The following is a 144,179-nucleotide window of genomic DNA, read 5'->3' as shown; positions in this document are numbered from 1 at the left end:
ATATGCTATGTTCTGGGAGTTTTGGAGGTGGAGCAATGAAGAGAGGGGTGTGTTTGTTTGGGTTGATTTCAAATTTCCACAAAAATGATTCTCGTCATTTAATAACATTAAGGTTGAACCACTGTAGTCACATGAACTGTTTTAAATATGTCTTTAGTAGCTTTCTGGACATCTGAAAGTCTTGCTGGCAACGGAGGCCTCACTGAGTCATTGGATTTTATCAAAAATATCTTAATTTTTGTTCCGAAGATGTACGAAGGTCTTACGGGTGTGGAACGAGGCTGAGTAATTAAAGGGGGGTATCACACACAGTTTCTGCCAATTTCAATGTTGATCTTGAGTACATAAAGAGTAACAATGCATCTGTCCCAGTTCCCTTCTGTCCTGGACTCCATTTCCCATCATCCTCCTTGTTTCCACACCTGCACTCTCTTCCTCGTCATCTCCCCATCATCACTGATCACCTGCACCTGGACTTCATCATCTGCACACCCTTTATAATGGACTCACTCCCAGCACTCCTTGTCTGTTCTTATTGTTAGTTAGATGTGCTTGATTGTGTTTCTCTCCTTCGTTAAATAAATACCCTATTTTGTAGAAATCCGTAAATGCTTCGCCTCTGCTGCAACCGACACCCGTAACAGAAGAACAGACCACACCGTGAGGACTTCTGCAATAGAAAAGTGGGTATATTCCTGGTTCTTGTCCCTCCAAAGACCCGCAGACCCAAGGTCTCAGCAGGGGACCATCTGTGGTCCCTCAGGCAGGACGGTTGCCCGCTGCAGAGGTACGTGGAGGAATTTGCTGAGCTTTCTTGCAAGGTGAACTGGCCAGATGCTATAATTAACACCTGTTTTCTGAGGGGTCTAGACGAGGATACGATCCGTTATATTGAACCTGCATGTTTCTTTTCCCTAGTCGAGTCTATTAATCTGATTCTCTTTTTAAATGGTTCCGAGTTCAAAATTGAAGGGGTTAAAAAAAAAATCGTATCTTCCTTGTCCGGCCCCCTCAGAAACACGGGCAGCCTGGCCAGTTCACCAGCCGCCGCTTTCCTTCACAATACCCCTCCAGTGGGTATTCCCATGTGGTCCTGCCTGACCCAAAGCCCAAACCGCCCAAAAGGAGGGCCACCGCTAGGCCCAGACGGCCTAAGAAAATGTCCACTGCCTTGCCAGAGCCTCCAGTGAAGCCTGCCACCAAGCCTGAGCCCTCACCAAGGGAGGCCGATTGGCTCGTCAACTTCTGGACGGAACCAGTAGCTCTGGCCCACTCCAGCCGTCCACGAGCCAGCTCCAGCCCACCAACACATTCCAGCCTACGAATCCATTTCCACCATGATGGATTTCCCCCCTTAAGAAATTTTGCGGGGAACTTAAGGTTGGGGCTTCTGTGCCGCCCACAGCCTCTGACCCGCCATGGCCGCCTGAACTCCTAGACTTAGTCTTTCCAAAAAAAGCCGAGATCCTGGAGGCGTGTCTGCCGTCAGTGCAGTGGGCGGAGCTAAAGAGTCATGAGCGCGTGCAGCTTCTGTCTAGAGATCGCATGCTAGCTGCGACATCATGATAAATAAAAAGGGAACAAAAACGTTCGTGTTTGCATTATGCTTGTGTGCCGATTTCCAATAAAACACCGATATCTTATGCAGTTTTACTTGCCACCTGCGATCTGCAAATCCAGCACCGAACTGGGATTTGTTTACAAAGTATTCCTCACCGAATTCCCAGGAACAAACCTACATGCACAACTCTGTTGCTGCCTCGGAAAAACAAACTTCATCCTCTGTTCCCTTAACTCTGGGTTCTGAAAAAGGTAGTCTTTCCCTCACAACCAAAAACGCACTCCTTCGGTGACAGGAGCTGCGTCTTATTTTGGAGGCTGTGTCCTCCAGAGGTCGCATTTGAAGGCTGAATACTTCATAAAGGAAGTCCTATTTAAGACAAGTAAACGTAATAAAATTGATATTCATTGTGAGGTGTAAAGTAATAAAAGTACTGTAATAAAAATAAAGTTTTTTTGCATGCGTTTTTATGCAGCATTCAAAGGGTGCAGCCCCTGAATTGGGACACAGCCATTGTTGAAAAATCTCTGCTTCCGTATCCTGAACAAAGCGCGTTGATGGGCGTGCTCTTTCTCTGGGTGATGTGTGTGTGTGCACGCTTATCAGGGTGAAGTGCCTATACAAGGAATTCCACTCTCTTCTGATGTCATACAGGAGACATTTGAAAAAAAAAAAAAAAAAAACCTCTCAGAATCCTGTACCGAAACCGGAAGTAGTGGATTTGTCGCAGAAATACTTTGACTTAATACTTTTGATAGAAAAACTTCTGTTTAGCATGAGAATGCAACTCTTTAACAGTGTAAATATGTCAGAATGCATGAAATAGCATTACCCCCACCCTCTTAAATGACAGAATTTTCTTTTTTGGGTGAAGTAACCATTTAAAAAACAGAATATATATATTTCTACGTTTTCAAATTTTGGGGTTAATTTATTTATTTTTTTCTGATGCTGCATTTATTTGATCAGCAATACAGTAAAAACAGTAATGATGTGAAATTTTATTACAATTTTATAGCCTATAACTGTACTTAAATATATTTTATAGCTGAATTTTCAGCATCACTATAGTGATATACTCCATCCTTCTGGTGTCACTTGATCCTTCAGAAATAATTTTATTATTCTGATTTGATGCTCAAGTATTATTATTATTATTATTATTATTATTATATCAAAACAGTTGTGCTACTTAATAGTTTTGTGAAAACCATGACTTTTTTTTTTTTTTTTTTTTTTTAAGGCAATCCAGTCTGAAGCATCACGGTATTCATGAAAATACAACACGTTTTATGCTGAGAACTTGTGTTCTGATTGGTTGTTACATTGTGCACGGTTATGAGACAATGTAAACATAAACCTTCATAATTTTTTAGTTGTAAATGTGAGATTATTTTGTCCTTTTATTAATCCTTTTTTATACTAGACTCTTAAGTAAAATGTTCTTATAAATGTAGCCCTCATAAGCACAGACACACGTGTGTTCAGCTTGAGCTCAGATTCTGCATCTGAAGTAACCTTGCCTTATGTTTCAGCTAAAGATGACAAGTTGCTAGCTATATTCTTTATATATGAAGTCAGCTTTATATCATAACACATGTCTCCATATATAACTCTTACAGCCAATGACCTGTTAAACATCTGGAGGGGTTCAAAGAGCACTTATTCATTGAGAATTTCTCTCTTTTTCTCTCTGTAGGCCATCTACAGTTTGTTTCTGGTTTAACACACACCCTTCCTCCATCTTCATCCATCCATCTCCTCTTCCCTCGCTTCCTCCCTGCTTGTGTCCAGAGAAAGGAACGTTCACTGACACATCTCACACCCGCTGCAGGCATTTTCTCTCTCTCTCTCTCTCTCTCTCTCTGGGCAGAAAAGTCCTGCCTGTGTGAGGAGGTTCCGTTGGGAGTGCCGGCTTTGGACGCAGGCCCAGATCAATGTGACCTAAATTCAAATGCGAATTAGAAGGCTGTCAGTGGGAAAGGACACTCTGCAAATGAGCTCAGACAGTATGGGGCCCCTCGGGGGCCCGCCGAACCTGGGCCTCGCCCCGCCTCGCCGTTTTAATAAGTTCCAAATGGGCGACCTGGCTGCAGTGTTTCTGATCGGCTCGCCGCCCCTCCACCTCTATCTCGGAGGCTGCTCGCCGCCTTCGCACCCAGAGCACGAGAGCGGTGGGGCCTCGGCAGGGTCCACTGACTACAGGCTTACCGACACACCTGGAGGAACCTGCCCAAGGTCACTGGAGAATTCTCAGCGAGAGAGGAAATACCAGAGCTTTCTAATGGGAGTGAGTCTTGATTGCTCTAATGGCTTAAACTGGAACATACTGGAGCAGCGTCTGATGGATATATTATGTGAATTTTATGGCTCAGTTCAAGCTGTGAAACACAATAGTGTAGGTGAAAATTCATTGAGGCTTGAATTATCTGCGAAAAAGTAAAGGAAACTGTGTGGAAAGAAAGCCTTTAATTGGCCTTTTTTATCTAGCAATTTTTAAAAAAGATTTCAAAATAATAAAACGCTTGGCTCCTTAATGAAGCATACAGTGAAACATCACATTTTAATTCAAACCTTGAAAAAAACATTATGATGTGAAATAAATATGAAATATTTAAGATTTTGCACAATTTCTAGCTAAACTAAGCTAATTTGTGTCATTGAACTACTTTGTATGTTGAATTTTTTTCCACATGTTTTTTTTTTGTTTTGTTTTTTCCAGTACAGATAAAATAGTCAGAACTGAATAAAAAGTTTTGAAGAATTGAAATATTAACATGGATTCTAGAATTTCTTAGTATTTGCTCTTTGGCTCTTTTGCAAATCATGCTGGAGAACATTATCATTATCAGTTCATGCAACTCGAGTGCCACTGTCTTTAAAGCAAAAGGGACAAAATAAGAAACTCTAAAATCTGTATTAATGGTTCAGTTGGTTCAGAACTTTTCACTCGATGCTGATAATGTAAATTATGCAAAGGCCCCACTGTATGCATATAAACACACATTCATACAAACAGACTTAGCCGCTAGCTCTCTCTGACATACACCACAATACGCTGTGTTATACAGGTCATGTCTGCCACGCGGGGGGCGGCAGAGAGAGAATGAGAGCAAGAAAGTGCTATAATTCACATACCCCCTCCGCGTCCCCCATAACGGCCTCTTTCTATACGTAGGGTGCAAGATCCATATGGGAATGCAGCCCTTTTGATTGTTTCCAATAGCATATGCTAATTGTTGATTGTCTTCAATATTATATGCTAATTGTACCGAATTAGCATAATTCATTAACATTTGGGTCCTAATTACACAATGAATAAAGCCGATCTCCGAAGCCGCGTTATGTGCCTTGACTTACTAATGCGCCCGACGATTAATGCGGTTCTTATTTGCATATTGCTTAGGAACTTGAAATATTAAAAGCATCGTAGAGTGAAATTTGTGATTAGTCCCTGATCAAATGTTGTTTCTTCTCCCCACTTAAAACACGTTGCTTTGTTGCCCCTGAGGTGAGGTGGAAATCTGGCGTGTAGGTTTATTTACAAAAAGAACACATTTGCAGACTTAAAGACATGCCTTAAAATGCAAATTACAAAGGATCGGCCGTGTGGTTTTTGCATTGATGTTATTCAACTTGTGTTAGGAGGAAATTTAGAGGAACAAACGAATGAATGTTTTTTTGTGTGTATCACGACAGCTGAACATGTTTAATATTTGATCTTATATTCTCTTTGAAATCCTCTGATTAAACCCAATTAATGAGGCCCACAAAGACTAAAGCCAAATGATTCTCATTTCGCTCAATGAGGTAACCGTACTCAGTCTATTATTTCATTTTTATCAAAATGATCATACCTCCTATTCCGCATAGTTTTCTTTAAGCAACTAAAACATTATAAAAAACATGGCAAAAAACATTTTATTAATCAATATTTTTGTCTTTCCAATAAAAATAGCTAAACATATATATATATATATATATATATATATATATATATATATATATATATATATATATATATATATATATATATATATATATATATATATATATATATATATATATATATATATATATATGCCAGAATTTATTTATTAAATATATTTAATCAATTTTTAATTAATAACTCTCCAATGTGCATTCACACAACAATTCTTGCATCAACACACCATGTGGTACTCTTGTGAACGCATGTTGGAGATTAATATTTTGTAAATAAAGTGTTTTTTTTTTTTTTTTTTTTTGAGCAAACAAACCACTCGTATCATTTATTATAATTGAGGTTAAACCACTGGAGTCACATGGATATATATATATATATATATATATATATATATATATATATATATATATATATATATATATATATATATATATATATATATATATATATATATATATATAATACATATTTATACATTTATTTATTAAAAAGAAAATAGTAAAAAAAAAAAAAAAACGCTTAACATCCTTTGCCGTTTTGGGTAAGTAAACTGATCGCTGATTGCTAATGTGCATGTTCTGTTGAAAAAGTGAGGACAAAAAGCACTTTAAATCTTTTGTTTCCTTCTAGTTCTCTTCACACCTGGGCCTGACTCCTTAGGATAGGATTAAGGGCCACACAGCGGGGCCCCGTGAGGAAGGGCCAACACAGAGGTAATTGAACAGAGCGTCTCTCTCTCTTTCTCTGAGTCTGCCTCTTATTCGGCGGTTCCCCCTGAGATTGTGAAGGCTGGAGATCTGGAGCCTTTAATGAATGGAGAGTGTCATTAAAATGATAACCATTTCCTCCGAGATCATATCCAATTTAAATGCATAAGAGAAAAAGAAAAGAGAAGTACGAAGAAAATTGGTAATTGAAAAATCTTTGAGTTTTCTGCCATTCAAACAGTAAATTTAAAGCTTCTGAGGGAAGAAGTTCTTGTTTGTAGCTATGCCGACTAGTTCCAATTACCTCTCTTTTTTCCTGCTATTTAATCCGTTTGGGAGCCCCTTGGAAAGCGCTTACACCTTTAACCCCGAAACCACGATAAATCACTTTCCACGCTCTCATAGAGGAGCTGTACTTTGTTATACAACAAACTGCTTTTAAGAGGATATTATTGGCATAAAATATGCCAATAATCAAATGAAAATTTAAATGATATCTTATAATGGACATGAGTGGATATAAGCAGGCATGTAATGAGAAACAATCAACATCCTTGCAGGATATGATGGCAGCAACCAGATGGTAAATTACTCAATTCATTTCAACTTGGTGATGTTGAAGTTTTCATTCATAAGTGTGTTAGTGCCCAATGGAAAACAGCTAATCCAGGTGGCTTCTTGGATATTGTCATGAGAAAAAGCTTGCTGCTCATTTCTCAGACTTTTCAACAGAAATCCTGTGATGTTTCTCTCCTAAAATGTACAAGTTGAAAAAGACATTTAGTTTATAATGTTTATAGAACTCTTAATTGAAAGCCATTATGTCTTTAAACGGCACTGCTTGGCCTTCTGGGGAACGCTAATACAGACAATCTTAGAGGTCTATGGTGACTGTCACACCAGGGGGCAGCTGCCTAATCTGACTTTATATTCTTCACAGATTAGTGTAACAAAATAATCCAATAAAGGTATTATGTACGCTAAGAGCACTTCATTTTCTACCACAATACATGATTTGGACATGGTTTCATTTAGTGTGACAAGCTTTAACGCGTAATACTAAACAATGAAATTGAGTCTTTGACCTCCCTCTCCTTGGCCTTGATTAGAGGGCTAGTTCACCCAAAAATGAAAATGCAGTCATTAATTTAGGTTGAGTAATTAATGACAGACTAATTTTTTGGGTGAACTAACCCTTTAATATAATAATTTAGCACAACAGTATACATTCAGAAATGTCTTTTTTTTAGTTTACCCATCCACATACTGTAGTGGTTCACATGTGCAGCCTTTGTTAACGCAACTGACGAATAGCTACAAGCCAAAGCATTCTGCACACACTGCGCTCCAATCAAATGTCTCCATTAGTTGGGCTTGGCAACAAATGCAGCTGAGAAGAGCTTCCACACAAAGCCGCTCACTGTGAGATCGTATCAATGGGGGTTCTGAGTGTTTATCAAAGAAATTACTGATCATAACATCACCCACATTGCTCTCCGAAGAGATGCCAGACCCATCTTGCATATTAGTCCTTGATGAGAAAAATGCAATTAAAATGTCAACTACTTTTTATTAGAATCTGCCGACCCTGTGGAGCTCAGCGTCCTCTAGAGTCCACTGCAAGGCAGTCGAAGGATGGCACGGCAAAAGGGTTCCGTCAGAGTTTCAGCTGGAGAACAGCCCATTTGGCTCGTCCTCAGATAAGTTTAATCTACCACCTATCCACCTATTCTACACTGGAGAGGAGGGTTGGTCTTACCGACCGGTAGCACGTCTCCCTAGAGTGGTTTATTTTAACACTCTGAGCCTCTTAGAGCTTTACAGAAAGGATCGTTCATGGTTTTGGTGCTATGACGGCGTGACCCACATTAGTGGAGGTGGTGAAGATCTGCTCTGTTCTTTGTAGCCATGCACTGACAATACGGAAGACTTGCTTTTTCACTCGTCAAAGGAAATTAAGTATTTGAACTCATCTGAACAACAATTGGCTCCAGTATTTGGACAATTCAAAATTATAGAATTATCATTATATTAAATAAATAAAAATTTCAAACCAAGAAGTATTTGTTTTATAGAAAGAAAGTACAAGCATACTTTTCAAACAGAATATAAGAAATTTGATACTGTTTATTATAATATTGAAATGTTTTATGACATTAGACCAAATAGCTTTAAAGTCATTGCAAAATTGATGTTACTTCTCTAGCACCTTTTGTTTGCAGATGCCACTTGATTTAAAGTTTTGTTTTCTAAAAAATGCATCTGTACATTTTAAAGTATGTCTTAAGTGTCCAAATACATTTAGGGGACTTTTCTAAACTTGTGCACATAAGAAGTGATCAGTATCATTCTAAAGTTTTAAGTCGGTAAGATTTTTTAAAAATGTCTTTGAAAGTTAGTCTTATTTGCTCACTAAGGGCTGCATTTATTTGATCAAAAAGACAGTAAAAACTAATATTGTGAAATAGTATTACAACTTAAAATATTTTATCCCTTTTAAAAGGGATAGTTCACCCCAAAATGAAAATTATCCCATGATTTGCTCACCCTCAAACCATCCTAAGTGTGTATTTTTTTCTCAGACGAACACAATCGGAGTTATATTAAAAAATATCCTGGCTTTTCCAAGCTTTATAATGGTGAATGCCGCTCACGATTTTGAAGCCCAAAAAAGTGCATCCATATTTCATAAATGTAATCCACGTGGCTACAGAGGGTTAATAAAGGCCTTTTGAAGCGAAGCGTTTTGTAAGAACAATATCCATATTTACAACTTTATAGACTATAATAACCAGCTGCCGGCAAGTATGCAAGTTGACTTAACCCTTAAATGCATACATCGGGTCTTTAGTGGTCATTCATTACCCTCCTCCTCGTTCATTTTTTTAAAGTTAGACATCAACCTTCTTGGTATTCCTCAATCAATTCATTATAAAGAATATAACAAGAAAAAAATCCCAAAATTATAAAAGAATGCCTATTTTTGTATTCATTTTTCGTAAAAATTGTGTAGGGTCGCAAACGACCCGAGGTGTGTATGAGTGTACATATATTTTTTTCTGCACAACAATAATTGAATCTTGGATGATGGAATAAGTGCAATTTACCTTTATTCCACAAGGTGGCAATGTCTGATACACAATGCTGAAGTGACGACTCATTCAGAAAAATAAATAATAAGAAAAACATAAAATGGCTCAGCAATTTACTGCATAACAAGTACTGAACGCAATCAAATATGACTGTAACTGTTACTAGATGAATCTGGTGAAGCTGTTAGCAATCAAAATATTGATTTTGAAGATGTTGAAAATTATATAGTTTTGAGAATACATTTGAGATTACGAGTGGGCTCATATTTGTGACCTCAAACATAAAACTAGCCTATTTGCTGAGTTTACTGGCAAATGAGCTCTGACAAGGACAGTGATGATGGCATAAAACATCTGCTCAAACTGAGCCCTTTCAAGCTCCAAAAGGTAACAAAATATGCTTAATTTTATTCTTCTGTAATTGTTACTCTAATATCAGAGGAGTTTCATATTATTGGGACAGGCAGAGAGCCTTCTGTGTTAAATATAGATCCGGGTCGCTAAAGACCCGAATATGTAAGAATGATTGACGAAACAGTCATGAATCTAAGGGTTAAGGTGGAGGCATAACCCCATGACCCGACGCATGATGTATTGACAGATATGGAAGCGCAGAGGATAGAGCAGAGCAAAACAAAACACCGGTCACAAATTAGAAGTTTAAAACTAGAATTTTTAAATAGTAATGTCAGAGTAATTTGATATAAGACTAGAGGAGCTTGAGTTTGTTGCCCAGTATTATTTGTTTGAACCGCGAGAGGCGTCTACTCTCACCAACTCCTACGTCATAAGTCGCGTCAGAGGTTAAGTCAACTTGCGTACGGATGTTTGTTGAAAGCTGGTTATTATAGTTTATAAAGTTTTAAATATGGATATTTTTCTTACAAAAACCCATCGCTTCGCTTCACAAGGCTTTTATTAACACTCTGGATTCATGTGGATTACTTTTATGATTACTTTTTTTGGGCTTCAAAATCATGAGCGGCATTCACTTACATTGTAAAGCTTGGAAGAGCCAGGATATTTTTTGATATAACTCCGATTGTGTTTGTCTGAGAGAAGATATACACCTAGGATGACTTGACAATTTTCATTTTTGTGTGAACTAACCCTATTTAATCCCTATGATTTTTAGTGTCATATGATCCTTCAGAAAGTATTCTAATGTGCTGATTTCTTGTTATCAATGTTGAATACAGTTGTGCTGCTTAATATTTTTTTGTGGAAACTGCATTTTTAGGATTCTTTGATAAATATAAAGTTCAACAGAGCAGCATTTATTTAAAATAGAAGTCTTTTCTGTCACTTTTGATCAGTTTAATGCATCCTTACTGAATAAAAATATGAATTCCTTAAAAACTTAGGCCTGCTGACCCCAAACTTTTGAATTGTAGTGTATGTACAGTATATACATTCATCTCTCCCTTTTTGTAGAGCTAGCAGAACAATCTCTCTGATCAAGTCTATAATATATTTAATTAGCCAAAGCTTAAGACAGCATATTTTAAATTATGTGAACATGCTTTTATATATGTTGACACTCTGTGGTTCCTTCTTCCTCTCTTTCATATCGGTTTTAATTTCAAGTTGAATAATTACATTAATAATTTACCTAAATAAAATTTTTACTGCATAATGACCTTTAAGAGACATGCTGTATTTGTTGTTACGTCTGGTAACATGACACTGATGCTGTGGAAAAAAATGGAAAGAAAAAGGAGAAAGAATAGATCTTTTTAATGGAATTTAACAATAGGTCTCTAGTGTGCTCATTAGGATGACCAGTTTGACTTATTTTACAGCCATTTGTAATTAGTATCTGTGAGAGTTATTGCCATAATCAGCCTAGCGTTGCTCCTGACTTCCTTTGTTAGCCATTAACTTTTCTGTTTTTTACTTGGTGTGTGAAGGCGGCCATTTGTTAACGGCAGCAGTTGTAAAACTAATAAAACTGTACGGTTCCTAAAGGAGAGGTTTCATAATTTCATAGATATGAGATTTTTCTCAACCTTCAAAGCAGCCCTGACAAGACCGCGCTTGACCGCATATTGGATACGAGTGTGATGTTAGCGATAAATAATCCTGAAGTCATTGAGTAAACCAACGACTAACAGTACATAATGATACAATGATTTGTGTTACGTACTTGTTTACTATTGCCATGCATCAGCTACTGTAACAGGTGAGGGTGGAGCTTCCCATCCTCACCACCTATAGTTGCGGCTGGTCACATGACCCATAAATCACAGTGCAGTAAGAAAAGAGTCAAGCTCTGAGCTGTGTTTCAGAATAGTGATGAAGATCTGTGACCCAGGGGCTTTAGTATATCATTCACCATCATTCTTTGAGTTCAGGCCAATCTCTTGCCTTCTCCTGCACTGGGTTTTATTTCTTGCGCCTTTAGTGCCCAGCTAATGGCTTATTTATTACTTCCATACTTTATAAAGAGGATCCTGTGTGGCCTAATTAAGGGCCGGCCTTCTTTGGAATTCTATGATAATTATGGGGCTTCGTTGTTTTAATATTAGTCCTTGCCAGGCTGGAACTCTCATACGTTCTCACTGTTCCCGGAGGGGATTTTTTTATGGCTGCTTTCACTAAGGGCAGACTGATGGATCTCGGGCAGAGCGGCAGTGAATGTTTATACGGCTGCAGTGAAAGTTGAGTCATCTCAAATCTCCTGTTTCAAAAGTCCTTCAACAATCTGCTTGAGCTGAAATATATATGAGAGCGCCGCTCGCCACCAGCTACCTTGCGTAGTTACCGGAGAACTGACTTCGTCGACGGCGCTTCGCTGTGAATTCGGCTGCTGTGTAAACATACAGAATGACCGTTAAAGCTCTCAGGGGACGCGGCACTATATGGAATATTTTCTACAGGGCTTCCACACATAAACATACATATTCATGCATATGTATGTGCTGAAGCTCCATTAAAATATAGATGCATTGTTTTCGACATATATATTTATTATGGTAGACAAATTCATGAGTTAAATATAGTCTGTCTATCAATTGTACAGTGCATAGAGACATGATATGACCAGACTGATGAATAAATCAGTGGATAGCCTACTTCTATTAGATTATAGATTTTAAAGATAATTGGTGATTATAGAGATTTACATTTAGGCTACACATTTGGCAGACACTTTTGACCAAAGCAACTTAGAATGCATTCTGGTATACATTTCATCAGTTCACTCATTCCCTGGGAATCCTTTTAATGTTCCTGCAGATGGTCGCATTTGAATCACTGAATTTCTGCTTAGACACATACACACTTTAATTTAGTCTGTCAACAACATTCACAAATGCCTTTACCCAGAAGGCACCTGGAACAGTGTCAAATAGATAAATATTCATGTATGGAGAAAGAGATGATGCTTGGTGAAGTGAACACTGGTTTACATATAGTATGAGCAAGAGAAGTGTGTGTTTGGTGCAGGTTACAGAAGTAGAAATCCAGTCATTTTCTGCATAGAGAAATATACATATGTAAATGGATACAAAATATAGGCCATTTATTTAATAATCTATCAAGTTTCAAGTCAAAGCAGCAGTCCGCTGGATCCTTGCAGCTCTTTTTTTGTGTGTGGTAAACTTTTATATTTATAATCAAGCCAATAATATTATATTTAACTGTATTTTTTATATTCGATTACATTATCAGTGCTTTACTTTAGTGCCTCTTTAAGTAGTCTTGATTTTTTTCTCTGATTTTCAAATACTTCTAATCAAAATTAAATCGGTTTGGTTCAAAGCTTTAAAACTAGCTATTGACATTTGAAATCCCTAAGTAGGAAATGAGTGTGAAAACTGTCAGAACTATAGCCACTGAAAAAGCACAACTTTTTTTTCTTTACATTTCCTTACATGAACCTCTCTGAAAGCCCGTAACAATACATTAAAAATGTCATGTTAAATATTGTGACTGAAATTGGAGAAACTGTTTCAGTGCTCAAGAAAGACATCTCAAATCTCCCAAAGAAAATTCCTGAACTATTTGCTTCGAACAGCATGGTCCTGTAGATCAAAAACTTGCAGTAGACATGCAGCAATGATCCAGCCAGCAACTGAAGTGAGCGAACGGAGGTTTTGAACATGTGTGTGAGGATGTGTTTTGCAGCTGCAGTGCTGATTGCTGCTCATCTGTTCATTTCATCACCTTGTATTACCTAAATAAGTCTGACATCTATAGAAAGGCCTGGATTAGAATCATCATCAGACTTTCTTTACGATCTGCTGTTGTAGTTATCTTCTGCGTGCCTTTGGGTGCTCCGACAGCCCATTGTCTCTCCAAGAAAAGCCTCACGGCCTGCTGTAAATCTGCCACGGAACGAGAAGCTCTCCTACGCGGATGCCGCCGCGGCCTCGCTGGCCAAATCCCTGACTTGGCCGGTGCTCTTTGCTTTTTGGCAGGTGTCGGCAGCTCACGTCTGCTGAGTCCATCAAATGTATTAGTTACTTTACCTCCACCCCCTCCCTGTGTTCTCATTAAGCATGCAGAATCCATTTGTTTAGCGAGCAGCAGAAGGAGTGACTGTGAGCACACCCAGGCTGCAGATTGATTTATTAACTCTGATTTGTACCTGGGAGATGATCACAGTGTCTCTGCTGTTTGAATTTCAATCGGGAAGGGCTTCCCTGCTCACCGGGAATCTTCTAAAGAAGAACTTTTCCTTAAAGTATAGCGGTTCTCACCTTGTTTTGCTTCAGGACCCGGATACGTTAGACATTTGTTGACCCAACATTACAAAACTTGATTTTAATACAGTTTCCGTTACATTTACAAACTTGGTCACTATATATTTAACAGTTCAATACTGGATATAATGTAATATATCAAATTTTTGAACTAATTCAGTCTGTTCTCAATCATAGCATAAATGAATGCAACCAATTTAAAGGGTTAGTTCACCCAAAAATGAAAATTCTGTCCTTAGTTATTCACCCTCATGTCGTTTTATACCCTTTGTTCATCTTCGGAACACAAATTAAGATATTTTTCATAAAATCCGATGGCTCAGTGAAGCCTGCATTGCCAGCAAGACAGTTAACACTTTCAATGTCCAGAAAACTACTAAAGACATATTTTAAACAGTTCATGTGACTACAGTGGTTCAAACTTAATGTTATGAAGCGACAAGAATACTTTTTGTGAGGCAAAAAAGCTAAATAACGACTTTATTCAACAATATCTAGTGATGGGCGAGTTCAAAACACTGCTTTATGAAGCTTCAAAGCTTTACGAATCTTTTGTTTCGAATCAGTGGTTCGGAATGTGAATCAAACTGCGAAGTCACGCGAACCATTGAAATTTCGAAATTTTTTGCTGAAAATATTTCACTTTCTCACTCCAACGAAGGTCGGTGGAACGGGTGTGGAACGACATGAGTAATTAATGACAGAATTTTCATTTTTGAGTGAACTAACCCTTTAACAGCATGAAATGTACTTCAATGTACATAAAATTAAAGGAATTGTTTCCACTTAAAATATAATAGGAATGAATATATTACAAGTTTACCATTTTTAATATACAAAATAATGTTATTTTAGTATTATTTAGATACTATTATAGTATTTATTAATATTTTGTATTTTATTTTATTTTTTATATTATTTTTGTACTTTCAGATTTTTTTTTTACATGCTTTTGTCACTTTTTACATGCTTTATTTTTATTTCAGTTAAGTAATTTTAGTACTTTAACATATTAATTTTTTTTTGCCAAAGCTACATTTTTATTTAGTTTTTTAGTTTTCATCTAAAATGTATATTATATTTTATTTAAGCTTTATTTCAATAATGAATATGGTTTTAGTTAACTATTAAAAATGTTAAATTGTGTTGTTTATTTTACAATTATTTAATATAATTATTCCATGTAAAGTATAGTACAAGTTTCACTGGGTGTTTGAAACTGCATGTTTTCAACTCACATATAATGACACATATTCAAAATATATTTACTGTATAAATCATTTGTTTGTGCCCCAGATGTCTGGAGCGATTGTATCTGCTCTCAGATAATGGTTTATGATGATTCTGCATATTTTTGTTCTTCAGGGGTTGGCGTTATTGGGAAGCACTCACTCCCTGCCTCCATTTCCTGTCCTGTCTAATCGCTTCCAGGTGAGAGGTGTTCCTCCGACCTCTTCTGGGAATGCTTATTAAAACTGTTTGCCTATTGATATCGTGGGTTTGATATTTACCAGATTTGACAAAGTAAAGATCTCATGTTTGGCATAATATTACAAGGGAAACATAAGTGAATTATTTGGCCTGCACGGCTGGAAATATAACATTGTTAAAGCGCAGGCTTGAAACTCAATCCTTGGTCCCACACCACATTTGGTTTTCATTCTTTTTCTCAAAAATTTAACAATAGCACCCAGGGATTAAGTCATGAGGCAGGTCGCAGCCAAACCAAACATCCTGCCTCCTACAGAATAATGAAGACAGATGAAAAAAGGAAACAGGTGTAAAGTGTACTTTTTTCTTTATGTTTTCTCAAGGAGGCGTTTTACGCCGAGGTTGTCTTCGAACGAAACGAAGGCCGTCTAAAAAAGAAAAAACGCATACCAAAACAAAACAAGGGATGTTATTCTTCATTCAACACAAGTAGGGTTCCCGGGACGCGAGCTCTCTGGGATGTTGCAGGAGTGATGGGGCTTTCTCCAGCTTGCCTCTTAGCCTAGGATCGAGTTTCCCGCCAAGGGCGGTGTGACAGCGCTTCTCCCCCAGCAGAGCTCACAACCACATCCAGCGACACTTCGTTTTGGTGACCCGGTCACACTCTCCACACGCCCCTCTCGCTTCAGGGCCACACAAGGTCTGATTGGCAACGGAAATGATAATATTTCTTCAGCTGATACCGCGAGCGGTTTCAAGATGGAGCGATCGTGGTGAGAGAATGAGGTGTGGTTTTGGGTAGAGGTGTTGACAGGAAAGAGGGACTAACTGGGAAGAAACTTTGCTGTGGTCACACGCAGTTATAAGCCGTGTAATTAAAGTGAGATTTTCTCTTTTATAAAGACATACAGCGCTCAGTGTAAATGAGTACACCCCCTTTAAAAGGTAACATTTTAAACAATATCTCAATGAACACTAACACAATTTCCAAAATGTTGACAAGACTAAGTTTAATATAACATCTGTTTAACTTATAACATGAAAGTAAGGTTAATAATATAACTTAGAGAACACATTTTTCAGTTTTACTCAAATTAGAGTGGTGCAAAAATGAGTACACCCCACAACAAAAACTATTACATCTAGTACTTTGTATGGCCTCCATGAGTTTTAATGACAGCACCGAGTCTTCTAGGCATGGAATGAACAAGTTGGCGACATTTTGCAACATCTATCTTTTTCCATTCTTCAAGAATGACCTCTTTTAGAGACTGGATGCTGGATGGAGAGTGATGCTCAACTTGTCTCTTCATAATTCCCCATAGGTGTCCGACTGGGTTCAGATCAGGAGCCACTGAATCACTTTCACCCTGTTTTTCTTCAGAAATCCAACAGTGGCCTTAAATGTGTGTTTAGGATCATGCTGGAAAAGTGCACGACGACCAAGGGCACGGAGTGATGGTAGCATCTTCTCTTTCAGTATAGAGCAGTACATCTGTGAATTCATGATGCCATCAATGAAATGCAGCTCCCCGACACCAGCAGCACTCATGCAGCCCCGCATAAGGACACTGCCACCACCATGTTTCACTGTAGGCACCATGCATTTTTCTTTGTATTCCTCACCTTTGCAACGCCATACAGTTTTGAGGCCATCAGTTCCAAAAACATTTATCTTGGTCTCATCACTCCAGAGTATAGAGTCCCAGTAGTCTTCATCTTTGTCATCATGTGCCTGGGCTTTAGGAGAGGCTTCTTTCATGGACGGCGCCCATGCATGACATTCCTCTACAGTGTGCGCCTTATTGTGTCACAGGAAATAGTCACCCCAGTTTGGCTTTCTACTTCTTTAGATAACTGCAGTGAACTTGCATGCCGATTTTCTTCAACCCTTCTCATCAGAAGACGCTTCGGTCGAGGTGTTAACTTCCGTGGACAACCTGGACGTCTCTGTGAGATGGTTGCAGGTCCATCTTTTTTCAATTTTTGTACCACTTTTGCTACAGTATTCTGACTGAAAGTTAAGCTTTGCTGATCTTCTTGTAGCATTCACCTTTCTGGTGTAAAGAAATTATTTTCTTTCTCAGGTCTTGTGACATTTCTCTTCCATATGGTGCCATTGCTGACAGCATGAAATGGGAAGGGGTTTTAACACCCTTTTATAGTCAACTGTCTGCTGGACACCTGTGTAATGAATAATTAGACTCACCTGTGGCTGTATTCTTGTTAAATTAGACATTTGTAGTCTAAAATTTAGCTTTGCTCCAGAGACTTTCAGTGGGGTGTACTCATTTTTGCATCACTCTGATTTGAGTAAAACTGAAAATGTTGTTCTCTAAGTTATATTATTAACCTTACTTTCATGTTATAAGTTAAACAGATGTTATATAAAACTCAGTCTTGTCAACATTTTGGAAATTGTTTTTGTGTTCATTGAGATATTGTTTAAAATGTTACTTTTCAAAGGGGGTGTACTCATTTACGCTGAGCACCGTATAGTGATACAAACTAATTATGTTTGAGCCGTTAGTCTGACAGGTGATTTTTGCCTGCACCTAGGCTGTGAAAGACATACATCTTTAAAGCAGTATTCATCGAGAGCCATCCGGTAACACTTGTCATTCTCAATGACACGTGAAGGAAAAGCAAGTAACAAGTGTTGTCTCACTTCATAACCAAATGCACATCAACTGAGTTAAACAACGTCAATTCCTCTTACGTTAGATCACCGTATGACCCATCGTTGTCACTGTGAGATCTTTCCCATTCCTGCTCTTTGCTAGAAGCCCTAACATACATTTAAACGTATCTCACAATCAAAACTGAGATTGGCTTTGACAGGAATGATGGATCACTTCTCAATAACGCACACCTGCAGAGGCCATTTGCTTGTGCCACACTGTAACACAATCGTCAAATCCGGGAGGGAACCGCAACCAACAGTGGGAGATACTCCTAAATATGTTCTCCTTCAGACGAGAGCCGACCATGGCTCAACACATGGTTTTGATGGGCCGATGTGATATTTCCAGAGCTCCTTCAGAGATTGTGGCTTCCCTGGCTGGAGGTGAACTTTTGCACGGGTGATTTATGCACCTTGTGAACTGTGCAGAGTTGGTGGAGGGCTCCTATGTCATCGTAGCCTGAGGCCTCAGGCACTTCCTGTTTAAGATGACTTACAGTTCCCTGTCAGTCCTTTGGGCCTGTTTTATTGCTGCCCAGCCCCTCGCAGAAGCAACAGCAGGTCTGCACTGTCACTATGACATCATAAGGACAAAGGAAGTGTGGTCATTCCTTACTTGTCAGAGTGGCTGATACACAGATGGGCCATACTTGAGGAGCGACATCATGGCATTGAGTTCTCTGACTCACCCACATACCTGTCTTAGAGAAATATTTCTTATAGATATTAAAGGGTTAGTTCATCCGAAAATGAAAATTCTGTCATTAAATTACTCACTCTCATGTTGTTCCAAACCCGTAAGACTTTCGTTTATCTTCGGAACGCAAATTAATATATTTTTGATGACAGAATGCTGTCAGATTTCCTTCCATAACTGAAACTTTGACACTTCAAAAAGTTCACTGTAAACCCGGATAAGTAGAATCTACTTAAAAAAACCGAGGTAACTCGTTGCCTTAAATTTTTTAAGTAATGTTAACTTAATAATTTGAGTTCATTTAATTTAAAATGTTTTGTAATATTAATTACTTTGTAGTTATTATACATAGTATATTTAAGTTCAATGTACTAAGCAAGTTAACTTGCCACCAATCAAAATGCATCCATGCCTCCCATCATGCATTGCTGCATGAATAAATTATGAGCTGAATTGTTTTAGTAATTTTCTTTATTCTCACTATTTAAGTTTTGCTGTTTTTCTGTGACTTTTTAGTAGCTTATTTTCTAATGTTCAGAGTTGCACTGTTTATCAGAATATGTTGCTTATCAGAGATTGAGCTCTAAATGAGTTCAGTGATTCAGATCAAATAATGATTATGTGAAAACATAATCAACACCACCTGATCATCTTATAACTTTGCTTGTCTGGTTAGTTTTAATGCAGTTTAAACTGCCCAAACAAAATTTAATATTAAAAAGTCAAGGGTCAAGAGCTCAACTAAAACAAACCCTGTTCTCGATGGTGGTAACTTTAAAAAATGAGAGTTTCTCATTTGGTGAAAAACTACAGTATAAAAAGGTAAATGTTTGGAAAAAATGTCTGTAGAACAGCCAAAACAAATGTTCCAACTGTTCATCAACAGCTCCTTGAATTCACACACCCCAGGACAAAATGGCATCATTACCTGCCACAAACCAGTGTGTAGGAGGCGTGGCCAGGAGAAAAACTTCATAATTTAAGTGCATTTAACTTACATTTATTAACACATTCAAATACACCCACAAAAAGTAGAATATATTCATATTTTATAAGTAAAGCAACCAAACTTAAATATTTTAAGTATATTGTAGTTATATTTTTAAGTTAATATAAAATCCGGGCTAAGAGTGTTCATTAAGAGATCCGAAAATTAATTCAGATGAATCGAATAGTTTAGTCCAAATTTTCTGAAAAGACGATCACTTTATATGATGAACAGATTTAATTTAGGCTTTTACTCACATATAAACATTGATCTGCTGCGAATATAAGCAGAAGAACAAACCTCTTCCGGAAGCTCAAACTTGCTGCGTAACCAATGAGGTTTATTTTCGTGTGTTACACAGTACAATTGAGCTTCTGGAAGAGGTTTGTTATTGTGCATCATTCAGGTTAGGTTGAGCTTCAGCTTTTGTTCACTGATCAATTTTTATGTGAATAAAAGCCTAAATTAAATCTGTACATCATAGAATAGAATCGGGTCTCTTCAGAAAATTTGGACTAAAATGTTTGATTCATAAGGATTAGTTTTCCTTTCTCGTTATGAACTTTTTAAGCATCAACAAGCATTCTTCAGATTTCCCTTCAGATTTAAGATCTTCATTTGTGTTCTAAAAGTCAATAAAATTCTTAAAGGTTTGGAATGACATGAAGGTGAGTAATTAATGACAGACTTTTCGTTTTGGGGTGAACTAACCCTTTAAGGGCACATTAAGGATCAACAGTAATATAAAAATGGTACAAACCAGTCTATCACTCATTTACCATGAACTCTTTACTTGTGTTTTCACATTCAACTAAGGCCCTGTTTTTCTTCTGAAATATCCATCAAACAAGAATATGAAACATGAGTCTTGGTCTAAAAGTGTCAAGTGTGGCTAGTGGTTTCAAGCTTTGACAAACCAGCTGTAAATGATCCCCCTATACACAAAATGTCCATCATTTGGCTGAACCAATCATTTCTTTGTGGAGGTATTGGAAGCATGGAACTGTTATCGTAGGATTGACGTATTGATGGCAGTGTAACACAAAACTCTCCATGGGAAAACTCAAACACTGATAGCAGCCTTGCATCTTTGAGGAAAGACACTCTCCCACTCGCAAACAGACAAGAGGATATTCATTGAGCAACAATAGGAGGGTCATGGTAGTGCTGGAGACGAGCTCATTCAGTGTTGTGGAGTCTGGTCTCGGCAGCATGGACTGAGAGATAGACGGAGCTCTGATACTCCCACACATTTTGGAGATACCAGGCAGGTTTCCTGTTCATGAGCTAAAGCTTTGATACAAGCTGTGCTGCCCAATGGCATCAAAGGCTGTGAGGACCCAGAAGATAAAGATACAAGACTTCAAATGACCCGCTGCTGATGCTTCACTGTAGATGTGCAAAAACATATGTTGGGGCAGTTACACTGAACATGCTCGCATGACGGTTCTCCCTTGTACACATGCATTTTAATGCATGCAGTGAAGCCAATCTAAATATAAATGTTTCATCTAAAAAGAAAATTGTTTACTTCATTGTAAGCATAAAAGAGTGTGACAGTGTGCCAAATAAGTAAATTCAAGCAGTTATTTTCTGAAGAAAAAACTAATCTTAAAAAAAAAAATACAATTTGTTTTTGTAAAAATCAATCAATCAACTTTTGGGGGCCTAATGTTTAGAGAGTTGGACTTGTAACCCGAAGGTTGTGGGTTCAATTCTCAATACTGACAGGAAATTGCTGGGGGAGTGAATAAACAGCGCTCTCTTCCACCCTCAATGCCCAAGACTTAAAGGGTTTGGCCACCAAAAAAAATTCTGTTATTAAGTACTCACCCTCATGTCGTTCCAAACCCATAAGACCTTCATTTGTCTTTGGAACACAAATTAAGATATTTTTGATGAAATCTGAGGGTATCTGATCCACACATAGACAGCAATATCATTGCACCTTTTGAGGTCCAGAAAGGTATTAAAGACAAGGGTCATGTGACTACAGTAATTAATTTTTATAAAGCGACAAGAATACTTTTTGTGTGCAAAAACAAAACAAAAATAACGACTTTAAAAATAACAATTTTGTCTTTTCCCCCGTCATTCTGCTTTGTTATTTATGTTGCAGAGCTTCCGTGTTTACGTCTGAACGCAGGCTCAGTATCAGTACTTAAAGGTGGTACAGAGGATGTTTTCGTCGACTCAGTTTTTTAAATGAGCACATGCGGAAGAACAATCCCTCTCCTTCACAGCTCATTTCAAGTGAATGCCTCCCAAAACTCGTGCACGAGTGTTTGTTTACCACCGGCATTCGCTGGGCACACATTTTACGACTAGCTAAAACATTCTGACAGTGCTCAACATACAGCGATAGTTTCCTGCTCCTGAAGCAGATTTATATACTTTCACATGGAATTTGAACACTGACTGTAATCGCAGACTGAACGCAACTGGCTCTGACTGGACGCGTTTGAGCGCGATCAGTCATAAGTATCAATTTACATTCATAATCGGCCTTACAATCGTTAAGCCGCGCGCACACACTTAGTGGATTCATTATGTCGGACTCACCGCAGGTAATTCATAATCTGCAGTTGTTACTCCTGTCTCCTGACAAAAACATTGCATGCAGCGCCTGTAGAGTGTGGAAAGTTACTGGAGCGCGCAACCGCGCGTCTCTCACAAGGAACGTCAAGGCAGTGATTGACAAGACAGAGGGCCAATTGTTTACGCGATCATCGCGATTGGCTGATGTTTTTAAGGCCCTACCTCGTGCACAGATGATGTATATTAATAATATTCCTTTCAGTGCACCTAATAAATAGTCTTTTATCACTTAGTAAAGACAGTTTCAAGTAATATTGCAAAAATGTATAAAACAAAACATCCTCTTTACCACTTTACCTCTTCACAAGGTCTTAAGCGTTTGGAACGACATGAGGGCGAGTACCTAATGACATAAGTTTCATTTTTGGGTGAACCAACCCTTTAAATAAGGCAACTAACCCACAGTCGCTCCCCACACAGCAAAATGGCTGCCCACTACCCCGGGTGTTTGTGCGTTTACTACTTACTACTCCCAATTTGTGTGCACTAACTAACTAACTAAGTCTGGTTTCTCCCAAGGTTTTTTTTTTCTCCATTTTAACAACTATTTGCCACTTGTTTGCCACCTGATATCACCTGTTGGAGTTTGGGTTCCTTGCCGCTGTTGCCTTTGGCTTGCTTAGTTGGGGACACTTGACATTTGACTTGACATTCGATATTCAACAGTATTCTTGACATTTATTCAACAGTGCTTTTAATCTGTCTGCATTGACACTATTCTTTAAGAGCTGCTGTGCAGCAAAAATGATATACCAGTTATCACTGTAAAGCTGCTTTGACACAATCTGCATTGTAAAAATCGCTATATAAATAAAGGTGTCTTGACTTGGATGGGTTAAATGCAGAGGACAAATTCCGAGTATGAAGGCATACTTTACCTTCACGTCACTTTCACTTTTTCGCTTTCACTTTATCTTTTCCATTAAAATTCTGCTCTGAGATATAGTGGATAGCTAAGACTGACTTCAAGTGTAGACAGACATGCTGTAAACTAGCCAGTGTCGACTGCGCAATTTGTGAGACTGTCAAACGCTAGAGGTAATCAAAAGGCCACCAGCTTCATGTCTCAGATATTTCCCCTTCTTTAAATGTTTCCTTGTCATGAGCACAAATCACGTTCTGAATATCTCCCTCGTTCTGTCTTATCCAAGCAGAGAGCTCAGGAAAATTACTGCGCTGGAGTGATTTCAGAAATGATTGATTCTGATCTGCATGGGTCACTGTGTCTTTACGCAGGTTGAGCACGTTGGGTTTGGGGGCCAAAACTCTAAAAAAATTGAATGTGGTCTTTGGATAAGGTTTCAAAAATATATCCCATCAACTGAGCAGTGCTGGCAGGCGGAGCAGACCAAAAGGTCGAAACCTTGGAAGGATGAGCCTCGCTGTGAAGTTTGGAGCGGAGCTGGAGATTTCTGGCTTGAGATGGTCCACCCCATGCTGAGAAGCACAGCATAAAAAGTGACTTTTATAACTCGATGGACTGTTGATGTTTTAAAACATTGTGAAAGTGAAAAAGAGGCTGTGCTTTTCATGTTATAAAGACGCTTGACAGAATGTTTTCAAGCCAAATGTAATCTTTATTTTTCAGTTTCTGTACAAAAAGCACGGGATCACAGGAAAAAAAAAAAAATCTGAAATAAAAACCAAGGAAAAACATGCATTTATTTACAGCATGGTCAGAGAGAAAAAAAAGGAAAGTAGAATACATCTCCCTATTTGAATTCTAAAGACATTAATTAAACATTGTGCTTTGATATATTTTGATATAATATTTCATATTTCACAAAGATGCAGTACCTTTCTCCATTTCACTTTGAGTTCAACATTTCCAAAGAAAACAGGTTTTGAAAAAGAAAGCAGAAGCCAGCTCTCTACATCTATGACAAAAAACCTTTCACAAGCTATTAGGAAACTCAATGCATGGGTGAAATGGATGGACGTGTGTGTGTGTGTGTCTGTGTGTGAGACTGTTTCCAGCCAAGCTGGATCTCTGAGATGTTTTCATGTGAACTTTGAGATTGAATTCAGCTGTTGTAGTATAATAGGGCACTGTCAAATTATATATATTTTTTTTACCCCATTTATGTCTAAACCCCAAAAGGATGAATATGAAGTAATTAGGTCACCTGTGAAATTAAAAGAGGTCTTCAGAAACCACAATTTCTTTCACGTCATCTTTGCAAACACACACCTTCACATACTTCAAGAAAATAGGGGAAAAACCATGACTGGAATATTAAAATTTTACGTTGTTTCCAAGTATTCATAGTCAGTGATATTTGGTCGTGTCCAATCAAAGAAACCAACTTTATGAAGATGACAACCTGTAATGTGATGATCACCTATTTCATATTTCCTCAATGATTTTCCACATTTTCTCTACTGAGACTTTTGCCATTCTCTACTGAGAATTTAAGATATAGACTATTTTGTTTTCTTGATTTGTGATTTGAGACACCATTGGAGCACATACTATTTTAAGGCATCATGATATCTCCATCCATTATTTAATTTGACAGCAAGTTGCATTTAAATACAGATTGCATAAGTTGTGCATGTGTGTGCAACAATAGTAACAATATCACCAGCAACACACCAAAATGTGCTCTGTTTTAACAGGTTTGGACTTCTCTGATACTATCCATTTCTGGACATGTGATACAATAATCATGTGGCACATTAGATATGACAGCATAGAAATTTTCACATTTGACCAGTCCAAGCTATGTGGCGAAACAACGGATATCTAATGTAAAATAAACCTCAACAAGGACAGAGAAGTATCATGGAAAACATTTTTTAAACATCAACAAAATCACATGATGAACGATTTCATGACCAAAGCAAAGAGTAATCAATCCAAAAAATCATCTGAAAACATACTGGTGCATATTTGTATAAGTTTTTCTCTTTTTTTTTTGTTCTTTTTTTTTTATTACCATTATTATTTTCTTCTGCTTGCTAAGATACATAGCTCTTGTAAGTGCCCCAACAAAAATAGTGCATTAGGAAATAACTATGATCATACACGTTTCACAAGAACACACAAGACAAGAGGAGGAACAAGAACACAAACGCTTTTTGCGAAAAGAAAACATTAAATATACGACTGAAAAAATGTTTTGTCGATTTTTTTTTTTTTTTTTTACAAAAGTGGTGAAGCTTTACACCCTGCTTTCAAAAAACAGGTGTTCTGGTCATGTCCAGACTTTTTTTTTTTGTTTTTTGTCGTTGTTTTTGTTTTTACAAAAAAAGTGTAATCCCTTTTATTTTCACTCTTTTTACAATATCTAAAAGGTATTAAGACATCAAATGTGTTGACATAGATATTTGATACTATTATTCAGGCCTAAGTCACCAAAGAAATCCCGAAACGAACTTTATAAATACATACAAAAAAAGCACAATAAGAAGTTCAACAATAAGTCTGGTACCTAAATGTGATTAAAACTGCAGAAAGCATTCCTGGCTTAAATCTACCTATCCACACACCTGGAACTACACTGGAACTACGGAAACAGTATGAGGAAAAATGACTGACACCATCGTCCTGACGATTGCTAAATATAACGGCCTTCAGTCTGGGATCATTTCGTGTTTTGGACTCTTGATGGTTTAAAACAAAAGCGAAAGGAAATAAAATCAGCTTGATGTTAAAAACCAAAAACATTGCATTTTGTAAATAGGAATGAATCATTTGAGAACTGTCATAGTCCCATCTTGATGAGTGGCGTCTCTCTTCTCACAGTGGAAACAGGACAGACATACAGTATGAAAGAGAGAGGAACCAGTCTACAGACAACATCAGCCATGCAAAGAAGCCCCTATGGTCGTGGACATATCAAAACCTCTGCTTCTCGTTCACATTGCGATATTATCCAGCTCGAAATGCCACCCAGTACGGCGTTCTTAGAGTCTCCAAGGATGAAGTCGTAGAGGGTAAAACAAACACATCTATTGACATTTCAGGACATGGGACATTTTCATATATATATATATATATATATTTTTTTTTTTAGCGATCCAGGTGTAGATGTTCTTTTCAGGCAGCTCCTTGTAGGACTGGTGATGTTCGATAAGGGAGTGTCAGACAGATTTGTTGAGCCAGTGAGTTTGTTCTGGGCTCAATAAAGCCTTAGAGGAAGATCAGGTTCCTCTTCACATGGGAGGGACAATCAGACCCGCCATAGCTGCAAGAGAAAAACAGGTCAGTCGGTTAGTCGACAATATTAGAGACGGTTCAAATAACAGATATGATCTATTTGATTCGGATATACACTGCAAAAAATCATTCTCTTACTCAGCATTTTTGTCTTGTTTTTTTGTATAAACATCCAAACGTTCTTAAATCAAGACACATTTACTTGAGAAGCACAATGACTATCAATGAATATCAATGCCCAGTTTCACAGACAAGGCTTAAGCCTTAAAATGCATGTTTAAGATGTCTTAACTGAAAGCATTGTTTTCTCTCAAGATTACACCAGTAATCTTGAGAGTATATATATAATATATATATACTTAAATGTCCTAATTTACTAAGGCCTAGTACTGGCTTAGCCTAAGCCCTGTGTGTGAAACCAGGCCTAAGTCTTGTTTTCTGAAAACTTGATCAAAATTAAGTGAGTTTATGTTTAAAAAAAGAACAAATATGTGCCATTGGGGTCAGAAAAGAAAGTCATTAGTTAAAAAATATATATATTTTTTAAATGTTTGATCTATTTGAACCATAAAATGGTGGTTATTACAGGTCAATATTGCAACTCATTCCACAGTCAATCTGGACTATTAAATATCTTTAGCTAATTTAACATTTTTACAGTTTAGCAGTTTAAAATGAAGAGTTTCCTTCTAGAACAAACTAATCTGCTGTCATATTGTAATATCTTGAGACTATAAGAAATATTTTGGCTTCATAACATGCAAGTAACGTTAAAATTAATCTTTTATAAATAAGTTATTGACTCCTTGATACTATTATACGCTAATTTGCCCCAACCGACATCACCACCTGCATGAAAAACAAAAGCATTTTTATTTATATCTATTTTCTTTTTGTTTTTTTGTTGTTGCTGTAAATGCACCCAATCTTAGTTGAAAGTAGAAAGTTATGGATCAACTTTGTCCTCAAAAATGTTGTGCCATTATTTTTGCGACACATTCTAGAGGAGGGTCTTGTTTCCTGATTGGCTCAGAGTCAGGAGAGGGGTGGGGTGCGGGTGCTCACCCTGTAGGCTGCTCCCATTGGTGCTGGTGCAGGTGGGGGGCGGGGAGGTCTGTGGCCGGACGACAGGCGCGAAGGCGCTCTTCTGTTTGACTGCAGAGATCATATGGACAGGAGAGAATGAGAAAGGGCCCGCAGACAGAGAGATGGAAGTAGGGATGCATGAAGAGGAAGAAGAGGAGGCATGGTGCTCCAAAAGAGGACTGGAGGGGGTGACTGAAACAGACACACACACAGAGACACACGCACACACCCGCACACACAAAGATGAGAGTTATGAGGTGGGTCATGCCGATTGTTAGAGGGTTAATTGAAGGGGAGGGGCTATGGCGGAGTGAGGCATTATGGGAATGAAACCGTGTGCTACCTGCATTGCAAAGTTGATCCATAACTTAGAACTCTTGAAGAATATTTATGTCAATGTAGTCCATATTTGACTGCCAAACCACACTTTTGCAGAAGCATCAACAGGAGAACTGCTTTCTTTTATTGACACACGTATATATGTAAAGCATTCCAAAAGACGATATTATCAGAACATCTAATATGCGGTCATCTGCATGCTTTGAGAGAAAGACAGGTAATAAAAGCCAACAGTCTTGGCGCTGAATCTTGAGCAGAAAGCTTGAGCTTTCTCACCAAACTGGAGTAAAACCCACAATGAATTTTCTTCAATGAAATTCCAATTGAAAACTCTTGCCAACTTGTTTCCCATTTTTATAATGAATGGAAAGCAAACCTGCCACGAAACAGCTTTGCGCAAAGCTCGGCCTGCCAAACAAGTGCCAATCACACAAAATACAGCTGCTATATATTGAATATATGAACAGTCTTCAGTATATAAACCTCATTTGTAATTGTCAGGCCTCCAGCATTGTATTGTTCCCCCCTAAAAAATACAGTAGCAGCAGACGTATTTACATGAAAGTGCAGACAGAAAGCTCACTATCCTGACCGCAGTGAGAAAGCGTGTGACGGAGTGAGTGAGAGGCATGGAGGAGTCGTTAATGTGTTAGACATGAAAGGAGATGAAAAAATATGAGTGTTCGTGGAGTTAGTTCGGATGGAGACTTTCACAGTGCATGGAACAGCAGACAGACAATAACCTTTCCCTCACAGAACACGCAGACAAACAAACACCCTTAGCATTTCAGATTAGCATTAAGACGCTGGCTGATCTGTGACCAAGTATGCCTGTTGTGATATCCAAAACCTCAAACTTTTTAGACTCACAATAGTTGAATTTAGCTGGTTAAATCCAACTAATCAGAATCCTAAACATGCACTATGTTAACAACAACCCTGCTGAAATGACTAGTATCTAACATATCCTGGCTGGTTTGTAGCTGGTGAATCAGTCTACACTCTTAAAAAATAAAGGTTCTTTATTGGCATTGATGGTTCTGTGTAGAACCTTTAACATCCATGGAATCTTTCCACTGCACAAAAGGCTCTTTACAGAGGAAAGGGTTATTAAAATGTTCTTCAGACTAAAGACCGCGATCAAAACTAAAACTAAACTTCTTCATAGCAAGAATTCAAACTGCTGTAATGTATTTTCTCTTATTGCTAATACCTTCAAAAAACATCATTCAAATTAAACGTTTATCTTTAGTTTTCCAGTTAAGCCACTGCAGCAAGAAAGTTCTTTGTTTTTAACTTCGCCTTAAATATCCTTAAAAAAAGTTAGCTTTGGTTGGTCGCTTTTCAGTCAAATGTTCCTCTTCCAAATATAATGCATATCAGTGAGTTAAATTGAATGCTATTTTCAAAATTTATATTCGTTTTCAGGTGTGCAAAGCTCATACATATATTCCTTTTCAATGTCAAACACTTTTTAACAAAACAAGCCAATTTTCCGGGTATTGCAGGCCTTGAATTTCGAAAAGTTAAATTCAAGCAAAGAACCTTGTGCGAACACTGTATAACATTTTAATGATCACTGCCATTTATAATAGGGAAGTCCACACCACAGCTATAACAATAATAACACAGAAAAGCGATATTATTGAACTCATTTTCAGAATGATTTTTTTCAAAATGCTAAAAACAGCCAATTGGAATCCGCCTGTCTTTAAAGCACTCAAGGATTTAAAGTGACAGATGACATTACGGCATTGCACGCTAATAAACAGAATGTTGATAATCATAGTAACCATTATAGTTATCATTCTAGATGTGAATGGGCCGTAAAAAATAATAGTCTAGCGACCCCCCACACCCCCTTTTTTTGGAACCTTTATTTTTATGAGTGCAGTCTAGCTGGTGAGGCTTGAAGTTAACTGAAAGTGAAAAGTCTTGCTGGTTAAACTAGTTAAGAAGCCAAATACACTGGTCTTTTCAGCAGAAATGTATCTGTTAGCTGACTAACAGGACACTCACTTGCGTAAGGAGAGTTGGCGGCAGACCCATTGAGGAAGCTCGGTGATCCAGGGACGCCCAGGTTGGTCATTCCGGCGGCTCCGTATCCGTTCATGGTGGAGGTGATGGTGTTGTAGTTGGACTGCTGAGGTGTGGAGCTCGGCACGTACCCGCGAGGAGACACGCTGTTTGAGTTACGAGAGTAACCTGGAATGTAAGACACGACGGCAGGTTAAGCAGGACGCTCTTGTAGCTTGAAGTTCATATATAAACCATGTGATTTATTCTGGGTTTGCTTATTAAGACGCTTGATGTGATTTGTAGATGTTACAGTTGGACTAATGTGTGTCTGTGACATGCTGGGTTTGTGTTTCTAGTGGGTGGAATCCCTTGGTAAGTGTGAGAACATTTACCAACACAGATATCCAACTGCTGTTAAAAAAGCACTCAGTATAGTCAAACAAAACTTTGCCTACGTTCCCATAAGCAGCAGTGTTTGTGTGTGTATTGGGTGTTTTGGACTCTTTTCGTCTGGCAGATATAAGACAGACAAGACCAGAGCCATATTGAGAGACATGGATATCACTGATACTTGAGAGTGAGCTCTTTTTGACAGTAAGTAAAAACTGTAGTAACCACCTAAGATAAGGAAAACTAAATAAATGTAAAGTAAAATAAATAAAAATTATTACATATTGTTTTAATACAAGCTCATATATGGCAGGACGTAATATTGTGAAATATTATTAGAATTTAAAATAACTGTTTTCTATTTGAATATATTTTAAAATGTAATTTATTCCTGTCAAAGTAGACCCTTCTCCTTTTGGTAGATCCTTCTCCGATTTGGCACCTAAACTTTGGAACAATCTTCCTAGCATTGTTCGGGAAGCAGACACACTCTGTCAGTTTAAATCTAGACTAAAAACGCATCTCTTTAACCTGACATACACACAACACATTATCAATTTATATTTTCACATCCATTAAAGGATTGTTAGACTGCATAAATTAGGTCAGCCGAAACCGGGAACACTTCCTATAACACCAGATGTACTCGTTACATCAGAAGAAGAATGCACTCATCTTCTGCCATGGAATCTACGCTAATATTAGTCTCTCTATTCATCCCGAGGTTTACTGTAATCAGCCGGATCCGGGCCATATCCAGATCAGATGGAGGACCTGCACCAAGACACGACAACAATGCATCCCTGAAGTGTCAGAAGTGTCCCCTGTGAAGGCCTCACCGACACGACAGCAAGCGGCACAGATTCCCAACAAACCGTCCCATACCGGCGTGATGAATACGAACTTCAACTAGATGGAACTGGATTAAATATTTTGGATATCTTTGACTTATGACCTGTAATGCTGCCTGAATCATAATCATGCACAGTCGACTGAGCCTGGTTTCTCCCAAGGTTTTTTTCTCAATTTCTGTGAGTTTGGGTTCCTTGCCGCTGTCGCCTTCGCCTTGATACTAAACAATGTTTTCGAATGTTTTCATTCTAATATGCTGATTTGATGCTGAATCTTGAAAACAGTTGTGCTGCTTAATATTTTTGTGGAAACCGTGATAAGGATTCTCTGATGAATAGAAAGTTCAAAACAACAGCATTTATTTAAAATTTAATATTTTTGTAACACTGCAAATGTCTTTACTGTCACTTTTGATCAATAACCCTTTTTACTGACCCTAACTTTTGAATAAATTCAGATTATGAATAATACAGATTAAGAAAATCTTTTTTGATGTTGTTGTTGCTGTTGTTGTTGACTGACAGATCAACATCCCTTTAACACATCAGAGTCACATGAGCAGCAACATGACTGCGTCATAAGCTGCAAATAACATTCAACAGCAGAGAGAGCTGATGTTCGTTATTCCAAGAACTTCCCTAAATAAACTGTCTCCTATGTGGTTTGATAAGCTGCAGGAAAGAGGTGGTGTATTCTGTAAATCAGTTTGCAACTTAATTAGAACTTGAAACAATAATTAGTTTGATGGATGAACGAGCAAAGCAGCAGGCTAACCGAATTAAATCCTGCTGAAGTTTCACTGCATACAAGCATAAAGTATGAAATGTAATATTTTTATAATGGTTAACGGCCCTTTCCCATGACCTCATGGATTCCTGTAGGTGTTCCTTTCCTGCGTGAATGAGGAAAACAGACGAGAGGCGAAGGGGATGAGTGCTAGCAGGAGAGAAAGCAGAGAGTGTCAAGGGAGAGAGAGTTCCTCTATCTTCCTGTGTGTGTCTCTCTCTCTCTCTCTCTCTCTCTGATATAAGGAGAGTGATCTGTTCATCTCACATCCATTCCCACTTCCTGTCTGTGAGTGTCAGAGCTGGTGGGTGAAGAGAAACATGGCTCGGCCCTGCGATATTGAAAACACTTGTGCATGGAAATGCTCACACACATGGCATGAGATGCACGTATGCAAGTCTAAAGGAAACTGCGATTCTGTTTATTGATGCTAGTGGTGAAGAAATTACATAATTCAGAAGTTTTAAGCAACTTCTTAAAGATTTTAATGGCATTTTAAGCAACATTAACCAATCATGTGATAATTTATTTGGAATCAAAAAGTCATGACCTTGATGTTGACACACTGTAAAAAAAATCGGCAGCTGTGGTTGCCAGAACTTTACCGTAAAAAATACAGTAGCAACGTAAAAAAACATGTTAAATTTCCAGTAAAATAACATATTTCATTAACTGATATAATGTTAATTTATCAACCTAATGAAGTACTAATATCTGTTTTGTACCTTTATAATACACTGACAGTCACCAATCACAGTGGTGATAAGAGTCACATGATGAATCAAAGTTCATCACAAGCAGCTTTCCACAAGCTGAGGAGGACAATAGTAACATATAGAAGGTGCACACAGTGTCATTCACCCACACACTAAACACCATCATGGTAACATGCATGGAATTTAAAAAATGCAATAAACATTAATTTACCAACATTAGATGTAACATAAAACCCTAATGTACATAACTGATTAGAGAAAAAATTAGAAAAACTAAGAAGAAAGAGTTATTTCAACGAAAATATATCAAATGTAAAGTGTCACGCAGGGAATTGTGGGAATGTCAATTTACGTTTTTTCACTGTAAATTTTACAATGAATTGTTATTTTTTGATTCCAAAAACTGTGAATTTAATGGTATTTTACCGTAAAATTACAAAAATGTACCGTTAGATCTATTACAGTTATTCACCGTATATAGTACGGAAACTTTTTAGTAAAACCAATTGACAGTTTTTCACCGCAGCATTTTTACAGTCTTTTACTGTTAAAATCTTACAGTGCACTATTTGAACATATTTTAAAAGGAAATTTAACTCTCAAGCTCTCAGAATTGTAATTGCTAATCTTGGTTTTAATACACAGACATAAACTGCGCTTGCATTTGCAGATAACGTGTTGATTCTTGTAGCGCTGTCATCCCGAGTATCTCAGCTCGTTCACAGCCTGCGCCGCTCACACTTCTCTCAGGAGTGACAGGGAGTGTGTACCGACACAGACTCACTCTGATGAATGTGTCGTTTCTATGGGCAGGTGAGTGTGAGTGACAGTTTTGAGTGCTGTGGGTGACAGGCCTGCCAAAACACAGCCATGTGATCGTCATGTACAGTGCTGCTGGTCCGTGGCTGTACTTGGGTGTGAAGCTCACCAAAAGACAGTGGAACAGATCCAGACACGTACTGACAGACTGTGTGACTGAATTTAAGTGTTGAGTTTTTTGAGTAGCTTCGAGTTTCGTGAAGTCATGAAATCATGTCTCAATCAGAACCAGTCAAACACGCTGTAGGGCTGTCAACACAACGCATTAGACAAATTAATTAAAAAGAAAATAGTGTGATAAAAATATTAACACAATTAATAATGCCCCTTGAGCTGTGTGTAAATGAAGTACCACCTTCAATTGAGTCTTGATTGTAAAATCTGATCAGTGATAGGCTTCATGTTCAATTATATGGAAATAATATATCGACTTCTAAATATTGATGTATGCAGTAAATTTGATTGGATTTTTTTATAGCTTGGCAGCCGAACATACAAGTGTTTGAAGTGCATGTGTGATTTGGGACTTAAATATGTCAACACACACAAACACACACACTGACCTTGGTCTCCCTGTGAGGCCTCAGAGATGTTGACGGCGAGCTGGCTGCTGAAAGAGTTAACTCCCATCATGCCTGAGTGAGCGCTGGAGCCTGTCAGCGAGGGCAACTGGTTATGGCTCCGCGGCACGCTGTACAGCGCCTCCGTCAGGTCTGCAGCACGCTTTAAAATGATCTCCTGACCAATACAGAGAACAGAGAGAGAGGGAGAGAGAGAGAAAGAGAGAAAGGGGTTCAAATAATACACAGTGGTGATCTCAATGGGTTTCAAGATAATAAATTAAATGGTGGCTTCAACCATAGCAAAAAGTATTAAAGAAAACAATAATGCTCTTAAATAAAAAATTGAAATGTACAACTATTATTATTATCATTAATCCAATAATATTTGAGCATGATAAATAACTTAATTTATTAAACATAATTATAATAATTGTATTTAAATCATAATAATTATAAAATTATAATCTATTTACCTTACATAAATATAAAGTTATATGAATATTTACATATAATTACATAAATAGTTATTATTAAAATTTCTAAATATTTTGGTAACACTTTATTTTATACTGTATTTCACATCAAAATGTTATTATAAAGAATTCTATATAAATATACATTACATGAATTATTCTTTATAATAATAATATATAATAAATATTAATAAATATATATAAAAATATAACTATAAAATTATTTAAATAGAATTGATCATTTGAAGTATATTTAATTTTTCATAAAAATAATATGTGTATTTATATAGAATTATTTATAATTCTACACATCTACAAACATACACACACACACACATTACATTACATTAAACATATAACATTATAAATCAGCTAACTGCATAAAACAAATCTGGTTATTTCTTATGAATTTCATACCTGATTGTTATGAGGCATTCCATACAGCGCCTCCACCAGGTCTGCGGCTCTCTTCAGCAGTACCTCCTAAAAACACATACAAACACACAGAGTTTAGTGTAATAATCCACCTCTGACACTGTAAATCAGCACTGTTTGCATCTCAAATAGTTTCTGGTCATAAATAATAATAAAGAGCACCATAAAAAGGTATAATTATATTAAACAAATAAATCATGTTCTTTATGTTTCAAGCCATGTTCAAAAAGAGAAACTAAAACATGTGATGAGATAGAGAGAAAAAGAAGCTGTCGGAATCTCATTTACACCAACCTGTCACACACACACACACATGCATGTACACACAAATACACACACTCAACCTGTGCCAAATCACACAAGCAGTGATCCAGGGCTGCGATCCTTTCAGACTGTACACATATGCTCCACTGTCATTCTTCACACGGTGTGTGCGACTGTGTGTGTTTGTGCGTGTTATCCTGTAGTGTTCCTGTGTAAGTCACACGTTTCCACTGGCCCACCGACTCCATTCTGGTCTCACTAAGAGTACCGAAACCAAGAGAGGACATGAGCACTTTACAACAGCTCCTTATGCATAATCATTTTCCATCTGCTCCATCTGTACTAAATTAACTTCTAATCTTTCTACATTTTATCTCCTACATTTTGTCTTCACCCCCAGGGCACCTCCGTTCCACTTCATAGGTGGAAACATCAAATCACTTTTGCCCAACACATTGGTTTTATCTCTTTAACTTGTCACTGTAGTTTCTGTCATTTCTAATAGACTTTAGTTTTTATGAGCTCATAGGTATATGTTATTGTAAAGAAACAATAAAAATAATACATATAACCTTCTCTATATACATCTGCTGGCAGGAAAAAAGTAATATTAACCAATAAAATTACATCCTACCATACAGCCTTTTCCGCTGTATTACTATTTTGTGCTCAGAAATACAATACTGTTTAGAGTCTGTAACATTTTATTTTAATGCATTTAAAACATGTTTCTTGTTGCTCACCAAGACGGCATCTATTTGTATCAAAAGGAAAAATATTAATATTGTGAATTATTTTGACAATTTAAAATAACTGTTTTCTATTTTAATATATTTATTCCTGTTATGGCAAAGCTGAATTTTCAGTATCATTACTCCAGTCTTCAGTGTCACATGATCTTTCAGAAATCATTCTAATAGGCTGATTTGCTGCTCAAGAAACACTTATTATCAATGTTGAAAACTGTTGTGCTGCTTCATATGCTTGTGGAAACTTGTGGAAAGATATATATTTTTCAAAATTGTTTGATGAATATAAGGTTCAAAAGAACATTTATTTGAAATATAAATCTTTTTTTTTTTAAGATTATACTGTAAATGTCTTTACTGTCACATTTGATCATTTTAAAAAGTATTAATTTACATATATAAAAAATGACCCCAAACTTTGAACGCAGTCATAATACCCCAACATTAAAACTTAAATTCAATCAAAATAAAACAAGCAGAAAGTTCATATTTTTTTAAGGCGAGGGTGACTTAATTTTCAGCCTGTTTCTCACACACTGTTATAGAATTAGTTTTGCACCTAAGTTTTATGGACCTTTTATGATGCTTTTTCTCCTTTTGGAGCTTAAGAGCCTCTGGTCATCATGTACTTTTACAGTCCAGAAGAGAGCCACTCAAACATTCTACTAAACATCTCCTTTTGTGTTCCATGGAAGAAAGAAAGTCATGCATGTTTAAAACAACAGTAAAATGTTCTTTTAATACACAGCAAGTATACAGATAAATGTACAGGTAAAGATAAAGGCAGTTTTGGCAGCAATGCCATTGAAGAACCATTTTCAGAACCTTTCAGTGAATAGTTCTTAAAATAATCACTTTTTCTTAGAGTGAAGAACATAAAAAAAAAAAAAAAAATAGAACAGAATCCTTTTTAACTATCTTTTGTGGAATGGAAAGGTTCCGTGGATGTTAAAGGTTTTTCATGGAACCATAGATGCCATTAAAGAACCTTTATTTTTTAAGAGTATTGATGTGAGTATGATCAGGCTAAATAGGAGGATCACTCTCTCTCCCTCTCTCTCGTACACACACAGCATTCAGAGACAGACAGAGAGGTGTTGAGGTGATACAGAGGAAGCCAGAGCTGGTATTATGGCAACCTCTACTGGAGCTCCCTGGGGTATTACATTGAAACCTACTCCACACGCACACACACACACACACACACACACGCACACTTCACATGACTGTATGAGGACAGGAAACAAAGAGAAAGATGAAAGTATAGAGTAAACACAGACAAAGAGAGAAAAGACTGACCCAAAGAACTACAGATGCAGGTCATGGAATCAGGATAAAATGACAAAAAAAGACAGTTTGAAAAAAAAAAAAAAAAAGAGAGCAGGACAAAGAGAGGAAACGGCAGAGTAATTGTAAATCTCATGACGAGAGGTGAAAGAGAGAGATGCAGACAGAAAACTGCGCTGAAAGATGAGCAAAGGGGGAAAGGGTTGGAAGAAAACAAAGGAAAAAAGACTCGAGGGACAGAGAGAAGACAGAAGAAGACAAAGTGAGGGAAATGTGCACAAATAAAGTGGAAATGAGTGAGTGAGTGAGTGAGTATGTTAGGAGAGAGAGAGAGAGAGAGATGAAGAGGGGAAGTTCTAGTTGTTTTTCTCCCTCAAGAGTTGCCAGGTAAGAGGCAGCTGGGGCTGCTGGCAAACCTATCATTACTGTACTGTGAGAACAACAGCCTGTGTCTGTACACACACACTCACACACACATTGGAAATATTACACTAATTCTACATTTGTACACAATTCAAGCAGGTTGAAATTAAAGTAAATATTGCTTATATTTACAAACAAGTATCAATCCCAAAGCAGAAAACCTTATTCACAAATCTAAGTATATTCCAAAGGTACAAAATCAAGTAAAATACACTTAACTTTATGGTACTGGTGTTCCCAGAATACACCAGGGCATGAATAATTAATACAGTTGTGTATTTCACTATTTGACAATTTTATTTACACCATTGCTATTGTTGTGTAGTAAGACATCTTCAAAAATGGTACACCATTTTTTATTTTTTTTTTGCCATTTTATCCTCTGAAGATGACAAATGGCCATTTTTCAGACATTTTGTAAGTAAAGTAATTTAAGTAAAAAATGGAAAAAACAAACCTTACTTTTCAGTGTACTGTCTGTAAATTAAATCATGAACTATCCATAACTTTAAAATAAAGCTTTTAGCATTTTTAGAAATGAAAAAAAGACACTAATAATCTGAAGATATCAACAAAAACGTTTTCAGATTTTTCTTATTTGTAAGGATATTTTAGACAGTTTGTCCCCAAAAAAAAGCATCTAGGCCAGAAATACACACCATACACACTTATGGAGCTAAAATAAACAAATATGCCTTAATACATGCAGAAAAGCAGAGCTCATGCTGGAACATTAGCTCTCAAGTTTCTCACATCTATGTCATGCAAACATTTGCAAGGCCTGCATCTGTGAAGTACAGCTCTTAGTGACTGTTTTATGCCAGGCCACGAGGCCCTGAAATTGAACACTTTCTGGCTGAGTTTCTGAACATACTGTGTGGAAACTGTTACATTTACGAGGAAGAACAACAGTGGCCTTCAGATCAGGCAGAGAGGCAGAAACAGGCTGAGGAAACCACCAAATATTGTGATATTCCTTTAAAGTTTAACTTTAAGAGCTCATCTGGGACTGTGTTTGCGTGGTAGTGCTCATACTGTATACACACGCACACAAGAGAGGATTGGGGGGCATATGGAGATGGGGGCACAAGGCTTCCTCCTCCTCCTCATCCTCACTTACTTGCATTTCCCACGACAAAATATGACCTTAGAACTAACAGTCCTTCCTCAGCCAATCAACAATGAGCAGTAACGATCCTCACAGATGGCTCAAGTCAATGACAAACACGGGCAAGAGCGCGGGAGAGAGAGAGAGACAGAGAACTGAGACCTTGTGCTCTGTTGTTCCTGCATTATTCAATCTAACATATTTATTCAACCTTTACATTAGTTATAGTGTGATGAGTAGGAACTCGTTTTGTAAACTACAAAGCTGAATAAAAAAGGCACATGATTAAAATAGAACAAGATTTGATTGATTCTACTACTCTCATTTGTAAGTCGCTTTGGATAAAAGCGTCTGCTAAATGACTAAATGTAAATGTAAATGTAAGATAGCGCACAAAACGAGACCTATCATCGTTACCTTACAAAACCTTTAATCACAACTATTATCACTAAAAATATTGAATTATTACTATAACAATTTCACAGTTGTTTCATTGCATCCCCTTAACCTTTTAAAAAGTCACTTTGGATTGAAGCATATGTCAATTTGGTAAATTTGAATATTGAAATAATAATAAATATATAAAATAATAAGAAATAACGGTAACACTTTACAATAAGGTTCATAACATTAGTTAACAATGTTAAGTTCTATAGCATTTATTAATCTTTATTGTTAATGTTAATTTCAACATTTACTAACATATTATTAAAATCATGAGTTGTATTTGTTAACATTAGTTAATGCACTGTGAAGTAACATGTAAACTTTATTTTTATTAACTAACGTTAACAAGATTAAGAATTGCTCATGGTTAGTTCATGTTAGTTAATACATTAACTAATGTTAAGAAATTAACATTACTGTTACAAAAATAATTTAAAAAAATAAGAGATATATGTCATATTTGAATGTCTGTCTGGGCTGTATCGTTCAGTGTTATTAAAAAAGTGCTTTTATTGCTATGAAAAAATGTTTTACCAGATAAACAAACATTAAACCAAACATTTTTTAACCTGATTATATTAGGTTATGACAACAAAATTAGCTTTAATCGTCAAATCAGGTGGAAAAAAAATAAAAAATTAAGGAAACAAAATCCTTTATTATGTATTCATTTAGTACATGAATATAACATATTCATTGACTCCCTCTGTTTAGTGAAATATCTTGTAAATTCACTCCCTATTTATTCATATTATCCATAATACTGTAAACTGATAATCAGTAAATATGTCTATTCTGGATTAACCTAACTGTGACTTTATACTTTTTCATATTGTACTTCTTCAAGTGCATTATCATGTGTCTTGTTGTTGTATTTATGTTTGCACTGGAAAAAAAACTTGGCAAAAAAGCTCTTTCTAATTGTGATTGTATTATTTTGCATGATTGTTATAGCACCCAGTTTTATACATCTATTAGCGTGCAGTGTGTGTTTATGAGTGCTGTGTTTTAAGTGTGCACCTGTTCATAAAGTATTTCTTGTTTTACTGTACGTCTGGTCGTCTCTCTCTTACAGTGTTCCTGTGGGTGTTTCTTTTTAATACGCGCCAGTCCTCCCTCCCTTTATCTGCCCATCTGTACGTGTCTCCGTGGTTTGGTTCTCCCCTGCTCTCGTGCCTGATGCCGTCCAGGTATGGGGCTCTTGTTCCAGGCCGCCTCCCTGCTGCAGTTCCCCGTGTTCGGCCCCAGCCACCAAACCTGTCCCTGGTTCACCACGGCTCTGCCATCCACACCCAGTGGGCAATCTGTCACCAACATAGCCTTGGCACTGGCAGCACACCCCTCATCTCTCTCTCTCTCTCTCTTTCTTTTTCATACCCTCTTTCTCCTTTGCTCTCCACTCCTGTCCTGTCTTCCCTCTGGCCCCGGCTCAGTTCATTAATCTCCATTATAAAACAGAAGTTAGTTAATGTCTCTGATGCTCGCTGGCTACGACACCCTGCCACGGGCCCTTTGGCACAACATGAACGCACACACAAGCACTTACGTAAAACACACACACACTCGTGCTTAACTATTTACATCTTCATTGACAAGCAAAACACAAAATCATGAAACAAAACAACAAATCATGCACAGATTTAGTAGTCTGTATGTTCTGTGTTTACATAATATACAAATAATGTTAAAATGAACAAACCATTTGGATAAAGAAATTATTTTTAAAAATCAAGTACGACTCATTGGTTTAGTGGTAAAATTTCTCTCTTACTTTTGTTTTAGAGATTTTATCAAATGCCTAACCCTAAGTGCACTAAAAAAAAAAAAAAAATTACTTTAAAACAATTTTCTCTCAAAAATTGCTAGTAAATTTCACAAATAATTACAAAGAAATGGCAAGTAACATACTTTTTGTAAAACTTCAAATACTTCAGTAATCTTTATTTTATTTACAACTTCATTTTTTTAGAGTGTATAAATTAAATCTGAGTAATCTTGAGGCTTATAAGTTATCAGATTTAACAATATAAATGGACAATAAAACAGGCAAAAAAAAATCGTATAGACTTACAATGAAGGAGTGATATGTGGCATAATTTAAGGACCAGACTGCAAAATGTATTATTTTTTTCATAGCTTTATTTTATTCCTCATTTTTGAAGGATTAGTTCACTTTAGAATTAACATTTCCTGAAAATTTACTCACCCCATGTCATCCAAGATGTTTATGTCTTTCTTTCTTTAGTTGAAAAGAAATTAAGCTTTTTGAGGAAAACATTCCAGGATTTTTTCCATATAGTGGACTTCAAGAGTTACCAAATTGCAGTTTCAAAGGTCTCTACACGATCCCAGCCAAGAAATAAGTCTTACATAGTCTTAAATAAGTCTAATCTAGCAAAACGCTCATTCATTTTCTAAAAAAATAAATAAAATATACTTTTTAATCACAAATGCTCATCTTGCACTGCTCTGCGATGTGCCACGCATTACATAATCACGTTAGAAAGATCATGTAGGTGGAAGTACCGTGATAGGGCGGAAAACTCCACCTCATTTTTCCTCCAACTCAAAATCAAAATCATACAACATTGTTGTTTTACCTTTTTTTTTTTTTGTAAAGGCTGTTTGACTTAGTCTGCACGTTCGCTTTGTAAACACTTGCTCTTCATCACGCATGACCTTTCCAACATGATGATCGCATCACAGAGCTAGTGCACGACAAGCATTTATGGTTAGAAAGTATATATATATATATATATATATATATATATATTATATATATATATATATATATATATATTATTTTTTTTTTTAATGGCCAATCGTTTCGCTTGATAAGACCCTTATTCCTCGGCTGGGATTGTGTAGAGCCCTTTGAAGCTGCAATTTGGACCTTCAAGCTGTTGGTAGCCAATGAAAACCACAATATGGAGAAAAATCCTGGAATGTTTTCCTCAAAAACCATAATTTATTTTCGACTGAAGAAAGAAAGACATAAACATCTTGGATGACATGGGGGTGAGTAAATTTTCAGGACATTTTAATTCTGAAGTGAACTAATCTTTTAAGTCGCTTTGGATAAATTAATAATAATAAACATAAATGTAAAGCTAAACTGTTTTGGTTAGCCTGTAAAATATAAAAAGAAAATAATTATTTGAGAAACACAAGAAAGTGAGGCATGCAGAAACAGAGAAAAGGGGGGAGAGATATAAAATGACTTCAAACAGCCATGAGGTGAATAAACTGTACAGTTCTGCTCTGTGGACTTAGCTTTACTTCATTATTTATGTGGCGTCTACAGAACGACCTGCGGCTACTTTACTCGTGTTCCCTTCACACATCTCTACAAACTATTTCACATCACACTTTCTCTGGCAAAACAAAAAGTCCAGCACATTCCCTCTCAAATTAAGTCTGGCAGCACAAATCAGTGCTGTGTTCCCTGTAGTCAAGCTGCTCTATAACCTCAATATCACTTGGAGGTTCAATACTCATGCTGTTGAACCCTTAATGAAATGCAATCAATGATTGATAAGGTGGCAGTTGCCCTCAAGTAGGTCCGCTGATGATTACAGCCGGTCATCCCGAGCATCTGACCCCGCTCTGGGCTCCAGAGGTGTGCCACCCGGCCCTGGGAGAGACAGGCGCTGGGCCTTTTGTCTTATTAGCTGACTGTCGAGGTGTAAAGATCTGCCTCCTGCCAGGCATACAATTAGTCATCCTGTGATCTTTATTACTCTAGGGTGGTGGTCTTTCTTAGCAGAGCCCCAATTCGACACCCTCTCTTCCTCACCCGGGAGCCCCAGGTAATGCTGGGGATCAGGTGATGGGACCTTACGGAGGGTCCCTCTTGTCACAGGTTAAGGACGAGGCAGGAGTCTCTCTTGTGCTACCAAGAGGACTGTGAGTGATCCTCTGCAGGGTCACCGATTGGACAAATCGGCCCACTCTATCACCCCTGGTTCTTCCATGTACTCTGAAAAATTATTTTTTGCTGCTTTTTAGGACACTCTTGATATGAAAAAAAAAAAAAAAACATTTTTCAAAGGTTTTTGATATGGCTTTATGGCTCTTGAGACACTAAAAAGTTCTTATAGTATTAATAATTAATGATTTTTTTTTATTATTATTAAATGATATTATGCTTTTCAGATCAGGATGCAACTTATATGACTTTACGCTATTGGTCATTTTCATCTCAGCACAATCGTCTGAGCTTTGTCTTGCAACCCAAATAGCCTCTGGGCACCCTTAGCACAAATGTCAACGTCTTACAAAATTATTAATCAGAAAAGGAAAATTAACAAGTTTTGTAAATGCTTAAACAACAACAGAAGTGTGATTTACCTGCATAGAATGCGAAAGATTTATTATTAAAAACTAGAACTATTAAATTTTTTTTTTTTAATAATATGAAATATTGTACGAAAAACTAAAAGAAATGTAAAAAAACGTTAAGTTAAAGCACTAAAATTACTATATTACTACTATAAAATTGCTATTATTATATCACTATTAGCCATATTACCAAATGAAAGGTAAAACCGCACCAAAGTACTATAAAGTTTGTTCTGATTCATCCCCAACGTCAAAAACAGAAGATATCTCCTCCCTTTTAAAAGCCTATTATTTTGTTATCCAAACAATGTGCGATTATATGCTCAGCTGCATTTTTTTATTTGCATTAGCATTGTTTTTAGCATTAGCATTAGACTGCCTGAGAACTACGCAATAATAAAAAAAGTCCTCTCTTTGTATAACAACAGAAGTCTGTAAAACTCTTTTCAGTTCTAATTGGAACCTTCATTTTTAAGAGACAGGCCGGGAAGGGTTCGGACTCTACGAGAGATTCGCTCGGGGAGGCATGCGAGCGGCTCCCTCCCCTGAGAGGTGTTCTGGATGAGCTGGATTCATGTCTGCATGTTAATCTCTTCACTCTACCTGCCAAAAGGCAGAGAGCACGTGTTACGTTGCATCAAGATGCTGTGTTCCTCTCCTTTTCCTTTTCACAGACCTCCAAAGCCCAGCATCACAGCATGAAACCATCTCAACACTCCCGGCCCCCTGCTGTCTGTGTGTGTGTGTGTGTGTGTGAAGTGTATGTGGGTGAATGGGTCACAAGGAGTCGCTCAGACGCTCTACAGTTCATTCAGCACAGGTAACAAGGTGAGTCTGTTTGACTTTAGATTGGCCCGGCTCTCGGCTCTCTAGCCCTGAAGGCTGTCTCCCGACAAGCCTGTTTCTATCTTTCTCCTATCTTTTCTTCCTCCTGTTTTCCCCTTGCTTTCTTTCCAGGGGCTCAATTATGGGAGGATGGTTCTCAAGCGCCCGGCGAGAGCAGATCAGCTGACCCGGGAGAGCAAGCCATCCGACAGGTCCCCTAACAATGATAAATCACATACACACACTGAGCCTGGTGAGCAGAGGTCCACCACACACACATACATACATACATACATATACAACATTGCAACTTACGCGCACACACACACACACGCACACACAAGCTTATCTTGCTAATAAAGAGCAACTGATAAAGTAAAATGCGCCAACATGACAAGACAAAGGAAGTCAATAATATACTTCCTCTTTAAAGAAGACATACAAAAATATAAACAAGGCTTAAAAAGGAGACCAGGGCTAACTGTCACACAGGCAATATCTGAAAATCAACTGCACAAATGTATTTTCTTTAAAAGTACCTTTTTATGTTGCTTAAAAAGCCTTTTTACAGTCACATGTTCTAGTACTTTATGGATGTTATAAATTTAAATATCTGCTGGCCAAGCCAATGTGTGTAAAATGAACTTCATTGTTTTTCCAGGGCAATCATGGTTGTAATGTTCAATAGCTTTTTGTAGTCAAGATTTGCATCCATACAGAAATTAACTTTCGAAAATATTCACTCGAGTAAAAAGTGTGACAACCAGCCCCAGTGTCTACTTTTGTCGAGAGCTTCTGAGAGCTGCCACATGTACATAAAGTACATGTTCTCTCTGACTGAGCAGAAAGCCCATTTATAAATATAGTAGCGTGCAAACAACATTTGATTGTCTTGTGTTGGAAGCAGACTTGGTTGCGAGACCCCGCTTCTGAGTTCATAAGACACGCCATAATCCAGGTGTCCGTTAGAGTGGATCTCACAGGTCGTTAACCTCAGGGTAACCTGGGACTGCCTGCGAACGTGTGTCTCGAATGCCAGAGAGAAACGCAGCTGCCTGCGGGACAGAGGAGCGTCCTGAATCACGTCCATATTCATGATCTATCTGGATGGAGAGGTGTGTGCTCACGGCCAAACCTGGGACTGGAAATGAAATTATAGATAAACCTGATACATGCCTGGCCCCAGCAAAGGTCGTCAGACAAACACAGCTGGGTTTCTAAATGCTGGGGCCATCACTGGCACACATTCACTGCAGATCTGATCAGGGTTTTGGAAAGAGTCAAGAAAATGCAAACTCTGTTAGACTGTCAAACTATTCTGTTATACAAATAAATAAATAAATACATTTTAATAGTCTTAACCACAAATTATTGGTCAGGAAATAAGATAAATTTAAGCAAATGCATTACTTAAAAAGCCACTGCTGTCCCAGAAAAACATCAAAGACAGAATTAGGTTTTTGGCAGAATATGGGAAGTTGTGTGTGGAGTGATGAATCACAATGAAACATGAGTTACATGGTGATGCTCCAGAGCAGGGTCTTTGAAAATCTGGTGAGAAATATAATAACAAATGCATCTCTACCACAGTGAAGCATGGAGGAAGAGGCGTCATTGTGTGGGGCGCCTTTTTAGCTGCTGGTATTGGTGAGCTACTTCACTGTGAATAGCTTTGGAGTACAGGAGAATATTGCAGAATGGCTTCATTTCACACAAATGAAAAGTTGTTATCTAAAGAGGATTGATCGGATTTTCAACAAGACAATACTCCTGCCCAAAATGCAGACAACCAAGAAGTGGCTTGAGAACAAGTCCATTAGGCTTATGTTTTGACCTGGTCAGAGTCCAGATTTGAGCCCTATAGTGAATATTTGGTCTTACATCAAACTCAAACGAACTGGGAGACATTTTTTAACCAATCGTGAACTGTTTGGAGCCATTAACATCGAGTGGAACAACACTGACTCTTCATGTAAAAAGCTGTCTGCAAGTTGGGGCCTATTCTGTGCTAAAAACCTTTATCTACAGCATTTGCAATTCTTTCTAATTTCCCGACCAGTGATTTGTGATTAAAATGGTTAAGACCATTAAAAGATCAGTAAATATTTTGTCATTTTTGGCTTTGCCCATATATCTTTAATATTATGTAAGTAAACCTTTGTTAATATATAAGTTTTTCATGCACATCTTGGAATAGTTATTTACCAACTTTTTATTTGTTTATTTATTTACTTATTTGCATGCTCAATTACTTATTCATTCACTTAGTTATTTATTTACCTCCTTACTGCCTTATGTATTTACTTGGTTATTTATTTATAGGACTGTGTCAAAAAACGAGGCACCAGGAACAGGAAAAAGGCGGTGTAAAAAAAAAAAAAGGCCTACATTCTTATTGAGTTTTCCTCTTGAATGTATAAGTATATAAGAGGTGATAGCTGGCGGTCTCCCCTTGCCACGTATCGCAGCATCAAAGCGGCCAGACAATGTATGCTCACTATTAGTATCAATTTACAAATAAACTGCTTTTTTGGTGACTGGATCTCAGATGTCAGATTTTGATAAATGGTTTCAATTTGGCAGCTGTTTTAAAGTGTCAGTCCGCATCAGATCTGATCCCCTCCTACACCAGAGCCCTGCCCGAAAGAATCTCTCTCACTTAGCTTCCTGCCTTTTTAGGGGAAAATAATCTTTTCATACTAACCAGGCGGCAAACCGCCCAGGGCACCTGACGGCACATCGAGTTTTGCGCTCGACTCGATGTGTATGTGTGTGTGTATGCATGTGTGTTTTGAACATATACACACAGTCTGCACCCGTTGCATATCAGCTTTGTTCTTTGATTTGTTGCTTGTTGCTGCCTCAAAGCTGCAATATGCCACCAGCATGGATAACAGCACCGATCTAACCTCCATCTCACCCTCTCAAAGCCAGCATCACACAAACAGTTGTTTTTCATTCACAAGCCTGTACGAGCTGCTCTTCTACGCTATCAAACAGAAGACCCTCAGGCTTTCAGAATCAAGGTTTGCTTCACAGACATAAGAAAACACCCATCCTTTGCAGCAAGAATGGAGATGCAAAGCCAAATCTGAGGCTGAAATATACAATGCCCATCTCGCGAATGTTTTACACCTATTTTAAAATGTATGCCAAGCATTTCTTGCAAAAACAGGAGAGGTTGTGTAAATCTACAAACATGGCCAGGAAAAGCAAAATGTGTGATTTTGATTGAACAGAAAAAATATGCAGCGAAAGCAATTTCTTCAGACCACACTTACCTTAGGTAACCTCTCTGGGTCTCCAGGGTGACGAGGGATGACCTTTTGTAGCCTCTGGAAACCGTAGTCTATGGTGGGTTCATTCAGAGCTGCGGGAGAAACCGAAAATAAGATGTTTATTTGATTTAATAGACTGCAAATCTCTCAGAAACAGGCCGTTATATCATCTCGTCCATTTCCCAGAGTTCTCTGCCATGTTGCCCCAGAGTTCAGCAGAAATATCAGTGCTTGCATATGTACATTTCTCCCTGTGTATTTGTTTACGTTCGTCCCTGTGGCATCAATCCAGGATTCCCCCTGTGTGAATTTGTTTTATGAAGTGTTGAGTGAGGCCCTATGGCCTTCCTGTCCCCCTTTACACTTCTTTATTCCCAAACTCTAACCTTTCCTGCCTAATTCAATTCCTCTCTTCTCACTCAACCCTGTTCACGTTTTATTTCATTCTCTCACTGCAAACACCACCTCCTCTTAGCCCCTCTTTTCCATCTCTCTGTTGCGATACGATGGCAAGAAAGAAACACCCGGAAAGCAGTTAGGGAGATATTTCTCCATAATCAAGCCCATTAATCATAAAAGGCTGTCAAATTTGACTTTGGGGACAATTTGTCAGCCTTCTTGCCCGGTCCGCTTTTGTCACCGTTGCCTCTTGTATTCCGTAAGGATGATTGACAGTCCAAATGCTAGCGAGTAGAATACCTAGTTTGCACTAATATGCATAAGCGGTGCTTTCATGAATAAGAATAAGGTGGCTGCGCAGGAGCAGGGGCCTCTTTTCAAAGGGCCCGGTGCCGTTTGTTGCGCGCGGCAAATAGATGTTATTACCATTATAACAATATTTGTTTTCTTTCCTCGGGAATGGGTCTCGGCGAGCTGCTAAATCAAATTTGTTTGAGCTGGTTTCACAGCGAGGAGGAGAAAAGAGCTCACGGAGTGACAGCGGTTGCGGAGGAGGGGGTGTGTGGGGATCTTTGTGACTCAATGCCCCTGTGAAAGTGAAGGAACAGTCTCTCAGGACGCTCTGAGAAAGGCGCTGTGGAAACGATCACGTTCCTTCTCCAGGTCAAGAGAACTGCAGTTTGATCAAACAGCAGTGTGATTAGACTCAATAAGCGATCTATGAGCCATTGTTTTGGACATTTTTGGATATTCGTCGCCATCTGGATATAAAGTGTCAGGGAAAAAAGAGTGTAAAACAGAAGAAAGAAAGAAAGAAAGAAAGAAAGAAAGAAAGAAAGAAAGAAAGAAAGAAAGAAAGAAATGGAAGGAAGGAAGGAAGGAAGGAAGGAAGGAAGGAAGGAAGGAAGGAAGGAAGGAAGGAAGGAAGGAAGGAAATCAAGAAATGAAAAAGGGAAAAAGAAAAGAGGGAGGAAAGAAAAGGAAATAATTTTGAAAGTAAATGAAGAAAGTAAAAAAGGAAGGAAGGAAGGACTGAAAAAATAAAAAGAAAGAAAGAAAAAAGAAAGGAAGGAAGGACAAAGTGGAAAAGAAAAGAGGGAGGAAAGGAAAAATAATTTTGAAAGTAAAATTTGAAGAAAGTAAATGAAAAACGGAAGAAAGAAAGAAAGAAAGAAAGAAAGAAAGAAAGAAAGAAAGAAAGAAAAGAAAGAAAAAAAAATGAAAAAGGGAGGAAAGAAAAGGAAATAATTTTGAAAGTAAATGAAGAAAGTAAAAAAAAGGAAGGAAGGAAGGAAAGAAAGAAAGAAAGAAAGAAAGAAAGAAAGAAAGAAAGAAAGAAAGAAAGAAAGAAAGAAAGAAAGAAAGAAAGAAAGAAAGAAAGAAAGAAAGAAAGAAAGAAAGAAAAGACAAGAGGGAGGGAAGAAAAATAAATAATTTTGAGAGTAAATGAAGAAAGTAAAAAAGGAAGAAAGAAAGAAAGAAAGAAAGAAAGAAAGAAAGAAAGAAAGAAAGAAAGAAACACATTAACAAACAAATTATCAGATGAACGAATGAACAAAAACAAACAGAGAAAGAAAGAAAAAAATAGAAGAAAGAAAAGGAAAGAGACAGGAACAACGGAGGAAGAGCGTCCATGAGAGCAATTTCACAAAGCAATCCCATAAAACTTGCTCTTTAATGAACCGTCGGACAGGGGACATGAGAGGGAGGGCTTTGTTTCTCTATCACACCCCCAAGAAATTAAGCCCATTACTTCTCTTATTAAAATCCCCCTGAACTTTGACCCCAGCGCCCCATTGGCTGCCTGCAGGGCCTCTGTCCTCTCAGCCAATCGATACGGCTGCCTCCCGCCGAGAAGTGGGAGTAATTGGAGAGTGTGTGTGCATGGGCCGAACCCTGACCCCGCCTGCATTACACAGCCCATATGAAGATAGATTGCCTGATTTAGTGTAAACATATGCTGCAATTCTAGCCATCAGTGCCACTTTCTCCGTCGTAATTTGTATTGATTTTTTCTCCCTTCCTCTCAGCCATCCACGCGTCTTTGCTGTGCCTGACGTGTGATTGCGAAAAGGGAAAGATAATGCAGTTCGCTGAAGAGGTGGCGAGTGTATGTGTGTGTGTGTGTTGGAGGAGACGAATAGAGGGATGTATATTTATTATTAATTTAATCATCTCCTTATTGCAGGCACTGTGGAGCTGCACATCTCTTTTCTCTCTCTCTTGTTCTCATTTGAAGGTTATCACACTCTCCACTGAGATCTACTGATGCTAAATAGAAGGTTGCTGTGGAGTGTGAGGTAACAGTCAAAGATTAATATGATTTCCACTTTCAGATGTCCAGTGGGAAGGGACAACACAATGAGCCGCCATATAAAAGACAAAAAAAGCATTTTCTCATACGCTTGCATACCTAGATCTATTACTGTCGAAATTTTGATCATCAGCACAACAGGGTCAAGTCTGAATCGTGTCTGCCATCATCATCGACACGCTTCACAATCCTCTCAGCAAAACCGTCAAGCATTTGACCTCTGACTTGCAGTTAACCTGCACAGCAGACCTGCGTTTGTCCTCACATATAAGCTTGTTGAGGCTCTATCTAGCTAGCAAATTAGAGGTACTGCGTGCAACTCTAAAATCAATCCCAGCATACCTCTCTGTTCTTATTACACGCTCTGCAGAAGTCAGAGGTCAAATAGGGCTGACTGGGAAGCCACTCAACACGCACCAACTCATGATAGCCAGACCTAATAAGGGCAATGCTTACTAATACATCATGAGTCTGATGGAGGGAAATAAAAGAAGAGAGATAAAGATATACAACCAGAATGAGAAAAAAGCAGAGAATGTAAATGAAGACCCTGTTGCAAAAAAAAAACAGCATATGCTGGTTAGGTATGTTTTGAAGCATGGCAGCTGCTTTGAGCTGGTTTAAGCTGGTTCTTAGTTGGTCATGGGTTGATTTAATCTGGTTATGAGATGGTTGTAAGCTGGTCCTGAGCTGGAGCTAGTTGCTTAGGACCAGCACTTGACCTGCTTAAACCAGCTCATGACCAACTAAGGACCAGCATAAACCAGCTCAAACCAGCTGCCAGGCTTTAAAACATACCTAACCAGCATATGCTGTTTTTTTTTAAAAGGGGAATTGGCTCCTCACACAATACACAGGAAGCTGAATTGGGTTTCATATTGAAGTGTTAGGAATAAGATTATTTTGAATTACACCTTTAAACCTTTTTTTAAACTTTAAAACAAGGCTTTGTCAAGCCAAAATGTAAAGTCTGTCTGAACATGAGACAAATTTTTTTTTTTTTTTTTATTTCCATTGATTTTAAAGGGTTAGTTCACCCAAAAATAAAATATCTATCATTAAGTACTCACCCTCACCCTATTTGTGATGAAATCCAAGAGATTTTTTTTATTCTAAATAGAAGCAACGAAATTACCACATTCAAGGTCCAGAAAAGTAGTAAAAACTGTTAAAAGAGTCAACGTGACTACAGCAGTTCAACCTTAATGTTATGAAGTGACGAGTATACTATTTGTGTGAAAAAAACAATAAAAAAATAACAACTTTATTCAACAAATTCGTCATTCTCCTACGCTATTTACATTCAGTGCTTCCAGGTTTCTATGCCCAAATGCCGGCTCAGTATTGGCCGACACTGGTCACGTGAGCAAGCATGATGCATGCGTGTGATGTTGAAGCAGGAGCCAGCCAATACTGAGTCGGCGTTTGGACATAAACACGGAAGCGATGAACTGCGTTCACTGCGTCAAGTGCGTACGTGTCTGACAGGGGAGAGACGAATTTTGTTGAATAAAGTCAATATTTTTGTTTTGTAAGTATTTTAGTCGCGTCATAACATTAAGTTTTAACCACTGTAGTCACGTTGACTATTTTAACAATGTTGTTACTACTTTTCTGGACCTTGAATGTGGTAATTTTGTTGCTTTCTATTGAGAAACTGTAGTCACATGGACTATTTTAACAATGTCTTTAATACCTTTCTGGACCTTAAAGAGTGCAATGACTATGTGTGGTTCAGATACCCTTGGATCTTAATTTGTGCTACGGGGGTTTGGAATGACATGAGGGTGAGTAATGACAGAAATTTCATTTTCGTGTGAACTAACCCTTTAATTGTACTTCCTTATATTCACATTTGAATTGCAGTGCTGCATGTTTGCTACCTCAATTCAAATTCAGAAATGTAAATGGAATTTAACAACCCTTCTCAATTCAAACTGGGAATGGAACCCAACCCTGCAACATAAGCTATCACAGCACTTAATTTCCCAGCCCAGCCCAGCCCGAATAACTCATCCCCCGCCAACTGTATGTACGTTTAGTCTGTGCTTGTTTACATCCATGCTCTCCGATGGGCTTACATCTATTTACCCTCCACTGTTTTTCTATTTACATTCTCCTGTTCCCACTTTCCAACAGGCCTCCCGGCAGATCATGTTTCCCCTCTCCCTGATGGCATCTGTCTTTACAACATAGGGCTTTTTAGGTGCCATATCCATTCCTGTTCTCTCCTTCTTAGCCACCGTGATGCAGTGATTGTAAGCGTAGTCATGCCCCCTTAGGCCACAATCGCAACCATTCAGAGAGAGGCTATTTCAGCGGTCTCCCCCTAACGCAGACTGAATGATTTTAGATGGAGCCCTCGGCCCATCTAAAACACTTGATCAAGCCCTGCTCTGTCCATGGGAGGCGCATTGATGGAATGGGGAATTTGATGCAGGTTCGGATTCCGACGCAACATGCCTCAATTTCTCATTTTCATGTGCTACATGATTGATATGGGAGAGAACGGCACCGAGCGGCTCTTTCACCTGCAGATGGGTATCTCGCACACTTAGATTGCCCCGCTACTCTTTAGGGGGAAGACATTTACAGGTGCACAACGGGGCGACGTGAGGAAGCGTTTTGTTTTCCCGTTCTAGTCTGTCGCTGCAAGGTCGCAGATCTGGCTTGTTGACAAACGTCTGAAGACCCCCTTGTTGCGTGTCATCGATTTCAACCCATCCATCTCCTCTTTGTCCTCACGTCAGAAAGGCCGCGGCACACGGAAACGCATTGCATCGCAACTGACGGAAAAATCAGAATGCGCTTCTTCGCACCATTCTGAAGGAATAAAACAAGGAGTGAGATTCAAAGTGCAAGTTTGGATCAATCATCACGGCCCGCTCCCCCATCCCTAACCCCTGCAACCCCCAAACACTCCTACCACCTCCTCCTCCCTGGATCGATCCTCATAGAAATTTCATGAACTTTAAACTGTGATTGACAGTAGAGGCAGGGCGCGCAGGCTGCTTTAAAGTGGAGAGCCACCAGGGAAGATGAAGAAAAATCCACCCCGGCCTCTTCAAACACGCAGACAACACAGACTCACTCGCACTAAAAACCACACACTTTTAATTACGTCTTGAACACGATTCGCTGTTATGGCAGCAATTACGAAGCTGAGCTAACCTTGGTTTTACCCCTGTGTGACACCGCACTATGAAACACTGTCTGGATTTTAGGGGCAGATAATAATCAACAAATGATTCTCACTTTTGGTCTGACGTTATAGTAAGGGAGCAACAAGATGTCGGGAAAGCATGTGTGCTTTATCACATCACGAGTGTCAGTCATTTTGTATGCATGTACGAGATGGGAAATAAGATCAGTGGAAAAAAAATAAGAGGAGGCTTTTCTACACAAGGGGAATGTGTCGTTCCACTACAGAGTCGAGACTCATATCACTATCAAAGGGATCACTTTTCTCTTAAAGAGAAGACCTGTGGAACCAATGTTGGATAATTAGTCATTTCATGGGGGGACACTTTAGGCTGTGACTCCAAAATAATAACAGGCTCCACAGGTGGGGGAAGTATGGCTTTGAGGCACACTTCTTTGACGTGTCACTCAGTTTAATCAAGGCGCTACAGAGGCAATTACCTAACAGATGATTAACATATCTAGCCGGCAAGGCAAACGGATGCAAGCGGTAATCAGCATGGTTGCATCACCGTTCGGTCTCCGAGGAGAAAGAGAGAGAGTAGGGGTAACAGAAGGGGCTTGGTGTGTTAATGTCACTTCTGCTTCAGTGTTTCCACACTGGAAATGTTTACTACATTCAAGTCACTGCAAAGCACACACTTTTTCACATATCTGAGAGTTGGTATCATTGGACTATGAATCACCAACTATATCACAATTCGATATAAATCACAATATATACATCCTGATTCAATACATTAGTACATTCAATATGGTTTCAATCTCTCTAGACCCTCATTGAGTGGCTCTGACTGCACCGAGAAACATTAGCTGTGTCCCAATTCAGGGGCTGCGTCCTCCGGAGGTCACATTTAAAGGCTGCATACGTCCTCAAGTCGTCATTTAAGAAAAGGTCTCAGGTCTCATTTAAGAAAAGTAGCCATAATAAAATTGACTGTTATTCATCATGAGGTGTAAAATACTGTAATTTCTCTATTACTTTGCAATCTAACGGTTACTTTTCTTAAATGAGACCGACTCAATGACATATGCAGCCTTCAAATGCGACCTCTGAAGGACGCAGCCCCTGAATTGGGACAGAGCTACTGTCTCAGAGTTTATGCTTATTTAGATGACCTAATTCTTTATTATGGAACTGTAGGACAAGCAAAAATAAATAAATACAAATGCACCAAAATTTTGGCCCCCGAAAACACCATTACATTTTTAGTTTTCAACTGTAAGAAAAAAAGAAAGTTGACAAAAAAGTGGAAAATTGTATAAGAAATGTTGTTATATTATCAAAAGTTCCGTTTTTGTGTCTACAGAGTTATAGAGCAATATTAAAAAAATATATCCAATATTTCAAATTATTATAAAAAAATATATATTATTAAAAATAATTATAAAAAGAAATTATTTTTATTCAATTTTCTTTTTTAAATAATTATAATTAAAAATAATAATTTTCAGTTTCCATTTTGACAAAGAATTATTATTTTGGTGCATAAACAAACATTGATATAAAGTTTTAAAGTATCAATACAATATCGTGAGAAAAAGCATTGTGGCATATCAATAATGTATGGCTGTATCTGTCTTAGCATTTAAGCAAATACAATAATATGAATTAATAAAATACTCTTGACAAACTCTTTAAGTTACTTGGCTAACAAGAAAGGAAAAAAGATGACGTTTCTGCTTTTCTAACATTTGAAATTTAACATTAATTAGATTACCGCATGCCAATAGCCTGGATATGGATTTCACTAAAAGGCTGTACTTCAGCTACTGTCAAAGTGTCTCACCAATATACACCACAGTCAGGATACTGCTGACAGACCACCTCCTAGTGTGAGACTCACAAACACATCGGCGTCCAAGCTGTGAAACAACTGAACGAAATGATGACATCATGCCGGGTCCTGTTCTACGTGCTCGGCAGCCCTGCAGAGCTCATCCAGTGGAACGTTCCGCTAATGTGTTCCATCTGCCCGCTCCGAGGATGAAAAGGTAACAAAGTGGCCCATTGTTCCATGGCTTGTGCAACAAGTGAACTGCTCCTGGTCCCTCTCCGAGCTCCGGCTATGGGAACGGTCTTTGAGAAACATCAGCCACCGCTGTCCACAGAGCCTGTGCCATTAAGCTTTAGTGCCAGTTTTAAAGAGCTTTTGTAGTGGATGGCGCCAGAACCTCTGGCTGATGTGAGAACACAGAGAGCAGGTTCCAAAACCGGCCCATGATTTTAAGTTGCATACCAGCTGGGTGCTCCGTGGTTTTCCAATCAACTCTTCGGGCCCCAGGCTGTGGCAATTACATAGCTAAATTGAGAAAATCTTTGTTGTGTAGCTTTGACATCCAATCCCTTACAATGATTCCCTAAATCTCTTCCTTCCAAAAATTCTCTTAGTCTCCTCTTCATGTTGTCTCAAACCTGAAGATATTCTGAATTATGTTTCAACTGTTTGTCTGTACAGTAAACGGTAATCGGATCCAAAAGAACAACATTGGATCCCATTGGCTTAATTGATGATACACGAGGCAACTTTTTTTAGCAATGTTGCCGAGCGATGTTGCTTGGACACTTTCCCAATGAGAATGGGCAACAAATTTCTATCTGGATCCTTTAGATTGAAATTTGTTGCCCATTCTCAAAAAAGACACTGAGACAGTTTTCAAAATATCTACTTTTGTGTTCCACAGAAGAAAGAAATTCATACATGTTTGGGACGACATGAAAATGAAGAAACAGTAAATTTATTTTTGGGTTAACTATCCCATTAACAGAGTTGCAAGTCAACGTAATACACTTTGAACCTAAAGTAAGCTTTAGTTTTACATTCGCTTCAGGCAATAGCATAATGTATGAAGTCTGGGCACTTAGAGCCACTAAAAAACATATACTCCCTTCCTAACCCTTTGGGACTGCGCCAGCCTACCCTACAACCCCATGACAGCCATTAGCTTCACAAAACAACCCCTATTCTACAACTGAGGCTCAGACAAGCTGAAATAAGGTACCCAGAATGGGTTGAGCAAGTGTTCGGGGAGGTTGTTCCCCCTGTCCCTGTACATTCTGTAACCCAGCACCCAATTTAAGTGACCCCTGAGTCTTTTAAACAAAAGGTCTCACCCAGCAAAGATGCTACAGCTCTTGTTTGCAATGCCAAAGGCTGTCAGCCTGGAAAGCATCAGGCAAGTTCTGACAGGCACATTGGCACCCAAGAGAACAGCACTCTTCGTATTAACAGTCCCGCACCTCCAGTATCCTCTCAGCCTCTGTTTCTAGGATATTGTGCAATTGCTTGGAATGCATGCAGCACTGCTAAGGGAATAGTAGCCCTCCCCTTTCAGGAAGTTGAGAGGATGCTTCAGATACAAGTTTTATATCTGGTGGATCTCCTTGACTGAGGCAATCAAATAAAACGGTATACCCAAAAGGCCAAATCAAATGCGGACTTTTTGATGCCCCAAATACAGCTTGAATGCTTGCAAACCAGAGGTACGATGTGCTGTCGTTTAACTGTACATCACTTCTGGTCACATGTTTTATTATTATGATTATAATGGCAGAGGCAGTAAGTTACTGGCTATTGGGAGGCTTGTGTTAGCGTAGGCTGGATCCATGCCGCCAGTCTCAGTGCTTGTAATGTATAGATCAATGTGGCCGTAGGGGAAAGAGGATCAATGGCTGTTGAGTTATTGCAGTATTTGGCTACTGATTTTAGAGAGCTGTGTTTTCCCAGGAAAGTCAATACCCTCAGGCTCTTCACACTCATCTCGCCCTCCTTCCTCTAACCCAACACCTGGGGAGTCTTAACCCCCCGAGAGACAGACAGAGAGAGAGAGAGACATGAGCTGGTGGACTGAAGGATTTAATGATGCATGCAGGCAGAAAGCAGAACTAACAGAATAAGAGTGAAGATCTCTCCGAAGGGAGAGCCAGAGAGAACAGAGTAAATGTGAGAAAGCAACAAAGCCGTAATAGTTATCAGGTACCAGCTGCAACAATGAAAGTGAGAATTGGACTTAACATTCTGCTAATCTAACAAGATGTCCTAACTAGCCCATGCCACACATTAAATGCTTTCAGGGAATTTGGACACAGCCAATCTTTGACATTTCCCTGTAGTGGTAGAGCCAGGTGCAGAGTAGAGTTGTGTGATATTCAGAATTTAATTGAGAAAGCCTTTCATAGCAATAAAATAACAATTTCAATTTGAACTGTGGTAGCAAACAGGATAAAGAATTGCAATTAATATGAACTAAAATTGAAAATAAATAAACTGCAATAAGTATATATATATATATATATATATATATATATATATATATATACACACAGTGCTCAGCATAAATGAGTACGCCCCCTTTGAATAGTAACATTTTAAATTATATATATATTCAATTTTATTTTAAAATCGGTCCCACTTTATATTAGGTGGCCTTAACCACTATGAACTTACATTTAAATTAAATAACTCATTTGATACAATGCACTTATTGTGTACATACATATGTTTTTACATTGGAATTATATATATTTTTAAAAAATACCTGCATGTATTTACATTTGTAATTAATTTCTGTAATTACATTTTTAATTATACTGTTGACCCATCCCTTACACCTTAACGCACTTTTAAACCAACCCATACTACCAAACCTGTCCCTAACCTTACTTGTATCCCACTTCAGTAGCAGCAAATGTTTTGCAATATACGTAATATGAAAAGAATAAGTACATTGTACTTATTTTTTAATGTAAGTACATAGTAGTTAAGGAAAGTAAACTCCTTTTCCTGTCATTCCAATGCAAGATCCTGTGTAGGGAATGTCCAAATTCCATGTGACAAAATTTGAACTGATAAATTCTAATGAACTAAATTCTGAATGTTATTAAGCCCTGGTGAAGAGAGGTGAAATTTCCCTTTAACAGCCCCAGATGCTTCAGTCTGAAGACTGTGAGATCACTTCCTGTGATGATATCAGAAAAGACATGCTCTGAACACTGCTTCTCTGGCTTTCAACTCCAGCAAAGATAACACAGTGAACCTATAATCAGTGGAATGGGCACATTGGCCGTCTTTGATGCATTTCTAGGGTCCATTACTGCTAATGAAAAGCAGATAAAAGGAATGTGATAAAAAATAATGTGTGTCTGCACAGAGATGCCAGTTTCCTTCGCCAATGTACGTATCCCCCTCCCAATCCCTACGGCCTGAGCACTTAATTTCTGATGACCTAAATGTATCTCTTTCAAAATATTCAAACTGGCTTGTGTTCATTTGGAAGTGTCTGACGATAAGGAGTGAATTTTTTTTCGAGCTGGAATGCTGTGTAAAGTTGAGCTCACTGGGGCTTATGGGAAGTCTCTGGTGGGAAAGACATCACTGAGGTTAGATGCACTCTCATTCCTCTTCAATTATACACAGTCTGCCTGTTTAGTATTTAAAAGCCCGCTTCATTTCACATTCATGAATATCACACATCTCTGGCAAAGTAAATAAGTTGCTGGATGTATGTCAGTGCATCCACAAACTAAAATATGTATGTGTGAATCTAATTTGCAGCGTACAATGAAAATGATTTTGAGAAAGAAAGATAAGGCACTGAGTCTCCAAACTATATTCTTACAGGAATTGCTATATTGAAAAGAAAGAAAAAAAATGTAAGCATGTATATAGCCTATGTATTTATTATATATGTATGATATTAATTAATCTTAATGATATATATTATTTGTGTGTATATTCTCATTGTCCTCTATCCTGTATGACCTTACATTTACTTTTGTCTCTGCTTTCTGATTTAGAGATATTCTACAGGTCCTTTTTCATTCATCTTTACAATCTGCAACAGGCTTTCTTTGCACTGCGAATATTCTTTTGAACTTTTAGAAAAATTCAAGCTATTCATCATAAAAAGCGACGCAGCGTACAGCTGTCAGTCAACTCTCGTCGGTCCGGCAGACATTAGCATTGCAAAAGAACGGTCGAAGGTAAGACAGGGCCGTCCTCTCTATTGTAAAGTTGTCTCTTTTTGCTGCTTACATGGCAAATGCATCTGAATGAGAGGCGCTTTGAACAAAGAACGTGGGAAATACACTGAGATAAAGCTGATGTATAACAGAAAGCCTGAACACAGGCCTCTCTTTCTTTCTCTTTTATGACCGTCGCTGTGACATTTTCTTATCACACCAAACAGTCCTAGATCTGACCTTTCGCCTACTTTGACTGGCATCTGGATTATTCTGATGGAATAATCGGTGTATGAAAAGCACTGATTTTACTAAATGATATTCGTCCTGCCTGTTGGACACAAGAGAACGGACATCAACCGAAAGTAAAGACACGACCGCTTGTGTGGAGTCAAGAATGACCTGCTAAGAGTATGCCATCATGGGAAAGCGTCTATACAGACCACAAAGCATACAAGCCCTAATATTTTAAGCTAACAAAGGCAGGAACTCGATAAAATGGACAAAGAACACATGCAAAGATTGACCTCTAAGAAAGATGACAGAAATGTGCTCTGATACTGGAGATGGTTGCAATGGCTCCAGGCAGTTGCAAAGTGTTGTATACCTGTGTAGACGAAGCGTCCCGGAGCTCCTTTGCAGAATTGCTTGGACTTGTAAGAGAGTGTGACCTCCACGACCCCAGGGATGTGTCTAGGGGGCGTCTGCACCCGGATAGCGTGAGGTGTGATGAGCTAGAAGCCATCGGAGCACACGTTCAGTGGTCGGCACTCAATACACAAGCATTGTCTCCAATGTAAAGTTAATGCTCAAGCTAAAGAGTGATTCATTACTCAAAGGACACTGTTATAGATTTTAACCATACAGTGGGTTCTCTCAAACTTGAAATCTAAAGTTTTAAGCAATATTGAACATTAAATGAAAGTGTTCACATTAATGAATCAAATTTGATTTATTTAAACCAATGTGAAATCAAAAACACTCTTTTAAAGAAAAAGAAAGGTAATAAAGAAAGATAATAAAGAAATATTTAAAGAATAATTAAATGTTTAATAGTAAAATGGTTTGGCTCTTCAAAACCACTTCAGTTTCATAACTTACCTCACTCCAAACCAGCATTGTGCCGAAGACCACTTGTAATCCGTCAAAGAAGTTGTCCCCAATAATGATGACGGTCGCCCCCCCAGTCGTCCATCCTTCACTGGGGCTGATGGCCTTAATGCATGGAGTGGCTGCTTCGGAAAACAAGATCACAACACAAGCACTGGTTAGAGCTAGTTAGAGCGGGTCGGTGTCAACGTTCATGTAACATTTGGGAAACATTATCATTAAATTAATTACCATTCACCAGTGTTTTACTCTACACTCAATGCAAAAAAAAACAAAAACAAAAACTGATAAACAGGAAATCCGATGGCTGTAAAAGCTCATTTGATTTTTTTTCTTTGGTGTCTGTGCATCACTCAGCTCAATAAAACCATTAAGTTTTTTTTTTTTTTGGTCTTTTATCGTAAATCCGTCTTTGCAGGCGGTATGGAGACAGACAGGCTGACTGAACAACTGGCCCAGTCTCCACTGGCTATGGACGGGAATTGATTGGTCGCAGCTTGGTGAGCTAACAAGCAAACCAAGGGGCTCTTGGTAAGACCACATTACTGCATATTGTGCCGTACACCAGCGGCCACTTTACTCGAACGGCATCATGGGAATGCAAAGTTCCCAAACTTTAGGCTCTGAATCACTTTTGATTGCTTTTGATTGTTCTCTTTGTTGCATAAGTAAAAATCTCTGGAAAGAGGAAGTTTTGATACCTGTGAAAAATGAACAGATGAAAGTAAACAACCTTGGGGTGTGATTTGCATTCACCTGTTGGGGTGTAATGGAACAGCTGTTCTCTTTTACAATATCTGCATGGGTATTCTATTGTGTTAAAGATGAAAGCCTGCACATCTCCCACAATGCATCACCATCAGTGACTTCCTCTTTATGTTCTGGTCTTTGGAGAATTACTGAAGAGTCTTTCTAAAAGTAGAGCAGTGACTTTCCTTTTCCTCGACTGGGACTCAGGAGTGCCGGTGATTCCACAGCGACGGTTTTCGCACAGAGCTAATCACACATTTTCCCACATACAGTAACTGTTCTGAGCTGGGAGGTGATGTTCAGCGCACACTTTTATCACTTCATATCAAAGCGACATTACCCAGTGCAGGTCCTTCGAATAGACAGATGTGAGATTACATGTACCCCGAAAACTAGGTAAGGAAGTAGAAAGCAGTACTAACAAGTTTGGCTTTCTTCGTCATTATAATGAATGTGGTCTCAAACTTACTCTACCATTCAAAAGTTTGTGGGGAGTACGATTTGTGATTTTTTTAAAAAAAATTTTTATAGATTTAAAAGGGTTAGTTTAGACGTAAGACCTTTGTTTATCTTCAGAACACAAATTAAGACTACATTTTAATGCCTTTACTACCTTTCTGGACCTCAAAAGGTACAATGATGTTGCTGCCTCTGTGTGGTTTAGAAACCCTCGGATTTCATCAAGAAATATCTTTATTTGTGTTCCGAAGATGAACAAAGGTCTTACGGGTTTGGGACGACATTCTGAAAAAGTTCAAAATAATCATATCCATTTTAATAAGTTTATTTTATTCCTGTGATGGCAAAGATTATTTTTTCAGCAGCCATTACTCCAGTCTTCAGTGTCTCATGAAATCATTTCTAATATGCTGATTTGCTGCTCAAGAAACATGTCTTATTATTATCAATGTTGAAAACAGTTGTGCTGCTTGTGGAAACTTTTTCTAAGATTCTTTGATGTGTAGAAAGTTAAAAAACATGTTTTCGTTTTTTTTCGGTGAAGGTTGCGTCTTACCTTCAGAAGGGTCCAGGCGTCGCGCCCTCCGCCCATGTTTGGAGTTGTTGTGGACGAACATGTTATCTGACACGGCCAGGACATGGCCGTCCACATTCACTGTGGTGGACACCACCACCTATGGTGACACCGAAGCTTGATTAGTCCCTGGTTGTGTGCATGTAACTGCATTGTGTTTGTCTGTACATGTGTATTCTCACCTGGAATCGCCTCATGTCTCTGGGGTTTCCTGCATTTTTCAAACAGTTCTGATTACACTTGAGGAAGAATTTCAGGAAAAATCTGAAAAAGAAAGACAGAAACACTTTTGAGTGACTCAAACACAATGAAAACACTCAAGGACAATAGCAGCTATAAACAGCTGCCAATTAGCGATTTAGCCCATTCTCAAAGCTGGCTCAGAAAAGACACTTGGTGTGGACGACGTATGATGTGCAATTAGAGATGAGGTTTGATTTTTCTTCCTTTATATCGAAGACTAACTCCAGCTTTGTTGATTTACTTGTATTTTTACCTCAGCCTGGCGCTATTGATCGGGAATGGATATCAATGAAGATGAGCCGTAATAGCCTCCGCTGCTGGAGGTGGGCTACAGTACGAAATGGATTGCAGTCTTAATGCATTTCCCCTGGCTGGTAATCTCTATGCATTCATCTCCAGGACCATAAGCCCCACTATTTTGATGGAGTGCTTTCCTTTTAATTGCCACATTATCACAATAATAATCCGGGCAGTTAACAACCAGCAAGGTCGCAGACAGCCATGTCACATTAACCACAGGATAACCTCCGCCGCTGCCGCCCCACGGAGCGCATGGAGAGAAGGATGCTGGGAGAAAAAACAGCGAGAGAAGCCCCGTCTGCTATATAAATGGCCGCCATCTGCAGACGCCATTGATTTCTCCCTAATAAGACAGTAACAATATCTTTAAAAACACAAGGTGCTAACTTAAGCGATTTTTTAGAACCTCGCTTTACCGCATGACATAATCACTATATATACTTTAACCCCATCAGCGCTCTTGAGCAAATGCCCAGAGAGAGATAGGAAAGAGAGAAATCCGGCGAGAAAGATGGAGAGAAAGGGAGAAAGCCTGCTCTCTTTAGCTAGTATCGACTGATACTTGATCTGGGTTGCTCTGTTGGCTGCTAATGCCCTTTATGGCCATGGAATACAATAATATGGGGAACCCATCCCTGAGCTCCATTCATATGATATTGGAGTCCTTGGAAGGAGAGATATGGATCAATAAGGATTGAATTAAAACACAGCAGGAGACAAGGGCTGTAAGTGAAGCTCTTCTCAGATATTAGAGGAGTACTGTGTTTATACAACCACCCAGTCACCATCTAAAAGTAGAGAATCCTGCCTGGATCTTGAGCTGAAACCCGTCCCGCTTTGGTGATTCTGGAACGGCAGAGCTCTCAGAATCACAGAACACGGGGAAGAAAGAGAGAGAAATGAGGGTGTGGAGGGGGAGAGAGGAGCACGTGACGCTAGAGAGTCTCGTAGGTCTAGACTTCTCCATCTGCCACTGGGCAGGAGTTGACAGGGAATGTGAGATTCCAGGTCTCATCCTGGAAAAGCGGCAGCACTTCAAAGCAGGTCGGCTCCCTTCGGATCGAGGCAGGACTAGCCCAGTGTTTGGAAGTGTGCGGGATGAGGGGGGAAGAGCCGCTTTTAGATGACAAGGCTCGGGGTGGAATAGAGATCTCAGACAGGAAAACGGGGGCGAGTGGAAAGACGCAAGCAGGGCAGATTCTGAAAGAGTCCAGTGTAACCAGCAGACTTTAAAGGAATATTCTGGGTTAAGTGCAATTTAAGCTCTATCGACAGCATCTTTGACCTGCTGTTGATCACCACAGAAAATATTTAGACCAAAACTAAACAGAAATTGCAATTTTATGGGGCAATTTTTCTCTGTTCATCCTATAGATATCTCGATTCTCAAATATGATATTGCAATATATAATAAATATAAATGTATTTGTCCATTTTCTTTAATTATTTGGGTAAATTGGATAATAATCATTTACTCAGAAAGTTTGCAGTTTGTGGGCATTTTATATATAGCATACAAACTACATAATTATATCTAAAAAAATCATTGGTATCCATTTATATTTGTGTTGCAATAATTGTCTTGCAATATTATATTATATTATATTATATTATATTATATTATATTATATTATATTATATTATATTATATTATATTATATTATATTATATTATATTATATTATATTATATTATATTATATTATATTATATTATATTATATTATATTAAGTAACACTTGAATATAAATATCTTTGTACTGTATTATACATGTATATTATAATCAATAATTATATTATTTTTTGTTATTTTATGTAAAATATTTTTACATTTTTATAGTTATACACACAAACACAGACACACACACACACACACGTGTGAAAAACTCGTATGGGTTGATCACTAGGCAAAAATAATTAATTAAAAAACATTCTCCTTGCTAATTAGCACAATGATAGAATAAAAGCATCAGAATCATACATCCAATAATCATATCATATTATTGTCACTTAAAAAAAATACAGAGCTTTTCATTTCCAAGTGTGGATACATGTCATCCTGAAGTCCCCTCAAGGCTTTGGCAATGACTGATACTGTAGCTGTGATACAAAGACCCCAGTATGAAATGGACAGACAGCTATAGGAAAAGACAGAATGACAGAACAGGCGAAATTGAGGTGTGGACAGAGAAAGATGGAGAAGGGAAAGACTAACTCTCACGCTGAACCTCTCCCTCCCCATCTAAAACTTATTAAAACAACATAAATAATTAATGACCTTCTAGAGCCAGGGCTCGGTTATTAGTCTCAGTGTTTCTTTTTCTCCATCCTTCTCTCTGTCTCTCTTCCTGTCTTTTGCTGTCTCTCTCTCTTTCTGCTCTTAAAAAAGTGGGTAAAGATAATGAGGGAGTTGGCGTCTCTGTTGTAAGCCGTCACCTCATTACGCTGGCCTGCAATCAATTACAGGGGGATGTGTGGCCCTGTCAGTCCCTAATATGCCTCCAACTCCGAGTCAGGAATTACTGCTGGTCTACAGCACCCTTTCCACTTCTCTCACTCCATCGCTCTGTCTCGAACTTGAGGGACTGTCATGGAAGGGGTTCTATGGCCAGAGAGAAACCGGAAAGGGCTGGGTGGGTTGGTTTCAGGCTCTGGAGGCCAGGGTCTCTCGCTTGTAGCTCTGAGAAAAGCCGTATGGCAGGCCTTCATCTAAACCTGACTTTAGCTTTTAGTGTGAGATTGTTTTATGGGTGATGCTGGTGAACAAATGTTTTGGTGATGTTTATAAACCGCTATGGCAGAGAAATCTGAGAGTTTGAGGACAAAAAAAGAGCAAAGTGTAAATCTGTGAATCTAAAAAATTATTATGAAACTAGACATGTGAATATATGAACTATAACTCTTTCATAGCTCAGGACACCTACAGTTACGTTTCATTGAAAGTTTCAACTTTGTCTCTCCTAAAATTCCATTGGGTAAATAAAATACAAAGAAATGAGACAGTATGAGTATAGAGCCTTAAAATTATTGTGAGTTGTACAGCTTAAATAAATTTGACAAGTTCATGAAGATTTTGAACTTTTGACTGCAGACTTTGGTATCTTATTAAATCTGAACACAGTTGAAATTTCTTCAGAAACTTATCTGAGAGATTACTAGTGCCTCTAGAGAAAAAAAAATCTGATAAACTAGAGATTTTCTATTCTTGGACTTCTTGCTATTGTGAAGAAAAAGGAGATATTAACAGGGATTCTGTCATTATTATTTTAAAGAATGTTTCAACTGTTTTAACAATGAAAGTTGTAAAGCAATGCCATAGAAGAACCATTTCTGGTTCCTCAAAGAACCTTTCAGTAAAACCATTTTCTTCTTAGTGTGTAGAATATTTAAAAAAAAAATAATAATAATCCAAAGAACCTTTTTTCACTATAAAGAACCTTTAGAGCAATGGAAAACTTTCATAGACGTTAAAGGTTCTTCATGGAAACATAGATGCCAATAAAGAATCAATATTTTTGAAGTTCAGAATACAGCTTGTTGTATCTGCACAAAGACACACGTACAGATTCACAAACATTCTCACACACATATGCACATACACACACAAATGTCCTCACGTGATGTGTAAAAGGAGCATCTCTGTCTGCTCACCCATCGTCTCACACACATACGCACACATCCCTGGAGTCTCTCACTTATTATGTTAGGCAAGAAGAAGAAGAAGAAGAAAAAAAAAAATCAATATTTCAGCAGAGGTATTTTTAAAAGCTGCCATGGCTCCAATTCTCAGCCACCGTTTGCTGCGAGCGCTAGTTGCTTTCTATGAAAAGATGGTCTTTCTTTGGGATGCTTAAGACGGCCAGCGATCGCTCTCATAGGATCTGCATCAGATTAACAGAGTTTGTCCCATTCACAACGTTCTGCACTCTCAACACACTGCCTGATATCCAGTTGCACTGTATTGGAAAAGGCAGAATCAAAACTCAAACATTTGACTGCGCTTGCTCTTTCTGGCCCTATCAATGGACTGGTTGTAGCAAACAGTGTAATTATTTTTAAAGTCACATGCAGTTTCTGTCAATAATTTATTGTGTATGATAGCAAAGAGAACATTCTGGAAGCGAACCAGAGGTTATAATATCATTTCACTGACTTTGTCCTTAATTCAGAATCATATTAGTTAATGAGGACAAGATTATATTAACAATAAAGGTGTACAAAAAAGGCAAGGTGTGGATATGTGTGTAAGAGAGAGAGAGAGAGACTGGGGCCTTCCTTTGCTCTCCTACACGTCATCAATTATTCAATAGCCAAGATGGCAATTACAGGACCGTGTACAATCAGACTAAATATTTAATAAGGCACTCAAACAGTCTCTAGAACGGATCTTTGTCTCTCTTTCCTCAGTCTCATCCTTTACACTGCATCTAACGTCCGCTCCCCTGGCCTCTTACCTTTGTTATGAGTACAAAAACAGTTGCAGCTCACAGACTCCGCCATGTATCAGAGATGAGCAGTGACTATGCATTTCGTTTGAATGCATATTAAATTTATTGTATGCATCTGGGGAGTTTGTAAAACATGAAAGGAGCATTTTTAAGAATTTTTAGGAATAAGGAAATTGACTACCTGTTAAAAGCTAGAGAAATTTTGTCATCATTTACTCACCCTCATGCCCTTCCATTTTATTAGAACACAAAAGATGAAATTCCGAAGAACTGATTTTGTCAGTTTAATGAAGGTCAATGGGATCAATCCATTAACTTTGAACCTCATTGACTCATTGTATGGACAAAACCCAAAAAATAATGAGACATAAAAAAAAGAAAGAAAATCTCATTTTGTGTACCACTGAAGAAAGACATATGTTTGAAAGGACATGTGAGTGAGTAAATGAAGAACTTTAAATTATCCCTTCAAATTATATTTAAAAATTATATATAATATTTTATATATTTATAAATTATATATATATATATATACAGTGTGTGTGTGTGTGTATATATATGTATATATACACATAATTTTTTCATAAATTGATCAAAGATGATAGTAAGACAGTAAAAAAAAAAAATCTGTTCTTTTGAGCATTCCATTCATCAAAGAATCCTGAAAAAAAAAAAAAAATGTATCATGTTTTTCCAAAAAAATATAAAAGCAGCACAACTGGTTTCAGCATTAAAAATAATAAGAAATAGATTATTTAAAGCATCAAATCAACATAGAATGATTTCTAAAGGATCACAGAAATAAATTACATTTTAAACTATATTACAATAGAAAATAGTTATCTTATTTTTACTGTATTTTTAATAAAATAAATGCAGCTTCGGTGAGTATGCAGTTAAACGGTTATGTGCTAAACTTGTATGCTATTAGTAATACTAATAAAGTATTATTGAAATTACAAAAAAAAAAAAAAAAACAGATTACAATAAACATTAGGTAATGTGACAGGGATGTACAGTAACAATCTTCTTTTTTGCTTCTTCCTGTTTTATATGCGATTACTCTTATACTAAACATTCTGAATTGCTAGAGACAAGGCTGGGAAAATTAATCCATGACTTCATCATGGGAAAAACGGGAAAGAAGGAGGTACAGACAGACAGATAAGAAATGAGAAGATCCTGCAAAAATCCTGATGGTGGGATGTTTGTTTGGATCAGTGAACAGTGTCCTTGTGTCTGTTTGTACTTAACGGCAGAGACAGAAAATGAAGCAACTCAAATCACACCAAGAATCGCTCCTCCCCTATGATCAGATTTCCTCAAGACCCTCTTAAGCATTATTTTGGCCCCTGTTGCCATGGTGAAGTACATATTTGTACCTCCAATCGAAATCAATCCGTGACATAATGCAGTAAAGAGAGAGAACACGTGAACGTGGCTGACCTCACAACGGAGGAATGGATCAGAAATTACTGCAAGCTGCACTTCCTGAACAGAGCACAGTCACTTATTACACCCATAAACGAAACCCCAGAAACCTGCCACACTTTCACACGGCCAATTATGTGAACAGAAACTGCACATTTCCTCATGAAGTCTGAATCATTATGCTCAGCACAATAAATACTATATTTTATGAAACAACTTACTCCTTAATTAACTGTCAAATGTCAAAAGTGGCTTTGTACAGACTGCAGGGAAAGAGAAGTAGATCTTACAGAGGATTTGGTCACCATCTGAAGCCCCAGTGAGAAAGACAGGGTGAATGTGTTAAGATAATATTTTATTCTACATGGAGATCAAACGGTCAGACTTGACAGTAGAAAAGCTCTGTTGTGATCTGAGAACAATGTGTCGATATGTGAGTTCACTGATTTACATTGAGAAATCTTGTGTTACTACTGGGTTAGTGAGATTTATTTTAAAGGATTATTTCACTTTAAATGAAAATTACCCCATGATTTACTCACCCTCAAGCCATCCTAGGTGTATATGACTTGATGAGTTGATGCTCCCAAGCTTTATAATGGCAGTGCACAGAAACCACCTGTTTGAAGCTCAGAAAAGTGCATCCACACATCATAAACGTACTCCACACGGCTCTGCGACGTGTTTGTGTTAGAAAAAATATCCATATTTAACACGTTATAAAGTAAAATTTCTAGCTTTCTCCAGATCGCCTTCTGTATTCAACTTATAAAGAAAGTGTCACGCCTCTCACAGTTCAAAATGCTTACACTACATCCTACGCCTTCCGAAACAAGCGTAACTGATATGGCGTTGAATACGGACGGCAGTCTGGCTTGTTATTTTACTTAAATATGGATATTTTTCTTACACAAATGCATTGCTTTGCTTCAGCAAGTCTTTATTAACCCCCCCGGTGCCATGTGGAGCACGTTTATGATGGATAGATGCACTTTTTTCGAGCTTCAAACGGGGGGTTTCTGTTCACTGCCATCATAAAGCTTGGGAGCATCAGGGTAATTTTTATTATAACTCAGATTGTATTCGTCTGAAAGAAGAAAGTCATATACACCTAGGATGGCTTGAGGGTGAGTAAATCATGGGGTAATTTTCATTTTAAAGTGACCTAATCCTTTAATTTCACATACCATACTTGTCCACCAGGTAAATATTGTTAATAAGGTAAATCTGAGCTCTTGAAAAAAATATATATTAAAAAAAAAAACAATAACATACCTCTTTTCATAAATTTCATATCCATATACTAATGAAATAATGTATATTGATAGACAGATAGACAGACAGATAGACAGATAGACAGATAGACAGATAGACAGACAGATAGACAGATAGACAGATAGATAGATAGATAGATAGATAGATAGATAGATAGATAGATAGATAGATAGATAGATAGATAGATAGATAGATAGATAGATAGATAGATAGATAGATAGATAGATAGATAGATAGATAGATAGATAGATAGATAGATAGATAGATAAAACAGAATCTCCTTTACGGGACCAACAGACCATCTCCTCATTCTTCCTTGAGTCAAGAACTGAAGTGAAAGATCTGTAGGCAGTATATCTACTTCCCGAATCCCGTTACAACACTGTCTTCCATCTCAACCATCACGGTTAACAGCCTGTCCAGTCAATCAAGCCAAAGAAGGAAGAGACGGTGGAGGAAAAGAAAGGAAAACAAAGAAAATCCCTCCTTGATGTGTGTAGGCTGACAGCTTCATCCAAGCCCCCCAGTGTTGAAATCAAGCTGTCACTCTTCCACCATGGAAATGGAGGAATTGTGCGCTCAGATTTAAATACCGCCTATAATAGCTTCCCATCTATCAGGCCTGCTGGCCGGTTATTCTTAGACACATACATTAGCCCTTGGCCCAGATAGGAATGTCACCAGATTAAACATCCAATTTGTTAACCGGGCCAGGCCAGGGGTGCTGCTTCTTGACAGAACTTACAAACAAGCCCAAATGGCCCCATTTTTCACCCACAGGCCTGCTGGATTTTTCTATTCAGACAGAGGGAACCACTACGGATGGGGAGGAAGAGAGGGAGGGAGAATGGAAGGATTTTCTTTGTGGGTGGAAAAATGAGGAGAAATGCTAGGTGTTTTCTGAGGCCACTTAATCTCAGGAAGAGCCATAAATACTAAAAAAAAAAAAAAAAAAAAAAAATTTGTCATGCAGTATTAATTTTGGGAATATTCCCTCTTTAAAGCACAGCAGAAACAGATATGCCAGAGAAGCCTACAGTAAGTCTTTCTCACTGCCAAAACACCAGCATACAGCATGCTAAGCAGCTTCTTGGAGAGATACTTTCCCATGCATCATCACGACTGAGGGAAAATAAACAGCACGTTGTAAAAAGATTACTTTAAAGAATTAGCTCACCCAAAATTCTGTCCTTATTTATTCAAGCACATGTCTTTCCTTTCTCTCCAGTGGGCTGTTAGCCACTGTCACTTAATCATGAGTCAGCAATATGAGTACTGGATTAATGAATGAATCATTCAGAAAGGTTTTGTGAACTGGATCAAGCGATTCACTGAAAAGATCTGATGTAAATTAAAGAATGATTTGTTCACAAATCAGACATTGCTATTTATTTAATGAATGTAGCAAGATAAACTTTGGTCTGTTCTGCACACAAAGGACCCCCACCTATAAGCTTTCTTTTTTGCTTCTTTTGGGGATCCATTTCACTGTACCAATGTTGTATTTCTGTACCCCTGCTGTATTACAGATTGTGTTGGTAGTGGTATTTGTGAATAAAATCTGAATAACTCTGAATAAGAAAACTACCATTCGGCTTCTATGAAACTTTTATGGTGATTTTTAGTCATTTTGGAGCTTTTAATTCATTGCGCACCTTCGTTAAATTGAAAAGACTGGCCGTTTTATATCCTTCAAAAATATAAAAAGTCATGTCATATGTAAATAATGACAGAATATTTATTTTGGGCTGAATTATTCCTTTAAAGCCCAGGGTATCCGGAACATCCCGCACTGTAAGACAGCACTAATCCTCGGCAGCGGCCCTGTCAAAGCCTAGCGAGCGAACAGATATATTCACTGAAGATGAAGTCGTAGATTAGAGCGAGTAAAGGCCCTGTGGACAGATTGGGAGCATATTGGGGAACAGAGGGAGAGACAGTGAACCAGATGCCACCAGTTAGTTCTCCTCTCAGAATGGGAGAAAGAGTGAGAAATATGGGCGTCCGACACCGCTCGGCTGGTGGAAGCCGTCCGTGGGGAGATATCTTACTCAGGGGAGGGAATGAATGAAGCTGAGGTCACTGCACACTACAGGGACTGTCAGTGCTTTCACTGTTAGCTGGTAGATCAAATGCTCAGTGTTTACAGAAAATGTTTTGATATACATTAGTTTAAATATTAAAGAATTAAACTAATTCAAGGACAGTTATCTGAGGAATATAAAGTGTATAGAGAAACAAGAACATATAAAACAAATAAAAATCTGAAAATATGGGAATGCCAAAAAATTGAGAAATTTTCAGCAGATAACAATGTCAATTTTTGATCCTGTTTCTTACAAAAAGTTATAAAGACATATAGGGCCCTATTTTAATGATCTAAGCGCATGGTTTGAAGTGCATGACGCAGGTGCACTTAGGGCGTTTTGGGCGTAAGGTGCAATAAACCAATCAGAGTCTCATCTCCCATTCTTTTTAAAAGCCAGTTGCACTTGCTCCATGGTGGATTTGCTATTTACATAGCGGAATTTGCAAGCGGAAAGACTAAACGAAGAATCCTTTTATTTTTCAAAATGTTTGTGTGCTGCTGCACATCCCTGTGTGTGTAACAAGCAGAGATACGTGAATTGTGCACCCACCTATAGGCGCATATTACTAACGCGCCTTTTAAATAACAATAAAATAAAATAAATAATTAAATACTGCACCATTGACTTTAGACCAGGTTTTTGTTGGTCAAATGGCACAGTCATTTCCAGTTGCCTCAAAATAGCAATGCGCCAACAATGCGCCTGAACACACCTTGTTTTCAGACCAGCACGCCCATGGGCGAACAGATGGGAGTGAGTGCATTTGCTATTTAAATAACGTGGCACTGGGTGTGAAAATGATAACTGCGTCGGGCTGAAACTAGCAAAAAACACTTGCGTCGTGCCTGCCGTAGCATTGCGCTGGGTGTATGATAGGGCGCATAAAGTCCTGTGGACTTTTATGATAGTTCTGTGGTACCTTTTTTGTAATTTTAGCTAGACAGTCTCCAGTCTTGCAAGTACTGAATGGAATATTTAAATAAAATAGAATAATGCATGCATGTTAAAAAAAAGTATTAAATTAACCATTCACATGTCAAATTCACATTACAATTTGGCCAGTCCAATTGAGTTCCTTTTTCCACAGATCACATGCTTTGTACAATAGATAACAAAAACAGTATAATTTACCCCATACTATTCCTCAAATTTTCTATACATTGAAAATAAATGGTGACAATTCACTGTCAAATTTATCCACAAAAAGAGAAGAAAAAAAGATGTATGAAGCCCCTACAGCACATATCACTTATGTGTTCTAAGAAAGAAATGAATGCAGGTTTGGAACAACCTGAATGAGTAAATGATGACAGGATTCTCAACCCTTTTAAAACAATCACAAAATCCTAAAACTGAGTGACTTGACACACTATAAATATGCTGGTTTGAAATACAGTTACACAGTTGAATGTTCCAGTGTTTGAACCAAAGAGGAACACGAGGTAAATCAGGGGGCTAAGTGAGTGAACCACAATACATGTAAGAGTCCTTTAAGACCGTTAGAATAAAAGAGTCAGTCTGTGAAATAGCCTCTGCCTCTTTAAGTAGAAACTAATATAATTTCTCTCACGCCAGCAAACAGGAGTATTTTATTATTCCAAAATCGTTCTTCGGGGGAAAAGTGATTTATACCTCACTTTATCTGTCAGACAAATGTTTCTCTTTATGGCTATTACCATTCCGAACCGGCGGCAGGCAACACAAAACTAATATAGTGTGTGAAGTATTTAATTAAGTATCTGGGTAGGGATGGCTGAACGTCTTGCTTTATTGAACCAAAATTAAAAATAACTCCTCCATTTGAATAACGCCTAGGGCTTGCCTCTCATCCGGCTCATTTTAATATCACTCATGCCACTTTAACCTTTTCAAGCACCACGTCCGTCGTTTGTTTGTCAGTCAAGAGAAATCAGCACCCACATAGGCATATGAAAACACAACTTGAGTCGTTCTCAAACAGCTTTACAAAACTGTGTATTTCCAACCTCATAAATAAGGAACACAAATACCTTCAGGTCAGTCGGGCTGTTTTTTTGCCTGTGTGGGGTGTGTTTTGCTTTGTTTTTGAAGTGAGAAGTTCGAAGTCAAGATGAAGAAGAACCGACATATCAGCCCTAGATACAGTATGTTGATTTGAAAAGCACACATGATGCAATGCTTACATAGTAAATGTAATTTGCAGGAGCTTTGAAGTGTTTAGAGAGCAGCAGCCATTTTGGGGCACATCAGACATTGGGTTTAATTAAACACGACGGGAACACAAATAATGGAGGGAGAGAACTTATTCTGAACGCAAACACCACTGAAAACAAAATCGAATTACCACGAATGGGGCCGGGCTGCCAGAAAAGAAGTTCACTCTTCATTCAGGGTAAAAAGAGTGCAAGTGAGAAAGAGATAAAGAGAGAGTCAAAGAGAGAAAAAAAAAATCCAGATGCAGGTTTTAAAATCACAGAGCAGATATTATCCATCTGTTTGGCACACCTCATTCTCTGCTGCATTGAGGAGACGGTCATGGACAAGGTGAACCCAGCATCACCATCTGGCTGTGTGCTGGCCTGGACAGAACCTAGGACAGTTACAAACTCCAGAGTAACACACACATTCACGCAGACGCCAACATCTTCTCAGAATCTTCCTGAGCAGATTGCAGCATTTCAATCGTGTTCAAGTTTTTTGTTTTTTTTTATGTTTCCTCTTTTCTTTTGGGAGAAATGCATCATACCAGAAGGAACAATAAGCTAAAATAAAATAAATAAAATAAAATAAAATAAAATAAAATAAAATAAAATAAAATAAAATAAAATAAAATAAAATAAAATAAAATAAAAAGTTGAAAAAAAAATATTTGTCTTAAATGCTGTGTTAGAATGTCACATGCACATTCATATTTGTCCAGTCCAGTTGAGTATCATCTTCCACAGATCACATGCTTTGTAGACAATATTGTATCATATACTCAATACCTTTCCTCAAATTGACTGATTTTTTAATGTTTCCTCTTTTCTTCCTGATGGGGCATTGTTTGGAGGAACACATTATACCAGAAGAGGGAAATAACAAAACAAAACAAAACAAAACAAAACAAAACAAAACAAAACAAAACAAAACAAAACAAAACAAAACAAAACAAAACAAAACAAAACAAAACAAAAAACAAAACAAAACAAAACAAAACAAAAAACAAAACAAAAAACAAAACAAAACAAAACAAAAAACAAATGCTATTGTAGAAATCATTCATTCAAATGTCACATGCACATTTAAATTTGGCCAGTCCAATTGAGTCTCAACTTCCATAGATCACATGCTTTGCTGATAACAAACACTCTCAATACCTCTCCACAAACTGTCAGATTTCTTTATGTTTCCTCTTTTCTTCCTTTGTTTGGAGGAACACATCGTACCAGGGGCTTTGTTTGGAGGAACACATCGTACCAGAAGAGGGTACAGCTTGCCAATCAGTAACAGGTCGTTGGTTCCAGTCCCCGGAGAGGGCTGTAGTCTTACCGCAAAGTTTGAAAGCACGTGTGTGAGGAGAGTTCGGGCTCTTGTTCGCTCAGGCAAGCTATGAGTGTACACAGCTGGGGTGAGTTTGACTTAATGAGAATCTGTTCAACAGTGCTGCATGGAATCCAGGCCTGCAGGTGAAGACTTTATGTTTTGATTTACATTCCTAAGAAATTTGATGAATGCCGCTCTTTTTTTCCCTGCATTCTCAAATCAGCATCTCATCTGGTGAGGCTCAAAGTCGCCAGAAAGGCCCTGAGTGATGAGTGAGCTCAGATGTGAATGAGTAACAGTATGACAGTGATAGAAAGTTGCCAATGCTGGGAAAAAGAGAGGTCAAGCGTTTAGCCATGGCTGCCTCCAGATTGCAAACCTACACCCACTGAACACAAACGCTCTTGTTTGTTAAACAGCAGAATGGATTTACTCTATGTACTCGGGCGGGCGGTTACGCTCAGATAGTGTATTGATTTATTGGAGGCTGGTCACTTGGGATCATAGATTTAAACTGTAGCGCGCTGTGAGGTTTGGGGTCATGTGATTTGTACGCTATTAAATCCAGCGTGACTGAAGTAGACAGTTTGGACTGAGCCGGCATACAGGTGGTGTGTTTATTAGTGGTTACAGAACAAAAACAGGCTGTCAGAAGGTGATGCCACTATCTCTACAGGAAGATATAATATTAAAAAAAAAAGGAAAAAGAGGTTTAATTTTAAATTAGCTCATTTAGGAAGTTGTGCTTTCATAGTGTTGTTAATTTATTGTGCATATTTAAAAAAACAAACAAAAAATTAATAGAAATTCTGCAATGGACACAAGGAGAGCCGTTAACTGTCTGTCTGATGGTACAAAACTAGTAGAATCTTAAATTTTTTGTCTGATTATTGTTGTCTAATGACTTTGAACTCTTTTAAACTATCAGATTCAAACTAATAAGAAAAATATATGATTATATTTAATAATAATTTGTAATTGATAACTATTATTAGTATTTGTATTCAAAATAGTATAAAATATTTAATAATATTTATCTAATATTTTATTAATCTACAATCCCAAGTGACCGGCCGCCTGAGTACAAAGAAAACGTTATTAATAAATAAATAAGTAAATAAATAAGCAAATAAAACCTTCTTTAAAAAGTAGATAAATAAATATGTAAATAAAACATTATATATATATACATAAACTCTGTGGCACATCTTCAAAAAAAAGTTCCTTTTTTTCTGGTGTGATAAAATTGGCCAGAGTAATTTAGAGAGGAAAGAGAAAATAAAAAGATCTCAGAGAATGAATTTGATCAGACCGCTATTGCCACGAGTCGACATATTGATCCTGGTGCGGCACTGGATTCAGGTTATAGTGTATTTCATTTGTGTGGATATGTTGATAAGTTCTGGAAGATCTGATAAGTGATGTTAGTGGTGTCCTGTGAGATTTACACTTTATACACCCTTACACTTTATAGTCTATTAGACTTTTGTCCCGTCAGGAGTGATGTATTGTGTTATTAAGAGGACAAGTGCTGGGATCTCCTTTTCGAGACTGTTCCACACAAGTTCCCATATCACAAAAGAGCAGCGTAGGGACGGTGCCATTTCCGAAAAGGACAAACAGAGAGAACAGCTCCTGTCACGTCCCGTCAGAAGGTGTGAGATTAAAAAAATCTGCCACTCAATTAATAAATCACCTCCTCCCTTACAGCTGTGGGAGCAGCTGGTCTCTCTGGCACTAATAACACAGAGTGAGGGGCTGAGGAAAATGACGAGGAGGCCCGAGGCCCTGCGGTGTGACAGCACCTCCTCAGCAGTCAGAGAGGAGCTAACAGAGCCCACATGCCTGAGGACTTCATCACCCAGAGGAAGAATTGTACTGCTCAGAGGTTGCTCTTTCAAAGCTCAGGAGACTTACTGGAGATCTTGTCAATGTTTCATTAAAACTTTTACAAAATAAAATTAAAATGAAAAGAGACAAATAAGACAGTTGTTGACATAAAGCAAGAAGGCAAAAAAAATAAAAATAATAATAATAATAATTAAAAATATGTTTCAAACAAATGAGAAATGAATAATGGTAAAAAAGGAAACCTAAAAAGCTAAAAAATAATTATAATAATTAATTAAATGCAGTATATGTTTTACTTATTTATTTATATATATTGTATTAATATATATATATATATATATATATATATATATATATATATATATATATATATATATATATATATATATATATATATATATATATATATATATAAAAATTTAACAAAAGACTATTTCTAACAGAAAGAAGGCTAAAAAAAAACAATGATTGTTATATTTTTTTTTTATTTTTGATTTATTAAAATGTAAAAACAAATTTACAAGTATATAAGTGTGAATGAATTGGAAAATGATAAATTAAATTTAAATTGAAAAATAATAAATAATAGTTTTATAATACAATTATATATAAATATATATATATATATATATATATATATATATATATATATATATATATATATATATATATATATATATATATATATATATATATATATATATATATATATATATATATATATATATATAATTGTGAATAAAATATAATAATGGATTGCATAGCCCAAAAAATGTGGTCTTGTACTACATTTTATACTAACATTTATGAAATTAGTAGTATTATGAAATACTAACATTTATGAAATACCTGCAACTAATTTTTGGGTCACAAGAACCATTTGAGAGAAGATATTATTTCACAGGAGAAAAATGTGAGAAGCAGGACACTACAGAGTTTCCTTTGCTCTCAATTTAATCTCATTGCTGTCTAGGAGAAACTATTAAGATCTCATTTGTGATTTTCCTTTCCTAAAAGAATAGCTGAGGAGGAAACAAGCCCTGCATTTCAATATTCAAACAGTCAATGAAACTCTAAGGAGGAAAGAGTTCTGCATAAGTGGAACCGAACTGCTATAAAAACAGCCGATATTTCAGCGTGGCAGCGTGCCGAGGGACAGAGAGGGATGGAGAGGGAGAAAGAACAGGAAGAAGGGGCCCAAAGAGAGCGGTGCAGGTGCGAAGCTTGGATGCAGCCCAGCCGCACACACTCCGTTCACGCATACGCACTCAATCACGCAGGTCACACACTAACACACCCTCCGCTGCACTGATCTCGCCAAATACCTCTCATGACAAAGGAATTATCTCAGCATCAGCTGCTGGGCGTGCTCGCTCACATTCTCTCATTCTCAAGATCTTCAGCCAGCCCCGTGTCATCTTAACGACTGAGTTTGTGTATGTATAATATGGATACTGTATACAGTGCAAAACAAACAGAGCTGTAACAAATAGCAACAGGGGGCTGAATCGAGATCAAAATGGTCAACATAAACAAACATGCGCACGCACAACGACAGAATTCCCTGGGAACGGGCTTATCGCCCGATCTAACTGGCTTTAGATACTGAATGAATGTGATGGTTGAAAAGCACCAGAGCGCATGAGAAATTATATATCTCTATCTCGGAATTCTGGAGCTGTTCGGAGTGTAAATGTAATTTTACTGCCATTCCACAATAAAACTGTTTTGTTTGTGTTTAAGATTTCTTAGTTTTCCAAATGGAATAAGTGACTCATCAGGAACTGTCTGCAACATATACCCAAAAGAAAAATAAAACTCTTTAAAGGGGACCTATAATGCCCCTTTTACAAGATGTAAGAAGTCCTTTCTGGTCTCCCCAGAATGTGTCTGTGAAGTTTCAGCTCAAAATACCCCACAGATCATTTATTATAGCTTGTCAAATTTGCCCCTATTTGGGTGTGAGCAAAAACACTGCATTTTTGTGTGTCCCTTTAAATACAAATGAGCTGCTGCCCCCGGCCCCCTTTCCAGAAGAGGGCGGAGCTTTAACAGCTTGCTCAACAAAAACAAAACAGGAGAATCTCACACAGCCAAAATTAGGGATGTCCAGATCCGATCACATGATCGGAAATCGGGCCCGATCATGTGATTTCAGACTCGATCGGAATCGGACATTTCCTCCCGATCAGGACTCGGATATATATGTATTAGGGGTGCAACGGTTCTCGGTAAAAAATCGAACCATACGGTTCTCCACTTACGGACCGCACTTGCACTGCAGTGCGGTCCATCTCGAATGACGACGCATCTATTGGTTAATATGGTTTGTTTAAAATAGCAACGTGGAAAACAGACAGAGTTCAGATAATGTATGTTTCAGTCGATGGATGCACAAAACGTTATAACAACGATAATCAAACAGTCACTCTTTGTAAACTGTTAACTGCGAGTGCCATCTGCTCTAATGTCCAGTCATTTACGTCGTCATCACCCGGGTGTTGATAGCGTGCGAGCGCAGGTGAGACCTGAACAGCACACGTTGCTGTCTGTATTTAAACTAACTCGTTTAAGCCTTGCTGATTTAAACCTTAAAGAACAAGACGCGAAAGAGAACTCGCACGCGCTGTGAGAAGACTTGTGTGCGCTCATCCGAAGCGCGCACACGCTTATTCCAGTCAGCGCGCGAATACTGAGTTCTCTTTCAAGTCTTGCGCTTCGGCGGCCACATTCATACAAAAATTATGTCAGCATGCTCGTCCTAGCGAGTATCCTGGCAAACATAGTCGGTTATGTCTTAAGTGAACGTATATTAGTCGAGAAAGACAGCGCATGTGGAACAGTATGTACTGGATCGTGCATGTCTTAAAGGGAAAACAACTATTCCTGCTGCCTGTATTTAGTGTTAAATCAAACAACAAATAACAAAGAAATCACTCACTGCTCTTGACTGAATGGTTTTTGTAACTTCAATAATGATTAATCTTTATTTATTTTATACAGTAAAGATAATATGCAGTGATATTTTATATTTGATTACTATTTGAAAACTGAATACCTGAAAAACCTGAAAAGCACTGTTACTGGATCTGTTTTTTCGCTCTTCTTTATTCTTTTTTATGTAGGCTATTAAGTATTGGATCGGGACTCGGTATCGGCAGATACTCAAAATCAAATGACTCGGACTCGAGGGCAAAAAAACGTGATCGGGACATCCCTAGCCAAAATGACTATTGTCAGTAGCGGTTTTCAGCCTTACATTGTTCAAACCAGAGTCGACACTGATGGAGAGACTCAGGAAGAAGTTACAACTTTTAGAATGCCTCTGGACGTTTCTGAATTGTTGCTGGATAAATGTATGTATTTGCTGTGGAGTTGAGCATGTGCCGTCATGTTAATCTTCTTAATGTGTAAATCCAGCATTGAACTGACCCTAGTTTGTGAAGCAGTCTGGCGTAAAATGACGGCATAGCAACAAACACTCTACTACAACAACTCTATCTCTTCTCTAAAGTAGCCCAACATGGCCTCGCCCCCTTTGTTGCATGTTTCCGGGGACAGGATTTATGTAAATTTTTGGGTTTGTGATGTCACCAACCCAGGAAGAAGCTTACTGTAGTCCCTACCAGCCATTTGTTGAAGTCCTTAAAAAGCGATTTCTGTAAAAGAAAATATCTCCCTTTGCATTGAACTTTGAGCGTTGTAACTTTGCAGATGTTGTTTATGCTCAAACAGCAAAATGACACACTAACTAAAGTTAAAAAAGTGAAATCATAATCAAGGACCCCTTTAAGGCCTGTTCAAACCAAAGACAATCATGATAACATTTTAATAATCATTCTAATTGTATGAGAATGAAGAAGTCCACCCTACAGCTACAACAATAAAGAATCACTTTCTTTGGAATCACTTTCGAAAGATGATGAACGATTAACACTGACAGCCAATCACAATCCACCAACTCTACAGAGCTTGAGTTTAATGTGGCAGTGCTTAGAATAAATAGAAAGGTAATGAGCATTGGTGTAGATAGACACTACTATCATTATAGTTATCTTTGTAGCTACCGTTCTTGGTGTGAGCAGACATTTATTCAGCAGCGAAAATAGCCAGATTATATTTTAGGAATGTTATGGAATGCTTCTCAAAGTTGTGATTTGTGCTTAGTGTGAATAAAATCTAAAGTAGGAAGCAAGTTTTATTTGGAGCCCTCGCTCACTTGTAAACACCTTTTTCAGAGTTGAGCTGCTGTTGTTCAAGTCACCTGTTTCTCTTTATCACAGCGTTTCATGATGTCACCGTGTTCTTGCAGAGAAAGGAAAACATGGGAAGGGAGGAGAGAGAGAGAGAGAGGGAAGTGTGCACAGCCTTTTACACAGCCCTGATTTGTAGGGAAAGCCATGGCGCAATTGAAGCAATTTGTTCTTTGCCATCTACGACACATGGCCAGACGAAACGCAGCCCTACTAATTGCTCTGCCTGTAACCCCCACCCTCTTCCAAAGCCACCTCTCTCTCTCGCATACACACACACAAACAAACAAACAAACATGCAAATGCACGCGCAGTCAAGCCAAGCAGCCAGGTCAGAAAGGTCACAGGGGATCTGGACCGATTCTGGTTCTCTCTCTGCCCTGCTCCAGTCCGGTTTCAGTCTCCATTCAGTCGGGCTGCTAAATGCCTCATCAACATGTTTAATCAAATTAGTAAGCAGCCAAAAATTGACGCTTTTCATTAATTATACAGGATAATTCTAATTGCAAATTCAAATGTATTCGCTCTGAACAGAAGGTGTTCAGTAATATTTCAGGGAATTTGCATATTAAATGGGGGTCGTTCTGCATTATGTATGATAATATATGCGCATTGTCTTTATTTTTAACTCGCGGGCCATATGCGCCGCTGCTTGCCAGAGCAGGTGAAAAAAGTCCGGAGTGTTTAATTTTGCTGAACAAACGCGTCGAGGCGGCTTGTCAAGGGCTGTATGGTCGGTGTCAATCTTTGTTTTTTTTTCTGTTTTCCCAACCCTTCTTTTGATTACAGCCGGCAGCACGGCCACCGGTAAACAAACTCCGACGTGTGCCCATACAGGAAACAGGAAGTCCCATGCGTCCGACTCTTCCTGTGTCATTTGTCTTTTGTTGTCGCCGATTCATCTAGTCTAGTCTGTATCAGAGCCGCCCCGTCAGCAGTTCTGCCCTGCCAGGGGTGGACGTCTCCTGCCATGTGGCCATCATGGCAGTGTGCATTATCCCAGACAATGAGCAGCGTCCGCAAAATCTGAGCCAGACACAAACCACGCACTTAGAGAATATTCCATTACCCATCATAACGACTCGGAGGTCTTCAGATCATGTCTAGCTTTAATGAGCTACACTTCAAAACTTAATTCTAATTAACAGGCGTTATTTTCTCAAATAACTTTACAGATTGAAAGAATCATGCTGGGGTATATTTAATGCTGCAACTATTGCTGTTTGTTGGGTTGAAGTAAATAATACTCAATAATAAAACTCAAAAATAAATACTCATACAATAAAAGTTTGGAGTTGGTACATTTTTTAAAAAATGTTTGGTAACATTTATTTTACATATGTTACATGTAGTTACTACAGTAATAACCATAAATTATGCATAGTTACATGCAACTAACCTAAACCCAACCAAACCCTAATCATAACCCTAAAGTAAGAACATGTATGTAACAAAGACATAATGTAACAAAGACACCTTAAAATAAAGTGTAACCAAATGTTTTTGACAGAAGTCTCTTGTTTATCAAGCCTGCATTTATTTGATTAAAAAATACAGCTATTATACATATATACAGCTATGGAAAAAATTAAGAGACCACACCAAGTTCAGAAATCAATGTTAAGTGGTCTCTTAATTTTTTCCATAGCTGTATATATATATATATATATATATATATATATATATATATATATATATATATATATATATATATATATATATATATATATATATATATATATATATAGTCAAATATTATTGTCAAAATAACTTTTATTTTATTATTTTATTATATGTAACACTTTACAATAAGGTTTCATTTGTTAACTACATTAATGCAAACTAACAATGAATAATACTTAATTATTAATCATAGTTAATGATAATCTCACCATTTACATTTTTAAGATCAAAAGATAAGATAAAGTTAATGCACCATGAACTTACATGAACATGAACATTTTTATTAACTTAAATTAAGTCTTCAGTGTCACATGATCCTTAAGAAATCATTCTAATATGCTGATTTGCTGCTCAAGAAACATTTCTTATTAATATCAATATTAAAAACGGTTAGGCTGTATGATATTTTTGTGCACACCATGACAGATTTTTTTCAGGATTCTTTTGCAAAAATATAAAGTTCAAAAGAGCAGCATTTATTTGATACATTTTCGTGACACACTGGAATTGATACATAAAAAACAATGGCATTTTTACTGTTTGTATCAATGTGTATCTTTGCTGAGGAAGATCCGGAGCTTAAATTCAGATTTGGTAATGGCCGTTTCGCTTCCGACACAAGCTGTAAGCGGTAGACCAATCACAACAGACTGAGCCGTCTGACCAATCAGAGCAGAGGCTTGCAGAAAGGAGGGGTTAAGAGATACTAAATCTTCGAACAAACCATTTTCAGACTCTTGGAGAAATAAGGTAATGTGTAATGTATATTATGAGAAAATTTGTTAATTTTGAATCTAGTGCAGCAGACCTTCAAAACTTAATTAGGAACTTTTAAAATAGCATAACAGGGGCACTTAAATATTTTATGCAGTGTTGCTTCTCAAGTAAATCTATCTTGTTTAAAGGATTTTTAGATATTTTACCTGGAAAATAAATGTAATGAAATGTAACATTCAGATGCACAATGCACTATTCCCTGCAATTATGGCTCCTTAAAAAAGTCAGGAAATGCACCTTTAGCATATGTTTGAGTGAAAACTCTCAGGAACGATATATACTTGCAATTTTTTTAGATAGATATCACCTCAAATGTAAGCAACAGACCGTGATAAGGAAGAAGTACCACAAAAGTTACTCAATGCATTACTTTCCATTAAAATGAATAATGTAATGCAATTACATCCTTTGTATAATGAGTAACACAACATTGTAACGTGTTACTTTTAAAAAGTACTATTCCTTAACACAGTGTAACTGACTCAGGTGAGGGATCTAGGCAGAAGTGAAAACTAAAGCTCTAGTTGAACCGGAATACAAAGACTCTAGGAGCCCGAGTTGCATCTCAACTGTCATTAAATTTGCAAGCTGTTTTATTGGAATCAGTTTAAAACAAGAAAGATGTGTAAATGGGTATCAACTCCTGTGTTACTGCCTGGCCCGGTCCCAAGTCAGTTTTCTGACGAAAAAAGGAGTGATTCTTCAAAAGGAGATGAAAGGAGCGTTTTTCACCACGGAGAGAGCAGAACAATGATGTGGTTCGGGAAATTGAACTTCGTTTATTTAAAATTACTCTATGCTGTTTGAACTTGACGCAACATTAGTTGCACGTACAGGGAGAGTCAGCCGAATTACATTAGTGAGAATCACAAACTGCATCACTGTAGTTTCAGAAGCAAATCTCATTTTCCTTTAACTAAGAGCACATGTAACACACACAGACAGACGAAATACAGACTCAGACCCCATTCAAAGTGCCAAACTTGTATAACACTCGATTTTTGTGAAGCGGAATCTTTATCAAGCCATTATTTACCAGTTCGGCACAAACTGACATGTTCTTTAGAAGTGCGGTGCTGCTGCAGAGGTGTTAATGCACCTTGGACTGGCAGAGGAGGGGCTCAAAAGACCCTTTAAAGGTAAAGATTAATTACAGGCTGAGGTGAGGTGACGAACAGCGCGTGTGCGTATTTGCGTGAGGGATGATGACAGCGCACCTCACAGATGAAGGCGCGCTCTTAATGAGCTGAGATCACAGTTCCCAACGTTCCATCTCCGTTATACAGGACGGCCTTTATTAAGTGCCATATACTACGCTGTCACACACTTTAAACATGTTCACACCAGCGCATATTCACCTGTCCAACACCGTGCACACGCTGCTTTGAGGAACCAGGTTGGTCTGTCAATTCAGATACATCCTCATTCTGAAGAACAGATTGCATACATAAATTAAACACGCTAACAAAAGAAGACATCAATAAATAGGTTTAGGTGGACTATAAAAGGTTAGAACATTAAGGATGACTTCCAAGGTTAGAAATATATGGGTGAGTAATGTTGCGGAAACTACTTTAAAACTGTAGCAAAAGTCTGGTACCATGGCAACATTTATTTGATCAAAAATATAGTAAAAATAGTTCTATCATGACAACTCTCAGGATATTTTTAGCATGGTAATGGATATGACAATGTTAATGTATTTGGTCTTGGTGGAATAGCTCTGCTACGCAGCTTAATTGCTGCTGCTACTGCTGTTGATCATTGCTGCTGCTAAGAGCAAGTACAGGAACTTGCTACTGCCAATACATACGCCGATACGCTGCTGTGAGTATGTAGACATGCTGCTGCTGCACAAATAGCATATATCAATTACCCATAGCAGATGTATACAGGTGGAGCTGGGGAAGGAGAAGGGTTTTAGACGAACTGATATAGTGAACGATAAAAACAGCTATTAAAATGTTGAGCAAGCAAGCTCATTGGCTGCAGATGTGACATGAACCAATCAGCTTGTGCCAAGTAGTTAGCGCTGTAATTATCAGCAGCCTGCATTAAGGACCCATCAACCTGTGCAATTTGGAGTTTCATGACAGAACTAGGCATTAATATTGTTATATATTATTAAATTATATATTATTATATATATTATTAAAATGATAATAATATGATATATATATATATATATATATATATATATATATATATATATATATATATATATATATATATATATATATATATATATATATATATATATATATATATATATACAATTATAATAATTTAAATATATAAAAATGCATATTTAAAAATGTTATTTATTCCTGTAATGGCAAGGCTGAATTTCCAGCATCATTACTCCAGTCCAGTCATTCTAATAAGCTTATTTTGTGCTTGAGAAATATTTCTCATTATTATGAATTTTTGTGGAAACCGTGATATTTTTCAGGATTCTTTGATGAATAGAAACTTCAAGAGAACAGCATTTATTTGAAATTCTGACATTTGTGTAACAAAGTAAAAGTCTTTACTGCCACTTTGATCAATTGAATGTGCCCTTGCTGAATGAAAGTATTAATTTCCTTTAAAAAATAAACATTTGAACCTTAGTGTATGTTAAAAGCTAGCAAGCTAGAGAAGATAACTACCCCAAAGCATTAAAGGAGGTAATATGTTAAAAAATAAACAAACATTTTTATAAGTAAGATAAAAACATGCAGCACAAAAAGTAAAATTGCTGAAATAAACGGAATCATTTTTGTGAAGCACTTGCTGTACTTGAATCGTCCAAATGAACTGATTCACTAAAATGAAACGGATCGATCAGTTAAACAGTGGCATATTGTAATATTTTGCTTCATGGCTATCCTCTGGAAAAATGTTGCCATGCTACACTAAAATGTATGATGAGCTAGCGACACAAGTCTGCCTCTTAACTATCAATAAAAGTGGCAAAAGAGAAATAAGGAATACAAGTTGAACCCAAATCAAAGAATACATAAATCCTGATTCCATTTCTCTATATTGCATTTTAAACCATCTCATCACAGAAATATTTTCTATCTCTCCTCTATTAAAGCCAGTCAGGGGAGCCAGCAGCCCCCCAGGGCGCCACCGTCATGGCCGCCAGCAGCGTACTCAAGCCCAGCCATGGCTAAGTGTGAGCTGGCAGGTCTGAGAGAAGCTTTGGCTCTGCTAGTCCGTGATTGCTGGAGTCCACTACCGCAGCGCGCCGAGGACGGGGGGTCCGTCCAAGGACACATTGCTCCTGGAGAAGGACCCTGGACAGATGGGCGGCTGGATCTCAGAAGTGTACACTAACCACTGATGTCAGGCCAGAACTGCTCTCTGGTTGCCAACGGTAACATTATGCTCACTTTCTAGTCAGTTATGACTGAGGACACTTGACATATATTGCTCGATTCTAAAAGGCTCTTGCATGTAGTTCATTTGACATTCAAAACAAGTAAATATTAATTCAAATGCACAGGCAGCACATAACAGCTTCGCTTCATTGCCGTTAAGCTACCGATGTTTACCCGACACCCATTTGTTTGGCATTTTTCTGCACGTGTAGCCTGACCCGGTGATTTAGAGGCAGCTCTCGATAGCGTACAGCCTGCTTAATGACAGTAATTTCCTCCCGTAAGAGCAGCTCTGAATTAGTGCTCAAATATGATCCCTTATTATAGTCAATAAAACATGCCATTCTAATTATGAGCAAGTGAAGCAGCTCAGGATGAGAAAAAAAAAAAACACCAATGCACGTCTTTTCAAAACTGATATCTCTATCAGAATGCTTGCTGCTAATCCTCAAGAATGGGAAATATCAGTGAAAACAAGCCTATAGATTTAATTAAAAACTCTTTTGATGGTTATTTCAAATAGAGACATTACGCTTAACATTACATTTTGTGCTGCCCATTTTCATGTTTTTCCCCAGCTCTAAAAGACAATTTGTGTGGATTTTTAATAATAATCATATATTATGCCATGCAGCACATAATATTCTGTGTTGGTATGATATCTAATGATGCCCAGATGGATGTTGGTGTGTTTTTGTGTTGTAGATGCACCTGAGCGCTCAGTGCCAGTAAAACTCCTTTTCCTCCCTGGTGGTATCGCAACTTCACCACTGAAGGAAAACACAGAACGCTGCCAAGGCTCTTGTGCTCTGCCCAGTCGCTGCGCTGCTCTGCCAAAAGCATTTTCTCACTCGCTCACTGCCATTTCCATTTCTGCCAACTTCCAATGACAATGTTATGCTTGTTTGCACCATAAATACACTTAATAGGTAATATGACAACATTCATAAACAGACTGATCAGAACCTGAACTCCTCCTTTGAATAATAAGATTTTACATTTAATGTTGAATTCTGCATTGTTTGAGAATGAAATAGGGATCTTATCCAAATTAAACGCTATTATTTTGGTTGAAAAGCTGGGTCAGATTTCATCAGCTTTTCACATTGTACTTTTGGGTCTGAACTGTATTCTTGCATCATCAGTACCACTATTACAGTCAATGAGTGCGTTTACATACACGTTCTTAACCCGATTATGCTTAATAAGCCGACAATGCACATGATCATGTAAACGTGTTTACGCTTTTCCTTTATCTGAGTAAGATTATAAACGGATTAAGCATAAACCGATCGCCACAGCTAGATTTTTGCCCCTTACACCGATTTCAGCCAGCATGTAAACACATTAACCTGCTTTCTGTCATCTTATTGAAATGACAGGAACGCCTCCTTTGTGTGGATTTAAGCACATCCAGACAGAACAAACTTTGTGCAGTAAGGAAGGAGAAAATAACGTAATATTTCGTGACTCAAAGAATAAATTATAAGTAATTATAAAAATGTGTTCTCGCATGCAGCAGAAGTAGAAGTGGTACAGTTAAAATGCTGCAACTGTAAAAGCATGACAGAAAAATATATGAGCCGTAAGTTTCCCACTGACATGTTGCAATACTCTTCTTCAGTTTTTAAAGTGCCCCTGTAGTCCATAATATAATCCCTTAAAACTCATCTTTGATCACCAAAATGACATATTTAAACGTTTTTTTCCTGTGAAAAAATTGTCTTCATGCCTTAAAATAGCTTGAATGTTACTCTACACCCTCGCTTCATTTAGTATACGTGGATCAATGAATATGCAAATTAGCCCCGCCTCCACTCACTCACACAAGCTCAGATATCCACTCGGTCAACATACTGAGGTAAACGCTACACAGTGATATCGCTTTTTACAACACTGGACACATAACGGTAATTAATATGATTAGACTTTTGCTTGACTACGTTATCAAACAGCTAATAATGTGTTGCTAATGTTACACAACTCCCTTGCTTCAAAGCGGTCATAGTTAATGATATGTTAAAGTCCACCGGCACATGGACGTGATTGGTTAATAAATTAATAAATCATCATAATTAAAATAACAATAACAATTATTATTATTTTCACACACATAAATGGACAATAATAATAATTATTGGTATTAGCATTATAAATAAATAAATAAATAAATAAATAAATAAACAAACTCCTTTTCAAGTGGACTTTGCAACTTTCACAACAACCAAATGCCTCGGGTCTTCTCCAAAAGCTCTACATTGAAGCACTCATAAAGTTATCATCAGAGTAAACGCTATTTCTTTGAAATAAAGAAGATAATCTCAAAAGCAGATCTCTGAGCTGCTTTCATTTCTTTCTTTTAGCTTTCTTTCATTCTGAATAATGATTAGTTTCCCCCCAGGATCTGCACACCTATTCCACACTCCTATTTCTCACACATTTGGATTATTTATGTTGGAGTTCACTTCAAGCAAAATGGTCTTTAAAGCTTTAGACAGCACAGCACAGATGCTGCCCTCCTCGTATTTCTGTCGTTCTCTCCTAACGTCTGTTTCATGTTGAAAAGTCTAGAAAAGTTGCAAGTGTCTTGGTATCTGTTACTGATGACCACTCTCTGGGAATATTCTGTATGTCCAATTCACAAACTTTTCCTTGAAATTTGTTCACACAACTGCTTTTAATTAAAGTTCTCGATTCGTCATGATTGCGAAACGCATGGTATTTTAGATGTTTTGTTTGGAGAAGGAAGTTATATTGGTTTCTCAGGGCCGCTTCTTAAGAGGCGAGTGTCTGTCAGGCATGAGAGGGTTAAAGTGCACAGCTAAGAGGTCAAAGGTTAGCTGAGTGTACCGGGATGAAAATCACTGCAGCATCAGACAGCAGCCTTGGCTCTGACTGTGTGAACGTCAGGGTGTCCACGAAATTCCACTAAAACTGTCCAGTCCTTCTCCTGGGAATGAACAGCCACTTCCTCCTTCTATTTCTCTGTTTGCATTTCCTCTGGGAATGGGAGTGTCTCTCGTCAGTTACAGTTACATGTATAAACTTTTTCCAACTACATAAAACAAGGATTTTAATAGTGCTGAGAATTTCTAAAAATCTATGTTAGTACCATCTTGTCAATGAAATCATGACAAACTTAATCTTACCAATGAAAATTACTGACTTGATAATAATAATAATAATTATTATTATTATAATAAGATCTCAACAGCAACAGACTTCACAACACAGAAACTTCAAATAATACATTTTATTTTTTTCTCTCAGAATGTTTAAAAATTAGGTTGAAAGTTGGGTCTGTTACAGTTTGCACATCATTGTGCAAAATATAAATATAAATATTAAAATATGATTTAAAATTTATACAATTAGATGTCAAATCAAATGTGCCAAATATGCCAAATTTTCTGACTAAAATTAATGAATGACAAAATATATAATATAATATAATATAATATAATATAATATAATATAATATAATATAATATAATATAATATAATATAATATAATATAATATAATATAATTAATATAATATAATATAATATAATATAATATAATATAATATAATATAATATAATATAATATAATATAATATAATATAATATAATATAATATAATATAATATAATATAATATTTAGACACAAACTACGCTTCTGGACATGCATCCTTATGCAAAGATGAGGAATACACGCACCTAATTTATACTAACCTACAATGGCAACATGGAAAGCATTAAAACAGTTAACACTATCAAACAGAAATTAATTTTGAAAGCAACTCTCTTTTTTCAGTCAAACAGGATATGGCTTATGAGTAACAAAGATTGTGGGCGGATGAACCCCTGACGCAAAACTTCCAGCTCTAGAGCCAAGAGTCACAAAGGCTATCGCTTCCACTTCTTTTGGAAAAACAAAACGTACAGAGACATCACTGAAATGTGAATAACTGTGAACTTGACAATACTTGAATTTCAGCGGTCTGATGAAGAAAGTCTACAGTAACAACGGCCTGAGAAAGTGTCTGTTTGTCAGAGAAATCGAGCATTAATTAATGACCAGCTGCCAAACTGCAAAATCGCTAATAATACTTAAGCTTGTGCCTTGGGCCCGTCAGCCGCACACAAATCAATAGATCGACAGTTTCCACTGTACAACATAAGTCAACGTCCATTCAAACACACACACACATACTCAAGCTCGGCATTAGAGAGAGTTCTGGCTGAACTGGGCTGGACGTCTCTGACTGCTGCCAGTCTCTTTCTCTCCCTCCAAGTCCGTTTTCCCAGTGCGCAGACCGAGCTAGATTAGCTAATTAAGGGGGACTGAGGCAGATCTGTAGCTGGTGTGGCGGCGTGTTTTGACAGGTGGGCTTAGCGAACTGTGATTAGGGGAGAGGCCACGGCGAAGCGGTTAAGCCCTCCATAAGCCCCTCGCCGACACGAGGAGCGATGCAATGCATGCAGACCCCTGAAAACTCACTGCTGGTTTTGGGAAGGAGGAGGGGGTGGGCGATTCGTGATTGACACCTTGAAAAGCTAAAATTCCGCCCCCATCCGCAACCTGTCCCGCCTGAATGTTGTCATCAGAGGTGTTAAGAAAACACCTGACTTTTGACAAACAGCTTTCTGTGACTTTTAAAAGAATGTTGGGTTCAGTACAAGTTAAAGTCAATAATTTTGAAAAAGCACTGTTAAAACTTGTGTACTGAATTATAAAGCTGTTTAAATCATCATGTTTATAATTTTCAGGTTTTAGGGTTTATACCGTTACATTACGTTAAACTGAACATAAAACTGAAATAAATTATTTTTTAAAAGCATATTAACACATTGTTTACATTTTGTGGCTATACTATTGAAACACTAAATATTTTAACATTAACATAATGCCTCCATTTATTTCTATTGTAAGTGCCTCCAGATTTAAAGGGACAGTTCACCCAAAAATGAAAAGTCTGTCATCATTTACTCCCCCTCAAGTAGTTCCAAACATGTATGAATTTCTTTGTTCTGCTGAACACAAAGGAAGATAACTTTCTTTTTTATGCTGTACAAAAAGGAAGATATTTGCAAGAATGTTTGTAACCAAACAGATCTCGCCCCCATTGACAACCATAGTAGGGGAAAAATACTATGGTAGTCAATGGGGAGGCGAGATCTGCTTGGTTACAAACATTCTTGCAAATATCTTCCTTTTTGTACAGCATAAAAAAGAAAGTTATAAAGGTTTGCAACAACCTGAGTGTTGAGTGTTTTTAGGTGAATTATCCCTTTAACCCATATTTGTGGAAATTAATTTTGTGGCAATCAACATTATGCCACAGATGCTGTCAGCTGAGCTTGTACTGAAACTTATTCTTTTGAGGTCCTTTCATGACAAGTTTGGTCACCTTTATTATTTATATAGTGCATTAGATTGTCTCATGTGACTCAAGTTACTCAAAATAACATTCAATGCAAGAAAAAAATACTCAAGTAAAAGCATAAAAAACAAAGAGAGATATGAGTTGAATACGAGGTAAAGCTGCAGCAGATGCTTCACTCCATTGAGGTCAATCCGTTGAACAACACTGACGTGAGGCGTCGAAAGGGCCTTTACACATAAAAAAAAGCAACAGACAGCACTTGCGCAAACAGTAACTGTTGGCAAGCGGGCAGATATGACCAGTTCAACAGTTTTAATAAACTCTCTCCCCCTTACGCCAGAAGCTCTTTGTTTTCTCTCGGGTTCACAAGTGTTTCTTTGTTTTTGCGTGTACTGTATGTGTGTGCGCTCACGAGAGTGGGAACACTGCGTGTGTGCGTATGTTTGTGCATTCAGCTATTTGTGAGCAATTCCTCATAGAGCTTTCTCAGCAGGTAAAGATGTGCTCGTGTGGGTGATGGGAGTAGGATTAGTATTATCTAAAACTCTCCAGCCGCCCTGAGTATCATCCACCGTGCTTAAGTTAAGGTGCAAGACCGGGTGATTTGCATAAGTAATTAGCTAATGTGCTGTTCAATTTCACTCCCATCTGGCTGCCTGAGCAGGCCCTCATTTCTCAAATTGACAGGCTGGTCTCTATCACTACCCACACTGCAACAAGGCGCACACCAAATTAATTTGTCAACCTTCTCCAGTAATGGGATGTTCACCTTGAAAACTCAATTTTCCTGAGTCCGACTGAGAGAAAAAGGTAGGAATTTGCTCTAAAATATATTTCAAAAAATAACAAAAGCATGGCTAGATGGTTTCTGATAGCTTTTCGGAAAATGACAGTCTAAAGCACATGAAAAAGGCTTCGCACATCAAACAGATGCACACGAGGCCACGGAAGTATCGATTGACTAAAATAACCTAATTGGCCATTATTAAAGAAAAGTAAATATCTGTTTACTTAAATGTAACCTATTGATTTAAAACTCACAAAAAAAGGACTCATTGCTATTTATTTGAATACGAAGTACAATAATAGAACATTAACTGATAGGGAAAACAATAAAAAAATATTGTGAAACTAATTTGAAACTAAAATGAAACAACAATACTGTTTAAAAATTTGAAATATAAAAAAATATTTTAAAAAATCATTAAAAATAAATAAAAACAATTTAGAGTTATTAAATCAGATGCATTTTAATACTATTTTGTTAATTAAAAAAATAAGTATCCCATTGAGCAGCAAAAATAAAATAAAATTTTAATAAAATAAAAAATAAAATAATTATAAAATATAACAATCAATTAAAACAACAATTTAACTATATTTCATAATATATATAAAAATATATAATATATATAAATATATATAAAAGTCCAAAATAGTTCCCTCAAGTGTGCTCGAAAGTCGCATAACACGCTATTCTGAACTTCAAATAAGGCAAATCATGGTGACTATATAGTAAACACAATAAAAATAATTTAGTATCAGAGTAACAGTTCAATTGGACATTTTCTGACTTGTGTATATCAGGACATCTAAGCCGCAACTATTCCATCATGTCTCTTTTTTTGTGTACAGTTTTATTTTTTCCCCGGCTCTGGGCCTAGTTACTCTCTTCTGGGTGCATTGCTGGGCATTGGGGGCTGGGTTGGCACAGACGCCACTGATGCCAGGGTGTTCAGCTCAGGGACCACTCAGGGAAATGAGCCAAAAAAAGAATTTAATGAAACCCCATCCACGGCCAAAATTAATTTTCAGTCTCATCTCTGGCCGGGGGCAGTGTGAGTTCTGGGTCCCCCGGCCCGTTTGTGGAGGTCTGGATGGAGGGTGAAGGGAAAACGTCACATAAATAAAAAACACTGTTTCCCCAAATACCTTTTCTTCTCTATATTTCATTTCTCTTTGATGGTGACTGCATACTTATTAAATTCCTTTGTGTTTTGCGCCCGTTCTTGTCTCATTGCTCTTAAAATGGCTATTCATTTTGCCAGCTGCCACCCACTACAACATAAAGAGTCCCTAAGAACCGCACGGTTGACGTGGGATTTCTGGAGTGGGCCCAGAACCCACTCACACATGCACAAATACCTAAATACACACACTTATGCACAGAGCCCATAACGTGTGCCAGTATATCACACTTTTATGGCAAAGTGTAAGCCAAACTAAGACACAGATGCAATCTTTAAGATTTTCTGTGACCTGAAACGTAGGTGCCAGCAGCATTTAAACAACACGACTATTCTTAATTTTTGTCTAATAAAGCAGCAGTGGCCCTGATGTTCATTTAGGTCTGGTTCTGCACACAGGGGCGTTGAGTTTCTGTGCTGATGGATGCTGAGAGATGCATTGTGGGCCCTCAGATGCCTCGCTGTCTGTCCAGCGCACCATCAAATGCTTTCCATGCCATTTAGCGCCATGAATCCCACGCCACAGCGCGTGCCCGACCTTGGCGTTTTCTAGTGCCTCTGCCCGTGCCATCTGCAGCCGGCAGGCTTGGGTAGTAAAGCATCTCGACCCCACGATTCGGGCACATTACGCCCCCCACAAGGGGCTCGGCCAGATGGCACTACCCACTAAGAGGGTTTTACTGCCGCTAAAGACGCCTGGGCAGCAGCGGTGCCCACTCTCTCTCTCTCTCTTCCTCGTTTGCCACTGCCAAATGCTCCTTCAGCAGACACGGCGGTCATGATTAGCAGGCAACAAACAATCCTTTAGCATCCACCAGGGTCTGCTGAACAGCTCCATGCAGCCAGAGCCTTTAGCGTAAAGACGAATAAGAGAGAGACAAACGGCCTGCCTTTCATTACTCGGACTCGTCTACAGAGACTGATCTCTCTGCTCCCGTCATAAAGCTGCCGTTAACTGCCTACAGACTGTGCCTGATGAGAACCAACCCCTGAATTTGCTTGATAAAGCACTGAATTTGTTTTCCCACAATGGCTTATGGTCGGTCACAGTTGGCCCACATGGCAAAGCTAAAAAGTATTACTGGCCCTCCAACGCTAACTTATCAAAGTTATCACATTTGAATGATCAGGCACAATAGGGTGAAGAATGAAAATAAGCAGAAACATCTGACAAAATCAAGCCACTCTCTAAAGCATGAAACATTTCCCACAATGCATTGGTATCTATTGCTAGCATGGATGGATTTTAGCTGCTCGTTCCATGGTTTAAGGAAAAAGCATAAAAAAAAAAAAATTAATAAAACTTGGGGATGGATGGATATTTTAGCGAAATGGAATAGAATTTCTGGAATAGAGTTTCTGGAATTTCAGGAGTGACTATGCAACAACCATTGAAATTAATGGGAATTTTAAAGGATAACTCTCTCCAAATATGTTAGACCTCCTTGGCTTGTTTGTAAACCCAAATCAAGGCAGACTGCAGCTACAGTGAGGCACCATAACACCTGCACTGGTGAACCTGTCTAGTGGTATTTTCAGAGCCAGTATGTATAGTCAGCCTGGCCATTACCCACGTCAGGGGACATATAGATCACTCGGCTCAGGTGAAGGAGAAAAATAGGAAAAATCATGCGTGTGGTCAGAAAGAAATCAATAAATTCATTTTTTCTTGGCTGGTTTGCAAGAGTAGAGTAGGGATATGTGCTGGAGACTCCATAGATGGTACCTCCTACAGCTCAAACTTTATTGTGAGAAAAACAGATGGTTTTACTAGGGCTTCTACATGTATCCGTTATCATTAAGGAACTTTGAGAAAACCTGCCCTTAAATGAGGGATACAAAACAGCGGGTACATTTACCAATCCTGGCTTAAATGTCTCTAAGGTCTAGCTTAAATCGTGTGGAGATCTCTTAGTAAGCTTGTTAGTATTGCAGCAATGTCTGAAAGTCCAGTCAATCACACAGACAGTAAAGCCCTGATCGAGAAACTGTTATTCTCAGCTGACTATGTCTTACTGGTAGATTCTGCAGCACGGTTAAGATGCGTGAGGGTTGAGCGGTGGCCCTTATGTAAGCGTTGACTGGATCAGAGGTGGAGGAAAGGATCTTTACTGAACTCTAGGCCCAATTAAGCGTCAGTCGCTGTGGTTGATTAAGGGATTAAAACGGGCTGGTTGATGAGCTCGGTATTGACTGCTGGAATAGAACGAGCAAACCTAAATCCCCCTTCTCTCTGGAGCCACTAGCCCTGCAACCTGGCCTCTAGTCTAGTGTGAATGTGAGTGTTTGTGGAAGCATCTGAATATGTACAAGTAAGAATATGTAAATATGTAAGTAGTGTGAGGAAGTGAACAAGCCTTAAGCAAATAGTTCACCCAAAAATGAAAATTCATCATTTACTCACACACTAGATAGACATATAGATAGATGAAAAAAATGTAAGTTTTTTATGATTATTTTAATTATAGAAGCAAAATGGGTAACAAACATCAAGTCATCACATCACATTCAGTTAAATTTGTGTGTGCTTTATTTGTGTGTAGTGTGATACTGGGGTTTTATCAGGAAAGTTTATAGCTGCTGGTGGTTTTACTTGCAGAGGTAAAAACAGGTTTTTCTTTTCTTTTTTTCTCCCCTGTTTTATGACATGATTGATTTTCTTTCATCGGCTGAGACTCCCCAGGAGATGCAAGGTGGGGGTGGGCGGAGGGGTAGGTCAGGGAAAACTGAACCGTGTGTGTTTGTGTGCACGTTTTCACTGGACTTTACCAACCAGCTCTTTCCGTGTATGTTGGACAAGTTGAGTGCTTCACACTGTGTCTGGATACAACATGCCAGGGAACACAAGCAGAAGAGGGTTAGAGACATCATCTTCCCCAAACACACTCGCACACTCAATGTATTCACCTCTACGGGCATGACAGCTTTGTACCTCCCAACTGTTGAAAATGACTGCTGGAGACACTTCACTCTAGTTTATTCTTGCAACAAATTTCACTTCAGAGAGTCATTATTCATTATGTGAGCAATATCACACGAGTAGCCGTGCGATATGGCTGTATATCAGCACGGCTCTGTGCACAATTGCTGTAGGTAATCCCATCGTGCTGATATACGGCCACATCGCACGGCTACGAGTGTGATATTGAGGTTATACAACAGTTCGTCGGCACAAGCGAGTAAATAAATACGAAACAACAACAGAGTGTCTTTAAAAACCCTCTTTTGTGCAGAACTACTTCCACCACAGATTCACATCTCAAGTTGACAGTTGAGCCCAAACTCCGTTATTAATTCCAAAACGTCACTTTAGAACTAGCAAAGAAGGAACGCTGAGTTGCTTCATTGAAGCTCATTGTATTATGTAGAGTATTATGGTATTATGAGAGAGAGATCGACTAAACGAGTGTATTATCTGCATCTGATATAGCATTAATTCTTCAGGTGGATGTCCATAATATTGAATCCATTATAAAAAATCAGTTTGAATGTCCACTGAGAAAAGCGATATCTTTGTCCTTTAAAAAGATTTCAAATCTCAAATCTCAGAAAGTGTCTAAACAAATTGTAAAATAGGCTCTATGTTTATATATTTTAGTCACATATTTGAGGTCTAAAGAACTACATTCTCACCTAAAAAAACTCCTAAAACTACATTCTGTGACATAACAACAACAGTATTTGTAGAAAATATGGTGGATTTGCTTGATCACAGTCGCAGCAAGAATAGTAATACAAATGGTGAAACGGCTCCAGTGCTGATACTGGGGGAATATCACACGGCTCTCAGCCAATCAGATTCGAGAACTAGAAGGAACTGTTGTATAATATTATTTATAGTAGTAGTACCTACAATTGTAACAATTATAACAATAAAGCAATAAGCTAAGTGTATTTAATAAGCCATTTTCGTGCCTAGCAGACTACATGAAAAAAACATGCCAAAAATCTTTCACTGGAGGGACATGAGCAATATCTAGAGCAACAACATTTCAGTTTTACAGCCAAGATTCACTAATTGTAAGAATCTGTAATATGTGAAATACAACCTCAAGTGCCGTATTGCTTTCAGATAAAGGCAACCGCAATTAAAATAATAAAAAATAAGTAATAAAGCCCCCAAGTTCAAAACTTCCACCAATTTTTCTCATTACAGTAACTGTAGGCCATATATGAAGACTTCAGATGCAAAAGCTTCTAAGTGCCATGTGAAATTTTCTTCTAAAATGAGCATTTTTATCAAGCTTGTATGTTTAGGGTCAGTAATTTCATTCTAATGGCAATTAATAGGTCCTTTTCATTGCCATTAGAGTGAAATTACTGACCCTAAACATAGAATCTTGATAAAAATGCAAATTTTAGGAGAACATTTCAGAGGCTTTTGCATCTGAAGTCTTCATATGCTTTTAAATACTATTTCACATCACCTTTGAAAATGGCTTGTCAAAATAAAACTTCAAAGCTGAAAAAAAAAAAATAAATCATCATTATGGTGCTGTATAACTTTTTAGGACCTTGTCACAATAATTTCCACAATTTCTAGAAATTTCCAAACATTTTAATTTTTTCAACTCAATTTTCTCCAACAAGTTTAAGTCAGTTTCAATTTTACCTTTTAAATTTAATGTCATTTTAATGGGTTGATTTGTAAAGTAAAAATTACAGTTAACTGAAGTTATCAAAAACCAATCTGACTGGCCACTAACTGGTCCGTTCTGGTGGACGAGACTCGAGACCGCACCCCTGGCTCCGGTCCGAGTGATCAATGTATTACAAGACAATGTGTTTTTACTTAGGGCATAAATCCATGTGTGAAAGTGCACCCGGTTCTGGGAACCAGAGGGGACACGGCTCAGACAAATCGGCCCACTTATCCCGATCCCTGCACATGCTACATTACTCTCTGCAGATTTGGGGGTGGGGGGGCATCCCCTTCTACCCACCATTAGCCACTTTATTTCATTCCTGGGATCAAATTTGTTGTCCAGTTAGGCTTCTCATCTCCAACTCAAAGGGAATAAATAAAAGCAAGCTTTATTGCTCGGCCCCCTGAAACAAGAAAGGGGGCAAGGAGAGAGGGAGAGAGAAAGAAAAAAAAATCTCCAATTCATTCGGATCCAGTCAATAACACTGTAATATTTATGAAGGCTGGATGCTGGCCTGCCCTAAAACCCAAACTCCAGCAATCCTGAATTATAAATTGGTATTGATTTGTGTTGTGTTTTGTGTGAGTGTGTGTGTGCATGCTTGTGTTTGTTGGAGAGACCGAGAAATATAGAAACGGAGTGTGTGTGTGTGTGTGTGTGTGTGTGTAAGAAAGACAGACAGAAAAAGTGTGTGTGTAATTGCATGTATAGACGCAGTATTCTTTTGGAAAGGGAGAGAGGGTGTGTTTTTTTATGGGGCCGATAAAATTCTAATAAGAGGTGTATATAGCTTCAGGTGGGCAAACGAGTGTGTGCACACTGCACAGTGTTGTGTGTGAGTGTGAATGAGAATTGGCATGCCAATGTGAGAATGTATGCATATGGCACTATTAACGTAAGTAGGTGTATTTGTAACTATGTACACATTCATATACTGTATGTGTGTGCAGGGTTAAAACTATGGGGTCTAACTAACAACAGCAAAGCATCAAATATACATGATCCTCTGGCTCTGGAGATATATGTCAGTTGCACATAACACAACAAAGGCCAACAAAGACAAATACCAACACAATAAACTACACCGCCACAACTCACACATGAGCCAGGCTTCATTACGGGCGATGTCTGCACTGGGGAAAGCTCTCTATGTAGTGGTGAACACTAATTAGTGGTGTTTACTAAGGCACTTAAGGCAAGCAGCACTACTACAATTTCTCTTACTTAGAGTTAGTGATTTAACACACTTCTAACCAATTATTAAAGGTACCATTTAAACACTTCAAATAATGTATTGTTTGTTGTTGTTCTTCTTCTTGTTGTTTAGGAGAAATGTGCTATTACTCTTCTAAGCATTCAGTTTTACGGTTTACACACACACACACACAAAAGTACAGCCTAACGTTGAAAGAAGGACATGAGCCATATCTAGAGACTTGAGGTGCATTTTAAGTAAAAAACCACCCAAAACACATTAGTAACTACATACCAACACCCTAAAAAGCTTTCAGAACACCTTAGCAACAGCAACCACATAGCAACGCCCTTACAAATGCTTACAAAATGGCTATGTCACTTACTAAATCACAAATAAATAAACAAAACATTAAATATAAACTACTGTCTATAAAATATTTAATACACTACACCTCAAAAGTTTGGGGTCATATATATATATTTTTTTAAAGATATTAATACTTTTATTCAGCAAGGATGCATTGAATTAATCAAAAGTGGCAGTAAGGACATTTATAATGTTACAAAATATTTCTGGTAATAATTGCTGCTCTTTTGAATGTTCTATTCATCAATAAATCCTAAAAAAAAAAAAAAAAAAATTGATCATGTTTTTCACAAAAAAATATTAAGCAACTCAACTGTTTCATCATTGATAATAATGAGAAATGTCTCTTGAGCAGCAAATCAGCATATTAGAATGATTTCTGAAGGATCATGTGACCCTGAAGACTGGAGTAATGATACTGAAAATCCAGCTTTCCCATAGCAGGAATAAATAACTGTTTTTTGTTTTAATATGTATTTTTTTAAATTAAAAGTTAAATTGTAATAAAAATTTCACAATATACACACCAATGCAGCCTTGGTGAGCATAAGAGACTTCTTCAAAAATATTATAAAATCTCACAAACTTTTGAATGGTTAGTGTTTTTTGTGTTTGTTGTAATTTCATTGCAGTTGGCTGATCTTAATTGATATAAGATTACTGTTTTGCATTACAATATAAGTGTACCTAGCAGTTCATTGAAACAATATAACATCTCAATGGGAGGATCTATGTGTGTTTGTCTGTATGTTGGTGATTATGTAACGGTCAGTCCTTAAAGCAGTCTCCTGTGGCTGCCACGGTCGCCCACATCAGATTTATGGATCTTTATATAGAAATCAATACCCTCTTAATCTGCTCCTCTTTCTCTCTCCAATCTCTCTGGCCTCCATCCCTCCCCCTCTTCCATTCTCACTCTGTTTCCATTTCTCCACCTGCCTCCATCCAGCCCCTGCCTCTTTCTCTCGTTTGCCCTCTACCCTCATCCACACCATCACTTCTGTCCTCCACATCCCTCTCCCTTGGTCTCGGTTTCTTTCTGCGCTTATAGGCTGGTCTGGGCATGTCAAGGCCAGATTGCACCCTGAGACAGTGAGAGACCCAAAGGGCACCAGAAGGAAAGGAAAAGAAAGCATAGATGGAGTGGTAGTGGATAAATCGCACTCATTCAAAACCTCATCAAGGACATTCTATACCGCTGTGTTGTCCCGCTGTTCAGCTGTGTGGGATTTAGGAGGGGAGGTTGACTAGATTTGGACCTGAAGAGTTCAGCTCACAAATCACCCCATGATCCAGTTGGGAACTTTAGAGGTGGAATGACCTTTCTTTTGCTTTTGTTACCCGTTTATCTGACGTAGGTTTATTTAGTTCAATTGCATAACATTGTGTCCTAACCATTCACAATCTGACAAAACAAAAAGCGATAAATTGTGTATCTCATCAAGTTTTTGTCCCAACAACAAGTGATAATACATTCTGTCACTCCACTGGTTTCTATTTTGTCACATTGTGCTGGTTAGGTCACAGTAAAATCTCAATGGTTTAAAATCCCACTCCACATAGTTCTACATAGTTATTTCCATAATGTGGCATTTCAGAGTAAAAATGCATATTCAATGAAAATGAGGGGGAAAATATTCTGATATATAATGAGGAAAGCGCAAAAAATTAAATGAGAAAAAAAATATTTAGATATCCATAGAGAAAAAAATGCAAAAATATATAAATAAATCAGATATTCAATGAGAAAATGCAAAAAAAAAAAAAAAAAAAAGAATGAAAGTGAAGACTGAATGAGAAAAAAAGCAAAACAAAATGTCAAATCAGATATTCTATGATAATAAAAAATACAAAACATAATGGGGGGGGGGGGGGATTAGAAATTATAAAAAAATGAGAAAAATATTCACTTTAAGCTTGGTTAGGCCATGGTGTACAACTAAAATGGTTATTAAAAATGATTAGACAGCGCTAAAAATTAAAGAAAGGTATCGTATGATTTCGATTTAAGTCAGACTTTGATATGTTTAACCATAGATGCATTCTGTATTCAAAACCACACTTATGTGTGAGCACCTCTCGATAACATCTGCAGTTTGACCAGACCATGACCTGCACGGAGCCCCACGCTGGTCTGGATCTCTATGGGGCAACAGTACCGCTCTACCCTTTTACCAGCTTAAGGAGGAGCATGCGAACCTCCTTCACATCTGCTAGCCAAATTCAGCACCATGGATAGAGCCACCTTAATGAACCATGGCACAGTACCCTCTGATGCAAAACAGCAGGGCCTCATTAGGGCTGTTTTTAATTGGGCAGACGTTCGCGTAACTAAGGTGAGAGAGGGGAAAGTTATCAGAGAGTAGATAGAAGTACGCTGGATGTATTTGATATTGAAATTTACAAATTTGATAAATTATTTGCTGCTAGAGACTAGGGCTGAAAAATCATTAAAAGACTGAAAATCATTCACCATTTTTTGAACCACATACCCACTGTTTTTTAATTCAATATGAATGTGAGTAATTCAATATAACTATAAAATAATTATTATATTCCAGGGCTGTTGAATGCTTGAATCTGATTGGTAGACGAACATTCTAAGGTGTGCAATTATTTTCAGGGAAACGCACAGCTAATGTATATCCAGGCAGGTCTTGACCGCAATACATGTCCATATCATTATGCCAAGTGATTTCAGTTATTTCAAAGGTCCTTACAGCCTAACAACAGCAAAAGAACCAAAACCCCACAACGATACTGATCAAACAAATAAATATAGTAAACAATAGGATAAAAACAACAAATTATTACACAAAATTAATTTGATAAACTTACAGTTTCGCTTTTGGTAGAGACACTGCTGCTGAACACTGTTGAGAGACGCACAGACTCAGGTAATTCAAACATGCTTAATCTCTCTCTCTCTCTCTCTCTCTGTGTAATAACTGCATTAGTCTTCTATCAATGGCTCAAGTCTCCATTACTAGCTCTAAAATTATGTTTTGGAATTAGCAACGGAGGCGTGGGATGAGGTGTGTGAGGAATTTATCCTAGCGCTTTGTGCTGTGGCCACATTACCACATTGGGTGTGTAATATTTTCAGCCTGTCGTCAATTATTCCTTACACTGTAAAAAATTAGTTATCACAACATTTTTTCTTTTGTCAAATAAACTTAGACACTTAATGTGGTTCAGATAACATAATATTTTGAGTTTTTGTTGATTAAATCAATTGCCTTCATTGTATGAACTCAAATATTTAATTTCAATGAACTCAAACTTTTAAGGCAACCAGGTAACTTTCTTTTTTAAGTTAAACCAACAATTCTTTTTTTTACAGATTATTATTAAATAAAAATATTAAACAAAATAAGACATATTTTAATAATACTATTGTACTGTAAAAGAAATATTCAAGTAATAAAAATAATTGTATTTTTACTGTAAAATTACAATACCAACATTTAAGCCTTAACTTCTTAATTTTTAAACAAGCTTATGCATTGATGGGTTGCTGATTTCAGAGTGAAGCTCTGTCTCAGAACAGCTTGATTCACAGTAAACAAGACAAGCCATTCTCAGACGCTTAACCACTGTTTAATAAAATACGTGTAAATGCTGCGCATCACTCTGAAACTGGTAGCGCATATGTCTATTTCATTAAATCACCTGCGTAATTTGTCGTTCGCACTAAGGGTTAGACTCTGGGTTCAGGTCCAGTTCAGTGGTATCCCAGACAAGTCAGCATGATCTTAGTCAATACAGGGGCGTGGCTAAGAGAGCCCCTGACTGTGTTTACTTTCCCAGATTACACAGCACCCAGCATTCCTTCTTTGAGACCCGCAGGAGGCAGCGATATGTCGACAGAGGGATGAGGAAGAAACGATCGATAGCTTTTCCCTCGCAGAGGGGTAGCGAGGGATAATGCTAGCATTAGTGACAGGCACTGGAGGGGTGGATTTGGCTGCAACACTTCCACATTTGCTGGAGGGGGGCAATCAGATTCCCATGACCCTAAACACACTCTGCCATTCACTGGAAGGAGGCGATGCTCACCTGGCTGTTTGGAGATTCTTGCTCGGAGCATCTAACAGCATCCCTACAGGAGTTGAACTGTTAGGCATGAAAACACGCATAATGGTGTAAGAACTGACAGATGCGTAGTTGCTGTTTTGTTTGAGTTTTTTCCTCTTTTATTCCTGCCTTTCTGCTTCTCTCTTTCTCCATCAGAGTGGGCCCTCAGGAGCACATCCATCCCTGCAGGCCCCGGGGCCGTACTGCAGGCTGTGACTGAGCCTGGGCCTACTGTTGTCGGCCCCACAGGCTCCCAGACACACCTCACCTCGGGCTCTGGATGCAAACTCTACACTTCCCCATAGAGAGCTGTAAACAGGCACTACAGATGCCCCTCGCTCTGCTATAACTCCTGCTAGCCTCACTGACTGCTTCATCTGCAGGCCTTTTACTCAAAGCTTCCTATATATATGAAAAATGTCAGCAGCAAAGAGGAACAAATACAGGTATGTTTGCTCCTTAACCTTAGAATTACTTTGTCTTAACCTAATTTATTGAATAGCTTAAGGGGATAGTTCGCCCAAAAATGTCAATTCTGTCATCATTTACTCACTCTCAGGTTGTTCCAAACCTGTATAAATTTCTTTGTTCTATTGAACACAAAGAACGATATTCTGAAAAATGTGGAAAACTGAACAGGTCTGGGGCACCATTGACTTCCATAGGGTGAGGGTAAGTAAATGATAACAGAATTTTCTTTTTTGGGTGAACTATCCCTTTAATACGGAAGAGGATTAGGGCCAAGCAATAATAAAAAATAAATAAATAAAAAAAATCTCGAGATTAAAGTTGTTACATTTTGAGAAAAAAACTCATTAAATTTCGAGAAAAAAGTCGAGATAATATGTTGAAAATAAAGTCATAAAATTACGAGAAAAAAGTCGTTGAATTATGAGAACAAATTCGTTAAATTATGAGAAAAAAAGTCGTTAAATTTCGAGAAAAAAAGTCGAGATAAAATGTAGAGAATAAAGTCATTAAATTATGAGAAAAAAGTCGTTAAATTTTGAGAAAAAAGTCGAGATAATATGTTGAGAATAAAGTCATTAAATTATGAGAAAAAAGTGGTTAAATTATGAGAACAAATTCGTAATTTAACTAATTTGTTCTCGTAATTTAATGACTTTATTCTCAACATATTATCTCGACTTTTTTCTCAAAATTTAACGACTTTTTTCTCATAATTTAATGACTTTAATGAATTTAATGACATTTTATCTGGATCCTTTTTCTCGAAATTTAACGAGTTTTTTCTCGAAATTTAACAACTTTAATCTCGAGATGTTTTTTTTTTTATTATTGCTTGGCCCTAATCCTCTTCTGTACTTTAACTTCTGCAGCTCATGGTGTGAAAAATTTGTAGCTGGATGCAAATAACAACATTTTTTTTTTTTTTTTTTATATTTAAAATTAGAAAAGAAATAAATGAGATCCACGAGAAATATGAAATAAATAAATAAAATAAATAAGAAAAATATCTAAAAATATATTAAAATAAATAAATAATGTGAAAAAATGCAAGAATAAATACGTAAAAATGCCCAGATACTCAATTAGATTATACACACACACACACACACACACACATACACATTACATAAATATATATATATGAGCATGTTTAGGTATTTATTCTTGCAAGATTGAACAAACTGACAATTATGCAGCTTTTTCTAAAAGGAAAGTCTTCATATGTGGCACACAAGGATGATACTGCAACAACAAGACAGTAAATATCCAAGTCCACGAGGACGCTGGTTCTCCAAATAAGTTACAGTGAGTTAACCTTCTGTTGGAGGCTAGTGTTTGGCAGAGGGTGAGACTGTAACAACAGAACCGAGAGGGAAGGTGCTTGTGGTTGTGTGGCTTTCTATTTGCAGGCCTGGCTGTGTAGCTTGTGTAGCGAGAGTTGAAACAGATAGCCCGCATGAAAGAGGAGAGGTCTACAGCACAAACAGCGACTGTCGTACTTCCCTTCAATCCTCTCAGTCGGCCACTCAAGGTCATCATCGCGTTACAGCTATGATAAAAACACACGTACACATTAGGTTGTGGCTGCAAAATTAGTGCTGACATTGTAAAATATGATACATATTGGAACTGTGGCCCAAGACACATTGAGTTGTGGTGTAGGGCTGGGAAAAAATGTAATTGCAATTGCAGTGTAATTGTGATGGGTCTGAATTGACCCGCAAAATGGCATTATCCAATTCTCCCATCATTTCCAGTCATCTCTTGACTTTTGCTATACAAAAAAGGCACAAATATCATAACTTTCAGGCTAAAAGCACAGGAATGATTGTGTTCGCAATCGCTTCTACAGTTGATGGGGGTGCTTTGGGTAAAAATGGCTCAATAGACTCAGGGTTAATGAGAGATGACCATTCTAGAATCGCTATGGGAACTTTACGCTCCACATCGTCATGGCGACTGGCCTCATTTCACCTGCATCTGTCACTGTTTTTATCAGAGTGCCACCACCAGGGCTACAGCCGTGCCACTGCAGAATACTCAAAATTCACACTCTCTTTCCCTTTTTCTTTCCATTCTCCTGTTTTTCCTTTTCTATTCCACAGAAATGTGTATGAGAGCAGAATAGGGGGCACGACGGATCCCCTTGTGAGGGACAGGATATACTGAATTATTGACCCAGCCAAACGGACCACCTGCCCCTACACCATGATCATTCATATTTCACACATAAAACACACACACACTAAAACATACCTCTATACTATACAGGCCTAGTATGAATCCAACCTAAAACACTTTAATATATATATTTTTTTTGCAAACATATTTTACCAATGTCAGACAGGAGGAAAGTTTTTTTTTCTTACAATTCCATTTAGTAAAACTAGTGCTGCAGAAATTACACACTTCACCTTTAAGAAGTCTTTTTATATGATAATAAAATGCTGCTTTTGTGACAGTTAAGACTTACAACAAATTATTACTCTAAAAATGATTAATCAATAAAACAGCTCTTAATATTCCACATTAAAGCACATTAAAACAAGCAAAGACTTCCTAGTCCTGAGTGTATAATGTCATACATGTACAGTGCCCGCTTGTAATGTGTCTCTAACACACACATACATAAAATCAACCTCTTTAACACCCTTCTCTTCTGCCTCTGACTCATCTCCACTTCCAAGAGCTCATCATTTTTTTCAATTTTACCCAGGCTGCCCAGTAATGTCCTTCTTTTATTGCAAATCTATACTCTTAATCTGGCCGGCACCGATGGGCGCGCAGCTCGATCAATAGAACGCGATTGCTGGGAAGAGTCCAGAGAGGCTGATAACCAAAAACCAGAAGCCACCCCCACAGGGTTAAGCTCTGACACAAACATGCACATATATGTACAAAAAACACACACACAGTCCTAACACATACAAACAGTCAAACTAGGGGTTAAGCTGAAGTTTAGACACACATGCATATTTGTAGACACAATCAGTCTTGTTGACACAAGCACACATATAAATAATAAAGCATAGGGATAAACATCTTATATAATGTACATATTATATATACATTACATTACATATTATATAATGTAAATTATATAATAATATCATATAAATATAAATAATATATATAATTTTTAAAAACATTTTCTAATGTTTTTTTTTTGACAAATGATATTATCAAAATAAAAAAAAAGTGAAACGTTGAATTGAAAAAGATAGGGATGCACGATATATTGTCCACCATATCGGTATCAGCCAACATATGTTCGTTTTTAATGTTATTGTTATCAGCCGGAAAAGAAAACTTGGCCAATATATTAAAGCCGATAAATAATATTTTTTTTTCCTTCAGCTGGGACACTTCAGATGTGTACTGTTCACCATTATGGTTTAGAATTGCTTGAAATTGGAATCACTGCAAAAAGGAAAATACAGTTAAGTTAAACGTCATATAGGATTCATAAAATTATAACGAGAACATTATTGTGAGCTTGGGACATGGCTTTTAATTGTGAGACTTTTGTTTTTGTAATCAGGCTCTCAATTAGATTTATTGGATTTAGATTTATTGGCCGCTATATCAGTTATCGGCTTTCAAATATAAAGAATTATCGGTTATCGCTATCGGCCAAAATTTTCACATCGGTGCATCCCTAGAAAAAGAAATCATCCTTTCCTTTAAAATACTTTTTTCCCCTCCCAGATTTTTAATGTGGTCTCAGACCTTTGTGCTCCACTATATGTAAAAAGTTTTAGGTCTGGTTTCACAGACAGGGTTTAGATTAATCCTGGCTTAGTCCTTAGTCCAAGTGACCCTTCGCAAAGACCCGCCCCCTTAGTTACTGTTGCTTTGTCTGACAACCCATGGAGCTCTAACGCCACACGCAGTGAAAAATACATCGCGGAGCAAAGAGGACACTGACAACACATCGTCAGACAAGACAGAGCAGGTTACTTATGATATTAAACAAAGTCCCAGCTTTCAAGTTGTGTAATTTGTTAAGAAATTCGAACAATACATTTTTTTCTTTAATGTGTCGTGACAGATTTCTGTAGCGCCTCCGCTCAAGTGGCTCGGGAACCAATCATCTCTTCCTACTAGTTAATTTATAGCATCAAATAAACATGAATGAACATGAGAAGGAATGTTGTTTCAAATGCAGAAAGACGTAAATACACACCATTTTTTCAGTTCAAGTCCACCGAGGTTAATCTTCAAACTCCTGACTGCTTTGTCGGACAAAATGACGGATTCTGCGTTATGATTGGTTAGATCGCTTGTCAATCAAACTTCCGCCGAAGGGTCAATTAGGGTATTTGAGTAGCTTTTATAAATGTGCCTTAGAAAAAAAATGTATTGGTCTGCATCTTGAGATAAAACAATGGCTGTGACAATTTTTAAGATATGTCAGTGCAAGTTGCTTTCAGTTAAAACAGCTCAAACATCCATTTTAGTCTGGGACTAGGCTTAAGCCAGGTGATAAACACTTACACACACACACACAAACACACACACACACACACATACATCTTAAGAACTGGCTTTGCCTTCACTTTCACACATCTACTAGTCTGTGCTATATAGGACCTTCATGAAAACATGCTTTCCTGGTAAATAGATAAGAGAAGAGACATTGGTGAACATACACATGGAGCAAAGGTCAGGAAGGTCACATGGAAATGGATGTTAACCCTCATCTTTCATCTCATTTCTCTCTTCGTTAATGACTCAAAATAAAAAGCATAGAGGAGAATTATGGCGATCATGTTTGAGGCTGGATGGCTGAGAGGAAAAAGGAGGTAATTAGACCAAACCCATCTAGGCACTGACAACGTTGCACAATTTATTGTCCATCTAAGAGAACTCTCTGGAAGATCTAATTGCAATATTAGCTTGTACTAACACCTGTTTTAAAGCTCACGCAGCGATATTTCATTCAGCCCATCATGAATTTACTCTAACCTGAGCACTTCTTGATCTGTAAATGGCATGTAATGCAAGTGCTTCCCGTTTTTGTGTAAGTAAAGGGGTTATGAGATACCACCCCTGACCTTTCTGACCAATACTTGACCCCTAACTAAGTGGACTTGAGAATAGACTTGCATTTACGAAGCTGGAACAGGACAGGAAGTGACTGTGTCGCCGTAATTGCCTTATTTCCCGTGACAGCCGATAATGGGCCGAAATCAAAAAGAGTCAAGTGAAGCTCTTTTGTTTGTTGTTGTTTATTGTCCCCATTAGCGATAAACATCACGATCAATTGGGCAAAATTGATGAGAACAAACTAACAGAGAGGCAGGGGTGAAAAATGATTCCTTCGAATGCCACCAGGCCTAGCTGTGCTAATGCAAGCGTGCGAGTGTGCATGCGAGGGCTCTTATTTGAGATGCATGGGGCCGCACAGCCGTGCGCAGCAGGTCTTGATTTACAGAGCAGATCTGTGCTTGAAACAAAGGTAGAGACTGTGGAGGGCAGGATGAATGGCCGTCATTAAGCCTTTTACAGTGACGGGCGCTACAGCTGATTTGCATGGTGGGCCGGCGGCCGTCCCTCGCGCAGAACTGATTTATCTGTTGGTTTAAGGAGCTCAGGGCGGCGCTCCTATAAATACTGCCTATCTTAATAGGGCGCTAAAATGCAGTCGTATGGACCGGTCCGCCTTAAATCACACGCATCCGCTGTCACCCGTAAACACTTTAGAATGGGTTTTGGTCAGCGTAATGAGGAGTTCGGATGTGGCTGGCACACACACACACACACACAGGCTAGATATCAGTGATTCAGCCCCCACGTAGCGCCATTCATTCAGACTACTCCCAGAGGAAACATTTCAGATGGCAATATCAGCCTCATTGTAGAGAGATGAAAAATTCAAACGCTCTTGCGCACGCTTTTGTCGTATTTTGTCGCGCCTTTGATGGTTCTCTCGTCCCGTCGGTTGTTAGTAAATTGGCATTATTGGTAGTTTGTTTGCTGCCGTGGATGCAATAATGGCTGCAGGGTTTTGTCATTTACTGAGCGGCTAAATAATGGTACATTCCATAAAAGACACAGAGAGCATGAAAAGGTGACATCATCTCTGCAGGTTTGGACCTTACACCAATCAGATGCACTCCATGGCAGCTAGAGGTGAGAAGATTTCGTGTGTGGCTGTGCGTATGCGTTTTTATAAGTGTGTGTGTGCGTTGAGAAAGAGGGAGGGTCACTGATTTCCGGCTCCCTTCACTTCTGTCCGCTGGATACGCTCCAAGGCCAGTCTAATGAGCCAACATGGATTTGGTAATGACCCCTGTGCCCTAGGAGGACACTCTCACTGCTGTCCTGTTTGGAAGTGCACACTCTCTCACACAATATCGTCTACTCCATTCCTGTCATTACAGAACCTCCCTACAGACGCTTTTAGTGGGTAGAAGTCCAGTCAACAGGGTAAAGAGTTTGAGAAACGTGTTCAGAACAGCGTAAGCAGTTAGCAAACCTACAAGTAAAAACATGTAGTATTAACCTTGGTGGGGAATTATAGAATTGATGGGAATTATACAAAATATTCAGTATCTCTAAATGTTTTAGAATCCTAAATGCGGCTGCTATCGCTCCTTCTAAACACAAACCTCTGCGAGAGCTGCATTTGTCAAAGGAGAATGTCTACACTAATTTCACAAATGATCTTTTACTCACTAGTCTGATTGAGGATTTACCCCCAAAATGGACATTAATAAAATATCCGGATGCCAGTAGGTGCAGGTGTCTTTCCATTTTGGAGGGCAAAAGGAAGATAAAAGATGTTCTTACCTGTCAATGATGACAGGATCGGATGGCGTCTCGTTTCGGTTCCCGCAGCTCTTCTTGTCACAACACCGGCTGAAATGGATAAAAGACATAAGTTACATGCCTGTCTAATAGGGTTGGATCGATATCAAAATGTTTTGGTGTGATACTAGCCACTGCGACCTCAGTAATGATACTGATACTGAATCAACACCAGGGTGTTGATAGATTCAAAGATTCGACATTATAATTTGCAAATAGTTTCATAATAATCTCGATTTAACCTGTATTTATACCTGTATGACACATTTTTTTATTAAGCATATATAGTAATCGCTTTTATGATTGGGGTTATATTTACTCCTGTTTTAGAGAGCGACAGACACAAAAGGGACTTTTTTTAGTCAACCAGCTTGATGTTCAAATAGATTTTTAAATACAAAATTTTAGACCAAAGACTTGATTTGGAACCAAAGAAAAAGGACATAAAGTGCTCTGAAAGACCACAGAAGAAAAGAGTTTAGAGACTTCCTTTCATGTTTAAAAGAAATGCTCTGCTCTGTTCTGTTCTTTGAGAGGTAGGGATGGAGCTATGTGGTGACCGGCAAGTCTTTCTCAAGCTGGTGGCTGCCTGACAGGTCGCCCTCTTTCTCCTCTCGCCCTGTGCTCCAGCTGGGCTGGGCCCCCGCCAAGGTCACTCAGCCAGCCTCTGACAGTTTGGACAGCACCCAGAAGTCCTGGTGCAGCGGCTCTCTCCCAAATGCTCCTCTCCAACACTGTCATCACCTCTGCCCTTGCCCATGCCCTCGCCCCAGGCTGGCACCTCATCTGGTGGCATGTGGTTCCCCTAAATACATCCCGCCTTGCCCATTCACCCCTTGCCAACCAAACTGGTGAGACCACTAGTGCCGCCTGCTTTGTGAAAATGGTTCCAATTAAGTTTAATCTCATCAGCTTGAGATCATCAGTCAGAAGAGAAATTGTGTTGCAGTAGTGCTTCCCGCAGGATTTAGTTTTGTTTTGTTTTTTGCAGCAAGAGACAGCAATACCTCTAAGAATTTAGTCCTAATAATATAATAAATAATCCCAAAATCCTTTTTAGTATTAGTATTAAATATATAAATAAATATAGTGTTACACATAAAAATATTTTAAGAAAAAAAATATATATATTTAATTTAAATTACAATATTTTTGTATTCATATATATATATATATATATATATATATATATATATATATATATATATATATATATATATATATATATATATATATGTATTAAATATTTGTATCATTTTTCATATACAAAAATAAATAAATATTCTTAAAAAAATAATATATTAATAATATAATATAATATAATATAATATAATATAATATAATATAATATAATATAATATAATATAATATAATATAATATAATATAATATAATATAATATAATATAATATAATATAATATATTATAATATTTAGGTACAGGAGAGTTGCTGTACCTACTCCATTTTCCCTGCACAGTTTGATGAAATGATGAAGTAGATGCTGAAACAAAAAAATCATTACCCTCGATTAAGATTAGCTAAGCAATAACTTCAAATCATATTGTATGGATTTTTCCGACCACTAAGACTCCTGATATATTCATCCTACTTGCTTCATGCTGTCATGCATTAGATTGCCATTTGACAAATAATCCTCACTTAGAGCCACTGAATGCAAAATGATCTGACTTTATGAATCATTTATCACATTGTTTGATCTTTAAGAACCTGAAAAAAACATAAACCGTTCGTTGTTTTCCTGTTCTTTGTGTGTGGAACTGTTGCCATAGAGCGCACCACCATAATTTATTCCCCCAGCTACTTGGAACCATTAGCAAACTTCCAGGAGACCAATTAGCATTGGAAACCCAATGGTGAGGCTGTGGTGACAACCTCCTCAAACTGCGAAAGAAGTGTTATAAACAAACTGGACCCCAGGAGCACAGCCAGGTCCAGAGGGAGGCCCGGGCCCCTGTTCACAAAAACAAACCTTGGCGGAGCGTCCGTAATGTGGCCTTAATGGCATTCCCTCCAGGGTCTGAGCAGGCTAGCCCTGGCTTGGTTAATGACGAAGGCCCAAAACCACGAAAACAAATGCGGCTCCAAACTTAAGCCCCAAAAATAAGCACAGGACAAGCTGTGCGGCTGTAGAGAGGCACCGACTCTGCTCGCTCTTACTGATTATTCATAGATTGAGGAACAGATGCTCTAAGAGCTACTCACTCAGCTTGCTATCTCCACCGTGGCCCTCACTAGTCCACCAGACGGACCTCCAGTATCCTGAAGTAGATTCACTCAAAAACTAAAAAGGTGGGTTTATCGGGTGAGGGCACAATATCAGAGCGAGGCTTATAAAAAAAACAGCCGTCAAAGCTTCCCTGGGGATTCTTAAGACTAACATCAGATAGAGTGGAACATGCTGAAGGGGTAAGATAAGACATGAAACGATAGAGAGGGACAGAGAGAATGAATGTCAATAGAGGGCTTGTTTTCAAAGGGCAAGTGTTGTAATTACCCAGTCAGGCACAGAGAGGATGCGGCCAGGGCTAATCATATGCACCAGGCTGCCTGACTGGAGGGTGAGAGCCGATGACAGACCTCTCCAACACAGCATCCTCATCCAGACTGGCGGACAGAGACCAGTCCGTGCCCACTGTGCACCGCGCGCCATGATTTTGTAGATGTGCCATGCCAACTATCTGCTGCGATGCCTCATTTGGAGACTCTGAAATGCCAGTTTTAAGTCATTGGGATGACCAGGAAGGACCTTGAATGGTTGAAGGCAGATCAAGTCCTATCTCATGACAAATTCCTCTGTACATACATTATGGAGAACACCAGGGTCTTTTTAACTTTTAAATTAAGAAGCAAAATTTGCACCCTGGATTTGATTTTAAGGGGCATATTATTTCTATCCACAAAAAAAAAAAAAAAAAAAAAATATATAAAATATATATATATATATATATATATATATATATATATATATATAATATATATATATATATATATATATATATAAACCTCATTTGTAAGTTAAACATTTTAATTTAATCAATTCATTTATCTTCAAAATGTATTACCACCTACCACGTTAAAATCAACAGAAAAATCAACATATGCAATAATATGTATAATTAGTGCTATATATAATATATATATAATATATTAGTGCTGTCAAACAATTAATCCAAAATAAAATTTTGTTTACATTATATATGTGTGTACTGTGTATATTTATTATGTATATATAAATACATAATGCATGCAAATACATATACACATGCATGTATATATTTAACAAAAAATATTAGATTTATATAAAAACACATATTTTATTTAAATTTATAAAACAATTTAATATAAATAATAATATAATAAATAAATATAAATATAATTTAATATAATATAATAATTTATATATAATATAAATTATATATAAATATAAATATATATATAGATGTATATATAGAAATATTTCTCAAATTAATACATGTATGTGTGTGTATTTACAGTACACATACATTATATATTATGTAAAAACAAACTTTTAATTTGGATGCAATTAATTCCAATGAATCATTTGACAGCACTATTATATATAAATTGTATTTATTTATTTACCACTGAACTTTTTTAGCCAATCACCTGAGCCTAAAATTACATAATGACATGCTGATTGGCTGATGGACCCAGTACCCAACCCTTAAAGGCCGTAGACAGGGGGAAAATGTCTTTGGAGTCCTTTAAAAAAGAATAATACATATTGTTTTGTCAACACAATCAAATTAATTTGAAACGATCACCACGCAGCCAATGGGACCATGCTAACCAGCTAAATCTCAGAACAACATCCTTTAAAGTTCTTGATGTCTGTGAGTATGTTCATGTAGCAATATTGTAACTCCGCTTACAAGAGATGCCAATGAATCAGTCAAAGTCGTTTGCTAAGCTCATTTACCACACAAAGGAAATGATCTCCAAACAAACGCTATTTATTAAACCTGAAAGGGACCATAGGACACTCATCCTCACGTCTGGGACAAGAACATCAAGTTTGCCATGAACAGCTGCTGTGCTTTCAGTCTGTTGATGGGTGTTGCAGGTGAGGCAGACTCCGTCAGGGCCCTGATAAAGAGTTCTATCACCTGGGAGTGAGAGACAGGGGAAATATCTCTCATCTCGCTCTCATTAACGAATGGAAACACACCATTCATCAGGGGAGGCAGTTAATAATCACACTCAATCACATAATGACCAACTCAAACTGAGCCATCATTATGGAAATGGAACCTGTATCAAAATCATCTACGAGAAAAACCGGTTCCTTGAGGGAGAAAATAGCACAGAATACCCAACATCCAGTGCTATGTGGCATAAAACAGGTGAGTTTTCTAGAAGTGATGATGTCCACTTTATAGGGTGAAGCATTTGTGAGATTTATGTAGTGCTGGTGGCAGCCAGATGGAATCACTTCAGTGATGAACATAATTAGCAAAGTCCATCTTAATGATTCGGAATGTGTTGAAATTCCTATCAACACTTTAATAACTCGACAGGCTCCCCATAATAATTGACTGTCTCTGTTCTTGGCAAATCTCTGTCAGAGCAAAGCAAAGAAAATTAGCATTAAATATATAAAAAAATATTGGACGCAAACTGCATCAGTAGTAGGGCTGCAAGATATTGGAAAAATCTGACACTGTGAAATTTTGTTTTTCTGCAATGAAAAGACACAGGAATTTTCACCAGATGACTTGAATAGCTATATTTGAACAGCATTAATTATTTTAGAGTGAGTGGGGTGATTTGAATGATCTGAATAATGTGTTTGTTCATACTTGGATTTACTTTTAAATTTACAAGAAACAACACAAACCTCTTTCAGTAGCCATACATTTTTTCAGTAGCCATACATTTTTTTTATTTATTTTTTTTTTTAACTTGTGTCTTCCACCCCTGGATCCCAAACAAAGCCCCATAATTTCCCTTCTCTACATTATTAACTCTTGAGATCCCCACCTAGTCAGCCCCTGTCACCCAGGACACCAGCATCTGAGCCCCCTTAACTTCCTCAACCCCCCATCACTGCTCCCCTACTGGTCCGTACCCCCCTCCAATGGCCATAAGGCAAAAATTCATGGACAACACACCTCTATCCAGGCCTCCAGCCATGCGAGCCTACTGTGAACCCATAATTACACTGCATTAAGGTCAATGTAATGAGGAAAGCCCTGTAGGACTTCACAGTGGAGCGGGAAGAATCGTGTAGGTCCACCTATGCAACCCTGCGGTACACCCGTGAGCTGAACTCCCAAGCCATATGTTAATATTCTTCTAAAGCCTCTCTCATGCAGCGATAGTGAATCGCGATCAGTAATATGAAGCGTAATACTTTTTTTTTTTCACATTAAATAATAAAAAAGGAATTAATAAGACACTGTAAGATAAATCAAAAATTGCGCTGTATTCAATATGTTAGTGCTTTGAATGTGAGGAGAGCTGTGCTTGTTATAGAGGTCTCAGGATCTTCTCTTAGGTAATGAGAGGTAAATATGAACTGACCTGCACATGATCTCATGGGTGAGGAGAACGCGACACATCTCTGGGTTTTTGTCTTGGCCTTCATAAAGGATTGGCTAAAGGAAGAAAGAGAGAGAAATGCATGTTTATTGCTAAATATAAAAAGTTTATCTAAGATATTATTTTTATAATAGGTAGAGCAGACTGGGGATGGTTGTCGCTTTTACTTTTTGACATTTATTTATTTTTTAAAGAAAAAAAGAAAATTCTGTCATAATTTACTCCCCCTAAAGTTGTTCCAAACCTGTATACATTTCTTTGTTCTGTTGTACACAAAGGAAAATATTTGGGAGAATGTTTGTAACCAAGCAGATCTCGCCCCCCACTGACTACCATAGTAGGAAAAAAATATTATGGTAGTCAATAGGGGGCGAGATCTGCTTGGTTACAAACATTCTTCCAAATATTTTCCTTTCTGTATAGCAGAACAAAGAAATGCTTCCAGGTTTGGAACAACTTGTGGGCGAGTAAATGATGACGGAATTTGATTGATTTGACAGTTTTACATACAATATGTTGGCTAAAAAAATTATTCCACAATTATTATCCAGGAAAAAAAGTTAATTTAATACAGTGTGACAACTTACCCCGGAAGTGAATTAATGTGTTCACCCAACAGCTATTTATTTGTTTTTTATTTCAAAATATTTTATAAAGTAATTTATTCCTGAAAGCGAAGCTGAATTTTCAGCATCAACACTTCAGTCTTCAGTGTCACATGATCATTCAGAAATCATTCTAATATGGTGATGTGCTGCTCAAGAACCATTTCTTCTTATTATCAATGCTGAAAACAATTGTGCTGCTTAATATTTTTGTGGAAACCATAATACATGCTTTCAATACACTTTGGATAGAAAGTTCAAAAGAAGAACATTTATTTGAAATAGAAATCTTTTGTAACATACATGTCGTCATTGTCACTTTGATCAATTTAATGAGTCCTTGCTGAATAAAAGTATACATAATAAAATATACATTATAATAAAAGTATACATTATTTTACATATATATATATATATATATATATATATATATATATATATATATATATATAATTAATTAAATATATATATATATATATATATATATATATATATATAAAATAATGTATACTTATAAATATATATATATATATATATATATATATATATATATAGATATATATGTATTTATTTAATTAATTTTTTTTAATTGTTTCGAGACTTGGCCAACCCCTCCTTTAGCTCATCATGAAACCAGTGATTGCTCAAGATAAATGTTTAGGATGTTGACACCTGGTCATTAGTCATGTTTTTGGTTCGAAGCATGCTGACAACTTTAACATATGCTAAAAGCTAAATCTGCTCATTGGCGGTTGGACGTATGCAGCGATCTGAGGGGGATCCAGACGCTGCCTGGGCTCATGTGGAGTAACAATCTTCCCGTTCTCCCCATCAGCATCCAACCCGAGCAGCCAGATGGCCAGCCAGGCCCCGAAAGAGAGGCCTCCTCCCAGGCATCCATCATCGGGTTGTCATGCCTGGCCTGAATGACGGATGATCAGTGCATATCAAGGAAGTTAAAGGACTCACCCCCCTTCCAACCAGACCTCATCCCAATCACCAGTAAAGATGAATCCATCATAAACACACAACACACACACACACACACGTAAGGAACACAAAATACAATCCGCCTCAAACTATCCTCCATCTTACTCTACTCTGGTCAGTCGGCCAGACGGGGTTGACCCAATGCCCTAGGGAACAATACTTTTAGGATAACGACCACTTCTACATTATTGATCTTTCTCTCCGCTGCCTATGAAAGTCTCTTCCTCTTCATCACCATCCTCCAATTTTGTCGAAGGGGGAGGGGATTTGGTATCGGAGGGGGTCGGAAGGTGGATCGGGTCGATATTTATATATCATCGTTCTTGATTCCACATTGCTGGCGCCATAGTAGTGGCCCCACCCCAGATCTTCAAGCACATCTGAGTCCAGTGATATGGAATAGTGTTACAACTCTTCCATGAACTCCAAACACACTCTTTCCTGGTACGTTAATTAAGTCATCTCACCTTACAAGAAATAATTTGATTAGTAGAACAAAGCTATTTTGCAAAATTAATTTTGGGAAAATGTTCAAATTGGAGGCAGCATAGCTCAACCAAGATCCCTCTCCCTCTTATTCTCAATTAGAAGAAAAACGTGTCCGTTGTTGATCGATATTTGCAGCTTCGCTTTTGATGCACATATGTAAAAGGCTGCGTGCGTGGGTAGGGGGGAAGGATTTTACAGGCGCACACAGCTACAGCCCTTTTTTGTCGTCGGGAGGATTATTGTCTCCAGCGTGTCGGCTCTGCAGCTACATTAAGGCCTATTGATTGGTCTCCGGGGTTGATGCTTTGTCGAGGAACTGGTTGCCATATTGATCTGAGACAGGCTGACACGTAGTGACAGTGGGACCTGCTGGGCTGGGGAAAGGATAGGCCATACGAAGACTGGAGGGGGTTGAAGTCTGGTCCATTTCACTACGGAACGAAGCACGCAGGTGCAGGACTGAGTTCAGGGTGTGAGAGGCATCTCTAATGGCACTTTTATTTGCATGCGGGGTCCATAAAACATGAAGTTTATGCCATGTCAAATTTATCTGTATAGCGCTTTTCACAATACACGTTTTTTCAAAGCAGCTTTACTTTTTTAGAAAAGCATGAAGTTAATTTTTCTAATATCTTAATATCTCCATGTCTTATAGTCACATTTAGCAGATTAAAGCGGGGCGTTAATATAATTTACATTTTGCGACAATACAGGCAATCAAGCAGTTAAATTTGTCATACAGTATTTATCACTTTACGTGGATGTACTGTATGTGTGCGGATAAAGTTGAATATATTTATCCCTAAAATTCTGTCATTAATTACTCACCCTCATGTCGTAGATTTTCATTCATCTTCAGAACACAAATGAAGATTTTTTGAGGAAAAAAGTCCCTCCATAGACAGCTCTGCAATTGAAATTTTGACGCTTCAAAAAGTTCATAAAGAAATCGCAAATCTAATCAATGTGAATTGAGCAGTTTAGTCCAAATTTTCTGAAGAGACTCGATTGTTTTTTATGATGAACATATTTAATTTAGGCTTTTATGCACAAACATTGATCAGCGAACATAAACAGAAGCTCATCTGAACCTGCTTGACGAGCAAGAACAAACCTCTTGCGGAAGCTCAAACGTGCTGCGTAACTCAAGAGAATGAACCTTATTGGTTCTTGTATGCATCAAGCAAACACGTTTGAGCTTCCATATACCACAACTGATTTGATGAATGTTTACATGTGAATATAAGCCTAAATTCAATCTGTTCATCATATAAAGCAATCATGACTCTTCAGAAAATTTTGACTAAACTGCTCAATACATATGGATTAGTTTTACATTCTCTTTATGAAGTTTTTGAACCATCAATTTTTCAGTTGTGAAGTCTGTCTATGGAGGGACAGAAAGCTCTCAGATTTCAATCTTCATTTGCATTCCGCAGATGTACGAAAGTCTTGGAACAACATGAGGGTTAGTAATTAATGTCATAATATTCATTTTTGGGTGAACTAACTCGTTAAAGAGATGGCTGATAATATATTTACATTTTGTGACAAAATTTTAAAAAATCAGGCAGTTGAGATTTGCTATATATATTGTTTTACATGAATGTATTGCATGTATGTGGCTGGATACAAGTTGGATAGTTATACTCGTTACTCGTCCTTCTGATGAAAAGTTAAAACGAGGTTAAAAAAATCCCAGAATGTCCTTTGAAAAAAAGTAGGGGTGTAACCCCTGCATCCTGGACAAATTTTCCCATTGACCTCTGTCCATCATCATAGCCTCCTAATTATCCCCATATACTATATATACTGTTTGGCTTCATCTCTCTGTCTCCTCTCCACCAATAAGCTGGTGTGTGGTGGGAGTTCTGGTGCAGTATGGCTGTCATCGCATCATCCAGGTGGATGTTGCACATTGGTGGTGATTGAGATTCCCCCCTTACATATGTAAAGTGCTCTGAGTGCAGAGAAAAGCGCTATATATATTTATTATTATTATTATCATTATTATTATACAACTTTATATAGAGAACTGTAGATTAGCAAAAGAGTATATATTGCTTTACATAAGGATACTGATACTGTGTGAATGTAGGATGAGAAGTAGGATTTACTATATACAACTATTCTGTTGAACACAAAGGAAGCTATTTTGAAGAATGTGTTAAACTGAACAGTTTTGGGGCACCATTGACTTCCATAGTAGTTTTTTCCCTACTATGGGAATCAATGGTGCCCCAAAATGGTGTGTGGCTAAAAAAATTTCTTTATATCTTCCTTTGTGTTCAACAGAACAAAGAAATTTATACAGATTTTAAAAAAACTTGAGGGTGGGTAAATGATGATAGAATTTTCATTTTTGAAAATAAATCGGGTGCTAATATAGTTAACATTTATCAACAATATGACAATCAAGCAGTTGAGATTTGCTATATAGTGCATACCGCTTAGCGTGAGTATGCATATATCCAGGTAAGGTTGGATACACTTATTTCAGAGTGGAGCAGAATTTCAAAAAAAAAAACACACATTGAAAATAAACTCAAAAAGTGCTTACCTGTTTAGTCATGGAGTCTATTAATCGAACGTACAGATCCTGTTCTGTCCTGATACCTGCAAGTTTAAATTAAAAATTAGACACAAAACCATTCATCTCGGACGCACAAATGTTCTCATATGCTCTGCATATGATGCAATCCTGCTCAGTTGCATAGTAAAAAAAAAAATGTAATGTGCCATATTTCAACACAAATACTTGTAGAATCAAGCGTGTGTTCAAATTAAAAGGCTCTTTGAGCAAACGAAACAGAAAGCCAGCCCTAAACGCAAAGCCCAATTGTTTTGAAAAGTCGACATAAGGGGACTCATTTCTTATGAAAATCGCGGAAATTAATTTGTTTTAATATTCTTTTCCCTACAGTACGTTTATGCGCATTCTGTTATGCTTGTCGTGCTGACTGAGCTATTCCGCTAACGCTTCTTAGCAAAAACAAACTCAGCTCAGTTTTTCTATTATTTATGATCTTCCCGCCTTAAAGTGTGAGAGCTCGCATTTTCTCTTGGCCTGCTGTCTCTGCGCTGGTGGATGACAGAGAATCCACATCTACAGACATATCACTCATCACTGGCTGTTAGCATTACGCTAAGGAGAGCAGGAGAAGAGAACAGTCTTGCATTGAGTCTTTGGTTCAGACTCTTCTTATAGCATACATCTTGAGTCAAACTTTATGATAACTTTCATTTTCATTTTCAGATATTTCAAGGTGGCATTTCTAACTGTTTAAATGTACATTAAAAGAATAGTTCACTTCATTTATTCAACCTCCAAACCCGAACTGAATGCAGGAAATGTATTAGACAGGTTTTGTGGAAAAGATGAACAGATTTATTAAAAAAATCCAACTCAAAACAATTGTTTGTTCATGAACTGGATATCGCTACTTTTATCATAAATGCCAGAGATATTGCATGGATTCAGAAGGCCTGAAATCTTGTACACAAGTTGTTGGACCACTTCTATAGTACTTTTATGGAGTTATTTAATCTTTTTTGAAGCTTAAAAGCTCATCATTCATTGTAAACAAAACTCGTCCGGCATTTCTCCTTTTGTGGTCGAGAGAAAAAAGAAAGTCATATGGGTTTGAAACAACATGAGGGTAAATGATAACATAATTTTAATTTTTGGGTGATAATTCTTTAACTGAAGATCTGTTAAGCATTGAATAATGTAACAATGTTTAATGAAAGTTACTTTAAAGTGTTACCATGACTGTGTAAATCAATAAATGTGCTTATATTATGCAAATATGTACATTAGTAAGATATTTTTTACTGTTTTTGAAAGAAGTCTCTTATGCTCACCAAGGCTGCATTTATTTAATCAAAAATACAGTAAAAATAGCAATACTGTGAAATATTAAAATTTAAAATAATGTTTTTATTTTTAATATTTAACTTTCCTGTCATGCCAATGTGTGTAGTATATATCACTATTTAAATCACTAATATTGACACGTGTAACATCATACCTGTTCTGACAGATGTAGCCAGTCTGTATGTACTTACTAAGAGCTAAGAGCTAAATGAGACCATGTTTAAAGTGTCTGTGTGGGTGAGTAGCGTGGAATGACATTAGACATGAGCGTAAACTGTGAAAGGGTGGCAAATGTGTTCAACAGCATGAACTCTTCTCAGGATAAACAGATGGAGCTCTCAAATACTCTCCCAGATGTGATGAGACATGTTGCATGATTGTGGTTACATATCGTTTACAGTTGGCCCCGCTCTGCCTCGCAATATGTCTTTGTTATTGATGGGATATGGAAAGGGTTTGGAGGAGCAGTATGGGCCTCACCGTTGCTGTAGAGAAGCTGTAACCTGTAGTGGATGCCATTGTTGGTCTTCTCACCATTGTATTCCTAAAAGGACACAAAAGCAAGTAGGACAATGTATGAGAATCAAAAACAACATATATAGGCACTGTAAAAAAAAAAAACATTTTTTCTTTTCTTGTCAAATCAACTTCAGTAATTAATGTGATTCAGACAGCATAACATTGTGAGTTTCTGTTGATTGAAATCAATCATCATTGTATTAACTCAATATAAACTCAAAATTTGAAGCCAACCAAGTAACTTACTTTCTTAAGTAAAACCAACAATTCTTTTTTACAGTGTGTACTGTGTTTATTGGGGTCATTTATTAAAGCATTTACCATCAAGACAAGTAATCTTAGCACATTGACCTTCAGATCTGAACTGCGAATGTCATGGTAATGACTGAAAATTGTTGTGCTGCTTAATATTTTTGTGGAAACAACAGTATAATAGTTTATTTCAGGCTACTTTGATGAATATAAAGTTCAAAAGAACAGCATTTCTTTGAAACAGAATCTTTAGTGAACTTATAAATGTCTTTATTGTCACTTTTGATCAATTTGAAGTATCCTCAATGCTCAATAAAAGTCTTTTTTTTTTTTTTTTTTTTTCTTACATTGTTTGAAGGCATTCACTCTGAAATCATTTCGAAATCACAGCACAAGAACTGCAGTGCATCCAAATGTGAGCCTAGTTTGATTTCACTCTTTGGACTAAGATCGTGTGAGGTTTACATTTAAGCATCACATCCAGGCTTCAGGTGAGTTATTTCCCCCTGATGTAACATCAATCCAATGAGACGCAGGAACACGACACACCCACACATGTCGTCAGTCTTTCTCTATCTCCTCACTGCCAAGTTCAGTGGTAGCGTCTTGGCAGCAACCCAGGGTGGAGTGGAGGAGTGTGTAGGGGGGATGCTGGGCGGGGGTTATGGCGGAGGTGAACGGACAGTGAGGACAGAGCGCTGACCGTGCCAGCTGGACCCCATCCCACATGACGGTGGGCGGAGCTGTTCTCTGTAACCTTTTACTGAGAACAACCCCCCGACACACACACTGCGGGGTAAGCAGGACTACCCTCCGACACACACCGCAGGGCTAGCAGGTACAAACACACGACTACACTCCAGAATGGAGCTAGTGGTACCGTGAAGGGGCGATTTTTAGAGCAACGCTTTGGGAAAGAGCAAGATTTATGCCCATGATGCTAATCCTGAGAATCAGACTCAGACGAAGAATAAAATAATGTGAGGTAATAATATGCTAAACACAGTGTTTTCTTATAAAAGCTTAATATTTTATCATTTAAAAAATAAATGATGCTTTAAAGTTGGTAAGAACATTTTAAATAATATTGTTAATGCACTTCTTATGGTCTCATTGCTGCCCCCTAGACGTATTATTTGGTACTGCTACTATTGAGAATGACAATATTGAGTGTGAGATATTGTGAATGTGAAGCTCTGAACTTAGATCTCACACATACACACTGCATCCACACAACAGCAAAAAAATAAAGAATATAATTTAATATATAATAGATTTAAAAGTAATATATATTATATATTGGGTACATTGCTGCAATTCTTACATTGTTGCAGAGGGTTTGGGGGATGTTGAAAAAAATTGTTGGTGTAGTTTTATAAACCGAGTATTTATATTAACAGCATCTTACATCCAAAACACAACATAATAATTTCAAATAATGAATGTGTATGATCAATATATAAAAATTTTTTGGTTAATGAAACTTTTAAAACAACTTTATATTAAACATTGTTGAAGGGGGCTTTGGAAAATGTTTAGGATTTTTTTTTTTTTTTATGTTACGATATATTAACATATTATTATTTATTACTTTTAACCTACAAAAACTACAATCGGATTCATTTCCAAAAATAAACAATGATTTTAACCCATGCAACAATAAAAATAAAACCATTCAAAGTGTGAGATGACGTAAAATCATTATGTCTCACATTTTAGGTTTTAAAGATTTTAAAATAAAATTTATGAGAACTTTTCAGCTTTATCAGAATTATTTCTAGGTTTTATTTTGACACGACTTATTTAAAGAAATGCATCAACAAACAATTATACCATACAGTACATTCTTAGCATGTTCTCTAAGTTCAATAAGCAGCACCCCAGCATATCACAAATCCTGTTGCGTTGTAGAGCGGCGGCTATTAGTGACAGAGTGCTTACTTTGTCTTTTTCCACAAAGTCCACGTAGGAGGTTCTCTCGATCTCGACGGGTTGTCCCTGCCGGTCATACAGGGCCAGCACAAAGTGGAAGAAGTTTGACTTGCGCAGGTTCGAAGGAGGCTGCTTCTCATAATGGGCTCTTGCCAAACCCACACCACTACGAGAGAGAGAGAGAGAGAGAGAGATGGAAGAAAGAGAGATTAATGTACTGTAACCCAAATAATCACTCAAAATATGAGCTTGCAGAAAGATGAACTGGCAGTTTCACATGAACTTTTACAAATAATATCACATTGCACATAAATATATAACGGCGTGTTGTTGAAAAGTCACCGCAATGTCTACATCGATGTCTATCGATGTCGCAATGTCTACAAGATCTGCATGTGAATCACAACATTTTTCTACATGGGAATATGCAAACTCCCATGTATACTTGTATGACAATCCCAAATCAAATCCGTAAAATGGTAAAGACAGGAAATACTGCAGGAAAGGCAAACAAGCTGTTACAAAGAGAGATAACAGGACATTACTGAGAGGTGTTAGAAGAGAGATATTTGGCTTGTTTTCTCATGCCCTGTGTGTGCCATGAACTCTATTGTCTGCCCCTCTCTGCTCTGCCACCTCAACAATTGGAATCTGGCGCGGAGCGAGGACCCCAGAAGGCACCGTCTGCCTTTGCGGCTGCCAATCGCTACTGGGTACGGCTCGCCTGGCAACTGCTGCGTTCCTCTTTCCCTGACCTGTCAGTCAAACCTGCTCGGGCCTCCCCAGGGTTCAGCCGATAGAAGCTTCCATCCTGACTCGCGCACTTGAGCATCGATTAGAACGCGTGGCAAAGAAGGACTGACAGAGACCGAGGATCCTCCCGCAGCCCGAGAGAAGGAGGCCCGCACCTCTACGCCAACCCTACACGTCCACCTATCAATCAAACCGTCAGCCATGGTCCACTGATGCATGCACTGATCATCTTCCCATACCTGGATCAGTGGACACATGGTCCTCAGAGAGAGATGTAGGCCTGAAGTAAAGGAAGGAAGATTAAAATGCAGGTGATCTGTATTTTTAATAGGGTGGTAATGCATGCATCCCTTCCCTCAAGCACATCAAGCACTCAGTCTAACTCGAACACTTTCTCCACATTACATTTTAACAAAGAAATCTGACATGTATTGAAATATTAAATCATAACAATATAATTTAATTATAAATAAATAATTATAGATAAATATTTATGTATATGTTTTAGTACTGTCAAATGATTAATCGTGATGTGTGTGTACTGTGTATATTTATTAAAACACAAATACACATATTTATTGAAGAAATATTTACATGTATATTTATATATAATGTATATGATATATAAATATAAATATTTTATATATAAATATAATATATTTTGGTTAAATATATACATGCATGTGTGTATTTATATATACATAATTAATATACACGGTACACACACGCGTATATTATGCAAACACAAACTTTTACGCGATTAATCACGATTAATCATTTGAAAGTACTAAATTGATGTACTGTATATAAAGGTGATTATGTACCAACTAGTATCACGAAAAATAATGACTTGTTTCAAACAGGTTTCTCAAAACACATCAGCCATTGGTTGCCAAACAGAAAGTCCCGCCCCAAACAGCAAATCAGCATATTAGAATGATTTCCAAAGGATCATGTGACACTGAAGACGCTGAAAATTCAGCTTCGTCATCACAGGAATAAATTACATTTTAAAATATGTTGTGTTAAAATTGTATTATTATTATTACAGTATTTACTGTGCAGTATTACAGTGTGGTATTATTTAGTATTATATAGTCTTTTAGTGTATTTTGACCAAATAAATGCAGACTTCTTTCCTAAACAACAAAAACGGAGAAAGTATTTTAACATAATTCATAGAAAAATGGCATCACATTTAAGGAAAAACAAATGCCCCGTAATATTTATAATTCCCTAAATCATTAAATGAAAAATGCGTAATGTTCACAGACATAAATTGCAGCTGTCATTGTTAAGTCTGTTCATTATTTACTCGTTACCCTGACGAGGTGGGCCGAAATGCATTTGAATCTCAAAAATATGCTCATACATAAATATTTGTTCATCTGCTGGGCTCGGGGTGGGGAGCCAGTGTTTTGGAAAGCGGCCTGCTCTCTGTCTCCGCTCGTTGAGATATTCCCCTGATAGGACATTAATAAAGCCTGACCCCTCCCCAGTACTATTACCAGGGCTTAATGCTTCATTTGTATCCGAGCCTGGTGAAATCTCATTCGTGAAGTTGAGGTTACTACACTGAAGGCAAAAACAGCTTTCACAGAAGAGGCTGTGGGAGGGGGATTCTGGGAGGAGCACTTTTAAAGCGGATGACTTCAACGTAAATGGGAAATATGATCTTCTTCATCTGTAGTAATTGATTCGCAGTGAAGATCTTTAGCAGTCTGACTGGTCAGGGCGGTGCTAAGTCTGACAGATGCTCTCTAAACGCAATAAGAAAAAGGCATACAAAATAAGACGATACGACAAGATCACAATAACATATTATATATTATATTATGTTAAAAAAAAAAAAAATTGTGGACATGTAACATGTCGATTACTTATAAACACTTTAAGATTTAAGGTTCAAATTTATATGAATGATCCATGAATTAGCTCCATGCATAATTATTATAAAAGAATTAGCAGATAATAATACATAAATATATATGCTGTATACATCAACAGTCTGGGACCAAATCCTGCATCTGCACTGCATGAAATGCACAAGCACATGTAAACACAAATTATCACCTTCACATAGGAAGACAGAATTACAAAATGACACATTTTTGGGGGAGATAAAGAAAAAAAAAAACAGCATCACACTTAAACACACAAGCATTGCATCATGTGCTCCTCTCCATTACCCCATCAGCTCGGTTACAAAGCCAGGCGTCATGTTTCTGATGGGGTGAAGGAGAGAGACAGCGTTCCCGCACAGTCTCGCAAAGCACGGATCTTTACGTGCAGGAAACGATCGAATCGGAAAGCTTGTTAGTGTTATTATTTTAATTATGTTGATTGCTGCCATATCCACTCCAGCAGTTGTGAGTCAGAGGCAGGCACGATTGGACAGCTCTCACTCGCTCCGTATTGAAATAACAGCTTTCGAGGTGACAAACACACACACATAGACAGCAAAGCAGTGTAAATCAGTCGCTAACGGACGGCTACAGCGCACGGTCTCAGTTAAACACACTGTTTGACATCTTCTCGTCACAGAGCAGAGAGAAATAAAAGGAAAAAAAGCGTGCAAGCCAGAAACAACCCACGTTCTGACACAATTCTGGACGTTAAAACACCCTCCACTTGAAGACTTTTATTTGAATCAATAAATACAGTCTCACAGAACTGCTTTAACAATAAACCGCTCGTAGCAGGAGCTGAAGGGTTTGTAATGATGACATTTCAGAATACGAGAGCACCGTCTTTCTTTATGCAATGGCAGTCGGTGGTTCAGTCTGCGGCCCTTTGCACACTGCAGGCTTAATGCGATACAGCAAAGTCTAATTATGTTAAATGAAAAAAGTAACCCCAGGCTAAGATCCTCACAGCTCAAGGGCCTGAACACTTGAGGGAAATAGATACTAAGCGCAGAGACTCAAACTCTGAAATCATCTGCTAATGAACATGCAGAGGAGAAGAATCTGCCGATACACAGGATACAGCAGGATCTGCTGAGATATTGAGGAGTTAGATGACGTGTGTGAGTGATGCCTTCACATGTACATCTCAATAAAACAATAATTTCACTGCAAAATAACGAGAAATCAAAATGTTTAAGATTGAAATTGGGTGGAATGACGTCAAAAACAGGAAGCCTAATTTGCCAGTAGTTCCCTCAAGATTTTCCTGTGGTTTATGAGTGAACAATTAACGTCGCACACCTGTAGGTGATAGATAGGTGCGTAGGAAAAAAGACTGGTATAGTCAAAATATGAAAAAACGGGAAAATCCTGCACACTATCAACTTGCAAAACAATAAAAAAGGTACTTTATTAGCAACGTTTTGATCGTAAGATACCTGATGACGATCGAAACGTTGCTAATGAAGTACCTATTTTATTGTTTTGCAAGTTGATAGAGTGCGGGATTTTCCTGTGGTTTATGAGTAAAATAAGATCTGAAAACATGAATTTCGAATGTTTGAGGAGTGTGTGCAGTTTATGTTGTAGAACAAAACGTCCAACAATCGTTGAGTTATGTTTACCACAGTCCTTATTTTACTCATGAATTGTACATTATATATATATATATATATATATATATATATATATATATATATATATATATATATATATATATATATATATATATATATATTAAAATCCATAGGACAATCTCAATCAATGGAGAATTAGTCTTCCGGGTTTTGACGTCATCCCTGCGCCACTCTATTGTAAATATGTCAATTACAACACATTTAACTCCACCAACATGTCATATTTTAGAGTAAAACAGAGTATTTGATATTCAAATAATGTAAAGCGGTACTTGATATCAGCTATCAGGATTTTATTGGATCATCATGTTAGGCTACGTTATTGGTTACTACTATTTTTCCCACTAATGTGGCTTAGATTATGTCAGCAAAAAAGAAAAGATGTTTCCAAGTTCGATAAAGTTATTAATCATTGTAAAAGATGCATACTTAACACTGAAGAAATTAATTTGGTAACATGTTTTAAAAGTCCTGCATGAAAAATGTCATATTACTTTGACGAATGACGTCTATAAAATTAAATGAATTTTTTCACATACTCAGGGGGCGTTTACACAACACTATTTTCAGCTAAAAACTGAAAACTTTTTATGTGTTTGGTCATTCACAACAACATCGTTTTGGGGGCCTGAAAACACAAAGTGCAAGTTTTTGAAAATGATACCGTTATCGTCTCCAAATAATGGTATCTGAAAAACAGTGAATCAGTGAAAAAAGTGTACTACATGTTCAGTCTATAGGCGCAGAGAGTTTCTTTACAAAGTGACATCGCCAACTACTGGCCTGGCATGCATAATACAGCGTTTTTAGTTGTTTTCACAGATCTGTGTGAACGGGGATCTCTTCGCGAAAAACACAAAGGAAACTCTTTTTATGTTTTTAGTACATCTTTGTCGTGTAAACGTGGCCAATATTCTGATTAGTATCCACACTGTAGTAGTTCACTCCTGCCAAGTGTTTATTTAAATTAGTTTTATTATATTTTTCTACAATACTGGACAAAAAATACTTTAATTACATTTATTTTCTGTAAAATTGATTTTGATTAGGTCAGGAGACCATATTAAATGAATAAGAAGGGGTGTCAATTTTGAAATTACTATTATTATTTATACACTTTAATCATAGGATCTCTGCAGCACCCAAAATGAAGTCAATGAGAGTAAAGAAAATGAGCAGAGTTATTCTTTTATATACACTTCCCTTTGTTGGAGGTCGGTAAAATTTGTAATTATTTGAAGGAAGTATCTTATGTTCACCAAAGCTGCATTTATTTGATCAAAAATGTGGTAAAAACAGGGAATAAAAAAAAAAAAAAACGTTTTAAACAACTATTTCTATTTTAATATACTTTAAAATGTAATTTATACCTGTGATTCTCACTACAGTCTTCAGTGTCACATGATCCTTCAAAAATATGCTGAAGAAACATGTATTTTTATTAATGTTGCAACTAGTTGTGCTGCTTATTATTTTTGTGGAAACCTTGACACATTTTTATCGGGATTCTTTGATGAATAAAAAGTTTAAAAGTAACATTACACATTTCTTTACTGTCACTTTTGATCAATTGAATGCATCCTTGCTGAATAAATGTATTCATCTTTAGTGTATTAATTCTGTATTGACTATATCAACCAGTATTACTTATATTTCCATGAGGTGTCTGTTAAAACAGCTGCAAAATTATATATGACACAGGTAGTGTGTGTGTGGCATATGTGTGGCATCACGGTCTCAGCCCCACATCTTGGTGACATTAATCACGCCTGTGATGGACTGTGACAAAGGGAAGTCTTTAACTACAGCTCGTCTCTCTCTCTCACTATCGAACTAATGAGCCGTACAGCAGCACTCTGTTTATACAAATGTGACGCGGAAAAATCATCTCTGCCCTGGCTGTGCGCCAACGTGGTGATCCAACAAGTAAATGTAAATCTTGTTCTCTCTCTCTCTCTTGCACTCTTCCTCCCTCATTTCCACTTTTTTAATAATTTCTTGTTCTCTTTTGTTGCTTCCGTCCTTTCAGAAAGGTTTCAGAACCAGTTTCCCTCTCAGAAAGGTCTCGTCAAAAAAAAAAAAAAAAAAGGTTACATGGCTGGATGATATCGGCTACGATTGGTCGATAAAGCACCTGCCTTCATCAAAAACCTGCAATGGGAGATTATTCTCTAAATAAACCAACATAAGGAAATCATTTTTGACCTTTACTCTAATAAATGTCCAAAACAGACCAAATGAGAAAGGAGGAAGCTGAGAACCAGAGCATGCTCGCTTTTCTTGTGCTCATCAGGGTCCGTGTGGAAGTATTTTGGAGGATGGTGGATACTAAGATATGCACATACTCTATGTTTACATGAGGAGTAATTTATGCAGAAAGAGACAATTACTGTGGCATACATTTGCCCATGCTTATGTGTGTGTGTGTGCTCGTGTGGTGTTGGGGGCGGCAGCGGGCAGTCAGCATGGCAGCGGTATGTTTGGTTAGCGCTTATTAGCTGTGTAATAAGATTTAATGAGTTGAGGACTAAAGCGCTGTAGGAGCACGGGCAGCATATTGGGATTAGTGGAGAGCAGAAACAGAACGAGAATAGGAAAAGAGAGAGAAGAAGAGGTTGTTTTGAAACCTAAATCCCACTTGTGGTCAAACCGGGTCTTTTTTTTTTTTTGGTTCACTTGGCCTGTTGCGATTTCATCTGTGTAGCTCTCGTTCTCTTTCGACTCAAGTATGTTGTGATTTAATTGTTCAACACAAGCCTTGTGCATTGTAAATTGTCAAAATGGGCAATTTAGATCCCCCTAAAGTATAAAAATGTCTGTTTTACATGGCTGTTATCTGAGGTGAAAGCGCTGCGCCAGATGTGCTGATTGCATTTATGGATAGTCGGCATCTTTGTTTCTTTATCGCTAATTGGATGTTACAACGTGGAATCATAGGAAAACCTTCCTGGAATGACTGAGTGCAGAGAGTAATAGAGGCATTTGTCACCGCTGCACAGTAACGGGTGGCCGTAAGTCAAAGCAAACGTGTCTGAGAGGATCTTTGCATAAAGAAAGGCCTGTCATTTCTCCATGATTTCTATTGCCACACAAACACAAACGGCCTGTCTGTCACGTCTCCCAGCGATAAGCTGGCACATACATCACCAGCTGCCTGCATCACTGCCACCGCCTGCTCGCCGTTTTATTCACACACACAAATACTAACACTTTACAGACATCCAAAAAAGTAATCTTTACATGCCTCTCTGTTCCTGATTGTGTTCCCATAACCCCTGATGCATGAATTATTAAATACAAAATAGAGAAAAGCATATATATATATATATATATATATATATATATATATATATATATATATATATATATATATATATATATATATATATATATATATAATTTTACTAGTGGGTGCAGGACACTATAGTTCTTTTATGTAAGTGAGGATAGCAAAATAAAGTAAACTGTGACATATTATACCCAAAAATTCTTCATACAGTGGACTACCTGTAAAATTGATCAAATTTGGGACCAAAAATTATTCAGACACTTTGACCTGACCATGTTTTGCTCAAGTGTTATCTGACATAAATAAGATTTTTTTTTTTCTGACAGATCTTGTCATATTTTATTAATAAATAAATAAACTGTATTAATGAATGAAATGTTCAAGATGTCTGAATAAATTTTGGTTTGACTGTATAATAGTCCCCCAAATTATGTATTTCGATAGAGGTATGCATATCCCATGCAACAGAAGTATGAAAAAACAACAACAAAAAAACGATGTATGAAGAAGACATATAGAATTATGGGTAAGGGTCAAAAGTTATCACTTAAGGTAACTTAAAAAATGAAAAAAATGGCTTCTTTTGGACATAATGCATAAGAGGGTTCAGCTCTAAAAGTACATTGATGTTAAGGTTTTTCTCATTGGATGGTAATAAAAACGTACTTTTATTTTTTATTTGATTATTATATTCATATAGTCAAATGGTTTGCAAAAAAACTATCTGAAATGACATTAAAATGTATTTGGAAATATATCTAAAAGTAAAACCTTGAAAGCAATACAAACTTCATATGCAATTGTTTAAGATGTACACTGTTTTCCTTTCCTTTCCTTTTTTTTTTTTTTTTCTTTCTTTCAATATACCCCGATATGTTTGGTTATATGTATACTGACTTATATAATATGCTTGGTTCTCAAAAAAAGCCAAAATATTTCCTTTTCAATGTCATTAATCATCCATTTATTTATTTACTTTTTTTTTTTGATTGATGATTTTGAATAATCTCAATCTAAATGGAATCAAATCATGCAGTGGTTTAAACAATGCCAATTAAAAGCTTGTTTTAAACAAACGCATTGAACAAAATCTGAATTTACACAAAAAACAATGAGCGACTGACTTTCGCACACACAAAACACTGCTTTTGCCACCAATATTTAGCTAAACGTCACTTTTGACGTATTACTCCAAAGAGAAGGTGCTCTGCTGAATGGCCCGTGGAGTCAGAGGAGTTGATGTACCATCATTGCTCAATGATTGTAGCTCTCAACAAGAGATGATCTGAGTCAATAGACTCACGGCTCACTCACAGATTAGACATCTAATCAAATTCAGCCCCGTTTGTTTATCGCTTGCTATCATGGGCTATGGGATGTCAGTGTGGAACGCTCCACAGCTGTGACAAAACAAGAACATGTAGGCTACATATGATTATGAACCCAGACTTTTTTATGCAAAGTAATGTGTGAAATGAAACCTCAATAAAGGTTTCTGAATCCTGATTCAGTTTTAACAGACACCTCATGCAAGTCTGAGTAACTAAATGTGTCTTTTTTGGTTTTGAGGAAATATAAAAAGAGCTTTTAATGTATCCAAATAATAGTTTTCATTATAATAAAGCTAAATGCAAAGAATCACCGTTCACACAATGATTGCTAATCATACTATAAAGCCAGTGTAACTAGCCATAAAGATTAACACACATCCACAAACAAATTCAAACAGCTGACGGCACCTTCAGACACTCCAGAAACATAATACTCGGCTTCTTTAATCGTAAAAGTGTATAACCAGCCAGTGCTAAACACTTCCAGCTAATTTCTAATTTGTTCGTAATTGCACAGAGACAAGTAAGCCATTGCACAGTGAGAAGTTATTTCCTGGAGCTGGACGGCTAAATTACAGACAAATGTTTCATGAGATTAGGACACTCTAATTGAGCATGTGACAAAGAATAGAGCGGCAGACGTGTATCAAGTGCATATGAAACGGGTATTTACATTTGTTACATCCGAATATTATTGCATTTTTATACTTTAATCACACTGAATTCCTTTCCGATTATTGTATCCCTTCAAATTGCAATATATTTGTTTTTCTTTCAATCATGAGCGAGAGTGAAAATTAGTCAGGGCCTCATTGTAACTGATCTGCTCTGGACGCCTTGATCAATGCACTGGTCACATGTCTCTCCTCAGCTGGACTGAGATAGCTCTACATAAGAGGCCGTGCTGTGTGTGTGAAGTGCTGGGTCTGTGTGTGTTTTATTAGTATTGCACTTGTGCATGTTTGCTGTAGGTTTAGCCCGACTGCACCTGCCAGATCTGAACACACACTACAAATTACAGCACTCGTTTCTTTCTCTCGCTCACACTGTTCTAAAAAAACGTCTAAAATCGTTAGTGGCCTACAGCTGAAATCATTAACTGGTCACCTGTACGTTTCTAATGGGGTCATTACCGAGGTGGCCCTGCAGCCGGCCGCTAATCGCTAGCATGTTATGGGGCAGCTGTTTCTAAAACACTTGTTTCTCTGTGTTACATTCCAGTATGCAGGCGTCGACTGAGATAGAACAGAGCGAGACCCTGTAAATCAGGTGTGTTTTGTGAATCGGTGAGTGTTTTAATGTATTTACGAATACGGACATGTTTTAAACTTGCATGGACAACTTTTTTTGCGCGGCCAAGTGCTATTTCTGTATCGTCCAGTTGCGTATTTAGTTGGAGTTGCAACACGTAAAAATAGTATTTATCCCGCCATTGCACTCTCTCTTTCAGCACGCAAGGGATTTTGGGATGGTGTGGAGAGATGTGCTTTTTTATATATATATATATATATATATATATATATATATATATATATATAGCCTGGGGGTCTGGACTTCATTAGTCTGACCCCTCCTTCTCCCCCCCAGTGGACAAAACAGAGGCGACATAATTCACTTTGCCAGGTTTTACAGTGTAGGGGTACGGAATCGGTGAAAGGGTCAATCGAAATCTGTTCCCCAGCTGTGCGGCCCTCTCACTCACCCCTAGGCCCAGAGAGAACGAGCGAAAGAGAGAGAGAGAAATGCTCGGGGGGAGATGGACCCCACAAACGTACCCCCGAGCTGCCTGAGCATCACAAACCTGTTCAGCCAACTCCATCTACATCAATCTAGATTGCGTAAAAATGCAAACAAGTTTACGCTGAATGAAAATTCGCACCGTGTTTCTGAACTCTGATTAGATATTAAAATATTGTGGGTAATAATAAAAGGGTCATACATGAATCCTCATTTTTGCAGTAAAAATTCACCACAAATTCTCAATGTGTCCAAAATAATGACTTTCCTTGTTTACTCTGACAGCACTAATCCAAAAAAAGGTTGCACTTTCCACCAAGTTCACCCCTAGACACCTACCTATCACCACCATAGCCAACACATGCTATTATTTACAGGATCACATTAAGGATTCAAATAAAATTAAGCTCTCATTTTTGCTTATTTTGTCTAGATACACTCACTTTACTGTCTCTTAAGAGAACACCCTTTACTGCACCCATAAAACTGATATCCTGCCATCAGTGTATATTTGAGATTAAAATGGAGCACTAATTCTATTAAAAAAATGCACTAGGATGAATTATAAAGAGAGTGAGAGAGCAAGAAAGATGATAGATTTAAAGCAGAAGCAGATGCATGTACAGCTATTTTACCTGACAGTTAACTAAATCATTCATACATAACGTATACAGAAATGTACAATACTAATAAATGAAGGATTATAACAACTAAAAATTAAGAACGCTTTTTAATCTTTTTTTTTTTTTAATTCTTCGAGTCTTAGTTTAAGATGCTATCATGACACTTTCTCTATAGTTTGCGTTTGTAAGGAGCGCGGGAGAATTTTGTGTTGTGTATGAGGCTGATAATTGGCTAGAGCAAATTATTTATTATGAGGGAGCGTGTTTGGTATTAACATTTATAAGTGACTTTTTCCTGTAGCCCTGCTGTATGATGAGCATGCACGGCCTTTTATCACAACGTTATGCATGAGAAATGACTATAAAGCGCGCGATAATTTTGACCGATTTATATGAAATAATTAAATAAATAAGTGCACATAAAAACGTACTTTTTTCTTATCAAACTCCATATAGGGGCTTTTTGCATGCGATATGCATTGTAACTTACATGCAATGCAACTATTTTCTCCCCCAAATAAATAATTCAAGATGTGAGTTTATCCCATCTAGGATAATTAGATGCCCAAAGACTGCATTTTTTTTTTTTTTTTTTTTTTTGTCTCTAATTAATATCATAGTAAAACATCAACAGTTTCGTCTGCAAATACTGGTGATCTACAAGGTGTTTTTTAGCGCATATAAGGCTGCGGATGGGCAGGTGATTTCGGCCACTTGCACACGGCAGCTGACCTCCGTGTAAGTTTGAAACATCAACTTTATCCAGCCTTCACAATATGCAATATTAATATACCGCGGGGATTTTCAAGGGAATCACGAAAACATGTAAACGCAGCATATCTCTCTTTGTAGGCTACATGTTTTTAATGAACTGTAAGGTTATTTGTAGCTACATTAAAAAACGCTTCGAAAGCTTACTTCAGTGTATGTCCTGAAGATGTTTTGATTTCAGGGTGCATACTTTTTCTACACCAGCAGAAAATAACAACCCGCCTCATTAACTGCATTTTACTGCTCAATTTAGTATACATATCACATAAATTCGTATTTATATGTTAATTTATTGTTTGGCCCTGCTGCAACCAAATTCAATGTATATAATAAATAGACAGCCTACGTAAAGTTTTTAAATGAGCTAAAATATCCTTTAAAAGAATAATCAATGGCAATAAATTAGCATTCCTCAAGTCCTTGTCAATTTTCTCTGTGCGTTTATGAAGTAAAGAATTTTTGGTCCAAAAACACACATGTAGCCTATATTTTCTAAAAAGCGTGCCTGTCTTATTATTAACGTACAATTCATTTTTACAGAATTAGTCTGATGCTTCCTGTTTTTCCAATTTTCTCTACTCCTATATTTCTAACAGTTTTAGCATGATAATAATCATTTTGAGCTGCTTTTTTTTTTTTTTTTTTTTTTTTTTCAAATTGCTCAAACACATTTTTGTCCCTCTGCGTAAAACTTCTACAAGTCAACATAAGTGTAACATAGTATTTCTCAAAATCCCAGGTCTCTCTTGAAGGCTGGGACAGAACAGCACACATTTCTTCGGTGTTTCAACATCATTCTTGAACCCAGGGGAGAGTAGCCTATATGCGGAGGAACTCGCAGTCCTAAAACTAACTTTGATTCAGGCGCAAATGTTTGGTTTGATTTGCATTACGTCGGTTTGACTTTTCCGTTTTTGAAAACAGGCCTAATAGTTTTGTTTACTACAGCGTAATAGCCTCACAAACTCATTCCCCCCTCACATTCGGTATTTATCGGTTATATTCTGTAAAATAAGATATATCCGAATAAATAATTTAAGATCATTTGAATCAACTATAGGACATTCGAATATATCGCATATTTTCTTTTCAAACAAACTAAAACTCCTGCTTGTCAGTTCCTCTCACTAGAGATGCACGTGAAACATCACCGGATTAGCGCGAAATGAGCGGGAGATTCCTACCCGAGACAACTGACAGATCTTCAGCTCTCTTTCAAGCACAGAGAAATCAGGTAGAACAATGTTTTCTCATGTGTGACAGGCAGAGTAATCAGAGTCCGCCTTTCTGGAGCGGCGCGAGCAGCGACTAACGAGGCGCAATCAGTTTCAACACGTCTACAACTAAATAACAGCCGGCAAACTGACTGGGATACTGTGCTGCGCGCGACGTCCTTGTACGAGCACTTACAGATTCAAAACAAACGGTTTCGAAACACTCACAGAACTGTGGCAAAGCGCTTCCTCTAACGACACTCCGTTTCACGCACCCAACTACTTGGAATATGAACAACTTGGAGCTTGTTGGTGATGTTTACCTTTGCGCAGCTGTGTTGGCATCCAGTATCCCCGCGCTCTGCATCCAAGAGCGCACCGGCGTCATGCCACTCGTAAGGGGCTCTTCTTTCATGGTCAAGGCTCCCCGTGGGAGACCGTCCTGGATGGAGAACATGAAAATAGCCTTCTGGGGGATGTCTCTCTACACCAGCTCGAGTGGAATAATCCTCCTGCACCACCTGGATTAACAAAAACCAACTGAAAGGGAAAAAATCTTCCCCAAAGTGCAACAAGGGGAAAGAGGTCCTTATCCAAAGACGCGCTGCCGTATCCCTTTGGGTGTTCCTCTTTCTTTTAGATTCCAAACCCAAGTTCAGTTCACTCAAGATTAACCGGTCTCTAGTTAAAAGAGGGTGGAGAGAAGGCAAGAGCTGTGGAGCATCTCAAAGGAAACGATCAGCCGGGATCAAGCAGACCTTCTCGTCGCGGGGAGAACGAGGGGAGAACGCGAACTTGCTCTGAAGAAGAAGGCGAACAGACGCGCACGGGATTGTGAAATGAAAAGTGGGATAAAACGGGCGACTGCTTCAAAAAGGAGTAAAATGAAATGATTACCAAACAAGAGGGAGGGATGGACCAGGGAAGGCTTGCTGTCCCTGGGGAAAAGAGGGATTGGGTAGCAAGAAATCTCATTCCCTCCCTCCCCGTCTCTTTATGCCTCCTGTGTCCCAGCGGAGCGCACCTTCTCTCGGGTTCCGCGGCTCCAGCGCTCTCGGGGGGGACAAGCGTGGACTTGACGAGGGCGGAGACTTGCCCTTAAAAGGCAAAGTCATTTACATGTCAATCTTCGTTCTGAGCTCTGATTGGTCGCGGTCATCCCTTGCGTCATTTTCAAAATTCGCCGCAAAAACTCAGCTGATGTTAGAGGGACTGAGCGCTCTGCCAGTGGAAGTGGTCTCGTGCTTTTCAAGTTTAACCTGACACTTGCCTTTAATATCCAGGAACATTCTCGACGCGTTTCATCTATCGAGATTAAAATATAATCGATTATATCGTTTTCCAGGAGTTAAAAGTGCAGCCGGTATGATTTGATATTAAACAGAGAGAGTGAATGCGGATCCTAAGCGTACTGTACAGATTATGTTCTCTAGAACTTTATGGTGTTTCCACAGATGACGCAACGCAGTAATATTCTATAATAAAGTAATATTCATTAGTATTATTAAACAGTGACATCTCTTAATTTTGTAAAACCTTGGGGAATGAAGATTTCTTCCTGCTCGATGAATTAGAAGAAATATTCAAATTTGAGAAACCGCAAGGTTATTTAAAGCTGCTTGAAATATGATAATAATAGTATAATAATCATGTTATTATTATTATTATTATTATTATTAGCCTCCTGCAATATAAATATAAAATAAATGAAATTATATTAACAATTCTTATATAATTTAAGTAAAATGAATCCAGAAAATAGGATAATGTTTTTGCTCATATATACACATTAATATCCAAAATAAATTTTAAATTGTGCAAACTCGCATTGTATTAAGGGTTTCTGGTGTTCTTTGGCATTATTCTGAATTCCACCAAATTATGCCTGATTAAATATTTATTACAGGGCTATCTCAAAGCTCACAGTCAGAAAACTACTCAGTGGGATTTAGGAAAAAAATTCAAACCCAATTTCACCTAAAAAAAAATATTATTCACTAATGCAGTGCCCATATCGTATAATGCAGTCATTTGCTTTAACATATAAATAAAAACAGGTTTGTTTTTACCTCAGATTCCTTCATATTTTACACATTATTATTAAATAATAACAACTGTGGGACTATTTGTGTGGTTATTTTGCTAAAGCATCTTCACATAAGTCTTCTTTAAAAATTTTTTTACAAAAGTATTATCTTGCATTTGCTTTCTGAAATCTTTTTTGAGGGCACGAAAATGTTGCGTACAACATACACTTCTCAAACACAAAATAGCCTACCTGAAGCGACAGAAAAGCAGCCCGATTCATGAAAGACATGTAAAAACAACACGAACCCTGTCTGCCCTGACCCCTGACCACTAATAAAACATTCTCTTCTATATTTGAGTGGAGGTTGAAGATCAATAATCAGAGTCATCAGAAACTTATGTTGTGTTACGAACTAAAACACACAAGACTAGGTGTATAAAGATTCTTTCCTATTCTATATTTTAGAAGAGGTTAAAGGGTCAATACCCAAAACACAGCATCTGCAACACCATGTTACTTCGAAACTAACACCTTACACACAAGACAAGGAAATAAAGATTGTATTCGTGATAAATGTCTATGTATGTTATTGTGCGCTTTTCGTAACTCTCCCAGAACGCGATAAATATTTCTGCGACGTCAATTGTTTTGAAAGCCCTAGATGTTTTAAGTAGAAAATTATTTTCTAACGCTGTATTTCAGGCACTTTCGATTGTTTGGCAGTTCTCTATCAAATGTCCATGTATGGCAACCAAGAACATTTGTTTTTTACTCCATCATTCCTATAATATTACCTACATGTATTCCGCGGAAAGGGACGCTGTCAAATTCTAAAACATCATGTGAGCCGTTATAACTGCACAAGCGGTTTGTAAAAGTCTGTTTTGCTATTTAAGTAATAGTCATTGATCCAATATACATCCGTCTTATATTTTGCTACGAAAAAAAAAAAAAAAAAACTTGACTGGTCTATGCTTTGCATTGTAGTTTGGAGTGCACAGTTTATCAAATATCACTGAACATATTTAGGGGAAAACGAGATATAATTGCAATGACATTTTTTATTAGGTTTAATGACGGAATATGTTAGAACTAAATTTAACTTGAACAAAAATCGAGACAAAAATATACACTTAATATATCTTGTCTTTGCGCACACATGTAGCTCACTGTTCCAGGTTAATTGAAGTCACTATATCAATCCGGACATCTTTCTGTCAGATTCAAGCGGTTGTTTCCACCTAGTGGCCGTCGAGTTAAAAAAAACAAACAAAAAAAACAAAAAAAAAAAGCAATGTTTCAGGACATTCATCATTAATAATTATGAAATTAGCTCGAGCGTCTATAAACTTACTTAACGTGGTGTTCTTCAAAAGCTTAACATTTTTATTATTATTTAATTCATTTTTCTATTACACTCCTTTCAAAAGATTGCAATCTTTTGAATCACTTTAAATGTGCAAATTAGGATCTAAATACAAATTACTGGGATGTTTTGAGATTAGAGATTTGGCGGCTTACAACAACATTTTATATGGATCATAACATAATGTATTTTTTATTGTTTATTTATTAATACACATGAGTACTCTGTAAAATACAAAACAATTACAGTCTGTTTAGAATCAGGCTAAGTGCTAATTGTCACGCCGTGATAATTTGAGCAAACATAAAACAATATAAGGTTTAAATGAATAAGACTGTAAGATAAATCACAGAAGTCATGACATCTAAACAGTAAATAGTACACCGAACAGACAATATCAGGACCATGCTATTATTTTGTTTGTAAGGTAAAGAGCTCCATCTAGTGTTCTGACAATGACCTGCTAGTCTTTCAATGACTTACTAGAATTCCTGAATGCAGGCTAAATAACCTCACTGTAAAAATGGCATTATATTTGAGGTAACATTTGGGATTCCTTAGAACGCCACACTGGCAGGACCCTCTATTGCATGTCCTTTTAAAAAAA

The 144,179-nt window shown here is 37.6% G+C and overlaps 1 protein-coding gene across 5 annotated transcripts; it reads right to left on the bottom strand.

The window, feature by feature from the left end:
- Nucleotides 1-23,998: 23,998 nt before the first annotated feature.
- Nucleotides 23,999-143,010, bottom strand: LOC137023055 (transcription factor COE3). 5 transcript variants are annotated; one of them, XM_067389648.1, is made up of 16 exons: nt 140,501-143,010; nt 126,925-127,081; nt 124,693-124,756; nt 122,896-122,951; nt 118,234-118,307; nt 112,651-112,719; nt 62,723-62,804; nt 62,523-62,640; nt 60,749-60,882; nt 60,255-60,381; nt 47,775-47,863; nt 35,032-35,097; nt 34,142-34,316; nt 30,016-30,201; nt 27,637-27,726; nt 23,999-26,599 (listed from the first exon to the last, which is right to left on the bottom strand). In XM_067389648.1, the coding sequence occupies exons 1-16, from the start codon at nt 140,632-140,634 to the stop codon at nt 26,568-26,570; spliced, it is 1,653 nt and encodes a 550-aa protein (XP_067245749.1). In that variant the 5' UTR covers nt 140,635-143,010; the 3' UTR covers nt 23,999-26,567. The 5 variants fall into 5 exon arrangements, with proteins under 5 accessions (XP_067245749.1, XP_067245758.1, XP_067245767.1 ...); XM_067389657.1 differs by having other exon boundaries at nt 60,749-60,879; XM_067389666.1 differs by lacking the exon at nt 27,637-27,726.
- Nucleotides 143,011-144,179: the final 1,169 nt, after the last annotated feature.

This window comes from Chanodichthys erythropterus, chromosome 1 (assembly GCF_024489055.1).
Source record: "Chanodichthys erythropterus isolate Z2021 chromosome 1, ASM2448905v1, whole genome shotgun sequence".
Taxonomy (NCBI): Eukaryota; Metazoa; Chordata; class Actinopteri; order Cypriniformes; family Xenocyprididae; genus Chanodichthys; species Chanodichthys erythropterus.
The sequence above is the reverse complement of the archived record's forward strand: the minus strand, read 5'-3'. Positions and strand labels throughout refer to the sequence as shown.

What these genes read in the sequence shown, in the direction of transcription:
- LOC137023055 (XM_067389631.1), bottom strand. Translation starts at nt 140,634, where the DNA reads ATGTTCTCCATCCAGGACGGTCTCCCACGGGGAGCCTTGACCATGAAA. An exon ending in ACCCATGAGATCATGTGCAG is followed by an intron (nt 112,720 to 118,233) that starts GTCAGTTCATAT and finishes TATCCATTTCAG; the next exon opens with CCGGTGTTGTGACAAGAAGA. An exon ending in ACGCCTGGACCCTTCTGAAG is followed by an intron (nt 60,883 to 62,522) that starts GTAAGACGCAAC and finishes TGTTTTCCGAAG; the next exon opens with CAGCCACTCCATGCATTAAG.